The sequence below is a fragment of the Mixophyes fleayi genome, chromosome 1 (genome assembly GCF_038048845.1).
Source record: "Mixophyes fleayi isolate aMixFle1 chromosome 1, aMixFle1.hap1, whole genome shotgun sequence".
In the NCBI taxonomy this organism is placed as follows: Eukaryota; Metazoa; Chordata; class Amphibia; order Anura; family Limnodynastidae; genus Mixophyes; species Mixophyes fleayi.
This window is the reverse complement of record NC_134402.1, coordinates 228,033,634-228,177,812: the sequence shown is the minus strand read 5'-3', so window position 1 is coordinate 228,177,812 and position 144,179 is coordinate 228,033,634. Positions and strand designations below refer to the sequence as shown.

General features: G+C 40.7%; 2 protein-coding genes across 4 annotated transcripts; one reads left to right on the top strand and one right to left on the bottom strand.

The window, feature by feature from the left end:
- Positions 1 to 46,465: 46,465 nt before the first annotated feature.
- LOC142151146 (mast cell protease 1-like) lies at positions 46,466 to 60,933 on the top strand. Its single transcript, XM_075206507.1, has 5 exons — positions 46,466 to 46,594; positions 49,263 to 49,407; positions 52,017 to 52,158; positions 54,169 to 54,420; positions 60,604 to 60,933. Exons 1-5 carry the CDS (start codon positions 46,507 to 46,509, stop codon positions 60,766 to 60,768), a joined length of 792 nt encoding a protein of 263 aa, XP_075062608.1. The 5' UTR covers positions 46,466 to 46,506; the 3' UTR covers positions 60,769 to 60,933.
- A 1,149-nt stretch (positions 60,934 to 62,082) lies between these two features.
- GNA15 (G protein subunit alpha 15) lies at positions 62,083 to 115,731 on the bottom strand. 3 transcript variants are annotated; one of them, XM_075206485.1, is made up of 8 exons: positions 115,662 to 115,731; positions 114,888 to 115,403; positions 108,013 to 108,197; positions 96,458 to 96,612; positions 91,818 to 91,946; positions 90,601 to 90,730; positions 79,943 to 80,096; positions 62,083 to 65,271 (listed from the first exon to the last, which is right to left on the bottom strand). In XM_075206485.1, the coding sequence occupies exons 2-8, from the start codon at positions 115,030 to 115,032 to the stop codon at positions 65,042 to 65,044; spliced, it is 1,128 nt and encodes a 375-aa protein (XP_075062586.1). In that variant the 5' UTR covers positions 115,033 to 115,403; positions 115,662 to 115,731; the 3' UTR covers positions 62,083 to 65,041. The 3 variants fall into 3 exon arrangements, with proteins under 3 accessions (XP_075062586.1, XP_075062577.1, XP_075062595.1); XM_075206476.1 differs by lacking the exon at positions 115,662 to 115,731 and adding an exon at positions 115,526 to 115,622; XM_075206494.1 differs by lacking the exon at positions 115,662 to 115,731 and adding an exon at positions 110,354 to 110,526 and having other exon boundaries at positions 114,888 to 114,941.
- Positions 115,732 to 144,179: the final 28,448 nt, after the last annotated feature.

The window sequence follows — 144,179 nt, the reverse complement described above, 5'->3', positions numbered from 1 at the left end:
CCATTCCCTCAATCCGGCCCTGAGGATGACTCGGACCGAGTGGCCTCTGCTGAGGCTCACATCAGGGCCTTGGAACAAGGACAGCAGTTGGCTAATAAATACATTGCTGAATTTAGGCGATGGTCTTCTGACAGCGAATGGAACGATCCTGCATTACGCAGTCAATTTCGCTTAGGCTTGTCGGAACAGATCAAAGACGCTCTTGTACAGTATTCTTCTTCAACATCTTTGTAGACCCTCATGCAACTCGCCACAAAAATTGATAGAAGAATCAAGGAGAGAAAGGCAGAGAAAGAAATATCTTCTTATCACCATCTACTTCTCTTCCTTACAATGGACATGGAAGAGCCTATGCAATTAGGTGCCTATCGCCTCTCCAGAGGAAAAAAAAGACGGACTCAGGGCCTTTGTCTATACTGTGGAATCAACATTTTTCTTGCTCCTGCCCTAACAAACCGGGAAAAGAGCAGGCCTAGGGAAAAAGGAGGGGGGGAGTTCGTCTAGGTCTGCAGATCATCTCCTTCAAAAATGCGGTCTTAGATCCTCACTCACTATTCATGTTCCGTTGCTGTCGTAGCCTTTGTAAATAGTGGTGCCGCTGATAACTTTCTGGACATGGGATTCGCTCATTCCTCTGGGATTCCTTCTATAAAGCTTGACTCTGCTATCACTGTCTGTGGCCTGGATGGAGGTCCGTTGCCTGGCGGCAAAATTTCTTATGAAACACCTCCGCTGCAGTTAACTGTGGGTGCCTGTCACTCAGAAACCTCATCAATTGTCCATCTGTTCCGTTAATATTAGGCCATCCTTGGCTCTATCTCCATAACCATGTAGTGGATTGGGCTAAAGGGTAAAATTACTCAATGGAGTTCCCATTTTTCGCAGTCCTGTTTGACCTTGCCCCTACAGATTCTGCAACCAGTTTCTGAACAGCTTCCTCCCCAATACCATGAATTCCGGGACGTGTTCTCTAAAAAAGCGGCTGACTCTTTGCCTTCACATCGGGATTTTGATTGTACAATCAAGTTAATTATGGGTTCCAAATTGCCTAAACGAATATTGTATTCTCTCTCTGGTCCCGAAACCAAAGCTATGCAGGAATATGTGGAGGAAAATTTGCAAAAGGCTTTATTAGGCCTTTAAAGTCTCCAGTGGGAGTTGGATGCGTCTTTGTTTCCAAGAAAGATGGTGGGCTACGTCCATGTATCGATTTCAGAGGCCTTAACAAAATTACTATAAAGAACACCCTTCCACTTCCCCTCATCTCAGTCCTGTTTGATCAACTAAAAGGTGCTACTATCTTCACCTAAATTAATCTTCATGGTGCATATAATCTCATCCGCATCAGAGAGGGTGATGAGTGGTCTTTAAACACCCATTCTGGCCACTATGAGTATTTGGTCATGCCGTTTGGCTTTTGTAACGCGCCTGCTACCATTAATGAAGTTTGGGATTTCCTCGATCAGTTATGTTGTTTACTTGGATGACATACTAAAATACTCCCACTCCTTAGATTTATCCATGCTTTTTCAGATCTGGTGGCTCCCATTGTAGCCCTTACCCGGAAGGAGGTGGACCCTGGAAATTGGTCCCCAGAGGCAATTAGTTTTTTTGAAGCTCTTAAAAGAGCATTTATCTCCGCTCCTGTCTTGAGGTATCCTAATCCTGACTTATCCTTTGTTCTGGAGGTTGACGCCTCTGATATAGGTGTTGGCGCTGTTCTATCTCAGAAGGACACTTGTAATCATCAACTGTATCCCTGTGCTTTCTTCTCCCGCAAATTCTCTGCTACGGAGACGAACTATGATGTAGGCAATTGGGAGCTCTTGGCCATCAAATGGGCCTTTGAAAAATGGTGTCACTGGCTGGAAGGGGCCATTCATGTCATCTCAGTTATCACTGACCATAAGAATCTCCAGTACATAGAATCTGCAAAACGGTTGAGTCCTAGGCAAGCATGATGGTCATTGTTTTTCACCGGCTCTTACTTTGTTTTCACTTGCAGACCTGGCTCCAAAAATGTCAAGGTGGACGCATTATCCAGAAGCTTTGTTTCACACAATGTACCTGCTCCATAACTGCTGCCTATTATACCATCTTCTGCTATTCAAGTTGAGTTGGCCCAAGATGTGGGTATTTCTCTTCATAGATTTCAAAAGTTGGCTCCCTCAGAAACACCCACAAATCATTTGTTTGTACCAGTCCACCTTAGGAAGGCTATCCTCACTGAAGCTCATGAAAATAAAACCTCCGGACAGCCCAGTATCTTTAAGACCACAGAGACACTCTCACGTTCTGTTTGGTGGCCCATCATGTCTTCTGATGTCAAAGACTTTGTTCTGTCCTGTGAAACTTGTGCTAGAAATAAAGTCCCAGGAACCACCCTTTGGGCCAGCTCATGTCATTGTCTGTCCCTACCAGACCCTGGACACACTTATCTATGGATTTTATTGTGGATCGTGCATGTTCGGCAGGGCATAACACTATATGGGTGGTGGTGGATGGATTTAGTAAAATGTCTCAATTTATTGCCTTAACTAAACTCCTGAGTGCACGGAGTCTAGCATCACTTTTTATCCAGCACATCTTCCGTATTCATGGCCTTCCTTCAGATATTGTCTCTGATAGCGGCTCTCAATTTGTTGCCGAATTCTGAAAGTCTTTTTGTGCACTTCTCGGAACAAACATCAGCCTTTCATCAGCGTACCACCCACAGTCCAATGGGCAAACTAAAAGGGTTAATCAATCCCTTCGCTTGTACACCTCTGAATTTCATGACAACTGGTCAACTTTACTACCATGAGTTTGCATATAATAATTCATGTCATTCTTCCACTCGTACTCGTTTTACTGTAACCTTGGTTTTCATCCTAGATCCAACTCTTTGGCCTCTCTCAACTCTTCTGGTCTCCCAAGCATGAGTTCTATGGCTTCTAGACTTAGGATCATTTTGAAAAATGTTCACCCTGCTTTAAGGCGGTGTTAGGAACCCCTCCAGCCAGTACATCAAAACCCGGAGTCTGCTCTGAAAGTCTGGTGTTCACTGGAGCCCCTAGTGGTGGGGACAGACTTGGCTGCAGACAAACAGAGGGTCGTGAGATGTGCACTGACTGAGGAGAACCCAGGAATAGAGTGTAAAAGCAAACTGCAGAGTATCCAGAGAACAAGCTGAGGTCAGAGGTCACAGGCAATATAACAGGGTCCAGAAACAAGCCCAGGGTCATACACGGGAGATCAGGTCTAGCAAAAACAGACAAGGAGCAAGGAACAGGAACAGGAACAGGGAACCTAGCTACACTGGGAGCTATAACTGAGGACAGAGCCTCACTGCCTTAAATAGTGAGGAACACCAATAGAAGCAGAGTGCCAGCGAGACTCCTCCCCAAATTCTAATAATCCATGTGTATGGCCATATTAGCCAAAATTGCCCTGTATATAATGACACTAAAGATGTACATATATATAATGCACAAACTGCTGGAAAAAACAAAAGTTTAATTTCTTCTGCGCGCATGCCCAGGCAACTGGGACACGGAGGGCGGAAGTGACATCCCGGTCATCAAGGAGACGGCCGGGATGTCTGGTAGAACCGGAAGTGAGTCACAGCGGCCCGTCTGGGAGCCGCGGCTCATAACAGTACCCCCCCTTGAGGAGGGGTCAAGGCACCCCGACCACCAGGTTTTCCAGGATACTTTTTTAAAAAGTCCTTAATAAGTTTGTTAGCACGGAGATGTTTTCGTGACACCCAAGACCGTTTCTCCGGGCCATAGCCCTTCCAGTGGACCACAGAGTGGATTTGGTTTTGCACCTTCTTGGAGTCCAGGATTCTTTCAACGATGAACTCTTGGTGTCCTTTGACTGAGACAGGACGGGGTCTGTGCAATTGATGTGGCCTGAACTTATGCGACCATGTGACCACTTTCAGCAAGGAACAATGGAATGTATTAGGGATATTGAGTGAAGGAGGAAGTTTTTACTTAAAAGCCACAGGGTTAATTTGTCTAATAATGGAAAAGGGTTCAATGAACCTGGGACCTAACTTCCTACAGGGTTGCTTGAGTTTAATGTTGCGGGTAGACAGCCATACCTTGTCCCCGACTTTGAAAGGACATGGTCCGCGGTGCCGCACAGCATAATGTTTAGACTTGAATGAAGCCTGTTTGAGGGCAATGTGAACTTTTCTCCATATCTGGAAGAGATGAGAAATCGAAGAACGAGACCTAGATTGATTTGGAACTTCCAGCGAGTTGGACCGAGGATGGAATCCAAGGTTGCAGAAAAATGGGGACACCAGAGTAGAAGAATGGCACGAGTTGTTGTAGGCAAACTCTGCCCATGGGAGCAGAGCAGCCCAGTCACTATGGAAATTGGTCACATATAAATGGAGAAATTGTTTAAGAGATTGGTTAACCCTTTCTGTTTGTCCGTTGGACTGTGGATGATATCCTAATGATAGACAAATCTTGATTCCCAATTGGATACAGAAGATTCTCCAGAAAGTGGCAATGAATTGGGAGCCCCGGTCAGAAACAATGTTAACGGGAAGTCCATGGAGCCTAAACACGTGTTGAATGAACAGAGATGCCAACGTCTTGGCACACGGTTACCCAGTAGGAGGGATGACGTGGGCCATCTTGCTAAATCTATTTACTATAACCCAAATGGTGTTAAAGCTGGATGAGCGAGGTAATTCCACAATGAAGTCCATTGAAATGTGTGTCCAGGGTTTAACTGGAACAGACAGAGGCACAAGGGGACCAGCAGGTAGTTTACGGGAGGACTTATTCCTAGCACAAGTTTCACAAGATAGGACAAATTCTTTGGTATCCGTGGACAACGAGGGCCACCACACCGAATGAGACAGAAGTTCCACAGTCTTGGATACTCCAGGGTGACCCGAAGTCTTGTTATCATGGCATTCAGTGAGAACCATCCTCCTTAAATGGTCGGGCACAAATAATCTACCCTTGAGGGTAGCCGGAGGTGCCAAATGTTGGAGGTCATGGAGAACCGTGCCGAGATCCTGAGTCAGACCAAGGATTACTCTGGATGGAGGAATAATGAAAGTGGGTTCTGCGGGAGGAGGATGCAACGCAACAAAGCTGCGAGATAAGGCATCTGCCTTAGTGTTCTTGGATCCTGGCCGGAACGTAATAGTGAATTTGAAGCGGGAGAAGAAGAGGACCCACCAAGCTTGTCGGGAATTCACAATCTTGGCAGATTGAATATATTGCAAATTTTTATGGTCGGTATATACCGTGATAACATGGTTAGCTCCTTCTAGCCAGTGTCGCCACTCTTCAAATGCCCACTTGATTGCTAGCAACTCCCGATTACCCACATCGTAGTGTGTTTCAGCAGAAGAAAATTTCTTGGAGAAGAATGCACAGGGGTGCAGTCTGTGATCATTAGGATCCTTCTGAGAGAGGATGGCACCAGCCCCGACGTCAGAGGCGTCTATTTCGATAATAAATGGTAGATCCGGATTGGGATGTCTGAGAACGGGTGCAGAGACAAAAGGATCTTTGAGAGCTTTAGATTGCCAGGCTGGAACCAATCAAGAATTCCCTGGACCTTACTGGGATCCATAGAAAAGCCACAAGGAGAGATGACATATCTGAGGAACATGACCTGGGTGACCTCAAACTCGCATTTCTCAAGTTTGGCAAAGAGGCAGTGCTGGCGTAGTTAGCGGAGGACCTTTTTGACATGTATACGATGCTGCTCCAGTGAATTGGAATAGATCAATATGTCGTTGAGGTAGACCACAATGAACTTTCCCAGAAATTCTCGTAAAACGTCATTAATAAAATCTTGGAACACCGCGGGGGCATTACATAGGCCAAAGGACATGACCCGATATTCATAATGGCCCGAATGAGTGTTGAAGGCCGTCTTCCAAACTGATTCGGACCGAATTATATGCCTCTCTCAGATCAATCTTGGAAAAGATCGTGGCTTGTTTGATCTGATCAAAGAGCATGGAGATGAGAGGCAAAGGGAAGGTATTCTTCATGGTGATCCCATTCAGACCCCGATAGTCGATGCATGGATGAAGGCTTCCATCCTTTTTTAGCCACAAAGAAGAAACCCGCTCCTACGGGTGATTTAGACGGTCGAATGAATCCCTTACGTAGGTTTTTCTCCACATAGTCATCCATAGCCTTAGTCTCAGGAATGGACAGAGCATATAACCTTCCCTTAGGAAGCTTGGCACCCAGGACCAGATCAATGGAGCAATCGTAGCTACGATGCGGGGGAAGAGAATCTGCTTCCTTCTTAGAGAACACGTCGTGGAACTCCTGGTAAGGTAAAGGAAGAGATTTAGGACAAGGCAGAACAATCTGAAGAGGAAGGACAAGACAGGTTGATGAACAGGCCTTACTCCATCATAGGATTTCACCGGTGCTCCAATCGATGTGAGGATTGTGGAGTTAGAGCCAAGGATGCCCTAAGATCAATGGTACGGAGGAACAGGGAATCAGGAACTTCAGAATGGAGAGCTCCCAATGTAAGGTGCAAAGGAGGAGTTTGGGATGAGATCCTTCCATCAGTCAACGGTTTACCATACAATCCGCAGACCGTGATTTCCGAGTCTAAGTTTACTGAAGGAATACCAAGTGCTTTCGCAAAGTTCACATCCAGAAAATTTCCAGCTGCACCTTCTACCCTTCTGCTCCACGGGAGGTTTCTGTCCTCCCTGAGCTCGCCTTAGGACACCTGCGTTACGGTTTGACAGGTGTACCGCCCCAGTCAAACTCCCCACCTGCCACTAGGAAAGCAGGGATGGAAACGGATTTATTTCCATACACGATCCGAGCAGGGATGAGTACGGAATTCTTGGAAGAGACCATTTGGAGACCTAGGCGTAAATCTTCCTTTACTCCTAGGCCTGGTCTTTTCCCACCTTGTTAGGGCAGGTACGCAAGAGATGGCTCTTATTGCCACAGTACAGACATAGTCCCTGCGATCGTCGCCTGGATCTTTCCTCGGGGGACAGGCGATAAGCCCCTAGCTGCATGGGTTCCGGCGAGTCCTGATGAAACAGGTAGATGGCCGGAGAGGACCAGGATGGTGAGGCGGCCTCGTTCTCGGACCTCCTTTCTTTGATCCTGCGGTCAATCTAAACTAGTTGCATTAAGGCCTCCAGGGAAAGTGACGAAGGGTACTGAACCAGGGAATCCTTTATCTGCTCCGAGAGCCCTAGGCGGAACTGACTCCGTATTGCTGGGTCATTCCACTGGCTATCGACCGACCAACGTCTAAACTCGGCACAATATTCTTCTGCTGTACGCCGCCCTTGTCTTAGCGCTCTTAGGTGCGATTCAGCAGAGGCCACCAGGATCATCGTATAGGAGACCAAGGGCATTGAAAAAGGCGTCCACGGACTGCAGAGCAGGATTAACAGGGGTCAGACTGAACGCCCAGGATTGGGGATCTCCCTGAAGTAAGGAGATGATTATACCAACCCTCTGTTGCTCCGAACCCGAGGAGCGGGGCCTGAGGCGGAAATATAGCTTGCAGCTTTCTTTAAAATTCCGGAACAGGGTTCTATCCCCGGAAAAACGGTCCGGAAGATTTAACTTAGGCTCAGGGGCTGGTGCCAGAGTTGCTTGTGAGGCCTTGGCGGCTTCTTCTTGAACAGAAAGTCTGAGCGAAAGGTCCTGAACCACCTGTGAAACGGCCTGGATCTGTTCTGCTAGGACTTGAGTCGGGCTGGGATTCATCAGAGGGAAATAGAATCGTTTTTTCGGCCAGTTATAATGTTAGGAACCCTTCCAGCCAGTACATCAAAACCCGGAGTCTGCTCTGAAAGTCTGGTGTTCACTAGAGCCCCTAGTGGTGGGGACAGACTTGGCTGCAGACAAACAGAGGGTCGTGAGATGTGCACTGACTGAGGAGAACCCAGGAATAGAGTGTAAAAGCAAACAGCAGAGTGAAATCCAGGCAAGGGTTGAGGGCCGGCAGCAGACAACGTATCCAGAGAACAAGCTGAAGTCAGAGGTCAAAGGCAATATAACAGGGTCCAGAAACAAGCCCGGGGTCATACACGGGAAATCAGGTCTAGCAAAAACAGACAAGGAGCAAGGAACAGGAACAGGGAGCCTAGCTACACTGGGAGCGAGGCTCTGTTCTCACTGCCTTAAATAGTGAGGAACACCAATAGAAGCCGAGTACCAGCTAGACTCCTCCCCAAATTCTAATAATCCATGTGTAAGGCCATATTAGCCAAAATTGCCCTGTATGTAATGACACTAAAGATGTACATATATATAATGCAGGAATTGCTTGAAAAAACAAAAGTTTAATTTCTTCTGCGCGAATGCGCCCGGCTGTAGGACAGCTGGCCGGGCGCTGCGGCAGAAGAGGCAGAGCGTCCCGGTTGTTGCCCAGGCAACCAGGACGCGGAGGGCGGAAGTGACGTCCCGGTCGTCAAGGAGACGGCCGGGACGTCTGGGAGAACCGGAAGTGAGCCACAGCGGCCCGTCGGGGAGCCGCGGCTCGTAACAGGCATGCCTCATTTCATTCCAAGATGTTTGCAGACCAACACCGCAGAATCGGCACCTTTAAAGTAGGTCAGAAGGTCTGGCTTTCCACTCTTAACATTAGGATCAGACAACCCTGTAAAAAAATCGGGCCTAGGTTCATTGGACCTTTTTCTATTATTAACAAATTAACCTTGTGGACTTCAGGCTGAATCTTCCTCGCTCTTTGAAAATCCCAAACACAATTCATTGTTCTCTTCTCAAGCCTGTCATTTCTTCAAGCAAGTTTAAAAGTCTTTAATCTCGAAGACCTCACTCAATGTGGAAGGACAACGGGAATTTTTGATAGAAAAGATACTTGACTCCAAGAAGGTCCAGGCACAGATTCACTTCTTGGTCCAGTGGAGGGGCCATGGACTGGAGGATCGTTCTTGGTTTCCACGGAAGCATCTAAATGCTGATAGACTTATTAAGGTGTTCTTCAAACAATTCCTTAAGAAACCAGGATGTCGGGGTTCCTTAACCCCTCCTCAAGTGGTGGTACTGTAACGAGCCACGGCCTGCCACTGACCACCCACTCCAGTCTGGGCTACCACCTCTGGTTGAATCTGCGCTATGGCCATTATAGATGAGCTATTACAACACTGAGCTTAAGAACTGGGGGCATCCAAATACCTCTGAGCACATAACGCTCTAATACCTCATTACTACCCATTCTAAAAGCTCATCTTGGTGGTCGTTAGCTCTAACAATGTCATTCACTCTTTGAAACCAAAAAACCTTGTTCAAGCTGGAACACCAGTGCTTTCTTGATATAAGACATAATTGTAAATTATAATTTTTCCACCACCTTTACTAGCACATGGATAGATGGAAATTCTTTGTGACTGCAAACTACAGTTTAAGAATACTCCTAACCTACCCTCTATATATAACCCATTGTAAGCATAAGACCACAGTGGAAGAACTGCCATCATTGCAGGGGGTGCAGGCACTACAGGCCCCGGGATTGAGGGGGTCCTGGCAATGAGGACTACCTCTGAGTCACCTGCACAACCTTGACCCCCCAAGTCCCACTCACCTCTCCCTGAGGCCCCCCCATAAATATAGTAAAGATAGCCACACTCCCCGCTATTTCGTTCCCCACAGCCTATACAAAAATTAATCAAATATATCTTAAATGCAGCTAAATGTTTAATAGCAGCACATTGGAATAATGCATCCCCCTCACTTCCTACTGGCATAGATATTATTTAGTCAATTGACATTTCAGACGCTCTTAACGACAGACCAGTGAACTTCCATAATACATGAACTCCCTGGCCGAGTTAGGAAGCTGAACCTCGGTTAACCACCGTTAAACATTTCTTTGATATTGCAAACCTCACCTGGTGACTTACGCTCCAATCACTAAGACACATGCACCTACTCACGTAAACATATCACATATGTGAATATAGTCCGATTACTTGCTCACTCATATTGATATGACTGACATAGTAGTAAACCCCTGACCACCTGTCATACCTTTCCTCAGTCTCCTATGCCTAGTTTGTGTTCCCTAATATACAAGTTATTATGTCGATAACAACTTTGAGTGCTTATAATAATTCAACTCTTTCAATATTTCCTTCAAATGCACATAATGCAATGTGAGTTTAAAGTTTAGCCTTCTACTGTGCAGGTTTTATGGGAACGGGCAATGGACTCTTCTGCCCCTGTGAGACTATAGTTCCTGTAACCAATCCACACTGTCAAAGTCGTATAATTGGATGAACGAAAGTATATTGGTTAATATTGTTTTATCGTGCGATTGCACTCAGTATGCCACGCTAGACGTGGCATGGTGTGATCACGCGGTAAAATACGCACACACACACTCTCACAACAACATTTAGTTATTTATATATTTCATATTTATATTGATTCCAATCCACAGTGATTTGTGAGCAGATAGTATTTAGTTTATTATTAGTTTATATATTATGATTACTTGTACACTTTAGTGTTATTTAAGGTTCAGGTTACAGGAAACTTGTCATGTCTGGTATAGTTTAATCACTGATTCATCAGCAGTTGTCCGGTTGCTTCGCCGAAGAGATCGCACATTGCATACTCTAGTTAGAGATGTTAGGGAATAAATGTTTAAAATAATACTGACTATAAAATGCTTATAGACTTGTTGTAACTGGATTCTTGGCGGGAAAGTCAGAGCACAACCCCTGGGGAGATGACCCCCACCTTTGGATATTTTGGTTTGAACTGGCCTATGACCTGCAGCACTCTGGACCTTCCTGATACCTGGACCAATAGAAGCAAGTCACACCATCTGCATTGTTTTCACTGTAACACTGAGTGTATGTAATACAGCTGTAACTGGCACTGGCGGCAGTCTTTCTCTGACCACAGTATTCTGGAGTGAAGTACTGTTCGATGGTACCAGTGGGAGCGCAGCTTAACGAGCGCATGTGGGCGTGGTATGTATGTATCTTTTTGGTATTGGCTGTACTGTATTATAATTATGTATTGAACTGCTAAATTTTACATCTGCTAAAATAAATTACTTTGTGCTTTGGAAACACAATACAATCGCTTGTGCAATGCTTATTTGATAACGATAGAATTACTTTAATAATTTGGGGGCTCTTAGTGGTGAGGTTACGATACCGGAAGGTATGCAATGCTTACAGATTTCGGTTCCTCGACAAAGGGTGGATTGACGCATTACATACAGGAAAGAACGCAATGTGTTCAAAATCTGTTGTTCACTCTGTGTTGCGAAACTGATTGTCCGTTGTTGCATAATCTGAAGGAACGCTAACTTGAATCTAGGGACAAAAAAGAAAAAATGTTTCTTTTTATTGTCATTTTGCGGTTTAAAGGTATTGCATAGCGTATGTGTACTTCCTGCTTAGCGTATATGAACTTCCGGTATTTTTGCCACGTGTTTCAACAGTCGTGTTCATAGTCTGTTATATATGCATAGTATAATCACTTGTTAAAGCCTCTGAAAAGATATTACTATTGTTTGGGAAATTTATTTTCTGTGCAGAAAACAAAAGGTTGTGTGTGTATGCGAATGGTATGCATAAAGATAAGAGTTAAGTATTGTTGAAAGGAGACAGGAAATCGTTGTATATAAGTACTGTTGAAAGGAGACAGGAAATCGTAAGTACTGTTGAAAGGAGACAGGAAATCGTTATATACAGTTGAAAAGAGATAGCGCTATGGTTCAGGTGTGTCTGACGAGGCATGGTAAAAAAGGTGACCTGACAACAAAGGTTCTGTTCTAAGTGTGAACAGGAAACCTTTGTGTGAAGTGGTGTTCTGTTCTCACAAAGAGCAGGGGAAAAAGAGACACCACAGAGTATACATAGCAGGTATACTTGAAGCGAAAATAACAGGTTTTCGCAGCATTCACAAAAGTAATCGCAAAGCTTACGGATAGTTTCTATCTGTAAGCGGCGTGATCGGACCGCATGGTTGATTTTGTGCAGCCGTGATTGTGACTTGGGAGATGTGGGAGGAAATACGCTGCAACCACTGATATTCTTGATGGATATCGGTTGCTAACAGTTGTAAAGTACTCAAACTAGGAAAGGCATTGATATTTTTGAGGGGACGTACCTGTTGAAATCGTCCAGGGCCAAGAAAAGATGGCCAATTGTGAGCTGCCTGAGGAATGGCCGTTTTGTCCGGCAAAGTATGTTATGCATAATAAATATGGTGCGTATGCAATGGCATACTGCGACAAATGGGTCAAGATGACACGGGAGTGTGTGAAAGCTTTCCCAAACATAGGTAGTTTTGACTCAGAGGTGTTAAATAATGTTAGAGATAAAGTGCAGTTGATTAAATCAACAAAAACAAGAATTGAACATGATGACTGTTTAAAATTGTGGCAACAAGAAGGGTACAAGTGGCAAGGGAGCGCGTGCTCAATGGAAGTAGGCGTGGAACAAAGTGCGCACACAACGGAAGTGAGCATTGCAAAGCGTGGAGAACTGAGCGCAAGCGTGCCCCTTACAAATGTGATCGGGTCGGTAAGTACAGCCAATACCAAAAATGTTAAAAATGTAATGAGTAATTTGTATGATGTCTTAAGTTATGATAAGAGTAATGTTTTAGAAGAAGAAAATGTACCCACCGTTATTTCAGCCATTGCCCATGTCAGTAACACACAAGAAGCAGTACACGGACAAGGAAAGGGAACGGTTCCACCAGCAGGGGCAGCGGCTGAAATTGGTGAGAATAATATAAAAATTAATGGAAAGGGGGACATTCATAATGCTGCAACAGCGATTCCAGCAACTACTTCAGGATTTAGTGATTTGGTAGGTCTGTATCCTGTCCGCACTACAGCAGTTCTCAATGGGAAGGCGGACAAAGATGGTGAAAACATGTAGCAAAGCATGATCCATGGACTAGGTCTGAAATGTTTTCAATTTTGTCTGATTTCCCTGATCCTAGAAAAGATTTGGCCAAGTGCCAGAAGTTTATTAGATATTATGGTAATATGTACGAGCCAACTAATAACGATTGGCGAGTAATGTTGAAAGCCAGTCTTCCTCTCAATACTGATATACAAAAGTTTATTAAGGATTGTATGTTGGAGGAGGATAGATCCTCAACAGAGGGCGATGACCTTGAATATATTAACCGCATAATTTCTCAGTTGGCCTTATACTTTCCTGTGGTAGTGTATTGGAGTAAAATTTTCACTATCAAACAAAAGGATAGTGAAGATGCAACAGACTATTTTTCAAGGGCTCTGATAGCGATGGCCAAATACACTGGGATATCAGACATAAAAGATAATGTACACTACAGAGAGGTTGCTGTTATAGTTTTAATGGATGGCCTCAGGGAAAACTTGAAAAGAAGGGTGCAAACTTCATTACCAAACTGGAAAGGAATCGCTGTAAATGCTCTCAGGGAGTCAGCTATAGGACATGATAGAAGTATAAATAAACAGACAGAGACACTAAGTGATAGGGTAATGATGGTAAGTATCCCAGCACTAGAGGGACTGCACACACGACCACAGTATAATAACACCTGGTTTAAGGAAAAGAAACAACATGAGTTGAGGAAGTGTTTTCAATGCAATAAAATAGGACACCTAGCAATAGATTGTTCAGACATGACAAAGATGTGTTTTACTGCCTTAAAAAGGGACACACGAGTAGGAACTGTAGAGAGAGAAAAAGGGATACCTGGGTTGGAAATCACCTAGACACCCACAAATGAGGCATACACAAGTCTCAGAGGTTTCCCAACAGTTGACTGCACACCTCATAGCAACTAATACTTTGAGGGAGAACTATAACCAACTCAAGAAGTCAGGTCATACATATAGTTCTACAACCAGGCGTGGTAAATGTTAAACTGTGGTAAGGTATTGCTATAGGCAACATCTCCACTTTTTATAGCATGCAGTTTAGTCAAAATAACCCAGCATGTACTACACAGTCCAAATGATAATGGGTATTAAAAGGATAATAAGTGCATCCTTAAGCAGGTAGCATAGGACTAGAAATCAGGAATGCAAACATTGTGAAAGAATCTGTAGTTGCTTAAGAATATTCTTTCCTATCCAGTGTTCAGAATGCAATATACAAACATATTATATACTATATACTTACCGTCATTTTTCATACACAGGGCCCTCTTCATACCAGCCACCTCAGGCGGAGTCCCTGGAAATGTCCCCTGAGCCAGAGGATTAAACGACCATCACCCTGGTAACAGTGGATGCCCCTGTGTCTGGCCTCCAGGAAGTTTCACCTGGCCCTGCTGAACCATCACACCACCAACCTGCACCTGAAAGTATGGACCCAGCCAGAGAAATGGTGCTGTCTATTGGCGCATTCCAGCAGCAACAGACATTGTTCATGGACAGGCAAACTCGCCACATGTCCCAAATTGCGGCCCAGTTGAGGCGGATACACCGCTCCAATAGTCAACTCCCTGCTGGAATCAACCGTCTGGCAACAGCTTTAGAACAGACCAATGTGCAGCTGGCCCAAATGACTGGGGCTGTGGAGGCCTTACATTCCACAGTACGTGAGGGGAATGCCAATGTGACCCGGCTGGCAGGGCAACTACATTCAGAAATTGTAGCCCGTTTACCGGCACCTATGTCTTCAGCCACCACCAGTACCGCTAGTACGCCTAGCACATCTGTACAGAGTACTCCTCCAAGGAGAGGTGCGCGCACCAGGGGTGGGCGAGGGAGGGGAGAGAGTGGCACCAAGCATTGTGATATGCCTGCAAAAAGGCGTCGCTAGTGCAATAATTATTATTGCTTCATGTTTTCACAAGTTTGCGTAAGCATTATATGTTATTATTTATTGTGTTCTGCAATAAATGCAGTTAAATTTCTATAGTGTCAGTGTTTCTTTTCTGCTAATTAAACAAGAGTATACTGATGTTTTAAAAACTATGCACTAATTTCACTTAAACATTGACCTCTGACTGTCACATTCCAGGGATGTTCATATTTACCACATGAGGAGTACACACTATCCTGTTTTTAAAGGTTCCAATTTACAAAACATTTAAAATAAAATAAAAAAATTGCACTCACATAAAACACATTTTTGAGCAAAAAATGTTTTTCATACTATGTACTTACACGTAAAGTAGTTTGCAATTAGACGGTCTCTAATCTCCCTTCCGCCCTCTGTGCTCTGCACATCACCAGATGTGACACCGATCCCTTCTTCTTCACTGTCTACTGCAATAATCGGTGGGGTAAGTTGATGTATTGCTAGATTATGTATCAAACAGCCAGCCAGGATAATATCAGACCCCTTTTCAGGTGCATACATAGCCACCCAACCAGATTATTCTAGTAACCTGAACCTAGTTTACCAAAGTACAAAGGTACGCTATAACACACCTCTACTAAATCAGTAAATAAATTGCATGGTGGGAAGACACAAGAGAAAAAGAAACCAAAACAACACTGCAATTACAAGACACTGGCCTTTTAACATATACAATCCCAAAGGAAAAAACTTTGTACATGAAATGGCCCTTTTCCTTCTGTTCTGATTGCCCAAATATCTGAAACAGCACACTGTTTGAACAATCTCGCCGCTCACAAGCAGCGCTTTCATTTTGGTCTATTGAATGGCGGTTTTCCGGCGGCTTTATAAACCCTCTAATAGTAAATCCGGCTGTTTGTATGTTGAACATTGTTGAAACCGTCATGGCGCTTTATACAGAGGCGGGTTTGGAAACATCATTTCTGGCCGTTTGGACGGCGGATTTAGCCTTAGTAAATCCGGCGATGGCTAAACCGCCGCCAAACCCGCCGAAAGTCGGCGGGTTTACAAACACGCCTGTTAGTAAATCTAGCCCAAAGAGTTCACAGTCTTGCCCTGCACCTTACATTGGGCAGAACAGTGACCAAAACTTGGGATTGTCCCACTAGAATCAGAACATTTCACAGACTGTCCTGCTCTGTCCTACCTGTTCTTGTCACTTTCACCACCTGTGGCTGCAGGTTTCTTTAGTTGCCGTTTGTCTGGGTCCTGGAATGTTGGGTCCCTATTTGGAAAAAAATGGCCACATTTAGAAAATTCCAACCAGCCCCGGCATTAAATCAATAGCACCCATGATTTCCCTCCCTCCAAACAGCCCCAGCAATAAATTTATAATATTAACATTTCATAAATATACCTATTTCCCACAACCATCACTGCCATGAAATAATTCACTGTCACATTTAATAAAGAGACCTCATTCTCCCCAAACTCATCCCCACATTCAATAACCCTCAAACCACCCCATCTTAAATGAATAGTCCCCATTATTAAATTGCCCCACCATCACCCCACAAACAAAATAGAACCTATTAATTAGCCACCACCTACTTTACACACACTACATTGCCACAGGCCCCCTGTGCCATCATATACACACACTACCACAAGCCCCCTGTGCCATCACACACGCACATTACCACAAGTCCCCTGTGCCATCACACATACACATTGCTGTGCCCCTACATCATCAACATACTGTGCCTCCTTATGATCACACTGCTCCCTTCATGCTGCTTTTCCCTTTACCTGGCCCTCCTTCATCAAACTGTGCCATGCTTCCCCCCACCCCCTTCACCAAACTGTGATATGCTGCTTTCTCCCCTTTATCACACAGTGCCATGCTGCTCTCCCACCTTCATCACTCTGTACCATGCTGCTTCACACACCTTCATCATTCTGTGCCATGCTGATCCACCCCTCTCCGTCATCAGTCTGTACCATGCTGCTCCCTCTTCTTCTTCATCACTCCCGGGCGCGGGTAATTAGTACTCTTTCCCCCACTCTCAGCAGCCCTGATTGCGGTAGAGGGATCTTTGGGTCCCTCTACACATCTTACTGCTCTAGTCACTATCACAAAGGTGGTCACTTTGCCATAGTGACTATAGGAAAGATAGGAGAAGGGCCTTTGTAGGAACAGCAGTTTTTTGTGACTGCTGTTCCTGTTGAAGTTTTTAAATAAATACATATGTTCTTTCAATCCTTATCTTTGTAATAGGAATTGAAAGGGATCGTGTTAAAAACATGGTCGTTAAAAAAATGCCTTGTTTTTCTTCACTTATCATTCTTTACCCATCTCTAGTTTTTTTTATCACTCTCTTTGCATTGATTCTGTTTCTCTTTCCTACGGCTATTGCTGTAATTTGCAATCTGCTGATAGACAGGACTGGCTCATACAACAGCATGAGTGTCACACTACTAAGAATAAAACATGCAGAAGTTAATCCTCCTTATTACACTGTCATTTGTTTTAGTTTTTGTAATAATTTACACTAATGTTGTTGATGTAAGGCGCTGCGGAAACCTTGTGGCGCCTTACAAATAAACGATAATAATAATGTATAGGCATTTTTATACAATGTCTTCTTCTTCTCTTTTTATGCCAGTGTCTAGCACATTTCAACTTGCACAGTCACTTTCTGTCCTTTGGAAACACCCCTGAGCTACTACATTTGTAGATTTGCAAACACTCCTGCATATGTGCATGGGGAAAGAGTATGAACATCACTACACTGTCCAACCGACAGGCACCTTCAGACCAAACCCCTTCATTAATTTCACATTTTATATTTTTCTCCCAAAATACTGCATAGGCTTTCTTCATTTATGTAAAAATGAAAGGGTATCCAAAGACACAGAATAAAGTGGAAATATAGTGGTGACTCCTATAGGAGATAGATTATTGGTAGTGTTGGAGACACAAGTATAAGCAAGACTGATAGAGGAGCAGCAAACCATGCAATACAATGGAATACAATATAAGTATAGCGTAGAGTATTCAATTAACACAGTTTATTTATAGGCAAACCTATGTTAGGCAAAAATAAGTCCTAGCAGTTTAATATACAGGCAGTTCACATATGTAAAGCATAGTGACTCCTTGTACACTTTAATACACAGTATGTGATAATAGTTATAAGCATTGGACTAAGCTTATAACTATCACAAGAGTTTTAACAGACTAGGAGATTGTATTTTATTTTATTGATATGTATTTTTTAATTTTTTTTACTACTTTTATTATCTAATATGATTTTATATATTACTTTTTAAATACAAATTTTATATATTTGTTATTGCATTTAATTTATTATGTTAATGTGATGGTGCATGCAGCTCCCAGGAAAGAACCACTTGGCTGGGGTAGCTATCAGAGTCACACCACGTCTGCCTACTTAAGCCACTTATTCCTGAGAGGAGTGATCATGAGGTACTGGCTAAAGCTAAAGGACTGTAGAAGAAGAAGAATGAGGGATGAACCTAAAGTGATCAAAAAGGGATAGGGGAAGGTAGAATATCGGGGGACAAAACTGAGATCGAAGGATTAGAGAATTGTGATGTACAGTCCAACATAACAAGTCTTCTTCAAAGACGATCCAAAAGCAAAATTTTTCTCCAGCAAAGGCTCAACTGAGAGACTTATAAAGGCTACAAACAGGAGAGATAAATTGTTCTGATTGACTTGACCCTATCACTGAAGGTCTGATTGTAGAGTACAGAAAGCTGTGCAGTAATCCAGATGAGGTGACTAGCTAGATTGCTGTACTTAGCAGAGTGCTGATTACAGGAATTGAGTGGAGGCATTTGCAGCTGTCTTTGAGAATAGTTATCTGACAGCTGCCATCTGGAGCTAGTGTGTGAATCCTCACAGTTAATTGCTTAATTGTAGATCCTGGATAGTCATCCATTATGGTGCATTTATGGTGGATTGAGTATATAAGCTTATCCAGCACGATCAAAGTGTTCTATTATTGCCTGCAAGAAGAAATGTATCCAAAAAGCGTAGCAGAGAGGACAAAGCGTTAAACCAGTGTTTGCAATATATGCTTTCTATCCATCAGTGATTGTAAGTGCAATCTTTATTCACTATCATAAAGTATAAACAGCACTTGGTCTATGAGAACTTTTCTCTTTGAGTACTGTCTTATTTGAAATCAATCCCTGTAATTTTATTAATTTTACAGTGCTGTCAATTATGAGCCATATTTATTACATACTCAAAACCATCTGTGATATATTGTTTAATCAAATTATTTTGTGTGAGTAATTCATCTAATACAATCAAATCTAGATGACTAAATTGATATCATATCTGCCTTGTTTCTCTAGAATTTGTGGCTTCAACTGAATTTAAGTGTTTACTGTATTTGTTCATTTCAAACTCAAAGTATAAAGCTAAAATCATAGATGTGTGATTAGCCAAAGGATATCTGGCTTGATCAGCATGTCTTCATCCATTACGTAATGCATCAAATGTATGGACAGATGCTACTCTGTTGTGGCTGGCTATATAAAATACCAACCATTGTACAGAAATACACTCTAGGCACATAATAAGCACACTGGGAAATATTTGTAGAATATTCTCTACAACATTGTTATGTATTATATATCTGGAATGAAGATGAGAATTAAATTCTAAATGCTCAGCTACCATTACCTTGTGAGCTATTTAGTAATACAGAATATTCCTTGTTGTGATTAGTATGCTCTTAGGGGTCTATGCATCAACAAAATGCGGTGCCACTACATATGACCGCTGAAAAGCATCATGCTAGGGCTACTTTGGGAGCCCCGGCTAAGTGACCCCTCTGGAGTGAAGTTTTTCTCTGCTTACCGGCAGCCTAGCGCTGATGGTGAAAGAAGGAATGTGCACAGCAATTCCTCTGCAACGGATTCTAAGAAGCCAGAGAGACTTCAGCAGAATCCCATAGGAAAACACAGGTAATGCCTTTCTGAGCGGTGGTAATCGTTTTTGCGGTTATCACTAGTCCGACATCGACAAGCCCTACAAACAAAATCCGAATTTATGAAAAACTGATTGGAAAATAAAAAGACTTAGCTTCAACCTGACGCTGGAGATCTCCAATAGGACCACCATGCTGACAGCAAGCTATTCCGATAGGACAAGTTTTCGGCACTGCAGCTTCATGTAATCGCAACGTCTGTCAATATTAATTTAAAGCGGCAATGTTAGTGTTTAAACACTTAACCTGAGGGGTCCCCACATTGCCGCTTTAAATTTCTATTGACATACGTCGCAAGGTCTGTCAATAGAATGTCTGGTTATAAAATGAAAATCCAATTTCTACATGCTAGACATTATCCAACTGTATTCCGTTATCCAGTACAATGGGGATTTTTATTTTTTATTAGAACCTGTATATGGTACAATTTTAAAGCGAACCTGAAAAATTGAATTTTCAGGGTTGTGCATTATGTATGTGTATAAGAAATTCAGTGATTAAGGTAACCCAGGGCAACAGCGAGTGTGTGATTATATGGGGACAAGCTTAAGATATTTTTCAGAACACAGGAAACCACAGAATAGTTTTGAAGTATAGGATGGGGGTCCCATGGAGATAAAAAAAAAACACTTTCAAAAATAAAATATATAGATGAAGCAATATAAAAAAACAACAAAAAATTAAACAATCCCTCCATTCCTGCAATGGTGCAACTACTTCAGCAGCTTCCCTCTCAAAATACAGGGGGTAGAGGGTAACTAAAATGATATATTTAAATGTTATTTATTTTTTCTTGTATCACACACTTGCCCAAGTGTTGCCTTGTGCAACAAATCTAATTTTTCTGCCCATGATATCAAACCAAGCATTCCATTCACTTCATCAGGGGCGGGCTGGGCCAGGGGGGCAGGGGGGCATCAGGCCCCCCGGGCTGAACTTTGCAAGCCCGCGCCTGCACTTCACTCACCTGCAATACCCACCAAAGCACCAAAATATACCCTATCACCTACATCAGGCACCTTTAACATCATGTTCCATATTTCTGCCAGTGGCTACTGCCCCGAGCTCACAGTTCAGATGCAGAAAGGTCACCTATCTGTACCATTCCATTTTCAGCTATCTCATTGAATTTGAAAACAGACACATTTTGCATTAAGGCATTGTGACAAAGTCACTGAATTAGTGCTGAATGGCAGAGGGATATGTCCTAGGCTTTCTGCCTTGTGTACAATAAAACACCAGGGAGATTGTTTACGTGAATGGAAAAAGCTTACCAAAGTGTGTTTCCAATCTATAGAAAATATGGTAAGGACCTCTGTTGTTATTGTCGAAGTCAGCAAATTGGATAAAGTCATTTCGAGCAAACTTGGTTGTCTTTGTTTGAAAAGATGCGTATGGCACGCTACGGCGTGAAAGGACGTACGCGGCCGCAACACGTGGCTCAAACAGTATTTACGCTTTTACATGCTTTCACACCAACACACACATTTGTAAAATAGTACACATTAATGGTAGTTACAGCACATAGTTATTTATGTCGAAATATAGTAGAGTTTATGTGTAATATTATAAGTTATATGCATATCAGTAAAACATATGGTACACGTTGAAGGAATCATGTCATGTGTGGTATCATACTAATCCCCTTCACATTTGCGACTGTCCGGTTCACTCTGTGAAAGGATCGCAGAGTGCATACGCAAGATATTAATGTTAAGGAATTATGGACTATTATGATTACAAATCTTGGCGGGAAGATCAGAACCCATCCCCTGGAGAGATGACCCCCTCCTTTGGATTCCTGAGCTTAAACTAGCCTATGATCTGCAACCCCCTGGACCCTGTTATCTACTGTTGCTGCATCATCAAATTAATATACTAAATTGCAACACTATATCATCGTCTGTGTATTTTTCCTTGTGCTGCTCCCAAGTTGAACTATCAACCCCAGCGGGTCCTGTCTCCACCATCCTCTGCTTTTATCATCCTGGTAGAGGTTGGGAATCCATAAAATATCCATAGCTGTGACAAGCGTATAGCGTAGGCGTAGGGTTTTCAACTAACACAGTTTATTTATAGGCTATAAAATAAGTCCTAATAAGTCTTAAATAAGTCCTAATAAAGAGGTGTAATACCATAAATGGGAGTGAATAGAATGGGTGTGAATAATAAAAGTGATAACCAAATGTTGTGCAAAAACCTATGTCATATCTATGAAACTGTATAATAAAATGATATATTCTGACCTTCCAGCAATTATCTGAATAGATCGGGATTCGTTTGAATCTATTTATTCACAATAGTAATACAATGATGCAATAAAACCACAATAAATTCCTAATGATAAAAACAGTTCTCAAACTAACGGTTCTTAAAAACAAACAAATAGCATACATTGGACTTATTACAGAAAGTCAATGTATAAAAAGAGTCCAAAGAAAAAACACAAAAAATAAATAATATAAAATCGGTACAACAAAAATCCAGATTTCAACAGCTGATCCAGTAAAAAATTAATAATGTCTCTGCAAACAACAATATAGTGTTGCATCCAGTACAAAACTAGTAAAGTATTGGTCTACTTTGATCCGTTACTAAAGGATGAAAATAAATTAAATGGCATAAATAAATGTCCAGCCAATCTACGATGTGTAGTACAATAGAATCCAAATGCGGACTTTAAAGGCTGGTGTCAGGTAAGTGGAAAGTTGTTGTTCTATTGTCCAATGTGAACTAATAACAGTGGTGGATGAAAAGAAATACTTGCTGCTAGTGGTCTGGGTGGTTCTTGGCTGCGTATAGAACAAATACCAGGAGCTGATGAGCACTCTTGGTTCCATTAAAGGGACAAACAGTCAAAGTGTCAGGTGCCGTCCCGGCTTCTCCTCCCTTGCTGGGGGTGGACGCCGCTCTCTCCTTCCTGTGCGCCCCGTTGCTAAGCAACGGGACGTTTCCTTCAGCCAGTTCCAGGGCGCATGTCCATCAATGAAATTACAGCTATCTCTAAATCTGGGAGACTCTAGCACCATTTGGGTGCCAGAGTATCTAGGTCTCCCTATGCTCCAGCACTCCTGTATCCTTTACAGTTTCCTGCCTGATTTCCTGTGTACAGAACCGGCTTGTCTTGACTTGCTTGACTTGCATTGGATCCCCCTCTGATCTGTTTCGTGTTTCCTGGTTTTGACTCCTGGCCTTCTGACTTCGCTTTATCTACTCCCTGGTACCTCGCTTGCCCGCACGGTTACGACTCCTGCCTGTACGACTATGATTGTTCACCACTCACCTTGCTGGTAGCTTCCGGGGAGGCCGTGACCTGCAGCGAAACCCAAACTCCCTTCCGGAAGTCCCTGGTGAAGACCAGTGGTGAGTTAGACTCTGCAGCTCCCTGTGTAGCATTACTAATACTTGCAGGTGATCTTCAGTCTGAAACACTCCGTGGCAGTTTACTCTGGCCATGACTTCTGAAGTACCTGGTGAACCGTCGGCTCGAGATTTACTTTTGCATATCACCCACAGAGTTGAGAAACAAGAATCTGAACAGGCACAATTGCTTCAGTGCATCTAAGGGGTCGCTGCCAGACTTGAATCCCTCCAAGCCTCCGTGGCTGCCTCTCAAGCGGTACTGGTAACCTCCTCCGGAACTACTCCTGCGACTTCTTCATCTGCCATGGTTACCACCTCTTTCCTGCATCTTCCTATGTATGTAGGACGGGGAGCCCAAGAAGTGCAAGGGTTTCTTGAATCAGTGTTTGATCCACTTTGAGTGCAACGCAGCATCTGTTCCTTAGCTTGCCTTCATCGTCTTTCCTGCTGTCCGGGCAAGCTTTATCATGGGCCTCCCCCTATGGGAACGGAATGACCCTCATCTGTAAAACGCCTCGTCATTTATTGAAGTCTTTTGCAAGGTCTTTGAGGAGCCTGGACGGGTTTCCTCTGCGGCCTCCAGTCTCCTAAATCTGCGCCACGGTACTCAGATGGTTGGTCAGTACGCTATACAGTTCCGTGCGCTTTCCTCTGAATTAAAATGGAACAACAAAGCCTTGGTGGCAACCTTCTGGCCATGCTTGGCAGATCGTGTCAAAGACTAATTAGTCTCCCGTGAGCTCCAAGCAGACCTGGATTCTCTTATTTCAGCATCAACAAGATAGATCTGCGTTTTCGGGAGCGCACTCTTGAACGGTCTTCTACCAGAAGACCCTCCCCTCGTCTTGCTCCTCCTGTGCCTCCAGAGGAACTCATGCAGATTGGCCATTCCCGGCTCTCCCCTGAAGAGCGAGAGAGCTGCCTCAAGCAAAATCTCTGCCTATATTGTGGGGAACCTGGTCACGTTTTGTCCACTTGTGCTAAGAGACTGGGAAATGCCACCTCCTAGGCGGTGAGAGGGAGGCCGACCTAGGAGTCAAATTTACTACTCCCTACACCAGATCTAGTTGAGACTTTCTGATGTCCATCTCGCTGGATACTCCTGTCGGTCTCTTTGTAACTTCAGCCTTTGTGGTTTCTGGCTCTGCCGGGAATTTCATCTCAGCCACTTTGGCTTCGCAACTCCAGATACCTGCTCGAAAATTGCCTTTGCCACTCTACTCACTGCCATGGATAGGAATCGAGTCTCTAATGGTTCTGTAGCCCGGATTTGTTCTCCTGTACGGTATTGGGAAACCCAACAGCCAGCACCACAAAACCCGGAGTCTGCTCTGAAGTCTGGTGTTCGCTGGAGCCCCTGGTGGTGGGGACAGACCTGGCCGCAGACAACAGAGGGTCGTGATTTGTGTACTGACTGGGGAGAACCCAGGAAAGCGAAGTGAGGTCCAGGCTAGGGTCGAACAGGTCACAGGCAAGCCAGCAGCGTCAAAATCCAGGCAAAAAGATCGAGGGTCACTAGCAAACAATCGTGGTCAATATCCAGACAAGGGGTCAAAGGTCACAGGCAATAAATCATAGTTAAAATTCAGGCAATAAGTCATCAACAGTAATCAGGATCCAGAAGGTATACAGAGGACAGGACAAGCAGGATAGCGTGCTAGGAAGCAGGGACTATAACCGGCAGGGAGGGCTTGCCCCTTCCTGCCTTAAATACTCATGTGGGCCAATAAAAATTGCCCTGGAAACAGGGGGCAGAGAAACAACCAGCTGGCAATAATAATTACTTTGCGCACGCGCCCAGCTGCCCTAGATGCCGGGACGTAGCGCTAGTAACCTGAGAGCGTCCCGACCGTTGCCTTGGCAATGGCCGGGACAAAGCAGAAGTGACGTCCCGGTCGTCATGACGGCGGCCTGGACGTGAGGACATCTGAAGGAGCGAGTCGCGGCAGTGCCTGAGGCGGTTACATGCGGCTGATAGTAGGGGTGCTGCATTCAGAGTCTATTGAGTTTTTGGTGCTTCCTCGGTCTGAAAACTCTGTAATTTTGGGACTGCCTTGACTCAAACTCCACTCACCCCAGTTCTAATGGAGTTCTGCTCAAGTTACCTCATGTTAAACCACCTACAATTTTTTGTCAGATACTCTCGTCTCAACCTGAGTTGCCCTCTCACTATTCCTCCTTCCAAGTTGTCTTCTGTAAATTTGCTGCTGAGACTCTTCATCCACATCGTCCCTGTCCCATCGAATTACTACCTGATAAACCTCTTCCTAAGAGCAAGATATATCCTATATCTCTTCCAGAAAATAAAGCTATGTCTACATATCTTGCCGAGAATCTCCAACGAGGTTTCATCTCCTCTCCTGCAGGTGCTGGCTTCTTTATTGTAAAGAAAAAAGATGGAACCTTGCGTCCTTGCAATGATTATAGTCAGCTGAATGCATTCACCGTTAAGAACAGATACCCTCTTCTGCTCATCTCTGAGCTGTTTGACAGGATCAGTGGGTCCAAAATCTTTATTAAATTGGATTTATGCGGAGCCTATACTCTAATATGCATACGGCAGAGGGGCGAATGGAAGACCGCCTTCACATGAAGGACACTGAATATCTTGGTATGCCTTTCGGGCTTTGCAATGCTCCTGCAGTATTCCAGTCTTTCATCAACAAGATTTTTCAGGATCTGCTCTATATCTCCGTGGTTGTGGTACTTCGATGATATTTTGATATTCTCTCCTGATCTGTCATCTTACTGTTCTCATGTGAAAGATGTCCTCTCACGTGTCGGTCTAATAGGTTGTACTGTAAGCTTGACAAATGTGTGTTCGAGGTTCCTCAGATTCCTTTTTTGGGTTACATCGTTTCTTGTGCAGGCCTTCAGATGGACCCAGAAAAATGATCTGCTATTGTCGATTGGCCCAGACCAATGGGATTGAATGCTGTTCAGAGATTTATTGGGTTTGCCATCTACTACAGACAATTCATTCAGCAATTCTCTACCTTGATTGCTCCTATCACGGCTCTCACCTGGAGATCAGTCAATCCTCTGAACCGGACTCCGGAGGCCATTGCTGCATTTGACTCTCAAAAAAGGCATTCTCTTCAGCTCCAGTTCTTGCTCAACCCGATCAACAAAGACTCTTCTTCCTAGAGGTAGACTCCTCATCCATTGACGTTGGGGCAGTTCTCTCACAGGAGTCAGTCTCCGGGAGGCTCCATCCTTGTGGATTCTTTTCCAAAAAGTTTCTCTCCTTCGAACACAACTATGGCATTGGAGACAAAGAACTGCTTGCGGTGAAATCCACAGTAGAGGAGTGGTGTCGCCTCCTTGATAGTGCCCTCTACCCTGTTATGGTCTTTACCGACCACAAGACCCTACCCACCTTTGGGATGCTCGTTGCTTGAATCCACGCCAGGCCAGATGGTCCTCATTTTTTGCTAGATTCGATCTTGGACTTACCTACCTCTCCGAAACCTTTAACTCCAAAGCTGATGCTCTCTCCCGGTCCTTTGATATCGCTGATCTCCTACCCGTTTCTGAACCACCACCCATTCTCGAGCCCTCCTGCATTGCCGCTCTCACAAGAACTCCTCCCATGGGTTGTTCTTATTTGGAACCTCATCTTCGTACTAACGCTCTCTGATGGGCTCATGCAACCAAATTTGCTGGTTTTGAAAAGACTTTCTCATTGCTGTCCCGGCGTTTTTGGTGGCCTACCCTTCGTGCTGATGTTCGGGAGTTCGTTGCCTCTTGTTTGTCGTGTGCTCAAAACAAAGTTCCCAGAATTCTTCCTCCGCTGTTTTTCGTCTCATAAACAATCCAACTGGAGTAATTTACTACCATGATACAATACAAAAGTAATTAGATGGCGCTATGGGTGTATACAACAAACATACAAACATATATACATTCTCTGTCTGTGTGTGAGTGTGTGTCTATAGTAGGGAATTTAGACTGTAAGCTCCAATGGGGCAGGGACTGATGTGAATGAGTTCTCTGTACAGCGCTGCGGAATTAGTGGCGCTATATAAATAAATGATGATGATGATGATGATATATAGATATCAAAATGTTGGAAAACGATCAAAATCACAGTCCCATAAAGTGTTCACTTCAAACAATTAAATTTTCATATTTAGATGATCCATCCTGATATTCTCCAAAATCCATTGGTGTAGGTTCCATGTAAAAAAACATTAAGAGAAATATCTCAGTATCACTTATATCTGGCAACTAACTGGTAAATTCTATGAATCCCCTATTAGCCAGTGAGATAATATATAGCATGCAGCACCACGTGAAAAAAAAAATAAAAAAATGCTCTGTTTTCCTTTAAGGATAAACACTTACATAAGAGCAAATACACGATTCATCTGCAGTGTCATAAATAGGTCCAATTCCACTCCTTTAAAATCGAAATATACTCCGATGCAATATAAAAGACAAAATATACGTTCCCATGTGTAAAAACGTACATACATTTATTATTAAAACAATCGGCATCAGCCGCAATGCAACGGGTAAAACTTAAAATCAGGACCGCTTGAGAAGGGTGGACTCTTACCCCCACTCAGGAAATAGCAGGCATGTAGTTTTAGATGTCAAATGTCCAATTACCAGACCGCCGGCTGTTTCAACCACAAGTCCCGCTACCGCTGGATGGAAGGGAGTTCCTTCTCAATTTTCACTGACGTCACCTCCTCCTTGCCGACACGTTTTGAATATAGAATCTTTACCAAGGCATAGTTGGTGAACATCCGGACAGTCTTAAATAGTGCACTCGTAATTGACAGTGCATAAGCAGGATCCGTGTACGAAACATCATTCTCATACATTTACTTATGTTCCATCGTATACCACCTAATAATAAACTAGAATCTTTTCAAAATACATGAGTGATCTAAAATTATACACACATATTACTAAAATACCATGAAGTTCAAAAACTCCCTGTGCATATTTTTCTTCACGCATTTAAAGAGATACATCCCAAAATTGAAGAGTAATAGATAGACCCTATCATGGATTGTTTTTTCCTTGATTATTCTTCCAAGAACCATTCTATTTCGAAATCCTTGTTCAAGCCCCTGGGAATTAAAGTACCCATAGAATAAATCATTTTCATCTCATATTTTGCTAATTCTACTTTAGAGTTTTTCTTTCTCCAATACCCAATTACTTTTATATTCCACAGAAAAACTTAATAGCTGTAACATCACAATTATGCACCTCTTTAAAATGGGCAGACAGGGAGTGTTGCTCATATCCCTTCCTAATATTTCTAAGGTGTTCACTCCACCTATCTTTTAGTTTTCTCCCTGTCCTTCCTATATATTGGGTTCCACAGATGCATTCTACCAAATATACACAATTTTTGGTGTTACATGTTATCATATCCTCAATTTTATACATATATCCATTAGAATAGGATTGAACTTCTGTGATTTTAGTAGAATGACACCTGGTATTTTTACAAGTTAGACAAGATCCACACCTAAAGAATCCCTTGGTATTGTTTTTTATCTCCAAGGGTTTCGTGGTGACACTTTTAACCAGCAAGTTCTTCAAATTAGGAGCTCTTCTGTATATAAAGCGGGGTTTATCCTTAATAACATCACTTAAGTCCGCATCAGCCCGTAAAATAGACCAATGTCTGTTAATAATCTTCTCTACATCTCTAAAGTTGGTGTTATACTGAGTTATGAACGGTACAATTGTATTGAATTCATTACCTTTCAAATGATTTTTAAATTTCTTATCCTTTGGGATGAGAAGACTTTCACGTTTCATATCCTGTACTTGGTCCATAATTTTATCTAAAACTTCTGCCTGATATCCCTTTTCTACGAATTGATCTTTTAGAAGTAATGCTTGTGACTTAAATGTTTCCAGTTCCATACAGTTGCGTCTAAGTCTCTGGAATTGACCCATGGGAATATTATTGAGCCATTTGTTGTAATGTCCACTATCTACAGGAATAAATGAGTTGGAATCTGTCGGTTTGTTATAATTTTTAGTGAATAGTTTCCCCTCCTGGATATAAATATTTAGAAATGAAAATTTATAATTTGAGCACTGATCCTCTAACTAAGGAGGAAGAGAGTGTTTTGAAGAAAGGACTCAAATTTGCCCCTTGTAGCAAGCCAGATTCGTTTAACATATTGATTGATCTCCAAAAATTTGTGAGGAAATTATCTCTGAAAAGTTTTTTGCGAAGAAGGGAAGTGATAACACGAGGGAGGTAGAAATTGAGAAGTTCAAAAATAAATCAACCTTTTTTCCTGCATTCTGTAAGGGACCAATGGTAGAAACTTTTGAAAAGTTGGTAAATATAGATCTACAGAATTTGAAAACAAGAAAATATTCAAGGGGGCCAAATATGAATAAAAAGGTAAGAGAAGCACTTAAAGGCCTCAGTTCCAATAAAAACATAGTTATTAAGCCATCGGATAAGGGGGGAAGTATTGTTATACAAGATCAGACTAAGTATGATGAGGAAATTTCCAGACAGCTTGAGGATAAGGAGACCTATAGGATATTGAAAGGTAATCCAACAGATAACATTATTAACAAATTACGGATATTGTTAGATAAATATCAAGAAAGAGGGGTACTGTCCAAAGAAGTTTATGATTTCATATTTATCAATAATCCATCTATTCCGGTCCTGTATACCCTCCCTAAGATCCATAAAAATCCCTTATGTCCCCCGGGAAGGCCAATAGTAGCCGGTACTAATTCCATCACATCCAATCTCTCCCAAGTTTTAGATCATCATCTTCAATTATTTATGGGGTCTATTAGATCTTATCTAAAGGACACTTCAGATGTTCTGAATAAATTAAATGAGATTATGTGGCAAGAATCGTATATTTTAGTGACTGCGGACGTCAGGTCGCTTTATACAATCATCGATCATAAGAAGGGGTTAGAAGCGATAGAGTATTTTTTAAATTCATCTCAAATGAATAAGAATGAACAGGATTTTATAAAAGAAGGGATTGAATTTATACTTAGAAACAATTTCTTTTGGTACTCAGGAAGCTTCTATCTGCAATTGATAGGTACGGCCATGGGAACCAGATTCGCCCCCAGTTATGCTAATATGTTTATGGGGTGGTGGGAGAAGACCCACATTTGGAATAATCCCCAGAGGGTGGCGAATCTGGTTTCCTGGCATCGTTTCATCGACGATATTTTATTTATTTGGAAGGGTGATGAATCATTTCTAACGGAGTTCTGTCAGGAGTTAAATACTAATCCCCTTAACATTAATTTGACCTTCGATATAAGTAAGAAAGGAGTGAACTTTCTGGATCTAAATATTTATATCCAGGAGGGGAAACCGGTACTAGTAGCCGGTACTAATTCCATCACATCCAATCTCTCCCAAGTTTTAGATCATCATCTTCAATTATTTATGGGGTCTATTAGATCTTATCTAAAGGACACTTCAGATGTTCTGAATAAATTAAATGAGATTATGTGGCAAGAATCGTATATTTTAGTGACTGCGGACGTCAGGTCGCTTTATACAATCATCGATCATAAGAAGGGGTTAAAAGCGATAGAGTATTTTTTAAATTCATCTCAAATGAATAAGAATGAACAGGATTTTATAAAAGAAGGGATTGAATTTATACTTAGAAACAATTTCTTTTGGTACTCAGGAAGCTTCTATCTGCAATTGATAGGTACGGCCATGGGAACCAGATTCGCCCCCAGTTATGCTAATATGTTTATGGGGTGGTGGGAGGAGACCCACATTTGGAATAATCCCCAGAGGGTGGCGAATCTGGTTTCCTGGCATCGTTTCATCGACGATATTTTATTTATTTGGAAGGGTGATGAATCATTTCTAACGGAGTTCTGTCAGGAGTTAAATACTAATCCCCTTAACATTAATTTGACCTTCGATATAAGTAAGAAAGGAGTGAACTTTCTGGATCTAAATATTTATATCCAGGAGGGGAAACTATTCACTAAAAATTATAACAAACCGACAGATTCCAACTCATTTATTCCTGTAGATAGTGGACATTACAACAAATGGCTCAATAATATTCCCATGGGTCAATTCCAGAGACTTAGACGCAACTGTACGGAACTGGAAACATTTAAGTCACAAGCATTACTTCTAAAAGATCAATTCGTAGAAAAGGGATATCAGGCAGAAGTTTTAGATAAAATTATGGACCAAGTACAGGATATGAAATGTGAAAGTCTTCTCATCCCAAAGGATAAGAAATTTAAAAATCATTTGAAAGGTAATGAATTCAATACAATTGTACCGTTCATAACTCAGTATAACACCAACTTTAGAGATGTAGAGAAGATTATTAACAGACATTGGTCTATTTTACGGGCTGATGCGGACTTAAGTGATGTTATTAAGGATAAACCCCGCTTTATATACAGAAGAGCTCCTAATTTGAAGAACTTGCTGGTTAAAAGTGTCACCACAAAACCCTTGGAGATAAAAAACAATACCAAGGGATTCTTTAGTTGTGGATCTTGTCTAACTTGTAAAAATACCAGGTGTCATTCTACTAAAATCACAGAAGTTCAATCCTATTCTAATGGATATATGTATAAAATTGAGGATATGATAACATGTAACACCAAAAATTGTGTATATTTGGTAGAATGCATCTGTGGAACCCAATATATAGGAAGGACAGGGAGAAAACTAAAAGATAGGTGGAGTGAACACCTTAGAAATATTAGGAAGGGATATGAGCAACACTCCCTGTCTGCCCATTTTAAAGAGGTGCATAATTGTGATGTTACAGCTATTAAGTTTTTCTGTGGAATAAAAAAAGTAATTGGGAATTGGAGAAAGAAAAACTCTAAAGTAGAATTAGCAAAATATGAGATAAAAATGATTTATTCTATGGGTACTTTAATCCCCAGGGGCTTGAACAAGGATTTTGAAATAAAATGGTTCTTGGAAGAATAATCAAGGAAAAAACAATCCATGATAGGGTCTATCTATTCCTCTTCAATTTTGGGATGTATCTCTTTAAATGCCTGAAGAAAAATATGCACAGGGAGTTTTTTGAACTTCATGGTATTTTAGTAATATGTGTGTATAATTTTAGATCACTCATATATTTTGAAAAGATTCTAGTTTATTTTTAAGTGGTATACGATGGAACATAAGTAAATGTATGAGATTGATGTATCGTACACGGATCCTGCTTATGCACTGTCAATTACGAGTGCACTATTTAAGACTGTCCGGATGTTCACCAACTATGCATTGATAAAGATTCTATATTCGAAACGCGTCGGCAAGGAGGAGGTGACGTCAGTGAAAATTGAGAAGGAACTCCCTTCCATCCAGCGGTAGCGGGACTTGTGGTTGAAACAGCCGGCGGTCCGGTAATCGGACATTTGACATCTAAAACTACATGCCTGCTATTTCCTGAGTGGGGGTAAGAGTCCACCCTTCTCAAGCGGTCCTGATTTTAAGTTTTACCCGTTGCATTGCGGCTGATGCCGATTGTTTTAATAATAAATGTATGTACATTTTTACACATGGGGACGTATATTTTGTCTTTTATATTGCATCGGAGTATATTTCGAATTTAAAGGAGTGGAATTGGACCTATTTATGACACTGCAGATGAATCGTGTATTTGCTCTTATGTAAGTGTTTATCCTTAAAGGAAAACAGAGCATTTTTTTTCACGTGGTGCTGCATGCTATATATTATCTCACTGGTTAATAGGGGATTCATAGAATTTACCAGTTAGTTGCCAGATATAAGTGATACTGAGATATTTCTCTGGATGTTTTTTTTACATGGAACCTACACCAATGGATTTTGGAGAATATCAGGATGGATCATCTAAGCATGAAAATTTAATTGTTTGAAGTGAACACTTTATTGGACTGTGATGTTGATCGTTTTTCAACATTTTGATATCTATATATGTTTGTATGTTTGTTGTATACACCCATAGCGCCATCTAATTCCTTTTGTATTGTATGGTGGTATCTTATGTCACAAAAAAAAGGGGATTTTTTGTTTAAGGATTAAGAGGCAGCTTGTGGTTTTATGCGCAGGTGCTTCCCTATATTACATTGTTTCTAATTTACTACCATGGGCCGAATTCGCCCACAACAATCACATGCATACATCCTCTGGGTTCTCTCCATTCATTACGGTATATGGTACCCATCCCATTCTCCCCCATTTCTCTTTGGATACAGCTGATGTTCCGGCTGCCTACTCCATGGTCCGTGATATGGCTAAGATCTGGTCTTCCACCAAAAGACATTTATAGTCTTACCATCACTACAAATCCTTTGCGGATCGTTGTTGAAGACTGGTTCCCACCCTTCAGGTTGGAGATAAGGTGTGGCTGTCCACCCGAAACCTTAAACTTCGGGTGCACTCCATGAAATTGACACCAAGTTTTATTGGGCCTTTTCCTGTGATCCAGATTGTCAATTCAGTTACCTACAGACATTAGAACTATTGCAACTCAAAAAAGTCTTAATCTGATACACTATTCCATTGACCTCAAAATTAGGAATTTTGCTTTGTTGATTTTAAAAGTGGCCCTGCACGCTGCACACATGTCGCATATAAAAAACCTTTGGAGGTATCTCCAGATCATTTAACTACACTTAAAGCACTTTTCACTAGGTTATCCCTTAAATTCAGGGCCGTCTATACCTATATCAAACCTGAGAGAGTGAGATCCTTTCTTATTATATCGCAATGTTTACGAATCACAGTTTCAATCTCTTTATGCTGTGAATTATACTGGGTAAAGTTAATCTATCACCCTCCTATGTCTTATTAAAAGTGGGATTGAGAGCCTGTTCTCTATCTATACCATCCACTTGATCCATTGCCCTGTCCAATACTGTTTCTTTATATCCCTTATTCAGGAATTGCTTCTTCATCTCATTCATTTGATCCTTCAGCACCTCAGAATCTCAGCAATTCCTTTTTAGACATAGGAACTGGCCCATGTGGACATTTTCTAACCATTTGATGTTCACTAGAGACTAGAATATATGAATCAGAATAAATTGGCTTCTTATAGGTTTTCCTACAAGTGTTATTGCCGGCTAAATACATATTCAAGTCCAAAAAATTAACTGAATTATCCCTAATCTCATAAGAGAATTCAACATTAATATCGTTCTTATTCAAATGCTCACAGAATTCTTGTAAACTAGTTTTATCCCCCTTCCAAATGAAAAGCACGTTGTCTATTTACCTCATCCATGACACCAGGCTCACCCCAAATTTTCTACTACTCCATATAGTATGTTCTTCCCAATGTGCCAGAAACAAATTGGCATAACTCTGAGAGAACCTGGTGCCCATAGCCGTCCCGATGTGCTGTAAATAATACCGTCCCAGGTTCTTGGCTGGGTACCCAGTGGTATAAGCTTAATTAAATGGCATTGATGTATTCTTATCTGGAGCAAAAATTGGAATGCACGCAGCTGATCTGATCAAGCACATGCTGCAGCAGCTGATACCACTGGGTACCCAGCCAAGAACAACCTGGACCACTAGCAACAAGTATTTTTTTTCATCCACATTTCATCACTGTTATTAGTACACTTTGGACAATAGAACAACAACTATCCACTTACCTGACTCCAGCCTTTAAAGTCCGCATTTGGATTCTATTGTACTACACATCGCAGATTGGCTGTATATTTATTTATGCCATTTAATTTATTTTCATCCTCTAGTAACGGATCAAAGTAGACCAAGACTTTACTAGTTTTGTACTGGATGCAACACTATATTGTTGTTTGCACAGACATTATTCATTTTTACTGGATCAGCTGTTGAAATCTGGATTTGTCTTGTACCGATTTTATATTATTTATTTTTTGTGTTTTTTCTCTGGAATCTTTTTATACATTGACTCTTTCTGTAATAAGTCCAATGTATGCTATTTGTTTGTTTTTAAGAACCCTTAGTTTGGGATCTGTTTTTATCATTAGGAATTTATTGTGGTTTTATTGCATCATTGTATTACTATTGTGAACAAATAGATTCAAACGAATCCCGATCTATTCAGATAATTGCTGGAAGGTCAGAATATATCATCTTATTATACAGTTTCAGAGATATGACATAGGTTTTTGCACAACATTTGGTTATCACTTTTATTATTCACACCCATTCTATTCACTCCCGTTTATGGTATTACACCCAACATAGGTAAGATACTATTATAGTCAATGAGTGCCTACCTCTTTATTTGAACTGACATTTAAGGGGGGGACCCCCCTATTTGGTAGAGCTGCTCTTGCAATCAAATACAGACCACAGTCCCTCAACCTGTTTAAAAATAAGTCCTAGTAGTTTAATACACAGGCAATTCACATATGTCAAGTACAGTGACTCCTTGTAAACTTTAATACACGGTATGTGGTAATAGTTATAAGCATCGGACTAAGCTTATAACTATCACAAGTGTTTTAACAGACTAGGAGATTGTATTTTATTTTATTCAGATGTTTTTTACATATTTTTTTCTTCTTTTATTATCTAATAAGCTCTTTATATATAATTTTTTTAACACTAATTTTATATATTTGTTATTGCATTTAATGTGATGGTGCAGGCAGCTCCCAGGAAAAAAACACTTGGCCGTGGTAGGTATCAGACTCACACCACGTATGCCTAAGCCACTTAGTCCTGAGAGGAGTGATCATGAGGTACTGGCTAAAGTTAAAGGACTGTAGAAGGTAGAAGAATGATGGACAAAGCCAATGTCAAGGGATTTGGGAAGGTACAATAGTGGGGGACAAAATTGAGATCGAAGGATTGAAGAATTGTGATGTACAGTCCAATAAAACAGGTATTCTTCAAAGAAGAGACCAGCAGAGGATCCAAAACAAAACTTTTCCCCAGCAAAGGTTCAACTGAGAGACTTATAAAGGCTACAAACAGGAGAGATACATTTCTGATTGACTTGACCCTATCACTGAAGGGCTGATTGTAGAGTATAGAAAGCTGTGTAGCAGTCCGGATGAGGTGACTAGCTAGATTGCTGTACTTAGCAGAGTGCTGATTACATGAATTGAGAGAAGGTGTTTGATGCTGTCATTGAAAATAGTTATCTGACAGCTGTCGTCTGGAGCTAGTCTGTGAATCCTCAGTTAATTGCTTAATTATATATCCTGGATAGTTATCCATTATGGTGTATTGAGTATAAAAGGTTATAGTGATACAGCACGATCATAGTGTTCTATTAATTCCTGTAAGAAGAAATGTATCCGAAAAGCGTAGCAGAAAGGACACAGTGTTTGCAATATATGCTTTCTATCCATCAGTGATTATAAGTGCAATCTTTATTCAGTATCGTAAAGTACAAACAGCAATTGATCAATGGGAACTTTTCTCTTTGAGAGCTCTTATTTGAAATCAATCCCTAGAATATTATTCATTTTACATAGCAGTCAATTATGAGCAAAATAGTCATATTTATTACATACTCAAATCCATGTGTGATAGATTTTTTTAATCAAATTATTGTGTGTGAGTAATTCATGTATTGCAATCAAATCTAAATGACTAAATTGATAACATATCTGCCTTGTTTCTCTAGAATTTGTGGCCTAAACTAAATTGAAGTGTTTACTGCAGTTGTGTATTTAAACTCAATGTATGAAAACTAAAATCATACATGTGTGATTAGCCAAAGGAAATTTGGCTTGATCAGCATGTCTTAATCCATTACGTAATGCATCAAATGTATGGACAGATGCTACTCTGTTGTGGCTGGCTATATAAAATACAAACCAATGTGCAGATATACACTCTAAGCACATAATTAGCATCAGAATATTATCTTAAGCATTTTTATGTAATATGGTATCTGGAATAAAGTTGAGAATCATAAATCAGCAATATAATACATACAGTATATTCCTTGTTGATTAGTATGCTTTTAGTGCTTAAACTTGATCTAGGTCTGTTTTTTGGAGTGAAATATGTAACATAGACCCAAAGGATTCATTCTCTAGCAAACAGTATATAGCACTTACTTTTCTTTACATGCTGTATCTCTTCACACTACTTAGTTCAAACCTCTGATGGTGGCCAGATAAGACACCGGTGTGGTCTGACCGCAAACTGCATATGGCCAGCCCACTGAAGATGAAGAATCTGCAGGAATAAATACTAGATACACCCTTCTGGGCAGTGTAACTAGCACATAATTAGACATAGGAAATTCTGTATATGCAATATAAAAACTTCTCTATTTTGTACATATTGACCCCTTAGTACATTGTGCATTCCATGTGAAGTTTATTTCATCATATTATGCAATAAATGTATTTCTTTTTTTTTTAACTGTTTAGCGAGGCTTGTTTGGTATATATATATATATATATATATATATATATATATATATATATAAAGTGAATAGACAAATAGGCGCTTAGTGAACAATCAAAAATATCACAAAACAACGTGATTAAAAATTAGTATATCACATACAGTAGGCAGCTCCGCTACAACATCAGATTGCAGATGTAACACCTAGGTAGAAATGACACAAAAAGAGAAGCGCCAAACATAGTGTGATAACATCAAGGCATGAGTCACATATAGACACGCTAGGGTTGATGAAATATGATGATTCGTTTGTCAGAGGTTAATTCCCTCAGATATTTCAACACTTAATTTCAATAGGCTCCATCTTTTCAGTAATAAGTGGCATTTGAATATATAGATATAATAGATATAGTACATGCGTGATGGAAACAACCAGTTTATAAGATAAAGCAGTGATTAGCCTCTCAAGGGTAAATTTCCCCAAGATTAAAATAGCTGTTTAAACATACACTGCACAGCTAGACTCAATATGAATAGAGACAGGCTTATTAAAGGATAAAAATCTGTTTTAATCACAGCCTAAATCCATAAAAAGCAATAAAATGCCCGTACATCGGTTACAATAAAACAAGCTTATCTGTATAGAAAAGCGCTTGCAGGGGTCCCCTCAGAGGACTCTCTGGAGCTGGCACACAGGAACCTCCTTGCCTCTGCTTCCACCAAAGTACAGGACCTCCTTCCGAACCTCCTTAACGCGTTTCGTCTCAGCCGAGACTTTATCAAAAGGATATATATATATATAGTAGGCTTGTCTCCTTACCTGTCTGTCTGTCCGTCTGTCTGTAATACCCAGTATTGTTTATTACTGTGTTTGTACCCAATTGTAAAGCACTACAGAATATGCTTTTGCTTTATAAATAAATGATGATGATGGTGACTAATTCTTCATATCTATTTCATGCAATATACTTGGAGTTTGGAGGGGGAAATGGCTGGTCACAGAACACAGTCTGTTTTCTATTCTTTTCCGTGCTGCCAATCATGCATGGTTAGCCAAGGAGTCCCCATTATACTGTGCAGGGACTATTCATCTCTATGACAGATATTGAAATGTACAGAATTATAACTACTTTATTGATTAATGGTGAACATGAAAGTAGATGGAGTGGGTGTACATGTAGCTTCAGTTCTGTTTTGGCTAAAGGTAGTTTTTATCTTTCACTGTCGGAATCTAAAATGAAAATACAATTTCTACACGCTAGACATTATCAATGTGTATTCCATTATCCAGTACAGTGGTTTTTGTTGTTTTTTCTTTGAAGCTGTATATGGTACAATTGTAAATAGAACCTTAAATTTGAATTTTCTGTGTAGTGCATTATGTATGTGTATAAAAAATCAGTAATTAAGGAAATCCAGGGTCACAGCAAGTGTGTGGTTGTATGTGGTGAGCTTAAGATATTTTTCAGAACACAGGAAACCACAGAATAGTTTTGTAGTAAAGGATGGGGGTCCCGTGGAAGAACAAAAAAACACTTATCTGTAAAGTATCTTAATGGTGCAGCAAAGGCTATGACACCGGTCCACTGGAGATCACCGTTAGTTCCTTCTATAAAATAATGGTTTGCACGCATAGACTTCTATATGTCAAAGGATGAGATAATTTATGCTGCGACTGACAAATATAACAAGTACTACCTGCTATGTTCGGAATGGATAGAGTTTAAAGGCACCACATTGTTCGCTCAGTGGAGTGAGTGAAGCCCAAACTCTCCCTTCCCTCCCTTCTTCCCTCCCTGTCTTTCCCTTTTAAATATCTATCCCCCATCCTATAGAGTTGTTAAGCGATTACACACCTCTTTGGGTGTGTTCACTTATATTTTTTTCAGTTCTGTGAAGCAGATCGGGATGTTTATTTTCCTAACAAATTGCAAGAACCACCTTGCGGATGCTGTTGAATTTGTGAATGTTGTTTTGTAACAAAAAGCTAAAAATACTGTACCATTGTGTTCATTTTGTTACATAAATATGTATACACATTTTTATTTTCAATAAAAAGAGATTATATTTAAAAAAAAAAAACACTTTTCGAAAATTAAATATATAAATAAAGGAATATAAAAAAAGCCAACAAAAACAAAATATAAAGCAACCACTCCATCCCTGCAATGGTGCAACTACTTCAGCAACTTCCCTCTCAAAATACAGGGGATGAAGGCTAGCTAAAATGTTATATTTAAATGTTATTTATTTCAGGTAAAAATTGCCCAAGTGTTGCCTTGTGCAGCAAATCTTATTTTTCTGTCCATGATACTAAACCAAGCATTCCGTTCACTTCACCCACCTACAATACCCACGCAAACATCAAAATATCACCTACATCAGGCACCTTTAACATCATGAACCATATTTCTGCCAGTGGCTACTGCCCCAAACGTAAAGTTCAGATGCAGAAAGGTCACCTATCTGTACCATTCCTTTTTCAGCTATCTCATTGAATTTTAAAATAGTCACATTTTGTATTAAGGCACTGTGACAAAGTCACTGAATTAGTGCTGAATGCAGAGGGATATGTCCCAGGAGTTTCTGGCTTGTGTACATTAAATTAAAACACCAGGGAGATTGTTCATGTGTGTGTGAAAAGCTTCCCAAAGTGTGTTTCCCATCTGGAGAAAAATATGGTAATGGTCCCTGGTGTTATGAATGGAGAGAGAGGGCGGGCTCCATTCATCAGGGCCATTCTGGGTCCTCTGGACCCTCAGTCTAAGTGTAAGCTCATTTGCACTGCACCTGTATAGGGGTGTTTAAAAAGCAGTCAGACTGGACATGGGGTCTATCACTGCCTGGCGACTGAGGCTGCAGAGTCTCCATTAGAGCAAGCCTGATATCTGCCTGTGAGTAAACCATGCTGATTCTTTTCATGTTTTGTTTGGATATGTTAGTCAGGAATGCCTTATGTTTAGTGAGTGCCGGACAGGCAAGGTGTTTATTTTGAAGTTTTATTTTATTTCTCTGCTTAATAAAACTGGCAGAGGGCAGTTGCACCAAACGCTTGGTCTTGTGTGAAAATATCTGCTGCTATACATTACCATCTACCACAAAAAATGGCAGTTGTTCCCCTTATTTGCTTACAGCACTCAGAAGTCAGCACAATATTTTGTGGGTTTTCTGTTTATAGATTAGAATCAGTTACAGGTATAAATTAAATTTCAGTTTGGTGTGAACATCAGACGTTATATGTCATCCCAAAAGTTTATTTTCCAAGGTTCTGGCGATCACAGGCTTTGGCATATTCACCAATGTCATATGCATACTTGTTGCTGCTCTGCTGGCTTCTCATGTATGTTGTCAGCACTCAGCATTGTTTTCCAAAACAAACTGTCCTATGTGACTTGTAAACAACAGTAAATAAAGTCACTTCAAAGTGTATGTTTTTTGTTAAAAAAGACTGGAGGCCATCTAGCCCTGAGGTAATATAAGAGAAGGAACTTCCTGGTACCCCCCAGAGTGGGTGTTAACTATGTAGACACTCTGCTCCTACTCTGGTCTCCATACTAGCTACTGTCCTGGTGCAGGAGCATGGGGGCAGTTTGGCTCTGGCACTTCCCTCTCAGACAGACTAGTTAAATGTAAACACTGAGCACTAAATGTTTTTCATAAAAGAGATAAAAACTAAGCAACGGAACAAAGGTCACCAGTACACCAATAGGAATTCCCACTGCGGGACAAATCACTGTGTAGGTCAGATCTAAAGCCCCAATTTGTTTCATCCTTTTCATCTTTCTTTGTTCTTCTTTCTATCCATTCCATTTCTCCTTCATTCATCATCTTCCTTTCTTGCTTTTCCCCGTCTCACGCACATGGAGGTGCTCCCCATTTTCTCGCTAGCAGACTCAGGCAAATCATTAACATTAGCTGAGGAACATCTGGTGAGCCCCAAGCCTGATAAAGAAAATGTTGTAAAAGTGCTTTATTGCTTTCTGGTATTACCAAATCATGAAACAAATGTATCACTAATGAACATGATCATGTTTTCACTTGAAAGAAATACATGTAATATTTAAAATATATTATTTTTGACCTGGATTGTATTTCACTGGATTGCATTCTGGTGTGCTTGCTCCCTGTGTCTATAATTTGCCATGTAAATCACAGGTTAATAGAAATTATGCCGTGCATAATATTTTATATTCAGCAACAGAAAATCATAGATTAGATCTTATCTCCCTCAGTTTTTTTCAAAAACAGATTACACATTATCTCTACTGTACATTATTCTGAGCAATAAGAGGAAGTGGGGAAAAGAAGGGGGTGTGCACATTAACTCTTCACTATCATTATTAGCATAAATATTATATAAATATTGTTTATTGGAATATTTGGGTCTAAAATAGGTTTTGGTTATTTTTGGGGTGGGGGAGCAGTAAACAGAATGTAATTATAATGCTAGTCGCAAAAATATTTTCTTTTAATAGCAGTGGATTGTAAATATTTATGTCTTGCAAAATGTTCCTATACTGCTGCTCTGATCTGTCTTTCCCTTTATTGGTTGCCTTTACTTATCAAATCCAGTATAAAATACTTCTATTAACATTCAACCCATTAGCAAAACTACACCAACATACATCTCTTCCCTTGTATCAAATATCTCCAGAACAACCTCTCCACAATGTTCAGGATTGGTGCTTCTCAACCACACTCATTAATCATTACTCTGAGGAATTCCCTCCTTTGTACAAGACTGTCCCCTAGCCTCCATACCTTCAAGCGCCTCCATAAAACTTCCTAGGTTATTCTAACTGATTACCACTCCTCCACACACAGGTCATGCAAAAAATGTATTCTCTTTTTTTAAAGGCAAGCAACCTACTGACCCAAACCAACATTACTGTGTGACTGGATCATATAGCCCCATTGAGCATTTTTCCAATTTCAATGTGGCCGGGCTAATCTGCAATAACTTACTAAGCGGCAGCTCCGACAAGCAGCCTATTCAAGGTGCTTGCATCATTTTTTTAAAGCTGGAATTTTTGTCTTTAATAATCAGTTTAAAAAACTGACAGCCAAGCGTCGAGAATCAGCTGTTCGCCAGAACAGCCACTTAGTAAATATACTCCTTAATTTTATGTATCATACCCCTATTATCCTTTTGGTGGTACGTTTGTGAGCCATGCTCCTTTACCTCTTTGTCTGATTGTTAATAGTACCCAGTCTTGTTTTAATCGGTGGTAGTCACAGTGGTGAAAATAAAACTGATGCGAAAATCCCTACAGTGTAAATACTGACACGAAGAAAATATCTACAGTCTGAATACTGACATGGAGAAAATACCTGTAGTCTGAATACCTACATGGAGAAAATATGGACAGTTCTGATTGCTGACATTAAAAATGCCGACAGTCAGACTGCTGGCATTTAAACAGCAATCTGGGCCCAACAGCAGTAAACAGTGAAAATAAATAAATAAATGTAAAAAACCAAAAACAAATGTCCCCTCCCCAATCGTATTAACCCTAGTGCTGCCAGCCTAGTGCTGGTGGGAGGAAAATCGCGTGGCCAAACAGCATGTGGACCCCCCGATTCTCAGCCAACCAGCCCTAGGTTTAGAGCTTTCTGTTGGTTGCTGGAAATATACAATCCACATACCCTCTGAGGAAATTGCCTAGGTGGTGATGAAACTGGTCAGAAAATCTTTATGACCTTTTTTTGGAGCTCATGAAAAGATCAAGTAAATATATTGCTATTTACATGCTGAATTGGACATCAATACATTTGTCATCAGTTGCAGTATCTCCTGTTCTCAGAGGTAAACCACGGTGGAGCCTCTCTGCAGCTTACTCTCAGGCTGGAACTGCCTTTTTATCACAAGATTGAGATGAAAAATCAGTGATTACATTGGTGAAGCTAACTACACCTAGCTGTTGGTCCCAGCAGAGACCAGTGCCCGCTGCTGTTTGCGATTAAATTGTATCCCTGCCAGACAGGTTATGTCATATGTTCCGTTTCGCATACAGGAGGCTTCAGCCCTAACCTTTGGAATAAGGAACTCCATTAACACAATACTGCATTTAACATATACTTAAGCAAGAATACCAATTGATATAGATTATATATTGGTTTATTTCAAGTCATATGTCTTGCACAATCTCATGGTTTATGCTTCTTTATATGATTTAAAGAGGAACTTATTTCATACCACAAAGTTAAAGATTAAAATCAACCAGAGAACGGATATTCATGAACATCAAGTTATATATGAATTATGGTGGTGATCCGTTTATGCTAAACTATCAGCTGATACTTACTTAAAAGCACATTACACAGAGAAATAGTGTGATACATTAAATAATAGAAAACCAGAAACATTGTATTATTATACATGAACAGCCTCAGAATTTAAATGATGTTGCAAACATTCCATCCTTAGCACTTTGTTTTTTCTTTGTTATCAAGTATTTTTCTTTTGCAAGTCAGGGACATGCACTATTTTCTGCAGCAGCGAGGCTGGGCCAATCATTGTAAAACATTTTGGATGAATTAGGTTACACTGTGATAATTATAGAGACATAGGGGTATATTTACTAAATTGCGGGTTAGAGAAAGTGGAGATGTTGCCTATAGCAACCTATCAGATTCTAGCTGTCATACTATAGAATGTACTAAAGAAATGACAACTAGAATCTGGTTGCTATAGGCAACATCTCCATTTTTTCAAACCCGCAGTTTAGTAAGTATACCCCATAGAGTGCACCATTAGGAAATCTTTTGCTCTTTAATCAACCCTGGACCGGAGGGGTTTAAATATTATTAAGCTATTTTAAAACCTTTTTTACATTAATGGTTTTGTTTTGTCATTAACATCCTGAAATGATAATAGCAGAAGAGGAATTATGGTGCCGCAATACTTGTTAAATAAATTCACCATGCAAAGTCATGGGGAATGCCTTCACCAGCAACAGCAGTCACAATTTAGGGGTCCATTTACTAAGCTGCAATAAGCCAAAACTGAACAGCCACCACAACTTATCTTTTAAATTATCAATGGGTTAAAACAGGAGAGATCAAGATAGCATTGGCTTACCTTTGTAATGTTCCTTATCAATCTCTGGTGACCTTATCAGCACATGCGCAGTAGCGACTAGTGTCGGATCCTCCATTCGCTGGCAGCGCTAGACTACCGGAGAAGGAGGCTTTAGTTAGTTTAGATGAGGAAGGGGGGGTTCGCCAACAAACCCTGGCATGACAGATACCAGCGGCAGGCCATTTTGTATTGATGCTGTATGCAGCAATATACAATGATTCTCCCTGACACCCACTAACCACCAATGATAAATGGGCCCCTTACTCTTGCCAGCAATAACCTTATTTATGTATTGGGCGCAGCAAAACGAAGCCATATTTCGGGTGAAAACTCCCGTTTTCCCCAGCAGTAGAGCTTTTTACCTTTCCACCTAGTGCTTGATGTGCCTTCTAATATCAACTTATCAAAAAATCCACACATATAATAGTAAAAATAGTGTAGCTGAAAAATTATTTAATACTACACCAAAAACCTGAAATTTCAGTAGTAATAAAAATAAAATAATTAAATGTGTGGCTGAATTATCGGTATTGTACAACGTTATCTTGCATGTTTATTACATTGAAGTAAAAACAAGTAGGGATCTCAGTATTTCCTAGATTCATGGTTTTCCTTTCAGTACCCAAGATGGTGCACATAAGATGACAATAATATGCAAACATTAAGCTGCCTATACAGCCAATTATGGTCCATTTATACAAAATTGGCACCAAATATATATTTATATGTGTTCTAAAATGACAACCAGTCCTGATCAAAATATGTCAATATGGAATACCGGAAAATGCAGTCCACCTCTGTGATCTCTTATTGGGCTGAATGTCGCTTCCTGTGCATTGTATGATGAGATCCATCAAATTTGGTCACCAAAATGGGTTGCCAAATTTCGTACAGATCTATTGACTCATTCCACAGGCTGAGCGATTAGACATGCCCATTTATGGGCAGCTTAAGCCTATGTGTCTTTACCTCAGTTGTAAGCCTTTCCTTATAAAAGGGCTAATACATACAAGGAATTGGCTTGTAATAAGCTGCTTGTGAAATTAAAACAGTGCTGTAATTCAAAACAGGAACACGGTGGCTAAGGGGTTAGCACTTCTGCCTCACAGCGCTGGGATCATGATTTCGGTTCCCGACCGTGGCCTTATCTGTGTGGAGTTTGTATGTTCTCCCTGTGTTTGCATGGGTTTCCTCCGTGTGCTCCGGTTTCCTCCCACACTCCAAAAACATACTAGTAGGTTAATTGGCTGCAATCAAATTGACCCTAGTCTCTCTCTCTCTCTGTCTTTCTGTGTGTGTGTGTGTGTGTGTGTGTGTGTTAGGGAATTTAGACTGTAAGCCCCAATAGGGCAGGAACTGATGTGAATCAGTTCTCTGTACAGCGCTGCGGAATTAGTGGTGCTATATAAATAATTGATGATGATGATGATGGGTGATGGGACATATGAAAGTAAAAGTTTCCTAAAAGCCCCTAACGTAGTTGGTAAACAGTATATAAATAAATGATGATGATGATGCTTTATAACAGATAATCAGCCTGAGTCATTAAGGAGAGCATAGCATAAAAAAGTAGTAACTTTGCACCTGAGCAAAAACATTTTGCATTGGAGAGGGAGGTAAATTTTAAATGTGGGAGTAGATTTATAGTTGGGATACAGCACGTCCTAGGTCAACTTTAAATTTCAGTGTAAAAATAAAACCAACAAGTATTTGTGTGCTAGATGAAAAAGGAGCCACTATTTAACGTATGTGCAAAATAATAAACTAATTGGCACCCCTTGCATTGTTGTAACATGGTTTATTTGGATTTGTGTTTATAAAAAACAACAACTTTGCTGTGGTGTGTGCCTGGGGTGTGACTATAGATGTTATCTGTAATGTGCAGAAGGGAAGGGGAAATAAAAGGAGAGAGATTACAGGAGCCACACTCTGGAGCACTGTCAGTGACATGGAGCAGCTACCGGTTATACTTGTGTTTGTCTTTTCTTCTCTTCTCTCCATAGTACCATGTGCAGGTCACTATGTCCGCTTTTCAGGTACTTTGATAAACTGGGAGTGCATTTCTATGTGTATTATTAGGTCTTATTTGCTGTTTAGAGTATATTACTCCTCAAGTTATAGTAATGATATTGCTTTATATGTATTGTCTCTCGCTGTGCTTATTAGCATATCTCATGTCATTTATGACTCATGCTATTACATTATGTTGTAATAACATAAAAATAACCTAAAGTATAAATGGTATTATATAAAAGACCTTCTAATAATATGCCTTGATAAAAATGAAAATATTTTGTTATCTGATCAAAAAATTACAATATATGAGATAAAGATTTGACTGTGGGGAAATGTTTTTTTTCCAATGCACATCAGACTTGCTGCCTATTGAAGCAGATTATGGGCAATTTATTTGTATCTTAATTGAATGAATAGAGAACAAATATGTACACTTAACTAGATAGTAAATATTTCTAATTATACCAAGGTATGGAATTGTTTAACATTCCATATCTGAAAGTCTTATGATATATACATATATATATATATATATATATATATATATATATATATATATATATATATATATATATGTGTAAATTGTATTTGGGGTTTTAAGTTATCCTCTTGTGATTTTTTTTGAGCAACGTGTTGAAAGTCGATGGATTATTTGCTGTTTAATAAGTACTTCTTGATTTTGAACAAAAAGAGTAATATATGTGTATATCATGTGTTACGCTCTTACACTGACTGTCCTTTAACAGGGCCAGTTCTGGGCAGAACTGTAACTAAGAATTCTAGCGCCTGGGGCAAGAAAGACAAATGCCGCCCCCCTAGCCCTCAATTTAACCAAATGAACCTAAAATATTCCTAAATTGCGCCCCCCTTCAGCGTTGCGCCCTGGGCGGTCGCCCCTGTCGCACAGCCCTAGTTACGGCCCGTGTTCTGGGACCTTTGTCATCCCTTGCAATCTATATATTATTGTTCGCCTGTTTCATAAATTACAATGCAGTCAGGTTTGTGTTTGTAGTTTGTATGGTGTATTGGAAGCAATAGATTCTGTTTTCATACTCGCCAGCATGCAGTGGGTATGATGCCTAAACCAGTTGACTATCATAATTGGAAGAACAATGATGTAATATACACAAATAAGCATCGTGCTGCAGTATCCAGCAGCTCAGCTGGTACAATTAGAACAGTGAATGCAGCATTGAAGAGAGATTATTATAATTATCTGCAATATAGTTAGTCTGTGTCACTATGCAATAAAGAAAACCATGTCTTCTACTGGGCTATCACAGCCTAATGCAGCTTTCTTCACAACTGAACTTACTTTACATTTTTAGGTGGAGATTGAGCGCCATGGTCTCAGGAATGTCCACAGAGACACATTGCGAAAATTTTTATGGCAGGAATCTCCACTTAATTTTTCTCTTACCCCATAGAGGTGTGCAGAAAAATTTGCAAAGATTCCTACCGTATTGACTGGCAACGAGTGCAACCTGGCATTGTCCGTGCAGTACATCTCCAGGAAATGAATCCCCCATAGACTTCAATTTGTATTGTAAATCTTTCACAGTAATCACTTTCCATAACAACATGATCCTTTCAATGTGTTTTTCAAAGTTGTGACCCAAACACAGATCAGTTTTACAGTTTTGCATTGCATACTCTGTAAATGGAACATAACATTACCAGTTAAAGGCAATCAGACTTATGTAATAAAATGTCAATGTGTAGTTATTATCCTAATACCATGGACAATAATGATAATATAAAGCAGCGTGCCATGTGTCTGTAGCGCTGGAATAATTTATTACTCTAACCTACATTATTACTATAAAATTTCACAAAAACCAAGTTTTGTTGTAGAATCAGATGTTTTGCAGAAGGTATATTTACATTTTTATATATACAATTTTCAAGTTCTGTTTTGCTTCAACTCAAGGGTAACAAGTCTGTGGTAAAACAAATTACAATCAATTATTGGGAAGTCCCCTATACTGCGCCTCTGGAATTCCTGTGTTTGTCCCTGAATGTCTGTCCAATTGGTTGAAAATAATGAAGCTAACCCTGTTAACGGTCAATTATGATGCTCAGTTTTTTCAACTGGAATTTTTTTTTTTTTTTTAAAAAGATATTATTAAGGGTTTTATAACATTTTTACAGTATAAAGACAACATGTTGACAAACAATCAACAACATATGAAGTAGAAAAGAGGGAAAGAAAGCGAAGAGTAAAGGGGTAGAGCAAAGAGAGAAAAAGGGAAGAAAGATAAAAGGGCGTAATGAAGAGAATGGCAGGGGGGTGCAAGAAGAAGAAATAAGTATGTTAGTTCGGGGTATGCGGATGGCGATCTTTGACTGGTCTAGCCCCAAGTCAAGCATCTACTGGAAATATTTTACTCAGAAGAGCTTATATACTGACATTGCATTTAGATGAAAAATTTACTTTAAACTATAGCAACCTATCAGAAACTAGTTTTCACTGTCTAACTTGAACTAAACTGAAGTAAGGTAATTGATGATTGGTTGCTGTGGTTCAGTGCCAAATTTGCTAATGGAAATTTAGTAAATGAGTCCTACAATGTTTATTTTCACAAAATTCAGAATTCCTGACATCCTTGAAAGAACTTAATTAGTGGAGATGAATTCCTATAAATATATATCATCAAAATATACATGACTGTGTGGTATATTTTACAGAGAAGCTACGCCATGGAATTATTGGAGGCAAGGAAGCCAGACCCCACTCAAGGCCTTATATGGCATACCTGAAAATCGGTGGTTCGATTTGTGGTGGTTCTCTTATTGCTCCAGATTGGGTGTTGTCTGCCGCACACTGTGAAGGGTAAGTGATTGGAAATACCAGGGGCCTGATTCATTAAGGATCTTAACTTAAGAAACTTCTTATTTCAGTCTCCTGGACAAAACCATGTTACAATGCAAGGGGTGCAAATTAGTATTCTGTTTTGCACATAAGTGAAATACTGACTGTTTTTTCATGTAGTTTAACATAGTTGATGAAGTTGAAAAAAGACACCAGCTCCTCAAGTTCAACCTATTTTGGATCTCCTGCGATCCCTATCTTAAATTTAAAATTGATCCAGATGAAGCAACCGCCAATCTGTTTTAATGGTGTGAACTCCTTTCTGACCCAATGTTGCTGTCCTATTTCTACCTGGATCCATTACTATCTTTAATGTCAATTTACAGTCGTAATCCTGGAAACCCTTTTCCGCTAAAATTTTGTTTAACCCTTTCTTAAAAATATCAATTGAATCTGCCATCACAACCTTCCCTGGCAGTGAATTCCATATCTTGATTGCCCTTACTGTAAAGAACCCCTTCATTTGTTGGTTGTGAAACTTCCTGTTCCTTGGGGGTAAAAAGTTCCCATGAAAGTTCTCTGTATTGACCCTTAATGTATTTTTACATGGTAATCATATCCCCTATTAGACGCCTCTTTTCTAAAGTAAACATGCTTAAACTAGATAACCTTTTCTCATATCTTAATGACTCTATAACCTTTATCAATATTGTCACCTTTCTCTGAACCCTTTCTAGTTCCAAAATGTCTTTTTTATAGAGTGGTGCCCAGAACTGTACCCCGTATTCAAGATGAAGTCTTACCAACAATTTCCTTGCATCTATGCCCCTTTTCATGCATGCCAATACTTTATTGGCCCTTGCAGTTGCTGCTTAATATTGAGCACTATTGCAAAGTCTACTGTCTACAAGCACTCCCAAATCCTTTTCTATTATAGATTCCCCTAAATTTATTCCATTTAGTTTATAGATTGCATGCTGTGTTTGATCTCTAAGTGCATAACTTTACATTTAGACTTCATCTTCCATTTGGTCACCCAATCCTCCAGTTTATAGTCCCACTGCAGAGAAACTATGTCTTGCTCTGATCTTATTATCTTGCAAAGTTTGGTGTCATCTGCATAAATGGAAACCCACAAATAATCTTATTATGCACCAAGTAATCCTGAATCCTATCCCTTAATATACCTTCCAGTAGTTTCCCCACTATTCATGTCAGGCTTACATCTCTATAATTCCCTGGTTGTGATTTAATTCCCTTTTTAAACAACTGCACCAAATCTGCTATTCGCCAATCCCTTTGTACTGAGCCAGATGAAATTGAATCTATGAAAATTAAATATAGCGGTATATATATTTCTGAATTTAGTTCCATAAGAACCCTTGGGTGTATGCCATCTGGACCTGGAGCTTTATCTTAATTTTATTTTGTTGCTTTTGGACTTCTTCCTCTGTTAGCAAAGTATTAATTAATGGTACAGTTGCATTTCCATTTTTATGCATTATTCCTGCCATTTGTTCCTCCAGTAAATACTGAAGAAAAGAAAGTGTTTAATACCTCTGCTTTTTCCTTATTATCATTAATCTATCCATCCATCTTACCTCTTAGGGGTCCTATATTGTCTTTGTTAATCCTTTTGCCCTTTATATACTTAAAACACTTTTTTAGGGTTTGTCTTGCTTTCTTTTGCAACTTGTTTTTCATTTTCTAATTTAGCCAATCTAATTTCCTTTTTGCATGATTTATTACATTCATTGTAGATATGAAAGGACTCCTCAGTCCCTTCAGACTTAATTTAAATGCACGCTTCTTCCTTTGCATTTCTTCCCTTACCTTTTATTTAGCCACATTCGTTTAGACTTAATTCTTTTACATTTGTTTCCCATAGGAATGAACTTATACATGTATTTTTCCAACAACATTTTAAAGACAGCCCACTTTTCTTCTGTCTTTTTTCCTGTCATATATCTAACTTTATGTTACTAGTTCTATTCAAACTATGACTCACACATGTCCCATTACACTGCTCTATCTTGTGTTTCCTTTTAATTCCAAGAATCAGCACTTTTGATTCCCTATGTATAGATTAAAAACCAGTGGGTGAGCCCCAGAAGAGGTTTGTGTGCATCCCTGCATCAAACTGTTCTAAGAATTAATCACATATTTGTCTATTACTGAGAAGAACACACACATTAGACACTTATTTTAGATGTATGTTGTGCACCACCAAATATAGTGAAGCTATGGAGGTATATTTACTAAACTGTGGGCTTGAAAAAGTGGAGATGTTGCCTTTAGCAACCAATGATATTCTAGCTGTCATTTTGTAGAAATAAATAATAACTAGAATCTGATTGGTTGCTATAGACAACATCTACACTTTTTCAAACCCACAATTTAGTAAATATACTCCCTGGTCAGTTCTGCAAAGTCAGGCGGTCTCTCCCTTTAAACAAAAGTGTTGTAGATCACAAGGCAAGACACTGTTTGAGCAAAACAAATGATGTGTTGATTAGCAGTTAAATCCAGTAAATGCAAAAGAAATGGTGCAAAAAAACCAATATACACAGATTTACATCCAGTTAAAGATGCACACAACACAATGTAACCTTTGAGTCTTGTCTCTACAGGAAGATCACAGTTATCCTTGGTGCTCATGACGTGGATCAGACAGAACACACTCAGCAGATCCTTGGGGTCCAAAGCTATTATGTTCATCCAAACTATACCGATGTAGACAGTATGCCGATTAATGATGTCATGTTGTTGAGGGTGAGAATAACCTTTCTTGTGTCTTTTTCCTAAACAGTTTTTACCTCGATGTCTAGATATATCCAGGATCTGTTCACTCATTGAGGGCAAATGCAAATACCTACTCTTTTATTCATACTAAAAAGGGATACGCTTCTTTGTAACACATATACCTACATACAGAATATGCTTATATACAGTCTATATGCTAAAACGAACTGACAGGATTTCCTCGATACTCTTTGACTCAGGTAATAGACATTCATTAGAATTGTGAGGACTGAACTATTTGGCTATTTTTGGATTTGGTCTGGTGGCTTTATTAGGCCCTGAGTGCCATTCACTCATTGCTAGTTATACTCTTTGCTATCTGGTCTTCATGCTATGCATTTTCCTAGTCCATTTTAATTTTTTTAATCCTGTTAGTTAAACGATTGCTCTGTCTGCCGCATGTAATGTTTATTCTTGGATGCAGCCTGTACTGACCCTGGCTTGTTATAGGATATTCTGATCTGCCACCCTCCCAGACTTTAGGTTGTCTCAGTTACTCTGGTTTACTGCTTGTACTGACTTCAGATTGATACAGTTATATTTTCCTGTTGTTCCCAATGACATCAGCTTGCTACAGGTAGTTAGTTTGCTACCCGTTTATTGCTGCATTCAGTGGTTGACAATGCACCTGAGCTAACCAAACCACACACATATATCCATGTTGCACCAATTTCCGAAGAGGCCACAACCTAAACTGCTACGTTCGGTAGAGAAAAGAAATGTAATTAAATACTCTATCTACAATGCAAGGGGTCCCTTTTTCAAGAGAAAACCAACTTCCAGCCTGGTCAGCACAGGGCAAAATAGCCCCCCCTCCTCAGATGTGACCAGCCCTACATTGAAAAGGGTTACTGGGTAAGTATTGAACCAATGGGTGGCAACCATGTAGTTTATGTATAATGGGTATGGGTTCCGTAGGTCCACTGTTGATAATTTCCTAAAAAATAAAGAAGGGTTGAATCAAGGGTTGCAGCTGATTTGCGCATGCAACCCTTTGGGAAGTGAAGAGAAGTCCACAATGTTGCGGTAACATAGAGTGCCTTCACAACAGGTTCTGGAGGCACACCGCGCATAACTGAATTTCCCTTTTAAACATGGATATTCTTACCAGTACTCTATTACCCCCAGGATTTTGCAGGGTTATTGGTGTTTACTAGTTCAGTATACAGCATAGATAAACTGCAAGGAACCAAACCGAAGTCAGGAACCAGAAGAGCAGCGAAATACAAAATCAACTAGCTAAGGCAAGGTTCAAGAAGTTGAATCAAAGTTCAAAATTAAGTTAGTACACAAGACACAGTAGCAGGAAGCACCTAGGTAATCATAACTGAACCTATAATGGGCAATATTTATATGAGAGCACGCATAAATATGTAATATGCATCTATTAAGGATCATGTCTCATCATGTAATGAGGATTCAAATAGTCACACTTGCCTGCCAATTCCTACATGACCCTGGATGCTATTATAAACATATGACATAGTAATGGTATAATCATAAAGTCGAAATAAGTCATTGGGGTCCAGTGCTAAAAATAAAAAATGTCTGTGATAAGTAACATTTACCTTCTCTTTCAATAGTGCCACCCATTATCTGTTGGTCTCAGAGGAAAATTAAGTGTATCTTCAGCTGTAGATAGTATTCTATGGTTTCGTCGGGTGGTAAGCAACTAACATTGACTGGACTAGCAACCGGTCCTGTCCATTTAATTTCCTTATTAGTTACACATTTAAACCTGGGCAGGTTTGCATTATTCACCTAAATTTGGCTGTCTCAAGGAGAGAGTTTTTCTTCTCTCTCCAGACATTGCAGTTTCAAACAACAGAGGTATGGGGAGTACCCCACCAAAATACTAATGGGGGCACAATTGAAAGGGAAAGTATTGTGAAAAGTAGACAACCATTTTCCCGAACTGTAAGTACCTTTAAAAGTATAAGCAAGTACCATTACTAACCCATTCATATCTGCTCCCACCAGCTGTCACCCCGAGCTCAGATAAATCACTATGTACAGACAATTCCACTTACGAACAGCGGCAGTGACCTTCCACAGAATACCCTCTGCAATGTCGCTGGCTGGGGACTTATTGACAAGACACATTCCACAAACAAATTATTTGAAACTAATGTGACCATTGTGAACCGCAGGTCATGTCGTCGTATATATTATCAGTTGACTGATGGAATGATCTGTGCAGGGAGCACAGATAAAATCACAGACTCCAGTCAGGTAAAGTGCTGAATCAATTAAATATGCATAAGTCTGTGTATCAGACTAATGAGTTCAGATATCATGAATAAATACACAGATAACAGCTTAAAATGGTTTAATAAAGTGACAATCTTGAATGTTGTAAGGGAGTGTGTTATTCACATTTATGTCTATTTACTGGTTCTGCCAATATTACCTCACTTCATTGAGCTAGTACTAAATTATTTTAAAAGTGCACCTTTCAGTATTAGAATATTTAACATGAATAGTGAAGCCTAAGTAAGACCTATTTTTAATTTCAGCCTATTAGTGTACACAACATTCTTGAGAAACCAATTTCCAAATCTGTGCTCCTCCCTCTCTATCTTGCACGTCCTGATATTTTAATTTTACCTTGTCATAACACCAATAAACTAATGTTCAACCCTTGTAGTTGTCAGGCGCCGTCCGCACGGCCGCCTGACTGTGTGATCGCGCGTCTGGTTGCTAGGCAACCAGACGCGTCATTTCCGGATTCCCCCTGCCATCCATTTCCCCCGCAGTATGACGCGCCCCGTTGCTAGGCAACGGGACGCTATGTATTCCCGGCGGCAGGCATGACAGCGCTCAGCGCTGAAGCTGATTGGATCCTCACATTATTTAAACCCCTTCCTGTCCTCTAGTCAGTGCCAGAGTATCAGGTCTTCCTGCCTCCAGCGTTTCTGTGTACCAGTTGCTATATTGTTCCTGACCTTCCTCGTGCTGCCTGTGACCCTTTTGACCCGGACCGTTTGACCACCCCTATCTGGATTCTGCCTTTGTACTGCGCTCCCTGAAGATTACCGACTCGGCTTGCCTCACCATTCTTCTGGATTTCCCTTTTGTACCTCCTCTACCTGAACGTTGCTGAACCGGCCTGTCTGACACCCCCTTGTATCTCGCTGTGGACTCTAGGAAGGACCGCGACCTGCGTGTCCCTGCAGCGGAGTCCATACTTCCTTGCGGGGGTTCCTGGTGAATACCAGGGGCACGTTAGACTCCGCGCCTTCCTCTGAGTTGCGCCAACAACAGCAGGTACCTCCTACCAGTCATACACCCACTAACAGTCGTGACAGTATACTCTGGCCATGACAACGGAGGGGTCTGGTGAACCGTCTGCTCGTGACCTACTTCTGCATTTGGCCCAACGAGTGGAGCAACAAGAAGCAGCCCAAGCGCATCTTCTACAATGTGTCCAAGGGATTGCTACCCGCTTCGATACATTTCAGAATGCTGCACCCGCTACACCAGCCATAACCTCTGCGGCATCCACAGCATCCAGTGTGGTTACGGTCTCTACAGCGGCCTCCGGTGTACGCATCCCGACACCCGAAAAGTTTGACGGTGATCCCAAGAAGTGCAGGGGCTTTCTGAACCAATGTGCCATCCAATTTGAGTGCAACCCAGGGGCCTTTTCTTCAGAACGCACCAAAGTAGCTTTTCTCATCTCCCTCCTCAGTGGTCAAGCCCTTGCCTGGGCCTCACCTTTATGGGAACAAGGGGGTCCACTTCTTCATAACTCCAACTCTTTCATTGAAGCTTTCAGGAAAGTCTTCGATGATCCCGGAAGAGTTGCTTCTGCAGCTACCAGCTTGTTAAACCTCCGCCAAGGTGACCTGTCCGTGGGGCAATACGCAGTTCAATTCCGAACCCTGGCTTCCGAGTTAAAATGGAATAACGAAGCACTGGTGGCAACCTTTTGGCAAGGTCTGGTGGACCGGATTAAAGATGAGTTAATTTCCAGAGAACTCCCGGCTGAGTTAGATTCTCTCATCTCCATGTGCATCAAGGTGGATTTGCGTTACCAAGAGCGCACGCAGGAACGCTCTCCTGGCAAACGGTTCATACCACGGCTAGCACCCCAGTTCCAAAATCCCATCCTGCCAGTGGACGAACCAATGCAAGTAGGACGCTCTAAATTATCCCTTGAAGAGAGGGAGAGACGCTTCAAACAACGCCTGTGTCTGTATTGTGGAGATCCGGGACACCTGCTAAGAGTTTGTCCCAAGAAACCGGGAAACTCTTCCTCCTAAACGGTGGCGGGGAGGCCGTTTTAGGAGAATCCACAGTTGCTCCCTATGCTAAAGAAAATTCTCCAGAATTTCAGATGGCTGTCATCCTGAGCACCCCCAAGGGTACCTTTTCCACGGCCTTTGTGGACTCCGGCTCCTCCGGGAACTTCATTTCGGCGGATCTAGCTTCGCAGCTCCAAATACCTCTGAACCCATTGCCCCAACCGTTATCTCTGACGGCAGTCGACGGAAGTCGTGTCACTCACGGCTCCATCTCCTCCGTGACTTCTCCTGTTCGGTTGAGGGTAGGAGTACTTCACAGCGAAATGATCCAACTTTTGGTGTTGCCGAGGTCCATTAATCCCCTCATCTTGGGGCTACCATGGCTGAGAAGACATTCTCCTCAGATGGATTGGGACCACGCTCAAGTTATGTCATGGGGTGAAGGATGTCGCTTTGAATGTCTGTCTAGAGTCTTGCCTCCTAAATGTCAAGTAATGGCTCAGTCCGAGCTAACCCACCTTCCTGAGGCCTATATGGAATTCCAGGATGTATTCAGTAAAGTGGAAGCGGAGATCTTGCCTCCTCATCGTCCCTGGGATTGCGCTATTGTTTTATCTCCTGACCAACCCATCCCCAAAGGGCGGACCTACCCTTTATCTCGTCCAGAGACGTCAGCCATGTCTCAATATATTTCAGAAAACCTGAAACGGGGATTTATCCGCAAATCTACTTCCCCAGCGGGTGCAGGTTTTTTTTTTGTTAAGAAGAAGGATGGGTCTCTCCGGCCTTGTATTGATTATCGTCCTCTCAACCGCATCACTGTCAAAAATCGATATCCACTACCTCTCATCTCCGACCTCTTTGATAAACTCAGTGGATCTCAAATCTTTTCCAAATTAGATCTCCGTGGGGCCTATAATTTAATTCGCATCAAGGAAGGAGACGAATGGAAAACGGCCTTTAACACCAGAGATGGACATTTCGAGTACCTGGTGATGCCCTTCGGCCTCTGCAACGCCCCAGCCATCTTCCAAACCTTCGTTAACGATATCTTTCATGACCTGTTATACACTTCTGTGGTAGTATATCTAGACGATATATTAATATTTTCTAAAGATCTGAAGACTCATCGGGAACAAGTAAAGGAGGTCTTACGTAGACTTCGGAAACACCACCTCTATTGCAAGCTGGAGAAATGTGTGTTTGAGATTAGTCAGGTATCTTTTCTTGGTTTCATCGTGTCGAGTCAAGGTCTTTGTATGGATCCCACCAAGGTGTCAGCTATTCTGGACTGGCCTCAGCCACAAGGCCTTAAAGCCATTCAAAGGTTCATCGGCTTTGCAAACTATTATCGCCAATTTATTCAGGGATTCTCCACCATTATAGCCCCCATTACAGCGTTAACCAGGAAGACTGCCAACCCTAGGGTCTGGTCTTCGGAGGCCATGTCTGCCTTCATAACGTTAAAGAAAGCATTCTCTTCAGCCCCAGTTCTGTCCCAGCCAGATCAAGAACGACCTTTCTTCCTAGAGGTAGATGCATCCTCAGTAGGCATTGGGGCGGTGCTTTTTCAAGAGTCTCCGGCTGGCTCACACAACCCGTGTGGGTTTTTCTCCAGACGATTTCTTCCCAGCGAATGTAATTATGGAATAGGGGACAAGGAATTACTGGCCATCAAGGCGGCTCTGGAGGAGTGGCGACATCTGTTGGAGGGGGCTATATTTCCTGTTACTGTGTTTACCGACCATCGGAATCTAGTGTTCATTCAAGAGGCTCGTTGCCTTAATCCTCGGCAAGCCCGCTGGGCATCCTTCTTTGCTCGATTTGACATGAAACTCACATTCTGCCCGGGAGCCAAGAATGGACGTGCCGATGCATTATCTCGCTCATTTGACGATTCCGATCGTTTAAGACCATTGGTTCCGCAGCATATTATTGATCCTTCTAATATCGTAGCCCTTACTAGGACCAAAACGTCCTCTCCTCCTCCAGGCCGGTCATTTGTGGAACCCCATCTCCGGTTCAAGACCCTGCAGTGGGCTCATTCATCCCGCATTGCCGGCCATGCTGGAATAAAGAAGACAACATCGCTGCTTTGCCGACGCTTCTGGTGGCCTAATGTACGTGCCGATATTGAGAGATTTATTGCTTCCTGCACTACTTGTGCTCAACACAAAACTTGTAGAAGAGTCCCGGCAGGCCTTCTTCGTCCACTCCCTATCCCCGATGCTCCTTGGGAAAGTGTGGCCATGGATTTTATCACAGACCTACCCCTCAGTGCAGGGTTTACCACTATCTGGGTGGTTATTGATCGATTTTCGAAGATGGCACATTTTATTCCTCTAACTGGACTGCCCACGGCCAGTCGCCTGGCAGATATCTTTATCAAGGAGATATTCAGACTACATGGGTGCCCGAAGGAGATCATTTCGGACCGCGGAGTCCAATTTACATCCCAGTTTTGGAGAACCTTTTGTAAAAGAGTAAACATAGAATTGAAATTCTCTTCGGGATACCATCCGCAAACCAACGGACAGACGGAGCGAATCAATCAGGATCTCGAGACATTCCTCCGCTGTTTTACCTCCGACAACCAGAATAAATGGTCTCAATTCCTTCCTTGGGCGGAGTTCTCCCATAATCAACACATTCATGAGTCTACCGGATTCTCTCCGTTCTTTATTGTATACGGAAGTCACCCTGTGTTTCCGGATCCTTTTCCAGTATCCTCTTCACCGGTTCCAGCCGTAGATACTCTTTATCGGGAATTTTCTCTCATTTGGGCTAAGACTAAGACGGCTTTACTCAAGGCTACTCAGCATCACAAGATCTTTGCAGATCGTCATCGGAGGGCCACTCCTCTCTTAAAGGTGGGAGACCAGGTATGGCTATCCACCCGGGACCTAAGACTAAAGGTTCCTTCTATGAAGATGGCTCCTCGATTTATTGGCCCGTACACCATCATGCAAGTCATTAATCCTGTATGCTTCAAATTGAAACTTCCTCCTTCTCTGAGATGTCATAATACTTTTCATGTCTCATTACTACGACCACTGGTACTCAATAAATTCTATCGACCTCCCGGTCGTCCCCCACCAATACAAACCTCTTATGGAACTGAATTCGAAGTCAGTCGGATCTTGGCCTCTCGCATTCTTCGTGGCAAACAGCAATTTCTGGTCCATTGGAAAGGATTTGGCCCAGAGGAGAGATCATGGGTGGACAAGCAGGACTTTCACGCTCCTAGAATTCTTAAAAAGTTCCTTCAAACAGGAGGAGGAAGAGGAGGGTATACTGTCAGGCGCCGTCCGCACGGCCGCCTGACTGTGTGATCGCGCGTCTGGTTGCTAGGCAACCAGACGCGTCATTTCCGGATTCCCCCTGCCATCCATTTCCCCCGCAGTATGACGCGCCCCGTTGCTAGGCAACGGGACGCTATGTATTCCCGGCGGCAGGCATGACAGCGCTCAGCGCTGAAGCTGATTGGATCCTCACATTATTTAAACCCCTTCCTGTCCTCTAGTCAGTGCCAGAGTATCAGGTCTTCCTGCCTCCAGCGTTTCTGTGTACCAGTTGCTATATTGTTCCTGACCTTCCTCGTGCTGCCTGTGACCCTTTTGACCCGGACCGTTTGACCACCCCTATCTGGATTCTGCCTTTGTACTGCGCTCCCTGAAGATTACCGACTCGGCTTGCCTCACCATTCTTCTGGATTTCCCTTTTGTACCTCCTCTACCTGAACGTTGCTGAACCGGCCTGTCTGACACCCCCTTGTATCTCGCTGTGGACTCTAGGAAGGACCGCGACCTGCGTGTCCCTGCAGCGGAGTCCATACTTCCTTGCGGGGGTTCCTGGTGAATACCAGGGGCACGTTAGACTCCGCGCCTTCCTCTGAGTTGCGCCAACAACAGCAGGTACCTCCTACCAGTCATACACCCACTAACAGTCGTGACAGTAGTCTAATGTAATATAGTGATCATGTACCAAGCAGAGCCTCTGCTATAAGCAGCAATTTGATGATGTCATAGGTATACTGAATTGTCCTAAAACATTTCTGTTAAGACAGTATATGCATATTTGCTGATATTCTTCTTCGCATTATTATTATATGCATGTATATTATTTCCACCACGTGTTAGATTAGTATTTATTCCTCCTGTGTTTGCAGGGGGACTCTGGGGGACCTCTTGTTTGTGGAGGGACTGTGGAAGGCATAGTATCATTTGGATATGATCACCCTCCTGGCGTCTATGCTAAAGTTGGCAAGTACTTAGACTGGATCAGAGACACCATATCGCAACATAAAGACACGGATGTGAATCCAGCAATTTAAAGGCAATTGTATTGTGCATTATAATTTTTCCCATGCTTTGGTTAACTGTTATCACAGTCATTAAATGTCATATGTAAAACAGGAATTTGTTATGTGTAATGTGCTAAGTGATGCACTCTGTGATGCTCTATCAAGCACTTTATAAAATACTGCACTTAGCTTACATTTTGGTCGGTGTGATTAAAATTTGAACGCAACAATCTGTATTAAATACTCACACACTCCAAACATTAGGAAAATCCCTGTATTGAAGGACATTATATGAAATGAGTAAATGGACTGTATTAATGAACCATGCTGGTGCTTTCATATCAGGATAACTAAGAAGACCTTTAGCAAGATCTGCATGTGAATTCTGTATACATCATTTTCCTCTGACTGCCCATATATAATTTCCTAGGCTATCTATTGTTTTTTTCTATAATAGAGCCACTTACCTTTGATTGCCATCATGGTCTTATAACAGTACCGTTATTGAAGTTTTTAAGTAAAAGCCTAAGAGGTAAATGTATTAAACTGCGATTGTGCCAAATCGCAGATTTTCGTTGATACTGCCAGATAGATTTATAACGGCAATTTAATTAAAGTCAAGTTTTGTCTTTAATTAAATTGCAGTTTTATATCTAGCAGATAGCAAATGTCACTGAAAATTGGCGAATTGGTACAATCTCAGTTTAATACATTTAGCCCTATGAAGTTATGTTGTAACATTTCCAGGCATCTGCATTCAACGCCATCTTGTCCTAGCCTGTTTTTATACACCTGACAGCAAAAGTTTAAGGCAAACTTGCCCCCCCTCCAATCCTTTCATTTATGCTATATTCTGTACAAGCTTATGTATTGAGTAGGAACTGCACAGGCAGCATCCTATGTGTTTTCTGCTCCTACTATTAATAAAATATGTCACTTTTCTAACAAAAAAGTTTAGTAGTGACCCTAGATTTTCCTCATATACATAACATTTGTTTTGTACTTGTCAATGTTAGCACTTCATACTTAAATGTTCCCTGATGTGATTAAAGCTTTATAAAGAGGTTGACATTTATTCAGTCTAATTACCTCTGAATAAACATGTATTCTTTCTACCTTGCTGTCTGTATTGCATATATTGATAGTGTATACTGCTGGAATGCTTTTTCTTTCTACCCAGAAGCTCTTTAATTTGCCCAAAAGAGATTACCCATGGCATAACTGTGACATTCTGTGATATGATATTTTCACAACTAGGGACTGATTCAAATTGGAATGTAAATTTTTAAAAAAAGAGCACAGAACCTGAGCATAGCTCTGAACGTATTCAAATCCAAGCAGATCTCAAAATATGTTTAAAATATAATCTGGGTGTTAGTACACTCTGCCTGAACAGGACTTGCCTTATGTTGACACACAGAACGGAGTACAGTATACTCACAAGCATAGGTGTAATATAAAGTCACATCAGAACACATACAAACAAAAATATATATTATAAAATAAATGGACAACTCTAAACAGTATAATCATTAAGAAAATATGGTTGGTTTAAAAAATTTTTTTTTTTTTTTAGAATTTATTTTTTAACATTAAATACATAAATCAAGATGTTCTTAATGAGTACTGTACATTCAATGAACTTTTATGGTTTACTTTACCTTATACAATGTTATTGCAGTTTTAGTTAAAGTTAAATATCTAGTACTCCAATACAGTGCTATGTTTCACTATACGGTATTATGAAATATATGAAATATACCACGAGACTTGTTCCCATGGGCATTGAAAAGCAATGCTTGTTAAGCATGAATAAATCCATATACTTTTCCCTCGCTATTAACACAGCGGACAAATGTCTTTAACTACATTCAAAACTTCCCTGAAGCATTGTGTACTATGTAGATAATGAATGTTCCCATATAATGCCATTATATTTTTGCCTAGCATAAAACACTGCATGCTGCAGGCAGTTTTCATAATTGATGCAAAGCAAGCGCTTGTCAGAAAGAGCGTGTGTACACGTCCATTCGCTTACATTATTTTTTTATCAGAAAACTCGCTTGCCCATAATTTTCGGTAAGCTCATGAATTTTGGGGAGTCCTATAAAAGTTGCCAAATAAGACTATCACTCTCAAAGCACATTTTATAAGCTTTAAAATAATAGCCATATGTACGAGGCTTTATAGTGTCTCATAGGCAGGCCGTGAGCAGAGACATAAGTACTGCTCGATCAGCAATGACAGATAGTTAAAATATAAAATACCATTGACATCATTGAGGCAAGGAGGGAAGGGGCTCATAAAGAGGTACTGAGTGGGATGATGTTGCTTTTAACTGTACAACCCATTCTGTCCAATATGGCCTCATAACCCTCACCTTGGCCGGTGTATGAGTTTTAGGCATAAGAAGCTAATAACTGCAGATTTAGGTTTAGACCTGAAGTATAAGACTATCTGGTCCCCAAAAGCAGCCAATATGGGAGTAAGTCATTTCCTACTACTTATATTGTATATAATATTTCAAAATATGAATTTGAATACAAGTTAAATATACTGACATGGTACAACAATAAAGTTCTGCATAATAAGTTAGACAAGCAAATAAATATTCTGTATCCAAGCTGACTGATCTATGTGAATAAAAATTATAGGAGAAATTTGGTTTCAGCAAACCACAGGCTTTCATGCAAAGAGATGTGCGGTTTGTAAGCTGTGTGAAAACTGAATAGTAAAAAAAAACATGGTTATGACAAAGGGGATAGCTCAAAGTGCATGCTGTTTGAGTTATCTAGCCTGTCAGAAAGAAAAGAAAATGAAAACATTAAATGAAGGAAAAATATGTCTCCTCCCTTCAATCTGCTAAGAGACTGCTCTTGATAGGCGGCCCAGCTGTTAACTAGACAGGCTCACCAGAGCTTAATTCATTTTGTCTTATGTGCTCCACGGGAACAGTACGTCCATTTCATGTCCGCCCCCACCCCTCATATAAATTACCATCTTCCCATAGCATTACAACAGACCAATTAAGAAGACTTTTGGTAAGTATATATTATGGGGCCAACATTTAATACTATTTTTTTATTGGGGCAAAAAATAATAATTAATTATGGTGCCATTTTTACTTTATTTCTGACGGGAGCATTAGTAATTTATTTATGATGGATACAATTTTTACTCATGACGGGGACAATACTTTATTTATGATGGGGCAATAGTTATTTATTAATTATGGGGTAATACTTATAGTGCACTATTGTGGCATTGTAAGTGTTTGTATGCACTTGTTCTGGCGCTTGTACTGCAACAAGTGCCAGTGCAATGACAGCCAGTGAGTGATTTGGCATGCTGGTACTTTCTGAAGTACAAGCACCGGCATGAACAGGGGCACAAGTGCATATGAACACTTACAATGTCACAAGAGTTTGCACTATATTTTGACATTTTTACACGGGCACCCACAGCCGGGGTCACAGAAGGGGTCTAGTGCTACTCAGATTTGGGCCAGTATTCTTTTGGTGAGAGGGCCTAATAATTTTTTTTCCCCTTTCTAGTGTAACAAGCCCGATACTGAGTTGGCTGGGCTGCTAGGGAATGTTTGAGAAAAAACTGGATGTTTCACATTCAGATTTACCTTGCATTTTGACCTATACTGCATGCGGCTTGCTTTAAACTGCATGCTGTTTAATTGTTTGGAAACTATCACAGATCGGATGAGGTTTGAGTTTTCCCTCTCCAAACCAGGATGATAACTTCTGCAGTTTGGATCTGAAAACCACATCCAGTGTGTGGTGTTTTGCAAACTGCATACTAAATTGTTATTTAGTACATTTCCTCCTATGTGTCCTTACATTCTACAATGTCACTGACGACTGTTAACAAAAGCAGTCCCAATCCCAGTAGTGAAGATACAAAGTACTTAGCACCTATAAGGAGGAATTGCCAAATATAACATACATTAACATACTTCGCACAAAAAATAAACAAACCTGAATTTAGCTCACATTTTCAAAATGGATCTGCTCAGTTTAGTATATAAGCTTCAAAACTGCAAAATACATTCTCTACAAATGCTTATTTACACTGGGCCTCATTTACTAAGTGAAAAATGACCCCATTCAGAAACAAAGTCAACGTTGATCTCAAAGATGACATCTTGGTCGCATAATTAGCTGCAACACATAAAAATAAATGCAATGATGTCAAAAACATGCACTTTTCGCTTTTACTTAATAAATTACACGTCTGAGTCAGTTCTGGAAACATGTTATAGATAAGTGCAGCAGGAGTCCAGGAGTATCTGTCATACAATTCCAAACTCTATAAGATACTTCCTGAGCACTGCTTCCTTTGTATCATTAAACACGTTGCAGATGTTTTGTGTATCTGTGGCACAAGTTTCATGGACATAAAATGTGCGTACTACATCCTTCTTCAGCTTCCCCGAAACCTCCTGGATTTTTGATTTATGAAAGAGCTCTTCATAGTATTTTGTGATAAATTTCTTAGCAGCTTCAGCATCATGGCGAGGACCTAGATTAACAAAGAGAAATTATTCAACTTGTACAAGCATTAAATTATTACTTAAGCCTCCCAACATTTCTATAGTTGCCCACTGTCCCTGGGACATTTACAGTTAAGGATTTGCCGTTATTTAGTTTCTGTGCACAAGATATAGTTCTCACTTCTGTTCTTATTCTCTGGGCACTGTTGTAGCCCTTGTTTCTATTGGTTTTCCAGAACGAAGGGCATGATGTGTTACTAGACATTATTCTGCTCTGCCTTCTGACCTCATAATTGTACAGTTTCAACCTGATAACCAGAGCAGAAGATGGGACCAACATATGATTGGCTTGGGTCCTGCTCATGCATCGGGCCCTCCTTTGTGGGGACCTGATAGAATCATGGAACCCAACAGTGCAGTGGATAGAGTCTAAGGGAAGGGATTACACAATTCAGGCACAAAGTGCAAGGGTATTTTGTGATAACTCAGTATTTCCTCAATAAAGGTGAAATTAAACTTTATTCCATATATGATGCTAAACTAAGCAGCATTTAAGGAGAAAATAGAAAAGTTGAAAAGAAGGAAAATGCTGGTCCTGAAGTGGTAGTGGGTTCGACTTTGATGTGACCTTTTTACTGTTCCCACCATACACATTTTCAAGAACAGGTGGTATGCTGTTTTTATGTACAAGTTATAAGTTATAAATTGTGGGGTAACCAGGCAAATATACCCCATGGAGAATTTTCACCATTTCCTTTATATTTGCCTTGGGGAAGCTGCTTAGTATGACCGTCTGTAGGAGAGCATTTGCAGCGTATGCATGCACGACAATAAGATAAATCACAACCTTGGCACATGCTGCTCCTCTCTTTCTCCTTCTTCCTGGACTACAACCCCCTGTCACCTTTGATGGTTAGGTCTGCTCCATTTTTGAGCAGAGCAGCATTATATGTAATACCTAAACATTACATATGGCTCTGCTGTGGTCCAAAAATGGTGCAAGGAGGCTCTATGTACATTAGTACATAGAGACCTATATTTTACATTTTTTACTCTTTCAAAAATGGTGCCACCGACTGAAATTTAATTTTTTTCCCAAATGTCTGTTTTTGTTCTAAAAAGTGTTTTATAAACTTCAACATTTCTAGGATATTCCAGGACAAATTCTAATACAATAGTAATATAAAAAATGGATTTATTTTCATATTAGTACAGAAGTTTTAATGAAAAAAAATCTGACACTTAACACACTACAGATTCATTATTATACTATGGAGGCAATATGTAGTTCCACATGTGTGCATCATAAATAACTATTGCCCGCATTAGCAATTAAATAGTATTGCCCCCTTAATATAATCCATGAATTGCTAGGAGCACAATAATAACTGAGTCTGAGGTTGCATCCTATAGAAATTCACAATGACACTGCATCATCGTCATTATCATCATCTATTTATATAGCAAAAATAAAAATAAAAGGATAAACAGCGCAGATCTATATCTAAAGCTGCCCTCATGTTCAAAGCCCTGATCCACCTCAGAGCATAATATGTATATAGAGCACAAAAAAATTAGAGAGCGAGTATGGCGCTAAAGATCCAATATATATGACAATTCACTCTCCCCACCAAATAATGGCTCCACTTATAACAATTAAATAGAATGAAATACAAATAGGAAGAATATCACCAACTGTGAGTACAATATCAGTAGACACATATATATAAACTGAATGAATCTATATAGCCAATTGATGATAGATCTCTGAATAAAGGTCTTAGATATCGCACTTCAATGATTTCAAAATGTCTCACAATAGTTTGTAATGAACCCCAATCTCCAAATAATCACAGTCCCTTTGTAGTCACCCCTCAGAGGTATGCACTCACAGGATTCTTGATGCCTCAGGAGTTTCCAGCAATAATTCTATTCATCCACACTGTTTAATCCCGCATGGGAGATCTACAGTGTAACACAATTTCCTATATGTAACAGAGTATCACCTCCACACATTATTACGGGTTTACACAGCGAATACAAGTAATTAGTCTCACTTCACTTCTTTATTTATATAGCGCCACTAATTCCGCAGCACTGTACAGAGAACTCATTCACATCAGTCCCTGCCCCATTGGAGCTCACAGTCTAAATTTCCTAATTTACTGAGACAGAGACAGAGTATTTTTTTTTTAGTGTGTGGAAGGAAAGCAGAGCACCCGAGGAAACCCATGCAAACACGGGGAGAACATACAAACTCCACACAGATAAGGCCATGGTTGGGAATTGAACTCATGACCCCAGTGCTGTGAGGCAGAAGTGCTAACCACTTAGCCATCCATGCTGTATTCTGTTTCTTACACTGGTGGCTTCCTTGACTGTTACATACATGATCAGAGTACAGGGGAAGAACTTCAAGAGACTCATCATGTCAGGAAAATGTAAGTGAAGCCTCTTTAGTGTAATGTTGGTGTGTTCTGATGTCAGAACCTGCTGTTTATACAGATAATGTTTTCAGACATGTTATTGGAGATTATTGTTAAGTATATGTTATGTAAAAGTACATACAGTATAAGTCCCAACATTCCTTATTGGAAAATCAGGACAAATAATCCCATGTCCCCAATTCGCCCAAACCACAAACTGATCTGTCCAAACCTTTCCCATTTTTTTATGAGTATACGCCATTTTTTGGTAGGGCACATCCCCTTTGGATTTCAGAAATTGGGAAGGTACCTCAAAAAATGGGACTGTTGGCAGGTATGATATAGTATTGCACACATTTTAAAGGGCTACGGAATATGTTGGCGCTATATAAATAAATGATGATGATGATGATGATTTTAAGCCTTACCACCCCCTAAATGTTAAACAGTTTCCCACACTCTTCCCTCTGTGACAAATGCTATAGCGCAGTTTCTCAGCTAATTCTGTTTCCCCTTCATTTATTTTCTCTTTTTCCTCTGCTTTCCCTCCCTTTACTCGGGTTACTCTAAGGTTCTAAGTCAAAGTTTAGTTTCCCTCCTACTCCATTCGCATCTCCCTCTTCCCAGAACACCACATCAATACCATCATTCACCCTTGATAGTTTTTTGGTCAGTTTCTTTTCTTTAAATATTAGGGGTCACTATATACACACAGCAATATTGTAACACAGTTTAAATTGGATGCAGTCTGTTTGATACAAAGAGCACAGATAGCCTACATTAGCGTTCAGGGAGACAGAGAGGATGTTTAGAACATTTATTTTTCACTTAAAGCATCCTGCCTAAGGGACGTTTACTGTTGGCTATTATTGTTATTACTATTATCATATTATTATTGCTAAATGTGTCAAGCTTTATTGCAACTATACAAATAGATAGTATAGATGATCATTAAGAGATCAAATAACTATACATACAGGGGTTGGAACATTATTCGATGTAGAAAGTAGAGAAGTTGAGAAGAGACATTTTATTACTATGTATCTGCAGTAAAGTTAAGTCAAGGAGACCACAACTTGTTTTTTTTCATAGTTCCAAGCAGAAGCCTGACGATACAAACCGATTCGTCTTTGTGGACCATATAATTACCAAGTGTGTTTGAAGTTCTCCCTGTTCATGACATTTTCTGAGTTGTTTGCGTCATTGGAAAGGAATATACTCAAATTATTTACTTTTTTCAAGCACATTCAACTTAACAGTATTTAATTTAAATTGTGCAACTCAAATAATTTCAGGACAGAAATAGTCAAGTCAAGACAGTTGTACTTGAACTTGCATATATCTCTACATCTTTGTTATTTGATTCACATGCAGTCCTAAGCCAACAGTCCTTTATGTGCACTGACGAAAGAGGTCAAATTGAACTGTGTTCTTGCCATTATTACTAAAGTTTATGGTGTGAGTGGAGTGTATGAAATGTAAATGCCTTGGGGTGTGTATTGAGCAGGAGGAGAATTGTAGTTCTTTGTTAGAACTGCACAAGGTAGCTTGTTAATTAACCCATAATAATATTAAGAGAGAGAATCACTTGTGCATAAGTAATGTGCGTATTGTTACTAAAGAGAATTATTATTAAATGTTCCTATTGTATTTACTATTACTGCATGATTCCAACTCTATTGTTCCAAATATGTTTTTAAATATTTTCTCTTACACCACCTCAAGTTATTGCCACACGTTGGGGGTAATCGTTTAATAAAAATGTTAACGTGGAATTTAATAATAGAAACATAGTTTTCATGTGTTAGTGGCTAATTGTGAATGGGATTCAATCAGGTGTTAGGGCAGGGAGTTTCCTGAGTCGACCCCTAGTGGGCTGAACCAGCCCATTGACCATGCATAAATCAAGACTCAAGTGGCGGCACCACTAATGACCCAGAGGGGAAAGAAGACCCAGTGGTCCACTTATCAGCACTTCATCTCTGGGAAATGAGGCATTTAAGGCATTTGACACAAAGGTTTGGTGTTTTTTCTAGTTGAAGGAATCTGCAACAAAAATTGTATTCATTACTGGTTTATGGTTCCTCGAAAATGTGATGCATTTTTATTTTTCATTTCATTTGATTTTAATACTATTTTTTATGGTTATTTTGTGTTATTATATCTATGTTTTCCATATCTCCAATTTTATGTGTTTCAACATATCACACTAGACTATTGCTTGCAAATATACATTTTTTTTGAACATTATTTTTAGAATGTGCCCATTCAGTAGATATTAGCAAATTATTTTGTACCCCTTTTGTTATACAAGCAAATCAGATTTATTTGCACTTCATCTGCAACAAAACCTGAAACTCAATTCTTATCTGCATTCTCCAAGCTACATCTATGTGATTGCACATTGCTCTTCACCATCTTCTAACACATATCTACACCAAGGGACTTACAACCCCTTTTTTAGTCTTGAACTAAAATCCCAATACATGACTTAAACCCAGCTTCATATAAGACCACACTTTCCCCAGTCCTATATATCCACTATTCACAAAACCACTCATACAGATCTATCATTCTCCCCCACTCTGTGCCTGTATCCTTAACTACTATTAAAAATGCACTAACTTTGCCCTATCACACAGATATAGTAAGGGACAAATGTCAGTGGTTTCAACAGATATAAAGTACTATCCCTCTGTACAGAGTTTACCAGAATTGTTTCTGTATTGTACATGGGTCACTAGAATATTTTTGGCATTGTACAGGGGTCACTGGGATAATTAAATTCATACTCCTCCACAACTATTTTTAGTTTGAGGGAGACTACTAGAAGAAACCAAGGGGCAAGGTAATGGGCTTGAAATTTGTGCCTAGCTATTCAAATTTATTGCAAAGATATGTATGTATGGTCAAATTGACCCTTTTATGATACTCTAACAGTGGAGAAGGCAACATATTTGGATCTTATAATGCTAATAAAAGAAGGCAACTTAATTAAACAAGCCTACAATACGCCAGTAAAACAGTCTAAAAAAACAAAACAATAGTAAACATACCAGATGGCTAAATAATATACCTGGGGACAATTCAAAATGTTCAGAAGACAGGTCCTACTTAAAGCAGGTAAAATCACTTAGAGAAATTCCATGAACAGAATTATGAGTATAGTATATAAAACATTCAATGAAACTGAAAAATTGGACAGGGGAAGCTTCCGGTTCAACAAAAATAAAAATTAACTTTTAGAATGTAAAGCAACGTTACATTTATTACTTTATTAGTTCAATAGTGCATCAAAATCACTTGAAAAAATTAGTTTGAGGGATAAGTTCTACCAGCTTACCAATCAGTTTAGGGCTGCCAAAGATTGCCCAGACCAGCAGTACATTAGCAAAAGTGCTTAAAAGCTTTAAACATTTTATTGCCATAATACCTACCAGCAACGGTTGTTTGGAGGAGCCATGGTACTTCAGCACTGGCCTGTCTTTTTTAGGAATTGTGTGACATTATGACAGTGGGACACCACACTGTGGTTTTCCCTGTTATAGTGTCACCAGCCCAGACCATCATAGCCTAGTTACACGTTTTTCAGGGGAGCCCACATTGATCCATGCCACTATCAGCCCAAGCTATATCTTGAGGTGCATGCAACACAGCATATACATGTAATTGTGAGGGGTTTTGTGAACACCTACGTTTTTGACGCAAATCTGATCACAATCAGCATCAGTTTCTTTATATTTGTTTATTACACACACACCATGCAAACTGACAATTCCTTTTTCCATGGGATGTAATCAAAATTGGCTAGAGTTTTTGTCATTTTTTTTATAATGCAGTGGGCAATGAGCTTACCTGGCGGTATTGCCGGCGCTATTGTCGGCATTTTGAAGTTAATGATTTTTGTCAACATTGTGACTGTCGACATTACAACCTCTCGACAGTCACAATTGACATTTTAACTGTGTCGACATTCTGATTGTTGTCAGTATGGTGTCGCCATTCTGAATGAAAAGAGACTTCACCCATATTTGTATCCTTTACTTTTCCTTTACTATATATACAGTATAAATAGATGCACAGATTAATACTATACTTTGCAACCAAATCCTTTGAAACTAAATTAAAAGTATGCAGAAAATACAGCAAATTGATCTTTATTGCACAATTTTTTACTTCAGTATGTGCATATCTTGCACCTTCAGCGAACAGGCATGTGAAGTTTGTGTGGCAAGAAATCAAGACTGATGTACAGATATATTCAATCTACATTGTTATTAAATTAGATACACTTGGTATAACTATTGAGACTGAGAAGAGCACAAATACCAAATAATCAGGTGAAATTGAAAGGAAGCAGTGAATATTACTTTTGTAGAGCTGTACAATAAATTCACAGGTTAGATGAACCTAGATGTGAGTCACTCACTAAATATCACAATATTGTTATGTTTCTATGCTCCTGGGCAAGGTGGAGTTGCTCATTGTTTTATCAATATAATACAGGACTTTCACTATTGAAAAACATCTTTTAAAAAACAAGACTGTAGTGAAAAGGGAGGAATTACAGTTCTAAGGATTAACCCATAACATGAATAAAGCATAATCATAAGGGACTGCATTGTAAATTCTGTCAGTGGTAGTCCGGATACAATAATGCTGACAATACTTATACCAAAGTAAAAATTTCGATTAGTGTAAGAGCGACAAGGAGGAAATAGAGACTTACCATATAACAGACAGACAACATTCCTCACAAGCTTCTTTAATGGCAGATCTAAAATGTCTCCAGTGTGAACAATGTCACTTACAATTGCCACAGGGAGATTGATGGTTTTAAGACGGCAATGGGCTTACCCGCCACCTGGATTACATTATACAGGCCGTGGGCCGTGGAATTGCTGCCTAAAAACCGTCAATCTCACTGTGGCCATTGTAAGTGACGTCATTCGCACTGCAGACACTTTATACAGTCGCAATTTACATCACCTGGGAATGAAGGGTGTGGAGAATATTGTCTGTCTGTTATATGGTAAATCTCTTTTCTCCTTGTCTCCCTTAAAATACTTGTCATTTTTACGTCGGTGTAAGTATTGTCGCATTATTGCACCAGTAAAAACATACCCCACCCAATACTGTATAGCAAATGAATCCATTTAGCAAGCTAGAGGGTAATGCAAATGACTTCAAAGCTGCGCCTGCTCTCATAGGGTTAATGACCTAACTCAATGTATAAAATGTGAGGCCAGAATTACTGGCCTGTGCTTATTCTGTGGCTCTGCAGACCCAAGGACTATAAAATTATATTTTTACCTTTAGGGGGAAATAAACAGCTTCTAAGCCCTCATGTGGTGAGCTGTTTCCTGGTACTGGAGTGGTTTTTGGCACCTGAAGAGACTTTAAGGAATCAACCTAGCAGGAAGTATTATACAAGATACATGGGCTGTGACAACAAGATGGCTTCCTATATTTTAAATAGGTAAATATAATTCTATTTCCAAAATACTACTTACAATCAATATAGTCAGTGATCATCACATATTCATAAATAGTATGATGAAGGACAGCCCATACGTCAAATAAAGCTGCTGGTCACACAGGGAATGAGAGGAAATGAGTACCAGCTCAACTAATACATTTAAACTATTTCTGTTTGGTATCTGTAGATTGGTAAATTTGTGTTGGATTTATTAATGGTAAAATTGGGTTTGTGTGACACTTCCCAGAAAAGATATGTTACATTTTATCATTGGGCAATAAACATGGAAGATGGAAATTGTGGTAACTGGCCTGTCCCCCTGTAGGAGGGGACAGGTGGAAAAAGTGTCTTTAAAATATGAGACCACTTACAAGAAATAAACTGACTTTTGGGAAATAAATCAACATTGATTAGCTGTCCATCTTCCAAACCAATTTCCCTTGGCGCAGATTATATAACTTGTATGTAAGATTATACTCTGAAACTTTATTTTTTATTTTACGTTTTGCTGTGTTATGTCATCTTTTATAATTGTTTTAGAACCTGTAAGCATTGTACTTTTTGCATATTAAATGTAAAAAATTATTGCTCTAAATGAATTCACTGCCTGTTTAGAAGAGGTTGATACCTTGGCTATGTTAACTTTTAAAATACCAGTGTGGGAGGTGTTAACTCTTTTAGCTATCAGAGCGCAGAGTGTGCGCAATTGGGTATTTAAGTCATAGGTTTTCTATGGGCCTTATATGTTGATGGTGGTAGTTGTGGAGAGGTATAGACGTGTGTGCCTGTGCTGGGGAAGGGACCAGTTAAATCTGTAACCTAAGGGATAGGTGAGAGCAAGATTTAGGCTGGAATCCTGTGCGTTCCTTTACAGTAAACATCAAAGTTATGAGTGCACAAGTGCGGTTTGTGACTGGTGAAGGTTGTCAGGAGTGGTTTCCTGACAAAATAGAGGTGATATATGATATATAAATAGATGATAAGGATGATGATGATTTGATTCTTTGATTATTTGATGTTATTAGATCAGGGATCTGGCAGAGGCAGGTATCCTTGACAAGGATAAAGAAACATATATTTTATGCTGCTTGCAAGCAATATGTACCATTTAACCCATTGTAACTTTGTCATAGCAAACCATTTTGCTCCTGTACAGGAATTGTATAGGAAATCATGTGATTATCAATAAAGAATCTCTAATGTATCATATTGTCGAAGTCGTATAATTGGATGAACGAAAGTATATTGTTTTGCCGTGCGATTGCGATTCGTACGCCACGTAACACCGATCCGTACACCACCTAACACAGCGTGTGGTGCGATCGCACGGTAAAATACGCACGTACACACTCGCATTACAACATTTAGTTATTTATATAATTCATATTCATGCTAGTCCGTTACACTGTAATATATGAGCAGATAGTATTTGGCTTATTATTAGTTTATATAATATGATTATATGTACACTTCAGTGATATTTAAGGTTCAGCTTATAGGAAAGGTGTCATGTATAATATCATATTAATCCCCTTTACATCAGCAGCTGTTCGGTGCATTCGGTGAAGAGATCGCACATTGCATACTCTAGTTATTGATGTTAGGGAATAAACCTTTAATATGATATTAACTGTCAAATTCTAATGGACTGATTGTAATTGGAGTTTGGCGGGAAGAACAGAGCAGTTTGGCGGGAAGAACAGAGCTCATCCCCTGGAGAGACCCCCACCTTTGGATTCCTTAGATTGAATCAGCCTATGATGTGTAACCCCCTGGACCCTCCTGATGCCTGGACCAATAGAAGCAAGCTATACCACCTGCATTGTTTCACTGTATCTCTGTTTGCATATAAGCAGTAGCTCTCATGTAGTGTTCAGTCTACTCTGACCACAGTTATCTAAACAGATATACTGTCCACTGGGACCCGTGGAAGCGCAGCGATTGCAGCGGTATGTATTTATCTCTTGGTATTGGCTGTACTGTACTGTACTGTATTGTATTACAATCATGTATTGAATTGTTAACTTGTTACATCTGCTTAAATAAATCACTTTGTGCGTCAGAAACATAATACAATCGCTTGGGCAATGCTTATTTGAAAATGATACAATTACTTTAACAATATATATTTATGTAGGGTATGACCATTACTTGTAAATCCCCATGCAAAGCCTTATTTATTATTTGTGCTGCCCTAGGAAATAAAAAAAACAACTAAATTATAAACTGTGCACTCTATAGGCCACTCTGCACAGCACCATCTACTAATAAGCGTCCACTAGTGGGCAGATTTATCCAGTGTGTAACATGGATGTCACTTCATGTAATCCAATAGAGATGGGATTTGTGAGGCAACCTTTCCAGTCTTGTGGCTTGAGCTGAGTATGTCACAGTTAGTACACTACCCTGAGCGGTAACATGGTATTTTATAGCCTCACTTACAGGATACTGTGTATGTGATATTTGTTAAGCTGCTTTGCGTACATATGTGACACATTGAAACAATTATTGCCAATTAATATATTGAAATGTATACCTGCTAGTTTATTGCATTTGCTTTTACAGTCCTTTAAAAGGGCAGGTTAAAGCAGTGTGTGAAGAAGGGTGGAGCTGTATGTGATCTGAGTAAGAATGAGATCATAAAACTTTTCTAGTGTAACATCTTGTGGTAAGCGTAGTGCGTTGCAGCCAGCTACTAGCTGTCCTGAGCTGTCACATGGTATTTTGCAGCTCAGCTTATAGGATATTTTGTATTTGGTGTGGTAAATTACTTTGCATACAGATGTAAAAAATGTGCAATATCCATAGCTATTTACAACAGAGGAAGTGGGTTTGTGTCTAACATTTTCAGTTTCAATAAATGCATCAAGCTCTAGTTTGTACACGACATAGAAAGGTAACAACCATAATAGACTTCAAGATTTTGACCCTGCTCTGTCCTGCTTATATCTAAGTGTGTGTAAATGTAACTGTAATCCTCTAAATCAGTTATGAGCAACTGGCGGCCCTAGTGACACCTGTGCCCCCACAAGCCATAATCTGGGCCCTCAGATCTGTTCTGCTTTGAAGTCAGGTTGGTTTGTTATAGCTTGTAACACTTTTTTAATATTACTGTCGATATGTCAAAGTGACTTTCATTTATTAAAATTGATTGTTTTAACTTATCACTGAGATTAACGGTGATGTATTGTTGTTTTGCAGTATAGAGGGGCAGCCATGCAGTATATCAGGTCACCTATCACTGCCAGGGCCATCTTTTCCATTGGGCACAATGGGCAGGTGCCCGGGGGCCCCACGAACAAGGAGGCCCCATAGGCAGGGCTCTTAATTAGAATAAATAATCCTGAAAAAAAAAAAAAACCTGCAAAAAAAACCTTCAAGGGTCACTGAGCAAGCACATCTATCTATCTATCTATCTCTATCTATCTATATCTATCTATATCTGTATCTTTATATATATATATATATATATATATATATATATATATATATATATATATATATATATATATGTATGTAGGGGCCCCGGTGCACTGCTATGCCCAGGGGCCCATGATGTTGTTAAGATGGCCCTGATCACTGCTCTAGGTGCACAGATTCTCTTTACTCTCAAAGCAAATATTGAAGATGTTGCCGTCATCTAACATTATATTACTTATAGGGATCATCAAGAACTAGTCTATATTTGGTCTTGTTATTAGGCCACCTATGGACTGATGCTGAGTTGGACACATTTAGCTTAATTTACTCTCAAAAACACTGGTTGCTGGCTTTCTGTTAATTCAGCATTGGTATATCTCGTGCAGGTGAAAGGTTAACTCCTGTAGTTGAGTCCTCTGATATTTTCTGACACCATCAGTAAATCTTTACAGATATTGTTGGCTCAGTTTGAGTGTGTATAGGGAGGTGGCATATGGCTATTGGCACATTCTTCAGCTGTCTTTCCTCAAGCTGTTACAGATAATGCCGCAGGGAACTTGGAGTTTAGAGGGAAAAAAAATTTAATTCTCACAACTCTGTATAATGTTGTTATTGTTTTTTTGGTGATGGTCCTCATGGAATTATTATTATTATTATTATTATTATTATTATCATTTATTTGTTGGGCGCCACAAGGTTTCCACAGCGCCGTACACAGTACAAACAGTAGTACAAAACAGGGTGACAAAGTACAGAACAATAAACACAAAGTACTAAAGCTTCAGGAACTCCAGGATGTCATATGGAGTAAAGACAGAGCGGAAGAATCGGTATGGAGAACGGAGGGGAGGGGGGCCCTGCTCATAAGAGCTTACATCCTAAGGGAGGGTGAAACAAAAACAGGCACAAAAGGGAGCCAGTGAAGCAGGGGGGAGAGAAGAGATGGGCCAGGGGAGAGAGGGAGAATGAGAATAGTGGATGAGGCATTAGGTGGATGGTTGGTAGGCTTTGAGGAACAGGTGGGTTTTAAGTGCCCGTTTGAAGGAGCACAGGTTGGGAGAGAGACGGATGGAGCGAGGGAGGTCATTCCAGTGCAGGGGGGCAGCTCGGGAGAAGTCCTGGATTCTAGAGTGGGAAGAGGTGATCAGAGTGGTGGAGAGGCGACGGTCATTGGCCGAGCGCAGGGAGCGGGCCGGGGTGTGAATGGTGAAGAGGTTAGAGATATAGGGGGCAGTAGACTGGGAGAGTGCTTTGTAAGTGGTGGTGAGGAGTTTGAAAAGGATCCTGTAGGGGAAGGGGAGCCAGTGTAGGGCGTGGTAGAGAGGGGAGGTTGAGGAGGACCGGCGTGAGAGAAAGATGAGCCGAGCAGCCGCATTGAGAACGGAGCGAAGGGGGGCAAGATGGGAGAGGGGGAGGCCAGTAAGGAGAAGGTTACAGTAGTCGAGGCGGGAGATGATGAAAGAGTGGATGATTGTTTTGGTGGCATCTTGAGAGAGGAAGGGCCGGATGCGGGCGATGTTGCGCAGTTGGTAGCAACAGGCTTGGGCAAGGGATTGGATATGGGGGGCAAAGGAGAGAGAGGAGTCAAGGGTGACACCCAGGCATCGGAGTTGCGTGACAGAGGAGATGGTGGTGTTATTGACCACAATAGAGAGGTTGTGGTGGGAGGGAAGTCTGGCGGGAGGGATGGAATAGATATTGGTTTCAAGGAGCGAGGTTTATAGACCATCAGCAGTAATGTTTGAGCACCATGGACTGCACCATGGACTGTTGCCCCTTTGCCTCTTACCTCCCTTCACATTGGATTCCAACTTCTGCCCCTCTACAATGCTGACAGATTAACTGCTGTAATCACGCCAAGTCAGAAGTTACTGGCCCTGCACAAGATACACTCTCACACTAGGAATTTCCATCAGCTCAGCCTCCTTCTTACTGCCTGACTTTTGTGCTGTGTCTTGCTAAAGTACTTTAGCCTGAAAGGTTCTTCTTTAAAGGATTTAGTGTGGACAATAAAAGTACAATATATGTACTGGGAACAGGACTAAAGATACCCCAAATGTGTAGGTTTCTTTTTCTACGATAAAAAGGGCACTTAATAGATACAGTAACAAAGTAAACATAAAAATAAACATAAAGCAAAGTCTTATTCACAGAAAGAAACTTTGGAGGTCATGAGAATTAAATGCAGACACTTTTACAAAATCTTTAAGGGCTAGATTTACTAATAATCGAGTTTGGTGGCGGTTTTAAACTGCCACACATCGCCGGCGGTTTAATGGTCTAAACCACTGCATTTACTATAGGGCAGTTTGAGGCTGCGATTTGAAATGGATGGTGATGTGTGGTGAATTGAAAAAGCTAAAACGCCGACAGTTTTGTCCAAACCACCAGCGGTTTGGTTAAAGCCGCCATCAAAACCACCATCATTAGACAGGACAGGACAATTTTAATACTTGCTTCTGAATAGCGTGATAGCTCAAGCATGCTGTTTGTGCTATTTTGCCATTCAGAACAGGAGAAAAAGCACCACTGTCATTTAGATTACTTGGGCAATGATTATTTATTTATTTAGGGGCAAAATTAAATTAATAACTTATGGGCGGTGGGGCATAGCGGGAAATATCATTATATTAAAGGGACAAAATTAACTAATTATATTATTCGGGCACTATGTAATGCCAAATTGTGCAACATAAATAATTATATCCACTATTAACAATCAGTTAATATTATTATATATTCATATTTCCCCCATAATATAATGTTATAATAAAAAAAAAAAAATCCACCATAAGTTAATATTAAATTAATTTTGCCCTTTAATCAATAAATAATCATTGCCCAAATAATTTTATATGTCAATGGTGCTTTCTCTTATGTTCTGAATGGCAAAATAGCTCAAACAGCATGCAGTTTGCGCAAACTCGCCAATCAGAACCACCTCTTTTATTATGGCCGTTTGGATAGCGGTTTTGCATACCCCAGCTTAGTAAATTCGGCGTTTTGTCCGTTCATCATTGTTAAAATTGGGACGGCAATTTGAAAAGTGGTGGTTTTGTAAAATGTCAATTATGGCCATTTTAATGGCGGTTTGGGCTTTAGTAAATCCAGCGGTTTTAAAACCCCCAGAAAAATCACCAAAAACCATCAGTTTCACCAAACCATCCTTTAGTAAATCTATCTATCCATCTCGTAAGCCAGAGCGTCTGGAGCTTGATCGAACACATACTATGGCTTGCCCAGACAGCTTTATTTACAGTCCTTAAATTCAAATATACATAAATAAATACACAATCACCAATCATCTATCTATGTTCTAAATAAATAATCCATGTTAGCTTTCGCAGTGGCATGTGTTTTGCTCTCAGAACTAACCTTTGAATTTCGGGAAGTATGTAGCTAAGTCAGAGATGTGGATTTTTTCTTCCAACAAGTCAGTCTTGTTGAGGAACAAAATGATTGGAGTCTCTTTAAACCAAGGCAGTTCCATTATACTCTTAAAAAGGGCCAGACTCTCCCGCATACGATTCTAGGCCAGAAAGAAAGAGAATGTTAGACTATGAACAGTCCTAGAAAAAAATGAGTACATTCAAGTGGGCCAGCACTGATATTTGAGTAAAAAGTCAAATAAGATGATTGTTTGCAGTAATCCAAGTGTAATAGTGACTCTGTCAAGGCCTGATTAAGAGTTCAGGCCGAGGTAGGATAATACGCTCTTAATGACCCATTGTCTCGCTAGGTTAATATGCGATAGGTAAGGACAAACACATCCTTAATTTAAAACCCAGCCCATCAATGTTCATGTTCTTGTGTTTTTCCCACATTTGCACCTGGTGCTAGCCTTGTCTATTCTTCTCACTTATCCTTGGATGGGGGTTTGATGATGACTCATTATCTTCTGCCTTTTTCCATGGAAATATATCAAGATTAAAACTTTACTACATTTTTCCTTCATGTTTTCTATTTACTTGGGAACAACTATTCTCTTATATTTTAAAATTCATTTCAATTTATACTTCTCCCTGTCACAAATTTTCACCTCCAAAAATTATACTCACTCTCCCCCCTAAACCTTTCCGCCCTATTCTGGCTGGTCAGGCTATTGGATAACAAGGCCCTGAGCTCTAGAATCAATCCTACAGAGACAGACACTGCAGTCAGAGTTAATGACAGCTTGGTAGAATTTGCAAAATTGCACTGAGTGGAACTGTTGGTTCATACACCAGCCAAGGGCTAGTCATGTCACCTATAGCACGTTGTCTGTAGTATGCGTGTGTGTGTGTGTGTGTGTGCGTGTGTGTGTGGGGGGGGGGAGGGGTAATACTTTACAGTTTAACATCCCAGCAGTAGAATGTCAGGTTTACATTGCAAAATCTATCTTCATTCTTCATATCTGAAAATGTTATGGATCCTATCTGGAAAATTCATTCATTTTGAAGGGTAATGATCCATTTATTAGTCCCAAATGTAATGTGACACATATGTGGGCAGGTATGTTGTCTTAAAGATCCACATGATGTGACCTGAATGTGTGTGGTTATTTTATCTGACCCTTTATATTAAACCACAGAGCATGTGAGGATTTAATTATGGATACAAAATGCCTGAAAGAAAGAACTGGCGTATGAAAGGCTTCTGTGTCTAGCAAAAGGCAATGCCTTGTGCATACACAGTAGTTAAGTTATTCCATGTGTATGGAGAGCTGTGCAATAATTGGCAGGCTCCATATGTGATGTTTACACCACACACAATTACTTGATATAAGAGAGAGTGAGGTTCTTGAAAAGCGCCTCTCTGAATTGAGCTACTTCTTTTCCTACTATTGTGTGACTTCATCAATTCTCTTCATAAATTGTAAATATCCTCAACCACACTGCAATGCAAATGCTATGGACTGCAGATGGCGAAGAAAGACACACTCCTCTACCTCAATGTAAGTCCATTACTGTCAGACAGCTGTCCCTAATAGCTTCCATACTGCAGTGTGGTCCAGGAGTTTGTAGTGAATGGAAAGTACTGATTCTGTACATACCAACAGCATTGTCTTGTTTTTACAAATCCAGGATTTATTTTGGGTATTGGCTAGATTTTTAGCAAAAAAACAGATATGACTAAATACTTCATACAATCAATTTCAGATCCTGATATCCCAATGATTTTAGTGTATAGACCACGGATTTATTGCTTTCTGGAGCAAAATAACAGATAATAATATATAATTCAAACCCTATTGTTTAATTATAATATACAAATTAGAGTAGCAGTTTAATCAGTTTTAGTATTCTGACAAATCTTTTGAATAAGGATCTTCATACTTATCTGACTATGTTACGTAATAGCAAAGCTTTGCATGAATTAATCTTCCATTATGGAAACTGTATAAAGATGAATATAGTTATTGTTATAGCTAAGTGAAAAAAATCACATTTGGAGCATCCTTAGTGCTTATTTGAGTGCATTTGTATTACTATGCAATATATTTTTACTATGACCACTTTGACAACGACCCTGGAAAAGTTAGTTGGGATACAGGACTCCTTATCATCTGGAAGGTCAACATTACATCAAAGGCCTCTATGAGCAAGGAATTTACATCACAAGAGACTTTGCTTCACACATTTCCACCTTGTTCCGGTATGTGTCCTGTCATTCTCTTTGGGGATATATGTTGTAATTAAAATGTTATAGTTATATCAGATTTTCCATTTTCTATTCATTCTTTACTTATTGTGCATTGATTGTGATCTCACCTCTTTTCAACAATATTTCACTATGTTATATTTTCATTCACCATTCTTTTGGAGTAATGAGTCACATTGAGAACTCCACCTACAGAGGATTTTGTCTGTGTGTGTGTGTTAGGGAATTTAGACTGCAAGGTCCAATGGGGCAGGGACTGATGTGAATGACCTCTCTTTACAGCGCTGCGAAATCAGTGGCGCTATATAAATAAATAGTGATGATGATGATCTTCTATTATCACCACATAAGGATCTATGAAAATTCCACAGACAAAGTTTGTGAAAGTCTCCTCCCGCTGTTCTTTTCAGGTATTTCCCCCTGAACCCTCCCTCTCTTTTTCCTCCTTTGAGGTACACTCTATCCACCTATTCCACCCAGTCCACCTCCGTGTTGCGGTTATATACCGTCCTCCCGGTCCTGTCTCCCAATTTCTTGATCACATTGCCACCTGGCTCCCTCACTTTCTCTCCTCTGATCTCCCCTCCCTCATCTTGGGGGACTTTAATATCCCTATAGACAATCCCTCAGATCCTGCTGCCTCCAAACTTCTTTCCCTCTTCTACTCCCTTTGTCTCTCTCAATGGACCTCCTCTCCCTCCCACCACAGTTGCCACTCCCTAGATATGTTATTTTCATACTTTGGTACTGTCTCTGACCTCATTAATTCACCTTTTCCTCTCTCGGACCACCATCTCCTCTTTTTTAGCATCTCTCCACCCCTCTCATCGTTCCCATCCCCCAAGGTTACTCTCACCAAGCATAATCTTGACACAGTTGATCCTACCAGTTTCTCCTCCTCCCTGGGCTCGCTCCTCTCCCCCATCACCACTCTTTCTTGCCCCGATAAAGCTGTGTCCTTTTACAATCGCACTCTTACCGCTGCACTTGACTGTGTCGCCCCGGCTGTCACCGTCAAGTTTCTTCGGGCCCCGCCACAACCGTGGCACACTAAACTTACCCGCTGTCTTCAAAAATGCTCCCAGAACAGCTTTGGAGAAAGTCACGCACCCGTGCTGACTTCCTCCACTTCAAGTTCATGCTTGCCTCTTATAGTTCGGCCCGATTCCTCTCTAAACAATCTTTCTTTAAAGCTGTCATTTCTTCCCAATCCTCCAACCGCTGTCGGCTTTTTGCCACCTTCAACTCCCCCCTCTCCCCTCCCCATCTCCAACTCCCCCCCATGCTCTCTGCTATCGACTTTGCTACCCACTTCACCTCCAAAATTGAGTCTATATGTCATGACATCTCCCAGCAGTCCCTTCTAACCCCACCCTCTCCACCCTCCATGCCCACTCTGTCCCCCTTATCACCCTCCTCTGCTGTTGCTATCTCCTTTATCCCCTCCCCTCCTGCTAGCTCACCCTCCTTCTCTTCCTTCACACCGGTATCTGGAGATGAAGTCCATATCCTTCTCTCTTCCTCTCCCCCCTCCACTTGCACACAGGACCCAATCCCATCCCACCTCCTCCGCTCCCTCTCTCTTGAAGCCTGCTCCCACCTTGCACACCTCCTCAACCTCTCCCTCTCCTCTGGAATCTTCCCCTCCTCTTTCAAACATGCTCTTGTCTCCCCCATATTCAAGAAACCGTCCCTTGAACCCGCCTCTCTCTCTAACTACCGCCAATTTCGCTTATTCCTTTTGCCTCCAAACTCCTTGAACAGGTTGTCTACAACCGTCTCACCTCCTTTCTCTTCTCTCACTCACTCCTTGACCCACTCCAATCTGGTTTTTCATCCCCTCCACTCCACTGAAACTGCCCTCACTAAGGTCACTAATGACCTTCTCCTCGCTAAATCCAATAGACACTACTCCCTTCTTATCCTTCTTGACCTCTCTGCTGCCTTCAATACCGTTGACCACGCACTCCTTTTGCAAACTCTCAAATCTTTAGGCCTATGCAACACTGTCCTCTCCTGGTTTTCCTCTTACCTCACCAACCGCTCCTTCTCAGTCTCTACTCTTGATTCTACATAACCCCCTCTTCCCCTACCCGTTGGCGTTCCTCAAGGCTCCATTCTTGGCCCCCTGCTTTTCTCCCTCTACACCTCCTCCCTTGGTGTCCTCATCCACTCCTTTGGCCTCCAGTACCACCTCTATGCTGATGATACCCAAATCTATCTTTCATCCCCTGACCTCTCACCTTCCCTTCTGTCTCGTGTCTCCTCCTGTTTCTCGGCCATCTCATCTTGGATGTCCCAACGCTTCCATAAACTCAATATTTCCAAGACCGAGCTTATAGTCTTCCCCACCTGACAGGACTCTCCCACCTCCCCCCCTCTCTATTTCTGTTAATAACACTACTCTCGTTTCTGTCCCCCAAGTCCGATGCCTTGGGGTCATCCTTGATTCCTCCCTCTCATTCAAGCCTCACATTCTGTTCCTTTCAAAATCCTGCTACTTCCACCTTCGGAATATATCTAAGATACGTCCCTTTCTCACCATGGAAGCTACGAAAACCCTTGTTCACTTGCTTGATATCTCTCGCCTTGACTACTGTAACCTCCTTCTCTCTGGCCTACCTGATTCTCGCCATGACCCTCTTAAGTCTATCCTCAATGCTGCTGCCCGCCTCATATTTCTCTCCCGTCGCTCTGTATCTGCAGTCTCCCTCCAACAGTCACTACATTGGCTCCCCATACCCTACAGAATTAAATTTAAACTCCTCACTCTCACCTTTAAAGCTCTTAGTCAATCTTCCCCTCCCTACATTTCCAATCTCATCTCTACCTACACTCCTACCCGCCCCCTCCGCTCTGCCTGTGACCTCCACCTCATTACTTCACTGATCACCTCGTCTCACTCTCGTCTTCAGGACTTTGCCCGGGCTGCTCCCCTGCTGTGGAACGATCTTCCACGTTCCATCAGGTTAGCATCTACTCTCAAAGGCTTCAAGTGTGCCCTTAAGACTCATTTCTTTATTCAAGTCTATCAGTCCTCCCCCTAACTTCCTTGTCCTGGCTCTCTTCCCCAGTTAGTACCACCCTATTTATGTCTCCCCCTTCCCTTTAGGATGTAAGCTCTCATGAGCAAGGCCCTCTTTCCTTGTGTGCTACATCTACTGTTCCTTCACCCTCTGTACCTCTTGGCCTGCTTCGCTAGCCCTGTTTTCCCTGTTTTCTTAAGCTTTGTCCTTCTTCTCACTGATTTCTACCATCCCTTTCACTATCTGTGCCAGATATAATCTGATTTGCTTTACCCTGCCACCCGTGTTTATATATATTTTTGTATCATGTTGTGTCTTGGTTCTGTTTTCTGTATATGTAATGTACAGCGCTGCGGACCCTTTGTGGCACTTTATAAGTCAAAGATAATAATAATAATAATAATAATAATAATAATAATAATAAAAAGGCTGGCATTCTATTCCCATCACGTGAGTGTGATACAGGAATTCAATATATATACGTTTTGTTGGTTTTTTTGAAAAAACACATATCTAAGAATTATCTGGGTTGAAAAAGGATCCAAGCTCAAAATTTACAATTTGGACATTTATGTTTGACACATTGGGTTGCACACTTGTTTTAATATATGACAGTAGGTATGTTGTTTCATACTCCACTTTATATTTAATGCTTAGTGACACTACCAGATTTTCTTTTTATTATTTGTTGTAAACACAATGCTGGTTCCTTAAGTCTACTAGGGCAGTTTTTCAATAGTGTAAGCACCTGATGATGCCAAATAAGTTTTTTTTCATAAATTTTTGTCACAATGTGATTATGTTATCAGAACCCTAAAAAGTATACCTTTCATGTTTGCTCATGAAGTTAAGTATATGCATCTACAGAAGTGTAGATTCTTCTTTAAATATATCATCTGCATGAAGAGTAGCAGTTATAACAAGCTTTTTCAGTCTATTATTATTATTATTATTATTATTATTATTATTATTCAATATGTATAATATGTCATTGTCTCTGTGCTGTACAGGCTAAGGAAATTATACAGGACATTACAACAACTGCAAATTAATTCTAAGAGTCAAAAGTATGGAAAAACATATATTGTGAAAGACTATAACCTAAAATGTAAGAGACAAAAGAAATGTAAACTTAAGTATATGTCATATTCTTCCTCTCTAGTGAAGCTCTTGCCTGGGCTTCACTCTTATAGGAAAGGAATAGTCTTCTTTTTTTTTCTCAACCATTTGGAAAGTCTGTGACTCTGCAAATCTGTTAAGCCTACGTATGTCATTTGTTTTTTTATGATGGCTTTGAAGAATTGATGGAATAATGAAGCATTCATAGTCACCTTCTGCCAAGAACTTTGACAGAAATCAGTTTGGCAGTTAGACTTTAACTTGAGAACCTCATCCCCATTTAACAGACACAACAAAGGCAATGTATCCGAAAACAGCAGTTCTATCAGTTGGCATCAAACTTCCAAATACTTATGGTTGCACCTTCACAGGAATCAATGCAGGTAGAACAATTTCTCCTACCTAAATAGGAGCATTTGAGCAGGCAAGCTCTTGGTCTTTTTATGTACTGTAACACAAAGGGCTTCTTCAGGTTAATTTATGTAGCCATAATCTTCTCAATATATGAAATGGCCATTATGAATACCTCGTTATACCTTACAGGCTGTGCAATGACCCAGTCAGTATTTTTTCACTGAAATATTCCAAATATTCCAGGATTATCTTTATCAATTAGTAATTGCCAATCTAGTTAATCATTCTTCAGATCTAGTTTTGCTCCTTTTCCATGTCAAAACTCTACTTCAGTGGTGCTCAAGAGCTATCAAAAGTTCAGGTTTTAGGATTTCTTTAATTATGCACAAATGAGTTAATCTATTTTTCTGGGTCAGTCATTATCTCACTTGTTTCTAGAGACAGAAATCCTGAATACATGAGTACCTGTTGGTAGCTCTTGAGGACTGGGTTGAGCACCTCTACTCTACTTCAACTCCTTTGAGTTATGTGTTATGCTTCAACAATCACAAGTTCCATTACTGTACACTATTTCTGAATCCAGCCTTCAGTTAGATCCTGAGAAAATAAGATCAAGCTGGTCAAAAGCTGCTTTGCATTTTCTGAGACCTCTAACCCAAAAAAGGAGTGGTATCTGTCATTTCAATGCGAAAAAGAAACATTCTCTACTGACTCTGTGCACATCCAGATATCACCTAACCTTTCTTCCCTGAGGTAGATTCCTCCTCAATAGGTGTAGGAGCAGGGGTCTGCTGGGAAAATGTCACCTGTATGGTGTCTTTTAATGAAAGTTTTGTTTGCTGAAAGAAACTATTCCATTAAGGACAGGACCAATGGGTGCGCTTTCTTTCCCAATTTTATTTGTGCCTTACATTCTTTCCAAGGATGAGTCAACTTACTCTCTCAACCCTCACACCCAATAGACATACACGAACCATCACATGTCATTAATGCCTCTAATAAATGGCAGCTACTGCATTCTAGGCTTCTCTTCAAATGTTGTGTCATCCTGGTAAGAAAACACTGGAATTAATCACCAGAACTTATTGGTAGCACAATTTAGGGAAGGATGTCACAAGTTTCATGTCCAATTATACCTAATGTGCAGATAGTAAAGTTGAACAATTTCTTATTGGTTCTCTTTTCCCTCTTTCTGTTACAGTGAAACCATTAACCCATATTTTTATGGAAAGTATAACAGATTTCCCACCTTCCAAACAGTCATCTCGATCATGGTAGAACACTTTTTTAAAATGTCTAATTGTTTCCCTCACAAGGGTCTATGATGTGCAACTTCTTGCAAAGTTTTTTGTAATGGAAATCTTCTGCCTCCATGCTTTGTCTCTGCATATAGTTTCAGTCACTTCATATAGTTTCTAACAGGGCATGCAATTTTGCAGGTTTTTCAAGAGCATTCTGCAAGCAAATAAGTATTAAACAAAACTTTTCTTCATACACAGTACAATGGATAAAGGCATCAATAATATCCTAACACATTACCTCCATACTTATATGTCTGCACATCAAGATAACTGGGCAGAATTGCTTCCCTGGACAGAATTGGCATGCAACAATCATGTCCATAAATCTAATAATATATCTCAGTTTTTCATTGTTTCAGGTTCCCATCCTAAACTAAGACTTCCAATTACTAATTCTTCAGGAGTTCTTGCTGTTGATACCACCATCTTACATGTCTAAGATATCTGGAAAGAAACTGATGCTCTCCTTAAAGCATCATGATACCTTCGCCAATAGACAACATCAGTCAACAGCTTCTTTACACCCGGAAGATAAATTATAACTATCAACTAAAAATATCAAATTTTAAACACACTCCTCAATTCATTGGCCCATATAAAATTCTAGAGGGTATTAATTCTGTCTCCTGTTAATGTTACCCCAGTACTTACACATCCCCAATGTTTCCCATGTCTTTCTTCTTTAATCTGTATTTAGTAAATGGGCTTCATCCACTAAATTATATAAGACTTAAACATTTTTAAGGAAGACTATTTTATTTTGTTGGCTACTAGGACTATGGTCCTGAGTTGAAATCTGGGACAAGAGTTTCTGTTGTTTAGGCCCTCCTTCTTATAAAACAAGATCCCTATGCTTTCCATTAAATCCTGGAAGAATATGCTAAAGGTCATCCGAGGGGGTATTGTAATATGCCACTTGCTTTGAAATTACCTGGTCCAGTGTCCTCGCTCCCAATGCTTGAGCAGCAGGTAATTGTGTTATTCTGTACTATTTGCTATGTGTTTAACCTCTTTAGCTGTTTGAAATGCTAAGAAGGCTATGCATGGGTGTCTGATGTGTAATATGTTAGTTCTGAGCTGGCTGTGTTAGAATTTTAGATTTGTGTGGATTGTATATTATGGGCTGATCATGCGTCTTTATACCATCTGAGCAAATAATGAAGGCAAACAAAGCCCCTCCATGTTCCATGAATTAAAATTTAGAGCTGACAATACTATATTAAGCTCTACATTTTGAATTAGTCCCCATAATTTGTTCAACTGACTTTGCATGTGTTATGAATCCCACAATCAGCAACTGATAACCCATACACATAAGTATGGCGCAGGATGTTTTCACCATTAGCAGCCACTTTTCCCGAAACCTCACTGTTCCCTGGTACTTGAATGCCCCCTGGACTTGATTCCAGTAGTATATTGTTGCTAAAAGCCGTGAGTGAGGTAGAGGCAGGGAAACTCGCAGCTATGGAGCAACACATGGATAAAACAAGACAGACAAGACACAAATGAGGATAGTCAACTAGCAAGTCGGGTACACTAGGTCAAATAACAGGCAGAGATCCAACAGCAAGGTGCAGTAAACATAGCCAAGGTCAAACACACTGAATCCAAAAGCAGAAGATATACCAATATATATAGGACAAAGATACAGGAACTAACCTAGGTAAACCTAACACCAGTGAGTCAAATATGGCATTGAGTGTATGCTGGGTAAAAATCACGTGAGCAAAAAGTGTTGACTGAGCAGCTGCTAGGTAGTGAGCAGTGATGAGTTTTACAAGAGTTGATAAATCAGCTGCAATGTGGATATCCCGTTAGCAACTCAGGAAGCAGGGTGAGTATGATTGCTTGGCAACTTCCAGCACACAGAAACATTGTGAAGAGGGGCAGCATGTATGTATGTACAGATTCACAGCACCAATTATCTTTTTCTATGTTTAATTCTCAGTACATGTTTTTGTGTTGGACTAGATTCTGAGCACCTTAACATATTTAATCTTCAAGCCCTGCTTATCTGGGATGTCCTCAATTTGTAAATGGGCCAGGATAAAATAATCTATAGTCAATCATAGCACTGTAATGTTCACAGCATTTTGTGGAGAGCACTAAGTGACCTATCCACTTATGTGATTAGTTAGATACAAAAGGGTTGCATGTGAGAGAACAGGGCCATAGTGTCAGGAGGGAAAGGAGGCAACATACTGAGAATTAGAAGGGACAAGGTCCTCCAGCAGCACAGATTATATGAAACAACATTCATACATCCAAGTTGTTTTAGTTTGTAATTATATATTTATGGACTAATAATTTTCATGTAATATTCTAACAATAGAAGCCCACATCTTTGATATCTACCTTGGTCCCCATCTTGTCTAAAACTGACCCTGTTCACTAAAATTAGGACTAACTTATCAGAGATACCACCTTAAAGTAGATAACTTAATGCATACATCGTAAAAATAATGCAACCGTTTTTAGCCACCAAATGTAGGTGTCTTATGTCAGTAAACTGAGGGCTGAAGGACTTTTGTTATAATATAATTAACCCACTCTCTATGTACTACTAATTTTTTGTGTTTGATATATGTCTTACCTCTTTTCTGTTCTCCTCCAGCTGTTGGTCATATTCACTGAGTGATGCCAGGTAGATAAGAGCATTCACATTCTCAAAGCAGTGGATCCACTTTTTGCGCTCAGATTTCTGTCCCCCAACATCCACCATCCTAGAAAGAGTACCCACATTTACTGATTATAATAATTCTAACAAGTTGGATTAAGGAATCTTGCCCTTTACCCTGGCTTCCTGCTTACCCCCTTCCCTCTTGCATCATGGCACTGTCCCTGTCACATGTGTGCCTGTCATCAGATACATTTTTATAGAAGTGCACAGGACATTGCCCCCCAGATGGGCAGCGCAATCATCTCCTGAAATGTTTTGTTCTGCTGTGTAAATTCTGATGATCTGTGTGTCTAAAGGTTGCCGACTATCTTTGCCCACTTGAAAACTGGGGACAAACTTGTGATAACACAAAGATGTTATGACTCTAATCAGAGGCACCCAAATAATGAAGTGATGATTAAATGGGATCTTTTTTATTTAAATCAGTAAATAAAAGTCATTTTCAAATGAAAAGATCATGCATGTCACCATCATTTTGTGGTCTGTGTTGTTTTATGCTAAATCGTGTGCACATTGATGCATAACTGTGCAATATTAGTCCACTTTCACAAAGTAATGGATAACAAAGCTGTTATGAAAACAGGTCAAAATTGCACAGCCCTGCGTCCATGAACTGCAATTGATGTACGTGATCCCTAATGCACTAGCATTGAATATAGTAACACATTTTTCTTAAACAAATATGTTTTTTATTGACACTCTTTTTATATACTGTGTAAACCTTTCAAAATAGTTATTTGCTTTATTCTGTATCAGTTGTGTAAATCAATTTAATTGCATAATCTAACTTTGGTTGTATGTTACAGACAAACATGACTACATTTAAACCTCATAAAACTTGTGCCGCTCCCAAGTGGTTGTTTATCCAAAGAATAACCATTAAAAGTAGAGATGCTAGCCACCAAGTTTTCTACCCAGGAATAATAGGTTTAGTTCAGTAATTCAGCAGTTCAGACCATTGTGTCTTGATAACCGGATGGGTGTTTGAAGAGAATATATGAGTAACAAGGGAAACAAGATTATAACGGTTGAAATTGACTGCTCTGGTTTCACATATTGATTCTTTGTTTCATAATTTTAGTCTATTTCTAATAAGGTAATAATAAACAGAGAACACCGAAACTTCTCACCTAAGGTTAACTTTGTCCACAGTGAAACAATACTCATTAATTCCTGTAGTTGGTACTCGAATCCTCAGAATATCCTCATTTGTGGCCTGGTATCCATCTTGTGTGATCCGCTCCAAATTGGTCAGGTAGCTGTTCGTGAGTTTCAGTGGAGACAAAGGAGACTCAAATATTCCATTATTTATTCCATTACCAGTGCTCTAGTGTGTAACTACAATAATGTTTAGACATAGACGCCAAATGCACCCATGTTTTCCCACCAGTAATGCAAGTAATATAATCACACAGTCACTGCAATTTAAAATTGTATCTTCTGTATGTTCATATTGTCATGAATGAATTGGAGAATGTATGGAATTATGACTTTCTATATGTCATTTGAGTTATGTTACATAATTTGTAACCTGTCCCTGAAATTTCCAGTATGTAGTCTGTATAATTAGGTATCCGAATGGTTGTATGAGCACCAGTAGTTTATTAAGCTTAAAAATACATTGCTTTATCATTAATTGTCATGTTGTAAACCCTACTTAATAATTTTCATGCATTTAAAATCTATGACAGAGAAGTGATTGCATAGAATGATGGAGGAGGGAAGATAGAGTGGCTGTCATGCTTATGAAAAGGTTTTGGCTTTTGACGTTAAAATCATTTATTCTGTATGGTTTTAATGAACCTTTTTTTATTTACTTGTTTAATAAAAAAGTTAATTTGTTTTAGAGGCCATTTCTTTTCCTGTATTATTCTCTCTCTGTGTCTGGGAACAGCTCAGTTCCCTAGCAGGTGCAGATGGAGATCATACCTACAATGCTGACAACAAATTTGATATTGGTATTAAAAAGAAAAAAGAGAAATGTGTTTTTAGGGCACTAATAGTCTAAATGTCAATACTTATAAACTTTATTAATATACATTAAAATGTTTAATTTCTAATGAGAACTATATACTCATACAATAATATGAGATTACAAATGATTAGCAAAATATTTTAAACATGTAAATGGTAAGTATGTAGAAGAAAATATGAACAACTGTTAAAAATAGCAGTTTGACACTACCATTATGTACCACTGTACTCTTAAATTTCTTGTTAAAATAATTAACCTCCTCATATAAATAAGTCCTCAAATGAAGCTATCTGTCTGCTTATTCATTTCAAAGCAGGAAGTATTGATAGATGCTAATCTTGCATATATATAGGTAGATTCAATCTATAGAGAGCATTGTAGGTTTATTAAAGCTTCAAAATACAACTGGGAGTTATCCTGTATATGATACTCCATTTTCTAATAAGGGCATATCAGGGTATATAATATCTGCCCACTGTCTTTATATTTGTCACCTATAGAGCTGACCACAATGATACATCATATATTGTCAATTATATTTGTATTATACAGTACCTGGTAGTCCTGTCTAACCTAATTTTGATATTTTTTAAACAAATTTAATATATTTTTGGGCGCACTCACCTTCCCTTGATTGGGAACACAACAACATGTCAACTGAGTGCCAAATTAAGATTGAAGAGGGCAGCACGGTGGCTTAGTGGTTAGCTTTTCTGCCTCACAGCACTGGGTTAAATTCCCAACCATGGCCTTATCTGTGTGGGGTTTGTACGTCCTACCCATGTTTGCGTGGGTTTCCTCCAGGTGTTCTGGTTTCTTCCCACACTCCAAAAACAACAAGTAGGTTAATTAGCTGCTATCAAATTGACCCTAGTCTCTGTGTGTGTATGTTAGAGAATTTAGACTGTAAGTTCCAATGGGGCAGGGACTGATGCGAGTGAGTTCTCTGTACAGTGCTGCGGAATTAGTGACGCTATAAAAATAGCTGATGATGATGATTGAACAAGTTCTCCTGCTGCTACTGGAGAATATGCAGGAGGAAATCCCTTCAATAAAACCTTGTGTTATTGGTTAGATTCTATATTTAATGCATTCAATGACATACATTTTTATCACTAGTACAATGAATGAAAAAACAGGCCTTAAAATAGAAACCATTGTTTTCAATGACCCTGTTAGCCAAAGAGATTCCATCTTGAATAAAATAAAGCTGCAATATTTTTTGATACACTACATGGCGTTGGTGTACATGTTTGATGTAAATGTTGTATATGCTACAAAGGAATTTTTACGAATTCTCCTTAAAAGGGAAAGCAATATATGATTGGATTGAAATGGAATGCTGCATTCTAAATAGATATTTGTGCTTCATTGTTACCAGATAATCTTGCTATAACATACACTACATGGCCAAAAGTATTTGGACACCCCTTTTAATTATTGTGTTTGGCCATTTCAGTCATATCCATTGCTAACGAGTGCAAAAAATCGAGCATACAACTATCCAATCTCCATAGTCAAACATTATCAGTAGACTGGGTCATACTAAAGAGATCAGTAACTTTCAATGTGCCACTGGCATAGGATGCCACTTTTCCAACAAGTCAAATTTCTGTCCTGCTAGAGCTTTCCTGGTCAACTGTAAGTGCTGTTATTGTGAAGTGGAAATGTCTAGTGCGTAGAGCATAAAAATTGTCTATCATCAATTACAACATTCATCATTGAGTTCTAAACTAGCTTCATGGATTGGTTTTCCATGGGTAAGCAGCCATATGCAAGCCATGGATCACCATGTACAATACCAAAAATCAACTGGATTTGTTGAAAGCACACCTCTATTGAACTCTGGAGCAGGGGGAATGCATTCTCTGGAGTGACAAATAATGCTTCACCATATGGCAGTTTGATGGATGAATCTGTGCTTGGTGGAAGCCAGGATACTGCTTCCTACCCGAATGTATCCTGCCAGCTATTAAGTTTGGTGGAGGAGGAATAACAGTCTGGGGTGGTTTTTAATGGTTTGGCCTGGGCCCTTTAGAGCGGGTAAAGGGGAATGTAATGCTGCAGCATAGATTAACATTCTAGAGAATTATGTGCTTCCAATTGTTTGACAAGTTTGGGGAAGACACTTTCATGTTTCAGCATTACAATGCCCCTGAGCATAAAGCGTAATCCATCAAAAAATGGTTTCCCGTGTTTGGTGTGGAAGAGCTGGACTGGCCTGTGAAGAGCTCTGAACTCAAACCCATCGGACTTTGGGATGATTTGGAATGCTGACTGCGAGTCAGGCTTTATTGCCCAACATCAGTGCCCGACGTCGCTAATGCTCTTGTGGCTGAATGGATGCAAACTATGCAACTATGTTCCATAATCTAGTGGAAAACATCCCCAGAACAGAGGAGGCTGTTATAGCAGCAAAGTGGCAAGCAACTTATTGCCAATAGTTTTGGAATGAAACGTTCAACAAGCACATATGGATGTGATGTACGGGCATCCACATACTTTTGGACATATAGTGTATATGCTGAAACAACTAATAAAATACTTTCTTGATTAAAGACACTGAGTATCTTGATTCTTGGGAACTTAATTCTCACTAATCTGCTCAATCTAGATGCATCATCATCATCATCAAGATTTATTTGTATAGTGCCAGCAAATTCCGTAGCGCGTTACAATTAGGAACACAGTATTAAACAATATTGGGTAATACAGAGAGACAGAGGTCAGATGTCTTAATTACTGTACAGAAAAATATACATTCAAAACGCCTGGTGGCTCAGGTTACACTGCACACAATTAAAGCATTTATATATGTAATTGAGATAACGCAAAATCTTTAGTTAAAAACTATGTATATTATGTGAAGTGAAATGATGTTGGCCACTAAAAATTATTCAGGGTTTGAAACTTTCCTTTTTTATTTGCAGAAAAGGCAAACATTAAATTGTAATGTGTCTTTTAATTATTTCATAGAGAAACACAAATAGATCATCAGTAACAAGCAATTTAGTTGCTTTAAAATGCAGGCTTACCTAGTTATACATTTTCATTCAAAAGAGAACTCCAGTCTTATATAAAATGTTTGTAAAATCATTCCCTGATGCCCTTCAAGTCAACATCAGTTAATAAGTAGAGATATTTGAACCAGCTGTGCTTCGATTCTCAAACTGGTTTTATTTTATGAATGAAAATTTTTGAAAACTTGCCACAATTTCTTAAATTTTGGAGCCATTAAAAAATATAGAAAGTAGAACAGGTTCAACCAGGTTTGAGCCAATATAACCATGTTTTTTTTGTAGTTTTCTTTGTTCCAAATGGCAAACCTCAAAAGCGAGCACCGAATTTCAAACACAGTAGTGTTTGCAGTTCGATTTAAAAATAATATTAAAATACTTTTTCAATAATTAAATATATTATTTAGTATTTCAAAAAAATTAAACACTAATTTTAATTTGGATGGTGAACGCAAACTTCAAACACAAATGGTGAACCTCAAATGTGAACAGTGAACCTTTAATGGTATCCGAGTATTCCAAACTCACTGTTTGAATTGAGGTCTATTGATGATTGTTCTATGAACATGTTCAGGTCCTTCAAACCGGTGAAAATTTATGAGCATCTCTATGAATGATTTACTCATCACAAGCATAGGGTGAATAACTTCATGAGAACCCTAATAATTTACAATCTGGAGGAGGGACTGATATCTTGGAATTTTGGGGGGAAACTGGAATTCTCCTTTTAATATATAAATTGTAATTTTTCATAGATATTTGTCTATTTTGCACTTACTAAGTAGCAGAGTCAAGCAGCTGGAATTCCCTCCTCTTTTCATAACACTTGCGAATCCCAGGATCACCCCATAACTTCCTGATGGCGGTAATATAACACTTTTCTATCTGCTGTACACTATACACATCCAAACCTTTGATCAATTTCCCATTTTCCTACAAGAAAAGTAAAAGTTATGATGAGTAGGGACTGTGGAAATCAAAGTTTATAACTTGAGCCATTAGAAAAGTTATATAAGTGCCTATCAGGCAGCCAGTTATGTTAAAATATTCACCATATAGCCACATGGCTATAGTTTGTCCGTTACTTGACTGACTCCATCCTTCCCCTTCCTGCTTGCCCATCAGCATCTCTCCTCTAGCTCCCCCCTCTTTCCTCTCTCTTCTTTCCCTCTTTCCTTTACTCATGCAATCCCCTCTGCTGATTCTGCCTACATTTCTGATCGCTGTCCTCATGTGAGCCCCAGGGCCTTTCAACTGGTTATGAAGGAGCCCCTTATGCCCCCTGCTTACACTTTCCTGTTATCATGTCCCTTAAATTACCATCAATGTCAAAAGACTAAATACTCTCAAAAGGTGCTCCATTCTTTTAGCAACCCTTTAGAAATTCTCCCAAACATTCTTCCACCACTTCTAAACATAGAGGGGTGGCCATTCTTGTCCGCCAATCTGTCACTCAGTTGCAGACCCGGATTGCAGATACTAATTTTAGTATGCACTTTTGGACAGCTTCCAATTACCCTAGTCTGCTGCTATGCTCCCAAGTCTGATCAGATCCCTTTTCTCCAAAAACTCCTTAGTCATGTTGAATGACATACTGAGGGCCACTTGCTTATGGGGAGGGCGACTTTAACATAATCCTGGATCCCAGGCTTCCTAAATTCCCTGCGACTACTGTCTTCCCTCACCCTGTAACCACCGTATTTGGACGGCCAAAAGATTCTCAGCCCTACTCAAGGGGCATTCCCTTCTGGACTCCTGGCGAGTGGTCAACGACACTGATAGAAGTTACACTTTCTATTCCCACTCCCATAGGAATTACACACGCATGGACTACTTTCTTGTAGATTCCCAATTCACATCTGAGCTCTCCGAGCCGGAGGTCCACCTGTTCGCCTGGACAGACCACATTGAGGTACTCCTCTGGCTAGATGTTACCAACCTCCTTAGGTGGTGCCCCATGTGAAGGCTATATGACTCTCTCATGCTCAGCCCTGCCACCTTTCTGTAAATATCGGAACCCCTTTACTGACTTCTTCACCCTCAATGAGTCCCCTAGCCTCAGTCCTTCGACAGTGTGGGAGGCTCATAAAACCATCATGGAAAGCTCATTGGTATGGCTGCTGCCTGACATAGAGATAAAAGAGAGCTTATTGCTACCCTGGAAGCCTGACTTCTATCATTTCTCTCCCAGATCATCGCCAGGAGTTGACATCCTTGAGGGGGTTCTGATATCACCAAGTCAGAAACCATCGCCACCTTATGCTCAATGAGGCTTGCCTCTGCCCTAGGTCCTGGCTGTTTCCCAATGGTATACTTTAAGAAATTTGTTGTGTTCTAGGGCCTAAACTTACCTTATGGTTTAACTCCATCTTGGATGGGGGCTCCTTTGACCCTGCCACTTCTTGTGCTCGGATTACTGTCATCCCTAAGGAAGATAAGGATCTCTCCCTCTGCAATATTTATCGTCTCATCTCTTTATTAATTGTCGGTCTCAAGATTTACTCCTAAATTCTGGTGGCAATGCAGTACTCCCAACCCTTGTCCATACTGACCAAGTCGGTTTTGTCCCAGGCCAAGAGGCCACAGACTGTTACGAGCCGCGCCGGCTCTGGCTACCGCCGTGACTCGCTTCCAGTTTCAGCTCGGCGTCCCGGCCGTCGTCATGATGACCGGGATGTCATTTCCTACTGGTCCCGGCCATTGCCTGGGCAACGGTCGGGACGCTCTTTGCCTTCAGTCCGCGTCCCGGCATCTAGGGCAGCCGGGCGCGTGCGCACATCATTCATGATTATAGCCTAGCTGGGCTTGATGGTACCTGCTGTGCAGGACTGTTTCTGATTGGGGGTCATCTGTTTATAAGGCAGGAAGGGACAAGCCCTACCTGCCGGTTATAGTTCCTGTTACAGTGCTGTAGACCTGCTCCCTCTCTCTGTTCCTGTTATCCTGAATCCTGTTACCGTTGCTGACCCTTGCCTGAATATTGACTAAGTTTGCCTGCCTGTGTCTCTTGACTAATTGCCTGTACCCTGATGTTGCTGCTGCCGGCCTCGACCCTTGCCTGGATTTCTCTCTGTTTTTACTCCTTTACGCTATCGCTGGGTTCTCCCCAGTCAGTGCACAACTCACGACCCTCAACTGTCTACGGCCAAGTCTGTCCCCACCACTAGGGGCTCCAGCGAAAACCAGACTTCTGAGTAGACTCCGGGTTTTGTGTTGCGGGCTGTTGGGGTTCCTAACATTAAAACCGGGCCAAAATTTTTTTACACTAGGAGTGAGTGAATTGTATCGCATTCGGTCCTATGGAACCAAGTCCGGCGCAAGTGCTGGCAGGACAAATCCAGACCTTGTCCCAGATGGTCCAGGAGCTGTCCGAGCTGCAGGCTGCCCAAAAACAAGCATCCAGAGCCTCACAAGCTGCTCAGTCCACTGTGGTGGAACCCAAGATGCATTTACCAGACAGCTTTTCGGGAGATCGCAGGCTCTTCCGTAACTTCCGTGACAGCTGCAAGCTCTACTTCAGATTGAGACCACTCTCGTCTGGATCTCCACAGCAGAGAGTGGGGATAATTATCTCTCTCCTACAAGGAGATCCGCAATCCTGGGCATTCAGCCTAGATTCCAACAGTCCTCAGTTGCAGTCTGTGGACGCCTTCTTTGAAGCACTTGGATTGATTTATGATGACCCAGACCGAGTGGCTTCTGCCGAAGCACAGCTTCGATCTTTATCACAAGGGCAACATTCCGCTGAGGAATATTGTTCCAATTTCAGACGTTGGTCCTCAGACTGTGCATGGAATGACCCAGCTCTTCGTTGTCAATTCCGTCTAGGCCTCTCTGAGCAAATAAAGGATTCCCTGGTCCAGTACCCTACTGCGGGATCACTCGAAGAACTTATGCAGTTAGCTATCCGAATTGACAGGAGATACAGAGAAAGGAAGGCTGAAAAGGAAAGTTCTTCCTCCTTTTCTCCTATGCTTCCGCAAACTGCTCCTATTGACCAAGTCGAACCTATGCAACTGGGAGCATATCGACTATCATCTGAGGAACGGACCCGGAGGCGTACTTTGGGTCTCTGCTTGTACTGTGGAGATAAGGGCCATCTGCTCCGTTCCTGCCCCGTTAAACCGGGAAAAGACCAGGCCAAGTGAACATGGAGAGTGTCCACTTAGGCCTACAAGTCATCTCTCCAAAAAATTATTTGCTTGTACCTGCTCAGCTTACCTTTAACGTACAAGATATTTCCGTTCCAGCCTTTCTAGACAGTGGAGCTGCCGGAAACTTTTTGGACTTGGCCCTCGCCCCGGTCTTAGGGTTTCGCAGCCGTTCCTCTGGAATCCATTATCACTGTTTTTGGATTGGATGGAAATCGCCTAGATAAGGGTGAAATACATCATCGTTCACCTCCTCTGCAGTTAAAGTTGGGTGCCCTTCACTCCGAGACCATCTCTCTGTATCTAATTAATTGTCCTTTGGTTCCTTTAATTCTGGACCATCCCTGGCTTGTTCTTTACAATCCTTGTATCGACTGGACCAAGGGTGAAATCATCAAGTGGGGTCCTCAATGTTCTTCCTCATGCTTGTCTTTACCACTCAGAATTACTCAGATCTGCCCTGAACGGTTGCCTTTTCATTACCGTGAATTTTCTGACGTTTTCTCTAAGAAAGAAGCAGATGTTCTTCCTCCACACCGGGAGTATGATTGTGCTATTGTACTTGTCCCTGGTTCTAGGTTGCCCAAGGGAAGATTATATGCTTTATCTATTCCAGAGACCCAAGCCATAGAATCATATGTAAAGGAGAACCTGCAAAAAGGCTTCATATGGCCTTCCAAGTCTCCCGCCGGAGCAGGCTTCTTCTTTGTGGCTAAAAAAGATGGTGGGCTTAGGCCTTGTATTGCTTACAGAGGGTTAAATAAAATAACCATTAAAAATACTTATCCTTGGCCACTTATCTCAGCCATCTTCGATCAACTAAAGGGAGATAAAATTTATTCCAAAATTGACCTACAAGGGGCCTACAATTTAATACGTATCCGAAGTGGCGACGAGTGGAAGACCGCCTTTAATACTCAAACGGGCCATTATGAATACCTCATTATGCCCTTCGGCCTCAGCAATGCTCCAGCTGTTTTCCAAGACTTGATCAACGATGTCCTTCGTGAATTCTTGGGTTCCTTCATAGTGGTCTATTTGGATGACATCCTGATTTATTCCCGCTCATTAGAACAACACCGGGGACATGTTCGACAAGTACTTCTGAAGCTCCGTCATCATCATCTGTATGCTAAACTAGAAAAGTGTGACTTCGAAGTCTCCAGGGTCACTTTTCTGGGGTATGTCATTTCTCCTGAAGGCTTTGCTATAGATCCCACAAAAGAACAGGCTATTCTTGATTGGGAACAACCCTCTAATTTGAAGGCCATCCAAAGGTTCCTGGGATTCGCCAATTATTATAGGAAATGTATCAGTTCATTTTCTATCCTCATCGCCCCCATCACAGCTGTGACCCGCAAGGGTGCTGATCCTAAGGTCTGGTCGCCTACTGCAGTTTCCGCCTTCGAAGCCTTGAAACGTGCTTTCATGTCTGCCCCATTTCTAAGACATCATAATCCAGACCTCCCATTCATTGTTGAAGATGATGCTTCGGATGTTGGAGTTGGAGCCGTGTTGTCTCAGAAAGATTCTAAAGACCACCTCCTCCATCCCTGTGCTTATCTGTCTCGAAAATTCTCTTCCGCTGAAGAACTGTCAGACGCCGTCCCTGCGCCTCCTCCTCGAGCAGGGACGGACGTCTGTCTCCAGAGCGCCCCGTTGCCAAGCAACGGGGACGCCTCTTCCGGTGACGTGGTGCGCAGGCGCGCCCGTCACCATAGCAACGGGACGCGTCTTTCAGTTCCTGTCGGCGGTCAGAACAGCTGACCGCCGATCACCTGCCCACCAATGAGGAAGCTTCACTTCCTATTTAAAGTCTGCTCTGACACCATTAGGGTGCCAGAGCAACTGGTTTACCTAGTCTCCAGCGTTCCTGTATAGTTACATATCGTTTCCTGTGTTTTGACCCGGCTTCCTGACCTCGCCTTCGGATTCTCCTTTTGTCCCATCCTGATATTCTGGTTTGACCTCGGCCTGCTGACCATTCTCTGTCTCCTGATTCGGTACCTCATCTGCCCGGTTGGTTCCTGACTCTGCCTGTTTGACTACGTGTTTCTCTATATCTCGCAAGTAGCTACCTGGGAGGGCCACGACCTGCACGTCGTTGCCGCTAAGTCCAAACTTCCTTGCGGGGGTCCCTGGTGAACACCAGCGGCGTGTTAGACTCCGCGCCTCCTGGTGTAGTAGTGCCAATACTTGCAGGTACTAAGGTCACGTCTGTGACAAGAACATTACAACGTGGGCAATCGTGAGTTACTGGCCGTCAAATGGGCATTGGAAGAATGGCGCTACTGGCTTGAAGTAGCAAAACATACTATCACAATCTATACGGACCACAAAAACTTATCCTACATTGAGTCCGCCAAAAGATTGAACTCCAGGCAAGCACGGTGGTCTCTCTTCTTCTCCCGTTTCCAGTTTATTATTACTTTTCGGCCTGGTTCAAAGAACCTAAGAGCGGATGCCCTGTCCCGTAACTTTATCTCTTTTCAAAGTCCAGTTTCTGTTCCATTATTCCTGCTTCTTCTATTTTGATTGCCTTCACGCAGGAACTGGGTAAAACCCTTCGGCAATGTCAACCACAAGCACCTTCTGAAACACCAGTGGGCAAACTTTTCGTGCCTGTACACCTCAGAAAGTCAGTCCTCTCCCAGTGTCATGACAACAAGGCTTCTGGACATCCCAGTATTGCCAAGACCATTGAAATTGTTTCTCATACTGTCTAGTGGCCATCATTGTCTAAAGATGTAAAAGAGTATATATTATCCTGTGACCTGTGCTCCAAGAACAAAGTTTCCCGGAGTTCCCCTTCCAGGCCATTACTGCCGTTACCTGTTTCGGTCACACCTTGGACCCATGTGTCCATGGACTTCATCGTTGACTTACCTCTATCCTCTGGGTGTAACACCATCTGGGTAACCGTGGACCGGTTCAGCAAAATAGCCCATTTTATTCCTTTAACCAAGTTACCTTCTGCCGGTTCTTTGGCCACCTTGTTCGTCAAATATATATTCCGTTACCATGGACTACCGGAAGATATCGTGTCGGACCGGGGTTTACAATTCATCACAGTCTTCTGGAAAGCATCAGCCTCATTTTGTCATCTGCCTACCACCCGCAGTCGAATGGACAGACCGAAAGGGTGAATCAATCCTTGGAGCAATACCTTCGACTGTATATTTCCAAACACTATGACAATTGGGCTGACCTCCTTCCCTGGGCCGAATTTGCGTACAACAACGCATGCCACACATCTTCCAGGTACTCTCCTTTTTATTGTAACCTGGGGTTTCATCCCAGAGTCAACTCCTTATCCTCTCTATCCACTGATAGACCACCTGAAACCAGAGCCACGGCCACCCGCCTTAGTAAGATATGGACGTCTGTGCATCGGTCTTTACTTCAAGCTTCCTTTAGGTCCAAAGTCTTTGCTGATTTACATCGTTCCTCTTGTTCATTTAAGGTTGGAGACTCTGTGTGGCTCTCCACTCGCAATATAAGACGTCAGCCGTGTAAGAAATTAGGACCTAAATTTATTGGTCCATTTACCATACTAAAGCAAGTCAACCCAGTGGCCTTTAAACTGAAGCTTCCGGAATCTTTAAAAATTCCCAGTACTTTTCACTGCTCTTTGTTGAAACCTGCCCGGTCTTCCAGACAATTCATACCTCGGCGGCCTTCTAGACCTCAGACAGTTTTGGTAGACGGACATCAAGAATTCATAGTCGAGAAGATCCTTGATTCAAAAAAGGTCCAAGGTCAGTTCCACTACTTGGTTCATTGGAAAGGATACGGCCCGGAGGAAAGGTCTTGGGTACCACAAAGAAATCTTCATTCGGATGAATTACTTGCTGATTTCTTTAAAAAGTTTCCCGGAAAACCTGTCGGGGTTCCTTGACCCCTCCTCAAGGTAGGGGTTCTGTTACGAGCCGCGGTGGCTCTGGCCACCGCCGCGACTCGCTTTCGGTTTCAGCTCGGTGTCCCGGCCGTCGTCATGACAACCGGGACGTCATTTCCTCCTGGTCCCGGCCGTTGCCTAGGCAACGGTCGGGACACTCCTTGCCTTCAGCGCCGCGTCCTGGCATCTAGGGCAGCCAGGCGCGTATGCACATCATTCATGATTATAGCCCAGCTGGGCTTGATGGTACCTGCTGTGCAGGACTGTTTCTGATTGGGGGTCATCTGTTTATAAGGCAGGAAGAGACAAGCCCTCCCTGCCGGTTATAGTTCCTGTTACAGTGCTGTAGACCTGCTCCCTCTCTCTGTTCCTGTTATCCTGAATTCTGTTACCGTTGCCAACCCTTGCCTGAATATTGACTACGTTTGCCTGCCTGTGCCCCTCGACTAATTGCCTGTACCCTGACGTTGCTGATTTGCCTCTGACCTCTGACCTCGGTTTTGTTTTCTGGAAATCTGTCTGCTGCCGGCCTCGACCCTTGCCTGGATTTATCTGTTTTTACTCCTTTACGCTATCGCTGGGTTCTCCTCAGTGCACAACTCACGCCCCTCAGCTCTCGGCCAAGTCTGTCCCCACCACTAGGGGCTCCAGCGAAAACCAGACTTCTGAGTAGACTCCGGGTTTTGTGTTGCTGGCTGTTGGGGTTCCTAACACAGACAACACCAGATGGACCATTTATTTGATCCACCATATTAATGAGCGCAGGTTGTCGTCACTTCTTCTACCTCTTGCTGCTGAGAAGGCCATTGACTACACTGGATGGCCCTTCATGATAAGAACTCTAGCTTCCTATAGTTTTCAGGACTGGGTTCTCTTTAGGGTCTCCACTCTGTACTGCAACCCTATCACCTCTGTCTACGTGAACGGATGCTCTTCCCTCCCTTTTCACATATGCAATGGAACTTGACAAGGGTGTCCGCTGTCCCCCTCTCCTCTTCACCCTCAGCATAAAACCACTAGTCTCTAAGATTCACCTCACCCCAGATATCTCCGGCATAGCCCTGCCTTTGGATAAACATAAGATAGCACGCTATGCTGATGACCAGTATCAGGCTTGCTAGGATGCTCCCTGATATTCTCAATGCTTTGGCTACCCTTGTCCTAACGCCTGTGATGCATTAAAGAAAATGCGTGTAAACTGCCCCATAGGTGGTACTTTGTCACCGCTAGGCTGCATAACATCTATCCACAGGTGAGTGACGGATGGACGAACTGTGGCCATGCTGGAATGTTCCAGCATATATGGCGGGGCTGACCCATTCTTGGTGCTCCTGTTCCCTCTTAACCCAAGCATATACTCCTCCCTCTACATGTCCTGGACCTCCCCTTTCACACCCATAGATTACTCTGAGACATTATGAGTGTGGCAACCTACCAGAATGCTGCTTCTTGGAAGAACCCCACTCCCCCGATGCTAAATTCGTCTGCAGCCGGGTGTGGCACATTTGCCAGATGGATCACATCATTAGCATCCTGATGGGCTCCTCCATCAACTTCCATAAGGTCTGAGCCCCGTGGACCTCTCATCGCAATCAACCACTGCACCATTTCTAGATGAGCCTCTGTCCTAGGTGAACACAGGCCACTGCTACACTACCCACTCACTGCTCTTTACCTCTCACGTGATCTTTTTCTCTCATTCTTCCTCTTTTCTACCCTTCCTTTTCCTGATACCCAATAAAATATGCATCACTTCAGATGATCTCTAGAAAATTGTTACCATCTTGTGTATGTGCGTTCTCAGGGCACGACTAGTGTGGACTCTGTATAACGTCTTATACTGCATTGCTTGCCCGTTTGTCTGATTGCATATTACCATTTTTGCACTCTCTTTGTATGCTCACTATGTTATCTTTGCGATGTTACCAATAAAGAGTGTTTATAAAAAAATCTTCACCATCTTTGTTTCCACATGGCTCAGAGCACACTAACAGGCATATTGCTTAAAACCTTTTGGCAAGAACATTGCATAGAACCCTCTAGAAGACACATTGTATAGACCCCATTGGCATAAACATTGCACAGGCACCACCAGCAGACATATTGCACAGACCCCATTGTCAGGTATATTTTATAGGTCACACTTGCAGGTACAATGCACATATCCCTGGAAATTCAATTTGTACAAACAATGAGTTCTGATGTGATTGTTTAAAACTTCAGCTTTCACTGCTTTCACTGATAAATCTTGAATAGTATAAGGAATATTGTAACCCATGTAAAGTATTATGGATATTAGGTGTCTCTTTGGATCTCAGTAACCTGTATAAAACATATTTGCATTAGTGTGTGGTTATGAGTTTATACATAAAATACAGTACAGAAGCTTTAAATTGCTCTCAATGAGCCTAAATTATTCCACTCCCCTTCCAAAACCTCCAAGTATTTCCCATCTTCCTTGCATCAGTGCATAACTAGTCTCTGAGTCACCTTCTTATTTATTGCCCTAAATCTCACACTCCCTCTCTCACCTATTCCCTTTATATTTACAGCATAACATCTTTGTAGCATCCACTTTAACTAAGCTCCTTGTTAGACTACAATGCCTTTACTTTACTGGAATACTGAACTATGTATGTTGTTGCATTAACTATACATTTTTAATGACTTGCTATCCCATTTTTATGCATAGCCTATCAACGGTATTTTTATTGGTCTTGTCTTGTGCAGGTCTATTTGTGCTACTGTATTCTTGCATCTACTGTCTATGTGTCTGTATATAAATCCATTGTTACTTGATTTAATGCAGGTCCACCGTATAAATCAACTTGCTCATTATTGTTTGCCTGCATAAATAAAGGATGTGAGGATATGGTTTTTTTTAATGTAGTTTAGTGTCTTCTTTTAACCTGCTGATGTCGCTGTTACAATTGCTGTTTCCAGAAATCATGTGACCAACAGTTTGATTACTCAAAATATAGCAGTAGACATTGTAAAAGTCACTAATAAAAAATTTATGTAATGTGCCTGTAACACAGCATTTGTGAGGACTATACACGGTGTGTATATGTGGGACTGAATGTGTAAATTTTTACCCACCTTCAGGGACACTACATAGAACAAGAGGGTGTCAATTAGATGTGCATAGAAAGTAACTCTGGAAAGAACAAGTGGGAAGTTTGGAACAGAGCATAGAGGTAAAAATGTACAACTTTTGCTTTCAACATGTGTCATTTAGTGACACAATAAGGCTAATTCCTAAAATCTTTGCAAGTATATATCAAAAGCAGTTGCACTACCTGATGACTGAAATTGAGAAGATCAATATCAAACTAGATGAAAATTTGGTCAGTGATGACCACCTATAGCCCCTATAGGCCTGTGTATTTGAGGTCATCTTTCGACTGCACCAACAAGATACCATTAAGTAATAGGTGAGCTCACTGCTCAGCCTGAAGGGCTAAATGACCAAATCAGATAGGACTTAGCCAAATTAAACAATAATCTGGTCAACTGAGCCTTTAAGGGAAGTTTAACTCATTCAATCATCATATATTTGAAATATAGACAACAGTGGTTATAGTTATCATGAAATACTGAGCCTAAATCAATATTGTGAAAAAATAGCTTGCTTTTTTAAGAAAAAATATTTATTTATTAGTCATGTAAGTACTGGTTCCTTTTGGATATACAGTATATGGGATAATATATACCCTGTTTAAATTATAGGAAGCTACTGAGGAGTTCTGAATTGTGAAATTCATACAGATCACAAACTCTGAAGTGACTTCTAATATAATTGATAGTAGGCAATGCATTATGCCTTATAATACACATTTTTTAATATAAATAATTCTGTTTGTTAGCACACAGATCCACACTGACAAACAGACTCACATTTACACATACTCACAATAACTATCCCATAGACTTTATTTGACAATGACATGTATATATTGACTCACAAAATCTGACACAAAGACCCACAAATACAATTACAATTATTGACACAAAGAATGACAATGGCACACAGAGAGACACTGACCACCACCTCTTATCCCCGTTGGTCATCTTTATGAAATAGTACAGATTGCATCCTCTGACCTATGAGCTGCTGCTACCATGACCAAAGAGCTGGGAAACTATACATCAGGAAAACGTATGTGAAGTATCTATACTTTATAACTGTCACATTCTGATGTCAGAAGTTGAAAGCAATGTTTCTATAGATATAATTTACTGAAATATCAGTGGAGATTTGCAACTACTGAAACATAACGTTACCTTGTTTTCCTCCCAGATATAAGGTATCCGAATGGTCTCCATAGCTTCCACCAGTGACTGAACACAGGTGACAATGTTTTGGTGTATAAGCCGGGCGTACATTTTGCGATCTTGCTCTGAGAAACCAGATCCATGGATGATACGCATCTGCTTAATAAATGTGCTCTTTCCACTCTCTCCTGTTCCTATTAGAATGACCACAATGTAATTACTGTAAATCCCTGCACATGCATTGTTTATATTTATTTCCATATTTGGACTGTACATTATAAATGAGACCCACAAAAAAATGATTCCTTAAAAATAAACACTGCAAAGGAACAATTACAGAGGATCAAGGGCTACCGAAAAGGCACTTCACATTTCCAAAGGTACAAGAAACTACTTTGACCAGTAGTGGATTAAATCTAATATTGTCTCTGGGCTGTTCTCATGCAATGGGAATTCATTGTACATCTTTTCTATGCCTGCTCATCCACTGACATTGTTTAAATATTTCCTGCTGAACACTTGAGCTAACATTTTTATTAGAACAAGCAACAAAGGGTAATACTTAATAAAGCACAATTCATACTCCAAGTAATTTACAATATGCAGTAAGACTGTTTCCCACATTATACTACACCTTTAACTCACAATAATAACAAAGTTCAATACAACAATAAATCCGCACACATTCCTAGATCCCTACATATTTCCATATATTCTCCACCCTCTATACAAAGCACTGAACACCCATACATTACACTGTGTACCAGTGAACGAAGTGGGCTGTAGACAATGGTGAAAAACAGATCACAATCCCAGTGGAGCAAGGAAATAAGGTCCATTAATAAATTCTGGTAACTTCCTGCTACTGTAAGGAAGCCTGTGTACTCCCAAATAGGTCCAAAAGCAAATTGAGAAGAAAAAAATTGCAAAGAACACATTTACTAGCGTCACAATAAATTTATACTTTACGTGGAAAACATATAGAATCCACAATTTTTATTCAAAACATACATCTAGAAACAACGCTCTCATTGTAAGCCTTTGAAGCACAAAGTCATGCACTATTTCATTTCAAATACAAAGATAATTAATTCTCAATTGTAAAATATATTGAAAAGGTTGACCAAATGAATACACTCAGTTTACTCTTTTAAAAATTTGCTAGTATGCATAAAAATGGGATATCTTTCTTTGTATAATTATATATGAAGAATAGCAAATCTGTATTTGCAATATGAATGTTAAAATTGAATATTAGACACTGTACGTTTTAATTTTGTGCTGCTAAGATCTTAATATAAAGTGCAAAGCATGTTTATAGTACATGTCTTTGTGAATCGCAGGCTTCTAATGACAACATTGTTTTTAAACGTATGTTTTGAACAAAAATTGTGGATTTAATATATTTTCCATGGAAAGTGTAGATTTATTGTAATGCTGTAAGTGTATTACCTGTGCTCTTTTACTTCTCAATTTACTTTTGGCATACAATGGTATGACATATCATCACTTCTCTTACTGGTTTGATTGTAAAACTATCAAATTCCATTTGCATACATTTTCCTTACTGTCACATGTAAGTTTCCATACGCCACTTCCAAATTTTCACTTCAATTATTGCTGTGTACCCATACTAACACTCCTACACAAAATCATATCTCGATTTAGGCGGGACAATCCCTATTTGAGGGCTCTGATATGGCATCCTGATCAGGACAGTTTGTCTCAATCGGTGGGAAAGTTGGAAGGTATTCTGTTCCCTGCTGCTCAACATGGCAGAGCAGCGATGAACGGGTGCCATGCAGTCTGGTGTGCACTGTGATGGAGCGGTTTGGAGGGAGAAGAGACCAGGGAAGTTTAGTGCTTCAAAGCGCTAGACATGACCTGAGGTGTTGCCATGCCCCATCGGGCCATGGCCATGACTTCATCCCGATGCCGCCTACTCAAATGTTGAGAGTTATGCTGTAATCCCCACAGCATATATTAAGCCATCTATTGCCTACAGTAATACACTTTCACAAAACAATTATCACAATTTATACATATTAATATCCTTATACACACTAAAAAATTCACAGTTTACAGTACTTCCAACGCTGGTTAAAGTAGTTCAACATTATATGCATCACTAACCCTGACATTCTGCTGTCAACAATAATACCCCTATACACTTTACTAAACCCACATTTTACTCTACCACTACCTACACAAAAACCTCTAAAAGCATATTTGAGTAATGTATATGTAGGTCCGGCCCCTCAAAGTGCTACCCTGCACCTGGAAGTATGTTAACCTCACAATTAGACTTGTGTCAGCTCATATGGGTTTTAATCTCGACACAGTGCCTCACCCCATCTCAGTTTCACTCTTCAGGTTGTAGATCCTTGCAAGGTCCACCAGGATTTGACCACCAGGGGTTGAGTTGTGAAACACTTAGAGAACACTCACATACACTTGTTTTTCTTGCATTGTGAGGACCTATGTCTGGAACATGGCACATAGGGACACCCCTTTCCCAATACCCTGTCAAAAGGACAACCATATTGTTATGTGTAGGAGCTGTTTGTCACCAGAGTTACCACTTGAGATTTTCAGTTTGTCTTTGATCAAAGTATTGACACAGACTAGTAGGGAAAGTTTCATGTGTTTCCACTGTCTGAGAACATCCATACACCCACATACATCAATACCTAGCCATTCAGGTTACAGTCATGCTCAAATATGTATCATTTCATCTAAGTTTTATTTCTAGCTAACCAGTTTCAATTCTCAATGCTGATGTCGTAACTTCACAAGAAGACTTCACATCTAGTCTCTTTGAGCTTCTCTATGAAATAAAATAAAAAATCTGGTCAGTCTGTACACTCCATGCATATTTCTCCAACTCTTGACTCAGAGGAGAGAGCCAGAGGAGCCCACAAGTACAGAGAGCAGCTGTCTGGCATCAGATCTTATGAATCTGGTTAAGACTACAATACAACTGAAAATTAGAATTTCATCTCCTGGTGACGCACAAAGGGAAATCCCACAAGATAAAAACAAGGTAAAAACCCAGAAACAGGTTTTTTTTCTAGTCATGACTGTGGAAATTTTCTTTCTTGTTTTTATACAGGCCATGCATTGATCCCGAATGCTTAATATCATCATAACACCAAGAAGGACACAACAGGATTTATATGTCTATTCCACTGGCAACTTGTAAGTTTTGAAACTTAGATTGAAGTTATGCGCTATGTGTCGTCCTCTGTCGTCCTCTGTTGCTATGCCGTGGGTTGGGGCCTAGCAAAATCACAGGTAAGTACTCAAAACTGTCAAAGGCAAGCAAAGGATCTAATGTTTGGTGCCGGACTGGTAGTTCTGGATGCCTTATGTGGGTTCATACCTAAATTGCTAGGTGATAAGCTGTCGCCTTGATAATCTTGACAAGAGATAAACTACATTAGGTATCACATTCTTAGAAAGCTGATGATTTTGAGTGCTGTAGCTAGCTGCCAAAACATAAACTGGCATTTTAGTTCCTATTCAATACGGTAGGTTAGAATAGGCAAAGAAGGTTGTGACCCAACAATGTGCTCCAGTTACAGACCTATATACCTCTTAAATGTAGATCTCAAAAATTAGACAGTGGATTGGCCATGTCATATCATCATTAGTTCATGTAGTGGGGTTAACAGATGTCAAGTGGTAGATAAGACAAGAAAACTGTTATACAAGACCTAATATGCACTACAAACAGGAACCCAGAGAAGACCTTTAATAGGGTCACCTATCATTTTAAGAGACATACATTTTTTGAAATGGACATCATTAGAAATTTTCTGTGAGATATCACAGCATTATATTATAATCGCATAGCAGCAGTGCTCTCAAATGGCTATATATTTCCTCCATTTCAAGTTAAAAATGGTACAAGACAGAAGGGACGGTCAGAAAAAAGTTATTTAGCAGTAGTCAAATTGTCAGATCAAGAAGTATAGTAGCATGTGGTGGTCAATACAAGTCGCAGGGTCAGAATGGCATGCTGCTAGCAACGGAGGTCAGAACTGAGTCTGGTCAATAAGCAGAGATGCAGGTTAACAGGATAGCTGTATCAGGTAGACTCAATAATACGGCAAAGTATCCAGGTACTGACCAGGTCTTATAACTGCAGCTATTCATCCCAGCACCTGTATGACATCACTGGTCATCAAGGCACACAAAAGATTAAACACATTTTTGGTTTTCCTTGGGTTTAACCCTGCTGTTAATATAGGAAATGTTTGTGAGCCATGCTTTCCTAATGATATATCATTCTTGGCCTCTGAGTCTCGGAAGCATTTGCAGCTGATGCAGTCCGTAACACATTCTCTATGAGGTTCCACGCTCATCCCTATGCCTTCAAGGCATACTCTGATTTCTGAGGTGATTTCATCTTCAGCTTCCCTCAACCCCACCTGCACAGTACCGCTTCTTTGGTTTTTTATGCCGATTATAATGTTTGGGATTTGTTGTTATTCTGTACTTATGGACAGTTCTACTGACTTGTGGGCTGGATGTAAATTTGCCTCTCTTATTATGACTAATTACTTTTTTTATGCAATTTCTCCAATTTATGAAAGATATCAAAGTATGTTTCCATTTTTTGATATGCCTTTTTATGAACTAATTTGGACATCATTTAAGTGATTACATGGAAAAACATGTATGCACACAACAAAAGGGAAGCACTGCATAGTGTCAACAGATAAATATGATTAGCGCTATATAAATCTTCGGGGAACATTTCTAAAAAGTGTTCAACAACTTACAAGAAAAGGTGATGTTGCCGATAGCAACAAATCAGACATTTGCTTTAATTTTCTATGCTGTACTACAAAGCTACTATGGGAAACACCTTTTCTGCAGTAATTTGTAAAGCAGTTTCCACAAATGTAAACTAATGTGTTCTATTCTACATGTGTTCTTTTTTTGGGGTTTTTTTTCATGTGTCTACAACATAAGGAAATTGAATTCATAACTATGTTCTATTCATCCAATCTAATGGGTGGCCAATGGCTCTATGGACCAGTTAGAAGAGGCTATCTGTTGTCAGGTGCCCTCTGCTCTCCATACACAGATCTTGTTCTATATGAATTACTTTCCCCATATGAATTTTTCACAGCACCCTATACCTCAATGCCGCTTCCATGTTTCTGGGTTTCTATGTTCACATTTAGACAAAAGAAGTGCAAGGAAACGTTTAAAAGAGTTTTCCATCTACAGACAACTTTCATATATCGGTTTATACATGCCATTTACAGAGGGACATTCATCCCCAATGCCTCCTTTATTACACATAGACAGAGTTGTTTTGTTCTTATTGCACTTTGCTATGACATAAAACTGCTATTTGAATATATAAACCTCTTAATCTAGAATGTATAAAGGCTTATTTTGCAAAACACAAAAGAATGACAGAAAGTGGAAGCTACTTAATAAAAGTTGCAAAAGGTCATGTATGGAGCAATAAATGTATGATTTTGAAGAAATGTCAGAAATATGAAAAAATAAAAAACAAAGAAATAAGAATATCCTAAATATATGTTAAGAGAGATCAAGAAGATCTCCCATGAACGTAATGCCCTTTGATTAAGCACTGTTGAGCTGACTGCACCCCATGGTTTACATGAGTTGGGAACCCCAGCGTTGGATTAGGAGGAAGTGCTGGGATCCAAGGATTTCAGAAAGCTCTCTCCAATCCTGTGTGTGGTATGGTGCTGGTTCTGGGGAGTCTATTCAGGTATGACATGTTGATTGAGTCAAGTCCAAGTTCAATTCCATGAATATAGCCTTGACCTTGCCTAGTGATCAACTGGAATTATGCTGACCCAAACTTGGATAGTGGACACAATGACAAAGCTGTGGCCAAGAGTGGCATTAGTCAAATTCTGAGCGTAAGACTATTGAGCAGGGGAGGGCTGGCAAATTTTAGCCCGGGGGGCAAGACTTGACACAGCAGCCTATTAGGAATATTTTAAAGGAAAAAAAGAGACCAGTGATCCAGCCAAATGTAGCCCACTATGGGACTGGGCCATAGTGGCCCCCCTGCACCCCAGTCCAGCCTGCCCCTACTAGTGAGTGTCATGCAGAGACATCGAGTACATTTGTGGGCATAATTGGACCGTTACTGCACCAATCCTGAAACTATTAAACAATTTAACCTGCTTAGAGAGTAGAGACAGTGAAGACACTTGAGCTTAACATTAGAACCTGGTATCTGATAAAATGTTGGCCCTGAACCTGATCTTGTTATTATGTTTTGACCAACTGCACAATAAAATTCCTCCTTTGCCTATTAGAAGCAATTTATATCACCATCATCATCAATTTATATAATGTATTCTTATTTGCCGGATTTTATCAGTTGATATATATTGAAAAGAAGCAAAATGCAAAAAAAAATTATATTCGCAAATGGTATTCAGGGAACATGACATGATGAGGATTATAGTACTCCAAGGTCCACCCACTGAGACAGTGTCAGTGTCATGTGCTTAGAATGTCTCTGGAAGGTATTTTAGTAACTATTGTTCAGTATAAGACTATCCGATGTGGTTTATAGGTCTCTAGAGATAATCAGTATTGAATACATGTTATCCTTACATTTCAGCTAGAAGTGATTCCAATATCAGCAATCCACTTAACAGTTAGTGTCAACAGTGTAAAGGAACTTTTGTACACTTTTAAGACTATGCTTTTTTGTCTTAATGCTGCTCTTCCTCTGCAAAATATTCTCCTTATTTTCTACTTTATCAATATCTATGAGCAGCTCACAAACTAACCTTCTGCCATTATCATCCTAATACTTACTGTTAAATATGTTGGTGCCATGAAAAATAATAATGAGCATTATCAGTAACACTTACCCAGAAGCAGAAGTTTCAGCTCCCTCTGATCCGATCTCTTGTGGAATTTAAGCATTCTGTTAATCTCTCTGTTAATGGCCAGTGCCACTTTGTCATCCTCAGACAGACAGGGAGGGCAGAAGCACCAACAACACCACCACGGCATATCAGAGATAATACCAGTTGTAGACACTTGCCAACCCCAAAACGCCTCTTTCAACTCTGATAATCAAACTCATCTCCTGGCCATTTCTGTACCCATGAGGGTAGGTTACAATACTTCAAAACACTGTGTCAAACTGTAGATTCGCCTTTTGCTTGTTTGTTGAGCTGTGATGAATCTCTCTTCTATGGCTTATATCAGATGAAATCCAAGATATTACAAATTAGGTTTCCACAACCAATATTACAGATCTTCTATCTTCAAATGTAACACTGATGGAGTTTACAATTCCCATTTTGAGAAAAGCAGCTGGCACGCAGAACAGATGCTCAGTTTATGTGTTACATACATTTGATCCAGCGCTGATGTTTTTCCTAAAGGATGAAAAAAACAAAAACAAAATGAAAATTCCATGCAACGTTGACCACAAAGTGGAAAAACAAATATTAAAGTTCTTTTGAGAAAAAATTAGATGACTATTTATTTAACACTTTACAAAGTCTTGGCTCTCTGTCCATTAGTTTTCCTCTTTAATAGATACTCAAAGTGTTTTGAGAATGTAGCCAGACCCAAGTGGAGACTGGTTAGAGAAACAAGTTTTTCGAGCTGACACTTGTCAGCCGCACCTGTACCTTGTGTTTCTCTTCATCAGAAGCTGGCAAAACAGGTTATGAGCACATAGCTGCCTCTGTCACTGTTGCATTATGGCAAGAAGATAGGAAGACAACGAGGAAGAACATTTGGAGTTACCCTTTACAACACAAGTGATACTAATCATCATATGGTTAAATTCAACTAAAGGAGGTTTCACATAAAGTCATATACCACGTCACATAGAGCACACACCTGACTCAATGCTAAAGTATCCCAAATTTAGCAGTCAATAACTATTTCAATAAAAGAAAATTTGATAATGGAATAATCTTAATCAAATAAAAAAAAAACAATGCTTATACAGAAGGCAGAATTCTCCACTGAAGAAAGTGGCTCCAAATATAAACTTAATCTTATTTATTTTAAAACACAATTAAAAATAATACAGCCCAATCGACCAATATATTGAGCAATAATGAGTTCTTACAACATCAGAATAAATGTTTTAGTTCCGACACAGTCTTCACTTGTATAAAAAAGTGATATAAAAAGCCTGAAACAATACTGTTTATACTACATTTAGTTATACATGACTTTTAATTATTTATTTTACATGGACCTTTATATCTGGTCCTGCAGTAGAACCAAAATATCACAATGTGTGGCTGGGAAGACTCCACAATGCTTTTGGTTGGTTAAGATTGTTCAGACGCCACACAACTCTCAATGGAGCCTAGAAGAATTCCATTAAAACAAGGCATGGGTCCGAGTGTAATCTTAATCTCTAGTCCCACTCTGTGCCAGGTGTTGCTGGATAGTGCCCCTAACAAATTTTTATTGAGACATCGCCTATCGGTCAAAATCTTTGCTCTAGACCTGCAGGTGAATTTGTAAATAAAACTTTCACAACTGTCTAGAACTTAAAATATTATACCTGAGTTTTCATTCTAGAACAGATTAATTTAATTAAAAGGCTGTTGGCATTCCTGCTTTACTTATCTGAAAAGTACCTTTTTGGGTTACGTGTTACTGAAAATAAGTATTAAATGTATAGTAACAGTATATTTGTCAGGATTATGTAACATTTGTCACATAATGTTGTGAGGTGGTTTAGTGGTTTATGTCTAAATAAATTAAACACGTCTATGTATACAGCTATGTGATGTGTAATCTCTCTGCAAAGTAAAAACCAAGCTTCCTGAGCTATCACACTCATCACGTCATGACATAATTTCACAGTTTCCTTCTGTTACATCGGTGTGCACTGGTCATTTAGCACTACAACTGAGACATCTAGTGGCGATATAGCATAGCACATTTATACAAATAAAAGAAAGCATCATTCATAAACCAAAAATTGTGCTGCAGTGTTTTTCATATTGTGAACAACTATTTATCTGCCTTGCTCAAACATAGATGCACACCAGATTTAATTTCTTGGGTCTGTCCCCTCAATATTTTGTTTTTATAGGACTGCAGGTCTGGCTAGCAATTTGCATGGTGAAAGGAGGGCAAATGTTCCTTCAAATCCTACTGTTACATTCCCTTCTTCAATTTAAACGTTTTGATTTTTATTTTTTTAAAAAAAAGGTAGTCCCAACATATATATTTTAAATTATTCATGAGTGTGTGAGCACTGCCTTTCACATATTACTATTGTACATTTGAGTATTCTTAAACATTATTACAAAGCAGGGGCATAATTAAACAGGCCCCATAGCAAAAATTTGGTAAGGACTCCCATATAATGGCCAATGTTTAAACACAGACATACATGAAGCTTTAACAGGAAAGGTAGACCCCCCTCAGATGTGGACCCCTTAGCAGCTATAGTTACAACCCTGGTACAACTGGTCCTAAAATTGCACTTTACACTATGAAGTGTGTCCAACTGAAATTGTAGGCCTAGTATAAATCTCTGCACCTCTGAGGATGTCAAGAAAACTTTGTGCCCCCCGCCATACACACACACACATGTACCAATCATAAATATGCCATCTCTCCCATTGAAACCCATTTAAATCATACTTGCCAACTTTGGCAAGTTGTAGCCTTTCTAGCCTATTACAGCAGGGGGCGGGACCATGCTGACACATGAATTGCATCCTAAGCCCCACCCCTGCCGCTTAACTAATGAAGTGGCCAGGAACCGGGAGGTTGCCCTGCTCTCCTTGGAGTCCCGGGAGGACTCCCAGAAATTTGGGAATCTCGCGGACATTCCAGGAGAGTAGGCAACTATGATTTATATGCCTCATCCCAGAAAAGTAAATCAATTTCTTGTATATGTGCGTAATACTAGGTGCAGAAATGTGCCATGCCCACATTCAGCAAGGAACACACCGATCTACCTAATTTCTCCAATCAATGTGCTTCCTGTAATAATACATGCATGATTTTGTTGATGACTTACCTGGATGGGCTCCATCCAGGGCTTCCCTTGGTGTGCGTTGGTTTTCTCTAGCTGCACCAATTGTACTTGCTGGGACGCTGCTAGCCAATCAGGGCTCGCAGCGCTGTCACGCAATGGCGCGGTGATGTCACATGGCATCAGTGCATTGGCGTCTATTTAAGGCGCCGTGGCTGGTGCCATGTCAGTTCGCTATGAGCAGAAGAAGAGGAAAGATGTCAGGAAAGAAGCTCCGTCGGAAGAAGAAAGAAGACGAAGAAGAGGTAGCCACCTCAATCAAGCACAGAAGAAATAAGAGGAAAAAGACGGCGATGGTGGCGAGCAGTGGCAGGGACTAAGCCCTGTGACTAGAGGGACAGCTGCTCCCTGATCTTAGTTACTGCTAGGTTGTCAAGAGGTAGTATACCAGACTCCTCTTCTGGTCCGGAAGGGCACCCAAATTCCTGAGCCCCACTAGGCGGGCTCAAAAGCCGGGGTATAGGGTACGGGCGGAGGCCTGTGGAGCGGCTGTGCCGGTGGATATGGGAGGTCAGAAGTGAGGTGGTTGTGGCAGTAACCAGAAGGGGGAACCAACGCAAGATAAGAGTTCCAGATTGCAGTTGGAGAAAACACAGTGCACCTCCTAGCTATGCCTTGGTATTGGGAGAGTACCAGGGGTGTGGGGAGTGGGATTGTGGTTTGTGTGACTTTGTCTCCCCTAGCAGCCGTGACAATTTAACAAAGCGTAATTTGCATTGGCACAAGCTGCCTTGCATTCTTGAAATGGCCTTCAGAAAATCCAAAAAGCTGAAGTGATGATCAATATCAATGGAAATGATTATCAATAGCAAGTGGATTTCCTAGTTGACAGTGAGATGCTTGAATAATTAAATCTGGTTTAATATTCATCAAATTTGCCCAGTTCAAGAGCAGCAAGCTACAATCAGCCAATTTTATCTGATTTGGGGCCCTGTCCTGTGATGGGAACCTCAAACTCACATGCATGGTTCAAAAATAGTGTTCACAGTTCAAAGTTTTCAAAGTTCTTAAATACATCAAAATAAAGTATAAAATGATGCCTGTTTGAACTTAAATAGCTATAGTTTATAGTTTATAGGATTTTAAAAGTTGTTTTTTTTTCATCCAAACAGCGAACAATACTGTGTTTTAGTTCAAAGTTTTCATAAATCATAAAACATGCTCTTCATTTTAGTCATTAAGCTCGAATGATCAAATCTGTTTGCCTGACCTGGATATTGCCAAGGGTTTAGTCTAAAGTTTGACAATTTATTGTGAAGCAACCTTGTAAGAGCCAGCTTCCAGTGCAACCCACCTAGCAGCTTGGTTGATAGCAAACCAGGCGACAGTTTGGCATAAGTGAGAGGCAAAGTAATAAAGACATATATCCGTGAAGCCTGGTGGTGGCTCGTCTCAGGTTTGAGAAGCTGATTATTGGTGGCTTATTTCTCCACATAAGTTGTGTGAACCATTTATGAAGTTGGGACAGAAAACATCTGGGAACTGGGTGGGCAGAGTCTGAAGGAGATAGAGAAGTTCTAGGCAACATGTTATTTTTGAGAGTCACAATTCTTCTAAACCAAGAGATAAACATTGATCGGTCCAATTTGATTGTATGAATAACATGAGGAAAGGTATCTTATAAAGCATATAAGGGTGCCTGTGATGACGACTCAAAAATATTTAATTGTATTACGTTTCCATGATGTTAGGAACTCCCAAGCCAGTACAGTGAAACTCGGGGACTACTCTGAAGGCCCGGTGTTCGCTGGAGCCCCTAGTGGTGGGGACAGACTTGGCTGCGGGCCGACCGAGGGTCGAGTAACATATACTGACTTAAAGGAGAACCCAGGAGTGGAGTGATTGGCAGGCCGTAGTGAGGAGGAGATCCAAGGTCAAAGGTCACTAGCACAGGTACGAAATCCAGGGACAGGCGAAAGGTCAGGTGCACAGGCAAAAGGAGCAAAATCCGGAATTCAGGCATATGGTCAGGGTCAGAAGCGAAGGTTCAATGGTCCAAGAACAAGCAAAGGTCATACACAGGTAGTCAATCAAAGGTAATAATAACCAAACAGGGAGAACAAGCAGGTAGCAGAACTGAGGACAGAACGCTATAACCGGCAATGAGCCATCAGCCCTCATTGCCTTAAATGCAGCCAAGAGCCAATCACAAACAGAGCCACAGTTGCAGACTAATTACCAGATACTAAAAGGCCAATCAGAGCTTAGCCCTGAACCTCACACCTGCAGGTTAAAGTCTGCTAATTCAGCCACAGGCTGAATCTAACTATTAGCCCCTAATGCGCAGGCGCGCCTGGCTGCCGCAACGCTGTCCGGCCGTTGCCTTGGCAACAGTCGGGAGCTGGAAAGAAGTGACGTCCCGGTCGTCATAGCGACGGCCGGGACGCTGGGACAGACAGGATGCGAGCCGCGGCGGCTGTGAGTACCACCGCGGCTCGTGACACATGAAAAATTTTAATTGGTTTTAAGGAGATCAAGGATGGCCGGAGAGAAATGGAGGTGGAGAGCCTAAGTTTTGAAAAAGCTGATATTGCATCTCAATAAATGACCACAAGAAGGATTAGCCCTTGTATAGGTTCAGGAGTGATGCATGTGGGTACGCTAAGGAGAGCAATACATCTTTGGCAAAAAAATAAATTTTGTATTCCTCTGAGCCCATTGAGATACCCTTAATGCCTGGGGATAACTAAATTCACGTGGCCAGGGGCTCTATGACAAGTGTAAAAATCAGGGGTGAAAGAGGACACCACTATCTGGTGCCATTGGTTGTATTAAAGGAGTCAGAGAGCACACCATTCACCAAGACCCTGGCCGAGGTAGCAGAATAAAGAGCCCGTATCCTCTGCAAAACATGACTCCCAAACTCAAATTGACACAGTGTATCAAGCATAAAAGGCCCACTGATTCTATCAAATGCTTTCTCTGTCATGAGAGAAAGTACAGGCATAGGGGATTTCCAAATGTTTATAGTATGAATGAGGCAATCCTCCCTCCTGGTGTTATAGCAGGCTTGTCTACCAGGTGCAAAGCCTACCTGGACGTGATAGACTAACGGGTAAAACTGTGTTCAGGCATTCTGCTAAGATTTTCACGTAGAGTTTGGCATCTGTGTTCAACAGAGAAATTGGGTAGTAGTTACCACAGTCGGACAGGTCTTTGCCCTCTTTTGGGAGTACAATTATTTGGGCCTCTAGAGCTTATTTTGAAAAAGGATTGCCCTTTAAGACGCTGTTGAATAGGGAGGTTAGGTGCTGGGAGAGAACTGCAGTAAATGTTTAAATGCTGTGAAACCTTCTGGGCCAGAGGCTTCATTTCTTCAGTTTTTTTTAAAACATCTGTAACCTCTTTCTCTGTGATCTAGAGCACCCTCTTGTAGCTTAGGAAGATGACATTGGACCAGGAAGTCTTGAACTGATTCGGTAATCAGTATTAAACATTCATCTCATTATTTGTAATGTTTTGCACACCAAGTTATGGCCAAAAAATTAATCTGATGGAATTTATAGTTCTGGCATTGTGTCAAGAAGAAAAGCTATTATTTTTATATTATTTTATATTATTATTTTCATGTGAAAGAAAAACGCAAGCAAATAGTTAAGCAATCGACAAAGTAGCCAGAACTTGTAAAAATTTTAGATTGATCCTGTGAACAATGCGAGTTCTGTGGATCTATTATATCATGTTGCATATGGTTGTGGTGAGAGCAAGGTGCCAGGCACAGTTGAAAATACATTTAAGCCTGCTTGGCATCCCTTCTTGCCAGTTACTACTAAATAGCTTATGTTAAAATGTGTGCTTTATCTTATAATTACACTGTTCTTAAATTGTTACCGAGTGGGTTCCATAGATATAAATGTATTCCTATCATTGCAGTGTGCCTGATGTATATTAGTGTTCATGTAAAGAGCTGCTGAGTTAAAGAAACAAACATTAATTAGCATCTGGTCTGTGATCCAAAATGAGGGGTGGGAATCACCCAGATAATAATAATAATAATAATAATAATAATAATAATAACTGCATTTCTTTCACCGCATTGGGAGCTCCTGGTTGTTTGATTCTGTGTGCATTAAAAACCTCCTGTAGAAAATCCCAATGTTAAACTATTGTGTTGTAGATTACTGTATATTGTGTTTGAATCCTAATCTTAGATAATGCATTGCTCTCTACAGCTTGAACTACCCTCTGCTGCTTAACATTAATATGTAAAATCTCTGCATTGCAAGCTCTCTGTTGGCTGTTCAAATTAAAATGTTGGCCCATAAATGAATATAATAATAGTTCTTGACAGCATAAAGATTAATTTTCCCCTAAATTAATTTATACATATATAAAGAACCTACAGGAGTGGCTCTATTAAAACTGAAAAATGTTTAGTGATGCACAACAAAAAAAAGATTGAAAAGATAACTGTAGTTGAAAGCTAACCATTTAACAAAACTATCAAGTTATACAAAATATTGAATACAACCCAGTGAATACACACAAATAAAAAGTATAAAATAATTAAAAAGATTAAATCAGGTTTATTGGGTACACAGATTATCGTTAAGTATATGTGTGAGGATACGTGGTTTCCAAATCACTCATACACGGTATTAGAAGAAAAATAGAAGGATGATTTATTCTGCAGAACAGGATTAAATACTGCACAGCCCCCTTAACAATAGCAGGTTCAACAAGGGAGGAAATCAGTTCAAATAAATCCAGTGGAATATGTTCCACAGAGAATCTCTGGCAGAGCATCACCTCTTGGCCAAAGTCAGTCACTCTCTTTCCCAGCTCTCTAGATAGCCTCTTTTATCACTTATAATCCCACCTTGGTAACTGCCTGCCCAGGGGAGTTGCAAAAGGTCTCGATTGGTGGGCTTCTTACCTATCCAGCCGCCTTCCCTTCCTCCCGAGGCTGCCTGTAGAGCTCACTAGTGGACAGTAGGGAACAAACAGAAGGAACAATGGTATCTTAATTCATTCAACTCCTGAGTGTTCCCTGTGGAGATGGAATTTAACCCTTGAAGTGCTTTTCCAAGGAGATGTTACATTTCCATTACTGGTGCGGGTATGGATTAGAATAAGGAGTTGTAACTCTGGTTCCATAGACCATACCTGTTTTTTCACAATATGTAAATAAATAATGGCTCTACTCAAATACATGTATACTATTTTTGAAGTCCCAATGGTATCCTATGTAGAGTCATGTAGAAAAGTACAGCCTCTTTCCAATTTGTGCCTTACATATCAGGACATAATTATCTAGTAGTCACCAAATCCTAGAATGTCATACATTTAATCTCATCTAAAAACACATAACATATTTTACTTTATTTTTTCAAATAGATGGCATCATATTTTCCTCTAGAATACTTTGGTGTAAAGAAGAACTCCTGGTGGACTCTATGATTGAGCAGTGTTCAGATCCTATGGCTGTAAAACAACCCTAAACCATCACTACGCCACCAATGGACTTGCTGGTCAGCATGAGGTTTTTGTGGTGATATGTTGCATTTGTTTTTCTCCAAATATGGCATTGAGGCCAAAAAACTCCACTTTGGATTCATCTGTCCAGAGGATATTGTACCAGAAATCTTGTGACAAAGAGGCTTATTTCCAACACCTCTCCTAGGGACAGGAGAAATCCCAAAGAGTCTGCAGGCAGAGGTGGCAGACAGGGTTAAATTCCCACTCATGCTTTCATACAGCAGACAAACACACAGGTGCATCACATGGGTGTAATTAGTTATTTTCTTTATTGTCTAATTAGTGCTTGGGAGGAGTATGAAGAACTGTCTGATTGTTGTTGGCGTGGCAACCAATGTCAGCTTGTATATTTTTATATATATATATATATATATATATATATATATATATATATCACATATATATATACATACATATATATACATACATATATACATATATATATATATATATATATATATATATATACATATATTTAGGTGTTCCTCTTTATACTATATGAGGGACCTGCCATTCAGTCACTGTGACTACAATTGAGATAAGCTGTAAAGTTTATATATCTGGTACGCATAAATCCTCACTATTGTATTCGGGTGATGCATTTTATTCTCTGGTTTTCTCTTCACTGGTGACATGGTTCTACTGTGGATTCTCGTGTGATTCCATTTTATATTATCATACTACACTATTGTGCGCCTCCTCCTCCATTCTTTTTTATATATATATATATATATATATATATATATATATATATATACATATATATATACATATATACACACATATATATATATATATATATATACATATATACATATATATATACATATATATAGTGTATAGTATATATATATAGTGATATATATTTATATATATATATATATATATATATATATATATATATATATATATATCACTGGAAAGAGGCTAAATGGCAGAGGTATTTGTCCCAGGCTTCCAGCATTGTGTACGTTAAAACGCCAGGGAGAATGTGTAGATGTATGGGTATTTCCCTGCGCTAACAAAACATGGTAAGGGTCCCTGGTGTTATGTATGGAGAAAGAGAAGGGTGGACTCCACACATAAGGCCCAGTCCAAGTCTTCTGATCTGCCAGTCTCCAAACAGAATGATCAGGAGTTGCAACTGTGAGGTGCCTGTTAAAATGCAGCTAGAATATGCAAACAGTCTCTCGACCTTGGGAGGAGGCCAGATGGCTCCTGAGAGAATCTGCTGTGGTGAGCAACAATATGTTGAGTGTGTGTTTGGACACAAGGTCCAACACCTGAGAGAGGGTGTTGCTAAAATGTATTAGCTAGTAGCCAGACGGCTAGGATTTTGTTTATGTCCTGTTTTGTTTGCAAGCTGGTGAATAAACTAGCTGTGGCTTTTAACCTAAAACCTCTGGACTTGTGTGGTTTACTGCTGATGGTCGTCGCCATCTTCCCCAGGAGATGGTACCTATTCCCCTGATTGGTGTCACATATGGTGGAGAATTGGCTTGCAAAGATCTGCACATGTCAAGAATAGCAGCAGTTTTGGAGATACTTGCAGAAACCAGCTCTGTGTGTGTGCTTGGAAAGTTTAAAAGGGACAGACACCGTGTAGCAATACGTGCATGTCTTGTCATGTGGATAAAAGCAGCTAAAAATTGGAGGTTTATGCACAGCAACAGTGGGAAACAGAGACCACCTGGATGTGAGCAATAAATCCTACTGTGAAATACTGTTTAAACAGATTTCCTGCATGTATGAACATTTGAGAAGAGTTTAATGTTGTCAGTGAAAACTGGCTATTTGTGTTGGAAAAACAGAAGTGTATGCAAAGACCAGTGAGAGACAGATTAAAGGCAAAGAAATCTAGTGTTTTCATGGACTGAGTCTGCTAATTGCTCTAAAACAGGTGTTTTCATGAAGACTAAGAAGAAAACCCAAGTTTATGTTGCTAAAGTCTAGGAAATGTGTATTTCTGCAAAACACAGGTTGGGTGTGGCCGGGTTCTGTGCATAAGCAAACAGCAAGAGACTTTAAAGAAGATGAGTTTGAGAATTTTTTGTCAGTGTAAAGGGGATGTTTCTGTCTTGAAACAACAGAAGCATGCAAATGTGTCTGCAAAACTACTGAGCAGCAGTTTGAAGAGAGAGAGAAGAAAAAACCCCAAAACTTTTTGCCCTGCAAAGCAAAAGTTTGAGACATATGCTGGGTGTTGTAGTGCCACACATCTTAAGACAAGTGAGGTCTCCTTCTACAGAGAGAGTGCTTTGTCCGTATAAAGTAGAGATGGGCGGGCTCGGTTCCCCGAGATCCGAATCCATCCGAATTTCGCCTATCCGAGTACCGAGCCGAGCAGGCTCGGTACTCTCCTGCCCATTAGGAATCGAAATCAAGGCAAAACGTCATTGTGACGTATTCGTATTTCTGAGCTCGGTTCTCGCGAGATTTGAAAAGCATAAATACCAGCCTCCACAGCAATCCATCGCCATTTGACAGAGGGAGAGAGCAGGGTTAGGTCACAGGCTATATCAGCGCAGGGACAGAGCAATAATTGGACACATTATTGCTTCTATTCTATTCAATTCTAATATTAATACAAATTGCTACAGCAGTAAGAGGAGGATAGAGGAGGGGTTTTTTTCAATTTCTGGCACTCCAAGTGCTTTTGGGGTGTCCCTTATTCCTCATTGTTTTGCAGTAATTTTTCTGGCTGTCAAAATTCATATTTGGCAGCAGTATCTAAAACAATATTTAGCACTACAAGTGCTTTTGGGGTCTCCCATATTCCCCAGTGTCGAAGTCGTATAATTGGATGAACGAAAGTATATTGGTTGATATTGTTTTATTGGTCGATTGCACTCAGTATGCCACGCTACACGTGGCATATTGCGATCGCACGGTAAAATACGCACGTACACACTCGCATTACAACATTTAGTTATTTATGTAATTCATATTCATATTGGTTCCGTTACACAGTCATTTATGAGCAGATAGTATTTAGTTTATATAATAAGATTATATGTACACTTCAGTGTTATTTAAAGGTTAAGGTTATAAGAAAGGTGTCATGTCTAGCATCATATTAAACCCCTTCTCACCAGCAGCTGTCCGGTGCATTCGGCGAAGAGATCGCACATTGCATACTCTAGTTATTGATGTTAGGGAATAAACCTTTAATATGAAACTGACCATTAAATGCTAATAGACTAATTGTAACTGGAGAGTCAGGCGGGAAGAACAGAGCTCATCCCCTGGAGAGATGACCCCCACCTTTGGATTCCTTAGATTGAACCAGTCTATGACCTGTTTACCCTGGACCCATCTGATGTGTGGACCTATAGAAGCAAGCCACATCATCTCTATTGTTCACTCTGTAACACTAACTGTATATATAATCCTAGCTGCAACCCCACTAGCCTCAGTCTACTCTGATCACAGTATTCAAGGGTGAATTACTGCTACTGGTGCCCGTGGTTAGCGCAGCGGTATGTATGTATCTTTTGGTATTGGCTGTACTGTACTGTAATGTATTATATTATAATATTGTATTGAACTGTTAACTTTTTACATCTGCTAAAATAAATCACTTTGTGCGTTGGAAACACAATACAATCGCCTATACAATGCTTATTTGAAAACGATAGAAATACTTTAATAATTTGGGGGCTCTGAGTTTGGAGGTTACGTTATCGGCAGGTATGCAACGCTTACGGTTTTCGGTTTCTCAACAAAGGGTGGATTGACGGACGCGTCTCATACGGGAAAGAACGCAATGTGTTCAAGACCTGTGGTTCACTCTGTGTTGCAAAACTGAATGTCCGTTGTTGCATAGTCTGAAGGAACGCTAATTTGAATCTAGGGACAAGAAAGAAAAATGTTTCTTTTTATTGTCGTTTTGCGTTTTAAAGGGTATTGCATTGCATAAGGTATGTGTACTTCCTGCATTGAGTATGTGAACTTCCGGTATTGCTTCCACGTGTGTAGACAGTCATGTTCATTGTCTATTATATATGCATAGTGTTATCACTTGGTAAAATCTCTGAAAAGATAATACCATTGTTTGGGAAAGTTATTTTCTGCGCAGAAAACTAAGGTGTATGTGTTTGTTGATTTTGAAGTGAAAGTTGCTACTGTTAAAAAGACAGGGATATCGGTTGCCGTTTGACGAGGCGGGTTGGACAACCGAGGTTAAGTATACACGGCAGGTATACTGGCAGCAAAAGCTCTGTTAAAAGAGGCTTTTGAAACTTTCTTCCCAATAATAATCGCAATGTTTAGCGATAATTAGTATCGCTAAGCGGTGCGATAGGACCGCATGGTTTATTGTGCAACTGTGCTTGTGATTTGGGTTGAACGGCTGAAGGAATTATGCTGGTAAGGTGGGCAAACTCTGATGCTACCAGTTCAGTAATATACTCGACAGATTTTGTGGAGAGCCAGGATATCGAGGAGCTGATATTTCTGTTGTTCATAGTGATATTTCTGTGTTAGGAGGTGTGTGGGCGTAGCCTGTGAAACCGTCCACAAATAGGCTCTCTTTGAAAGGAGAACAGTTAAAGAAGCCGGTAAAATCTCTAGTTGGTTTTGTTTGAAAGTAGAACAGATAAAAAGGCCTTGTTTGCGTAGCATTGAGAAATAGGTTGTTTTCACAATGGGTGCGAAGCAAACGCTAGAGGGGGTTGATGTTGTGCTGCCTAAGGAAGGACCATTTGGTTTGGCGAGGTTCCGTATGTTTAAAAAGTATGGTGCATAGGCAACAGCGAATTGCGACAAATGGGTCAAGATGACCCGCAAGTGTGTGAAACCTTTCCCAAACATAGGTAGTTTCGAGTCAGAGGTGTTAAATAATGTTAGAGATAAAGTACGTTTGATTAAATCAATAGAAACGAGAATTGAACATGATGACTGTTTTAAATTGTGGCAACAAGAAGGGTACACGTGGCAAGGAAGCGCGTGCTCAGCTGAAGTAAGCGTTCCGGAAGCGTGCGTTGCAAAGCGTGGAGAACTGAGCGCTAGCGCTCCTCCGACAAATGTGATCGGGGCGATAAGTACAGCCAATACCAAAAATGTAAAAACTGTAACTAGTAACTTGTTTGTTGTTTAAAGTAATGTTAAAAGTAATGTTTCAGGACAAAGAAAAGGAACGATCCCACCAGCAGGGGCAGCGGCTGAAAGTGGTGAGAATAATGTAAAGGTTAACACAGGGGGGAACATCCATTGTACTGCAACAGCAATTCCAACAATTAGTTCAGAATATAGTGATTTGGTAGGCTTACATCCTGTCCACACATCAGCAGTTCCCAATGGGGAGATGGACAGAGATGGCGAAGTTCCTTTAAAACATGTAGCAAAGCATGATCCATGGACTAGATCCAAAATGTTTTCAATTTTGTCTGATTTCCCTGATCCTAGAAAAGATTTGGCCAAATGTCAGAAGTTTATTAGATATTATGGTAATATGTACGAGCCAACTAATAACGATTGGCGAGTATTATTGAAGACCTGTCTTCCTCTCAATACTGATATACAAAAGTTCATTAAGGATTGTATGTTGGAGGAAGATGAATCCTTAACTGAGGATGATAATCAGGACAATATTAGACATATAATCACACAGTTGGCTATATATTTTCCAGTGATAGTGGACTGGAGTAAAATTTTTACTATCAAACAAAAGGACAGTGAAAATGCAGCAGACTATTTGTGCAGGGCTCTAATAGCGATGGCCAAATATACTGGGGTATCAGACATAAAGGAAAATGTACACTACAGAGAGGTTGCTGTTAAAGTTCTAATGGATGGCCTCAGGGAAAACTTGAAAAGAAGGATGCAAACTTCATTACCATACTGGAGAGGAAGTACTGTAAGTGTTCTCAGGGAGTCAGCTATAGGACATGATAAAAATATATGTAAAGAGGAAAAAGCACAGAGTGATAGGGTAATGATGGTAAGTATCCCAACACTAGAGGGACTCTACACACGACCACCAGCATATGATCCACACAACAGGAAACCTAGAATATTGAGATGTTACAATTGCCGAGAAGAAGGACATATTAGGAGAGATTGTAAAAAGGAAAGACACAATACACATAGGGGTGGGTCACGTAGATATCCTCCAAGGAGGAATTCACATAGATTAGAAGACTCACACCTGCCCGCGCATGTTATAGCAGCAAATTCTGCGCAGGAAAGCAATAGTCAATGCTAGGAGTCAGGTCACATCTATAGTCCTACAACCAGGCGTGGTAAATGTTAAACTATGGTAAGTATTAGTGTGCAGGTAACTGATTTAAAAAGTAATCTTTGTTGATTTTGCTTGTTTGTTTTATGTTGTCACATGCTTGCTTTTCTGATCGCTGGCCGATGGAAAAGAATGGAAATGTTTGTTTTGTCTGCTGTTTTAAGATAACTATCTTGTTTTCCTCTCACAGATAAGGCTACACAGAAGAAATATAGACTTAGTTCTTAAGGGGATGGGATAGAGAAAAAAAATAAAAAAAATTTACTCTTGAAAGACAAATTAACAATAGACCATTGGAACACTCTTTGTTTTAGGCTGCAGTGACTCATGATAATTTGTTTGGCTGAGAATCATTATCCAAAAATGAAGTATATACATACTTTGCTCCAAAATATCGTTTTATGTATTTTAGAGAAATATGAGTCAATAAGAGTAAATTTTTAATTTCTCTATCATAAGTTAGGAAAGTTCGTTGAAAAGGTATGTAGAAAATGTGATATTGAGTTCTTAATGAACAAATGATGGAGGACACTGGATTGCACAGTTGATTTAAGACCCCCTAGTCAAGTATGGGGAGGGGTCATAGTTTAGCAAATAGCTAAGGGGATTAGTGGAATGAATTCAGCCATTTCCCCATAGAGTCCAATCCAGCTGTCATTTTTGCTGAAAAATCTCCCTTCCTGCATGTATGTTTGTTTTCAAACCCTTGTATTCAAATCTTTGTATTCCTATTATTCATTGCTTTTGTATTTCTCATTCTTTACATCTATGCCTCTCTCTCTATCTATCTATATATATATATATATATAACAGACACAGTCTCATCAATGGGGCTAAGTCATATTTTTTACATAACACAAGTTCAGGGATACACACATTAGATTGACATGAGTTACAGAAACAGTCAGGGGTTTGGTGTTATGTGTATAGAAGCTGCTAATTGTAAGCAGAAAGTTTTTTTTGTGAGGAAATACGAGTCATGTTTTTATAGATTGCATATCCGTTTTGTTTTTTTGTGTTTTGTGCCTCCTGTACAAAAATGTGCCTTTATATGTATGCACAAAGGGTGGATAGGAGGAGATTGCTGGAGGTTAGGCATACAGATATGCATCTCTGTGTAGAACATTGGAGTAGGATTTGTGCCACAAGATATGACATAATGTGAAACCCTAGAAAATGTAGAATTTTCGTGTTTTATATTTTTTCACTGTTAGACAGACATGTACTGGGTACTGTTATATTTGAAGAAAGTGTTATAGAAATAGACCCCTTTGTCTTTCTCACTTAGTCAAGTAGCTGAATGTCAGGTACTGAGAATGGCATGTGCGTTGGCAGAGGGAAAATCGATTGTTATACATTGGTCTTCAGCATTTTTCTAGTCTAGGGGTCGATGTTGAGTTGACTGAAAAATCTTTTTATAGCAATACCAGCACATGAGTAGGACACTACATAGAGAACTTTATACAGTGACACAGTTACCAACTGATGTAGCTGGTAGTAAAGTCCACACTTACACACACGACCATACATGGCTGTCACACCAGGGCGAACATAGCTGTCAAATAGACAGCAGGGTTTTATGTGACAGCTAACAAATCTATGTTTTGTTTTGTTTTTCACTGTATTGTTTTAGTTTTAAAATGTGAACACACACACACATTCACGCATACACATATTGGTTAATATATGAAGATTTGGATTACCTGAAGAATTTCTCCAGATAAAACAAATCCACGTCATCCAATTACCACCATGCAGGATCCTCACGTATACACTGGTGTACCAATGAAATATGTCTGGGTAAAGGTGTATTGAAATGTGTCTAATGTATTACTGTGTCATACTCAAAGCCTTTGTTATTCAATGTGATAGTCCTAGAGTTATAATAGGTGATAGGGGTATTCATGTTATTAATAATAGATGTATAATGTATGAGTAGTGGTAACAAATCACATATTTTCAATTAGCCACAAACCAGTGTGAACATAAAGTAACGGTACTCGGTAGAACGAATTGAATAGAATAAGAGTTGGAACTTGATTGAAGTGACTGATAGCTTCGGCCACTAGTCCTTCCCCGCTACCAAAAGATCACTCATGGGCAGCCTCTTAACCTGTCAATTTTTGAGATGTTCTTGACCCCTCTTGAGATGAGATTGTAACTGAGAGACTAGCTTAGACCTTGAGAGAAGGTAAATTGTGAGACAGAAACCGAGAACGTCCAAAACACTGTTTCCTGAAAAGTCACACTAACTGTCAGGATGTTGGATCAGGAAAGTAAGTTGTGGAACAGTAATTTCTTAGGCTCAGGTTATTTGACAGACAGGTACCAGGTGTAGGCTACCAGCATCATGGCTTCAAGGGTAGCAGAGACACACTGGTGCCCATTCCACCCACTGCAGAGGAGCCAACACTCAGAGAAGGGTCCAAGGGCACTCATGAATCTGTTCTGGAAGGCCTCGAATGCAGTTAATAGCACCTGAGCCAAAGGCTTAGACAGTTGTCCATCATGAAGTTGTAGTTTTCCTGTTCTGTGTTTCTTTCATTTCATTCTCTTCACAGGACGGTCAATTCTTTTAATTATTGGCAGGTGACAGAGACAACAAAGTGTCCCAGGAACTCACGTAACACCTCATTAATCAAATCCTGGAATACAGCAGGAGCATTACTAAGGCCAAACGGCATGACCAGATATTCGTAGTGGCCCGAGAGCGTGTTGAATGCCGTCTTCCACTCATCACCTGCTCTAATACGTATGAGATTATAGGCACCACGAAGATCAATTTTTGTAAAGATAGTTGCCCCTCTTAGTTGATCAAAAAGTACGAAGATGAGGGGAAGGGGATAGGTGTTCTTAACCGTAATAAGGTTCAGCCCTCGATAATCGATACAGGGTCTGAGTCCGCCGTCCTTCTTGGATACAAAGAAGCACCCTGCTCCTACTGGGGACTTGGATGGCCTGATGAAGCCTTTCTCCAAGTTTTCGTCAATATACTCTTGCATGGATTTGGTCTCCGGACCGGAGAGAGAGTACAAGCTTCCCTTGGGTAATTTAGAGCCCGGAATGAGCTCAATGGCACAGTCGAAATCCCGGTGCGGTGGTAGAGTGTCAGCAGCGTTTTTGGAGTAAACATCCCGGTAGTCATGATACTGTGAAGGGAGCTGCTCCGGAATAGAGTGAATCACACGCAGAGGTAGTGTCAAGCAAGACTGTGTACAATGAGGGCTCCACTGGACAATTTCTCCTTTTACCCAATCCATGACGGGGTTATGGCGGGATTGCCAGGGGTGGCCCAGAATTAAAGGAACCGACGGACATTCGATAAGACGGAAGACTATGGATTCCGAATGGAGAGCGCCAATGTTCAACTGTAGTGGTGGGGTCTCCCAAGTAATCTTGCCGCCTGGCAACGGACTACCCTCTAAGCCACATACCGTAATGGCAGATTGGAGTTTAATCCGCGGAATCCCAGCAGATCAGGCAAACTCGAGGTCGAGGAAGTTGCCAGCAGCTCCACTGTCAATGAAGGCCGATAGTTTTACAGAACGAGCACTGAAGGTGAGCTGTGCAGGAATCAACACAGCATTTTTCGGGGAAACAATCTGCAGACCTAGGTGAACTCTCCCCTCGTTCTCTAGGCATGCTCTTTTCCCGGCTTATTTGGGCAGGAACGGGAGAAGTTGCCTTTTGGGCCACAATAGAGACATAGGCCTTGTGATTGTCTCCTGACTCTTTCCTCAGAGGAAAGACGATATGCCCCTAATTGCATCGGTTCCTCACCATCCGTGGAAACAGGAACTAAGGCGGATGGAGGCGATGATGTCTCCTTTTCGGTTTTCCGCTCTTTAAACCTCCTGTCAATTTTAATGGAGATGTGCATCAGATCCTCCAGAGATGTAGGAGATGGGTATTGCACCAAAGAGTCTTTGATCTGTTCCGATAGGCCGAGACGGAACTGACTACGTAAGGTGGGATTATTCCCTCCACTATCAGGTGACCATCTACGGAATTCAGCGCAGTATTCTTCTGCCGACCGCCGGCCTTGTTTCAAGGCCCGTAGATGAGCTTCCGCGGAGGCCACTCGATCCGGGTCATCATATAGTAGACCCAATGCCTCAAAGAAAGCGTCTACGGACTGCATGGCAGGACTGGTCTGTGGCAAAGAAAAGGCCCAGGACTGGGGGTCACCTTGTAGGAGGGAAATGATAATCCCGACTCTTTGATGCTCTGACCCGGAGAATCGGGGGTCTCAACCGGAAATAGAGCTTGCAGCTCTCCCTGAAATTCCGAAACAGGGATCTATTTCCAGAGAAGCGATCCGGCAAGTTCATCTTAGGTTCACAGGTGGAACTTGGAGTAGGTTGTGAAGTTTTTGCGACTTCTTCTTGAACAGACAGACGCTCAGCCAATCCCTGGATCATCTGATACAAGGACTCAACATGGGCTGCTAGGGCTTGTGCCGGAGACGGTGTGGATCCACTTGCATCCATTCCAACCTCGTCTCCGTGAGTGGGCCGGTTATAATGTTAGGAACCTCTCCAGCCGGCACAACACAACCCGGAGTCTACTCTGCCAATCAGGTGTTCACTGGAGCCCCTGATAGTGGGGACAGACTGGGCTGCAGACTGACAGAGGGTCGTGAGGTGTGTACCGGCTGGGGAGAACCCAGGCAGGCGGAGTGAGGTCCACGCAGAGGTCAAGGGCCGGCAGCAGGTAGCAAGTCCAGTTTAACAGGCCGGGGTCAAGGGTCACAGGCAAACACGAGAAACAGTAGACAGGCCAAAAGTCAGGGTCACAGGATACACAAGCGAAGTCCAAATCCAAAGCCAAGGGTCATACACGAGAGGTCAGCAGAATACAATAGACAGGAACAGGAACAAGCAGGTCAGCAGACTGTGGGACAGAAGCTATAACCGGCAATGAGGCAGCAGACCTCATTGCCCTAAATACTGAAGCAGACCAATGAGAGCCCAGCTCTCTAATTACATCAACTGGCCAAATTAGCCCGCAGGCTTGCCCCGTTGTTGCGCACGCGCCCGGCTGCCCTGCAATGCCGGGACGCGGCGCTGGAGAGAGGAGCGTCTATCCATTGCCACGGCAACGGCAGGCAAGCCCCCGGAAGTGACGTCCCGGTCGCTATAGCGACGGCCGGGACAGAGGTAGGAGAGTCGCGGCAGCTGGGCACCGCCGCGGCTCGTAACACGCCCACAAGTGTTGATGAAAAGAACTGATGACATTATTAGAAGTGTGTATATTAGCGCAAGCTGAAGGAGGTTGTATATGACATTATTAATAGACATAGGATGATGCTATTGATGAACATGAAGTGTTTAAATGTATTCTGAGCTTAAAGACATGCGTTGGACAGATGAACCTGTTAAACTTGAAGAACTGTAGTAGAGTATTCTGTATAGCTGATACATGTTCTATTGTACTTTGTACCTTTCCAAATAATGTATTAAGTGTTTTATTGCACCCTTGAAAGGCATACAAAAGGTTATCTCTAAGCTCCAGAAGTGTACGCTCTATAGTAAAAGAGGAAATCGTTTTGAGGATTAAGACTCTCTCTTATGATAACTTGTTTCCATACACCAAGGGGGACTTGCATTACATAGCAATGAAACGTGGTACTGAGATCCTGCATATAACATCTTTAAGGTGATAGTTTATTATACTATCAAAGGGTGGAACTGTCGAAGTCGTATAATTGGATGAACGAAAGTATATTGGTTGAAATTGTTTAATTGGTCGATTGCACTCACACGCTACACGTGGCATATTGCGATCGCACGGTAAAATACGCACGTACACACTCGCATTACAACATTTAGTTATTTATGTAATTCATATTTATATTGGTTCCGTTACACAGTCATTTATGAGCAGATAGTATTTAGTTTATATAATAAGATTATATGTACACTTCAGTGTTATTTAAAGGTTCAGGTTATAAGAAAGGTGTCATGTCTAGCATCATATTAAACCCCTTCTCATCAGCAGCTGTCCGGTGCATTCGGCGAAGAGATCGCACATTGCATACTCTAGTTATTGATGTTAGGGAATAAACCTTTAATATGAAACTGACCATTAAATGCTAATAGACTAATTGTAACTGGAGAGTCAGGTGGGAAGAACAGAGCTCATCCCCTGGAGAGATGACCCCCCACCTTTGGATTCCTTAGATTGAACCAGCCTATGACCTGTTTACCCTGGACCCATCTGATGTCTGGACCTATAGAAGCAAGCCACGGCATCTCTATTGTTCACTCTGTAACACTGACTGTATATATAATCATAGCTGCACCCCCACTAGCCTCAGTCTACTCTGATCACAGTATTCAAGGGTGAATTACTGTCCACTGGTGCCCGTGGTTAGCGCAGCGGTATGTATGTATCTTTTGGTATTTGCTGCACTGTACTGTAATGTATTATATTATAATATTGTATTAAACTGTTAACTTTTTACATCTGCTAAAATAAATCACTTTGTGCGTTGGAAACACAATACAATCGCCTATGCAATGCTTTTTTGAAAATTATAGAAATACTTTAATACCAGTGTGAAACACTAATTTTTCTGGCTGTCAAAAGTCAGATTTGTCAACAGTATCTAAAACAATATTTAGCAGTACAAGTGCTTTTGGGGTGTCCCATATTCCCCAGTGTTTTACAGTAATTTTCTGGTTGTCAAAAGTCATATTTGTTAGCAGTATCTAGCTAATACTATTTTGGCACTACAAGTGCTTTGGCCTCATTAAAATGGATTCAAAGCAGTCCACATATGAGCAGAATCAGCAACCCGGTTCTGTCACCAGTCCTGATGGTAGTATTCCCAGTACGTCATCTGGGAAAGGCGATGTCAAAGTACATAGTCTTTTTAAATCAGGAAAAAAAACACACACCAAAAAAAAACTTACCGTTTTGAAGCGAAAAAGAAGTGTAACTGAGGAAAAGTTAACTGCCGATAAAAATAAAATTGGCAACATGCCATTCTACACATGCAGTGGCAAAGAAAGAATGAGGCCTTCACCTTCCTCTATTAGTGGCAGATCCAAAAATGATAACGAGCCTTCTTCTTGTACGGTCACGAGTGACCAAGCAAGACCAAGTAATTTGGAGTCTAAAAGTGGTGCACAACTACTGTTACGCGTCAAAGCCGAGCTGCAAGAAAACAGTAAGGCATTAGAGGATAATGTATGCTCTGAATCAGAAATGACAACAATCCCTGTGGAGAGTCCATCCAACAGTGGTATGTCGTCTAATGTAATTGTGAGCATTCTGTTAGTGTACCCATAAAGAAGGGCCCTTTCAGCAGTTCTGCTGATATGTGCCTGAACAGCCCGAGTGTAGCCGGTGATACACAAATTGAGGATGCCACTTTAGAATTAGAAGAGGATGAGGGGGAGATTTGTGTAGGCAATGAGGGCGCTAATAAGGATGTTGATGAGGATGAGGTTGTTTGTATAAGTCCTGCACCAGTGGCAGTTCTGGCACGTGACAAGAAACAGGCGATTGTCATGCCTGGCCATAAAACAAAAAAATCCACTTATGTGTGGAATTATTTCTACCCCAATCCAGACAACAACTGTATAGCCATTTGTAGTGTATGTCAAGCGACAGTCAGTCGAGGGAGGGACCTTAACCATCTTGGAACCTCGTCTATGTTACGCCATTTGACGAGAGTTCATGGCAAAGTGTTGGGAAAAGCTGAAAGTTCTTCCCAAAAAATTACAAGCACTTCATCATCAGCTAGGACCCTCCGGTCACCGACATCCCGACTGCTACAAAATCCACCACACCATCCTCATCAATATTCTCAGTAGCACTCGGAGTTAGCCCTGCATCCCACTTATTAAGGCTGGATGATTACTGCACTATAATTGATTCCTCTGAAGAAAGCGTTAGTCCCACTGTTGCTGCTGCTGGGGGTGAATTGTCAGCCCAGAGGAAGGCCAAGAAAAAGAGCAGTCCTAAATTTCAACAATTAACTGTGAAACAATCATTTGCTAGGGGAAGCAAATATGACAGCAGTCACCCAGTCGCCAAGCGAATCACAGACGCCATGGCTGCCATGTTAGTGTTAGATCTGCGTCCAATATCCACAATAAACGCAGCTGGTTTTTCACAGTTAATTGAGTTTTGTGTCCGCATAACAGAATTTCATCGCAACACCATTTTTCCCATAAAGGTATTCCACAACTATACCAAAAAGTGTGTAGAAATTTAGAGATTGCGCTGAAAAATGCCATTCTGCCCACTGTCCACTTAACCACAGATATGTGGACAAGTGGAAGTGGTCAAACCAAAGACTATATGACTGTGACAGCCCACTGGGTTGGTCATTCACCTTCACCAGCAGGAACAGCAGCAGCATGTACACCACTACATAACATTTGTCACAGGCAGGCCACTCTTTGTATCACCGGCTTCACTAACAGGCATACAGCTGACAATTTGTTATGCAAACGAAGAGATGTGATTGATACATGGCTTATACCACTTGGACTCTCCCCAAGATATGTCATTTCTGATAAGGCCAACAATATAGTGCGGGCATTACAGCTGGGTGAATTCCATCACATTCCCTGTTTTGCTCACACCATCAACTTGGTGGTGCAGAGCTTCCTACGAAATAACCGTGAGGTGCAGGAGATGCTTTCAGTGGCCCGTAAAATTTCAGGCCATTTCAGGCATTCTGCCACAGCATGTAGGAGATTGCAGCAGCTCCAAGAACTGTTTAACTTGCCCTGCCACTAACTTAAGCAAGAGGTGGTAACTAGGTGGAATTCCACCCTGTACATGCTTCAGAGGATGGAGGAAAAGCGCAAAGCCATCCAAGCGTATTGCACAAGCCATGACATTGGGAAAGGAGGGGGGATGTATTTCACTCTTGCACAGTGGGGAATCCATTCAGTGCTATGCAAGGTGCTGAAACCATTTGAAGTTGTGACGTGTGAAGTGAGTGCAGATTCTGCTAGTTTGAGCCAAGTCATTCCTTTAATTAGACTATTGGAAAAGCAGCTTGAGAAACTGAAGGAGGAGATGAAAGCAAGCAATTACGCAAAGTATGTTGGCCTTGTTGATCAAGTACTTAATTCGCTTCACAACGATCCTCGAGTTATTAAGATCTTGAACTCGGATCAGTACCTTTTGGCCACTGTGCTTGATACAAGGTTTAAGACCTACATTAAGTCTTTGCTTCAAAATGAACGAGATGTGAACTTTTGCAAGGAGCTATTGCTCAGCAATTTGTCCGCTAAACTGGGCCTTGGCTTGACGACGTGTCCTCCTTCAGTTTCTCAAGCAGCTGCTGCTCGTAAAAAATTGAATTTTCAAAATAGAAGCAAGGAAGACGCAGAGGGCACACCAGAACAGTTTAACATCTGGGCTGGTTTGAAGGATTTTTCAAAACAATGTGTGACCTTGCCCATAACTCCATCCAATATGAGTATTAGCATGCAAAGGATGGTGGAGGATTATTTTCAAGAGGTAATTGATATGGAAATGTGAGACAGTCCCTTTCCGTACTGGGAAGAAAAGCAGGCAATTTGGAAACCCATGTACAAACTTGCTTTGCAATACTTAAGCTGCCCACCCTCCAGTGTGTACTCTGAACGAGTGTTCAGCACAGCAGGGAACTTAGTCAGTGATCGCCGTAGGAGGTTACTTCCCAAAAATGTTGAGAAAATGATGTCTATAAAAATGAACTACATCTTCCAGGAGGAAGGCCTTCACCATTCAAGACATCCAAGCACTGACTGTTCTCTAATGGCGGATTCAAGCGGTGATGAATTGATAGTCTGTGATGATGACGTACACACTGATGAGGGTGAGGATGAAGCTGAAGATGATGATGATAACATCTTTTTAAAACTTTCTATTAAAGTGTAGGGTGCAATCTGCCCACAAAGAGGAAAGGGACTTGGGGCATTTCCATATCACGTACCGTCTTGAAAGGCTGCTGTTTGGGCAATTTCTCCTTAAGGGTAAGGTGTCATACACAGAGTGACCCCAAACTGGCTTTGTCCATTTCTCTTAATATTGTACAGTCTATAACGGCTGAATTTTTTGGTATTTTATACAAGTGGAGGGGCGCCTAGAGAGACAGAAACCATACTGCCTTTGTCCATTTCTATTAATATTGTTCAGTCTATAATGGCTGAATTTTTGAGTATTTTCTACAATTGGAGGTAGGCCTAGAGAGACAGAAAACAAACTGCCTTTGTCCATTTCTTTACATATTTAACTATAAGTGTAGGGTGTAATATACATCCAAAGACGATGGCTGCATTGCCAATATGCATAGATGGAGAGGAAGACAATCTGGTTTGTGTGTAGAATTAATGAAGGCCTACCAGGAATTAAACTGTTTTTTTTATAATTTATTAGCTTTACAACTACATTGCTTATCCAAGAAACAGGTGGAGCACTAAATTTGGTTCTTTTATGAACAAAAACATTGTTGTTTGAACAAAATAGCAAAACAAAACCAAACAAAACCAAAACCAAAACACGCAATGGCAGTTTGGCAAAACCAAAACACAACGGTAATGCAGATCCAAAACCAAAACCAAAACACGGGGGTCAGTGAGCATCTCTAGTATAAAGGTAAAATTGGCTGCGTCTTAAGCTACAATGGGCAAGAAAAAGTAGAAGCCTACTGGGTCAAACCAAAAAGAGTGCCTACAGGGGTGTCAAACTGTCGATATGGAGAGAGACAAAAATCAGATCTTGGAGCATGTTTGTGTGGCGGTAGTTTATGACCCTTATCATTGTGCGTTAAAAGAGGAGGATGTTTCTGATAAAAACTTACTACAAACTGTTATGACCCAGCACAGTGGTTCCAAAACTTTCTCAGTTTGAGGCACCCTTAAGGTCACCATAATTTTTCCAAGGCACCCCTAAGCCAAAATAGTTACCGGGTAGTCCCATTTTTTAAGTAAATGGGTCAAAATAACGTAAGCTGTATCTAGGCCCCTTCACCATCACATTGTGCCCCTTCATCACTGCACTCCTTCATCATATCACTCTGTATCCCCTTCATCAAATCACTGTGTTCCACTTCGCCATCTCACACTCTGTGTCCCCTTCAGCTTCTCACTCTATCCCCCCCTTCAGCATCTCACCCCCCCTTCAGCATCTCACTCTATCCCCCCCTTCAGCATCTCACTCTGTCCCCCCCTTCAGCATCTCACTCTGTCCCCGCCCCTTCAGCATCTCACTCTGTCCCCACCCCTTCAGCATCTCACTCTGTACCCCTTCACTCTCCGTTCCTTTACTTACCTTCTTAAAAACTTACTACACGCTGCTATGGCTCAGCAATCAGCCATAGGGCAACAGCAGTTGGATATTGGCGAGACTAGAGATGCTCAGACTCCGTTCCTCGAGAACTGAACACACCCGAACTTAGGAGATCCGAGTACCAAGCCAAGCTGGCTCGGTACTTTAGCACTTTTACAGAATCGAAAACGAGGCAAAGCGTCATCGTTACGTTGTGGGATCTCGGGAGTTTTGAAATCTATAAATACCACCCTCCACGGCGATTTTGCCCTTTAAAAGAGAGACACAGAAGGGGTAGTACACTGTGTAGAGCAGTTGGTCAGCCAAATAGATAGAATTGAAAGAGGAGCGGGTAGCAGTGTTTTACAAAGTCTACAGTAACATTCAGGAGAGCTCCATTGCTAATTCTTATTGAAGAAAAATACAAATACTAGTGCTGGCAGGGTTGGTGTAAATCTGCAGCCAAATTCTACTTTGTTATATAGGTAACACACAAAAAGAGGAGCTTCATTGCTCCATTGCTAATTGTCATTGCTGAAATACAAATACCAGGCCTTGCAGACTTTTCATCTGACTCTTTGTCAAATTGTACGGTGTTATATAGGTTACACACAAAGAAAAGAGCTCCAATGCTAATTGTCAATGCTGAAATACAAATACTAGGCCTTGCAGGCTTTTCTTCTGTATTTGCAGTCAAAGTGTACAGTGTTGTCAAAAAGGATTCACAGCAGTACACAGAAGAGCAGGAGCACCAAGCAGCTGCTGCCATGATGATGGTAATCCCTGTATGTCATTTGGTAAAGCCGATGTAAAAGTACATAGTGTTTTTAAGTCAGAGAAACAAAAATGTAAAAAAACACCTTTTATCTTTGTCAAGAAAAAAAGAGCTGTAATCCAGGTAAAGTTATCTGCAGAAAAAACTAAAATTGCCAACATGCCATTCTACCCACGCAGTGGCAAAGAAAGATTAAGGCCTTCGCCGTTCTCTATGAGTGCGAGTTCTGCAACTGTTACTGAGGCATCTTCTTGTAAGGTCAGTCATGACCAAGCAAGACCTTGTCATTTGGACTCCAAAAGTGGTGCCCAAATACATTTACGTGCAAAAGCCGAGCTGGAAGAAAACAGTAAGGCATTAGAGGAAAATGTATGTTCAGATTCAGAAATGACACAAATCCCTGAGGAGAGTCCATCCACAAGTGCTATGTGTAATCGTGACCATTCTGATAGTGTACCCATAAAGAAGGCCAGTTTCAGCATTTCTGCAGATGTGTGCCTGAACAGCTCGAGTGTAGCCGGTGATACACTGTTACGATTGAAATGCCTTTGTATTTGCACAGGCTTACCTAGGGCGCGGAGTCTAACGGCCTTCCGGTCTTCACCAAGAACCAAGACAAGGTAGTGTGGTCTTTGCTGCCGAAGAACCGCAGGTCGCGGCCCCCAGGTTAGCCTACTGACGTAAGGGAGAAGGTTCTAAGTGATGGGTAGTCAGACAGGCAATATGACAAAGCGATGCAAGTACAGGCACTAACCGTGAATTCCAGGGTTTGAAGGTCTGGAGCAGTAACCGGTAGATGCACGGAGTCAATGAGTGCATAGCAGGAGATGGGTCCAGGAACACAGCCGGGTCAGTACACAGGATATATCAGGTATACGGTGCCAGAGGGAAATCCAGAGAATAGTTGATAACACAGCCGGGTCGGTACACAGGAGATATCAGGTATACGGTGCCAGAGGGAAATCCAGAGAGTAGTTGATAACACAGCCGGGTCGGTACACAGGGAAGACAGTCCAATACGTGGTGCCAGGAATAAGCCAAAGAATAGTCAGGTCACAGCCAGGTTGGTACACAGGAGTAGGAGGAATAAGGGAGTAGGTTCACAGGAGTCAGGAACACAGGAACTGCTAGCCAGGAACAGGAAACACATTGCTCTGACACAGGCAGCGTGTCAGAGCAGAGAAGATATAGCTATTTGAATTCCCCGCCCAGGAGTCACATGACTAGCTGCAGGAAGAACCCGGAAGTGCGGGGGCACCATCGGGAGAAGCGCTGAACAGAGCGGATACAGCTGCCAGACCACGCTGACAGCGCAGCGGAATGGGGATCAGGTAAGATCATAACAGTACCCCCCCCCTTCAGGGGTGGCCTCCGGACAACCTATAAGGCTTTTGAGGGAACTTGGTATGGAATTTCTTCAACTCTGAGCATGAAGATCTCGTGCAGGAATCCAAGAACGCTCTTCAGGACCGTAGCCTTTCCAGTCAACCAGGAACTGCAAGGAACTTCTGGAAATCCGAGAATCTAGAATCTCCTTCACCTCAAATTCCTGATCTAGCGCAGAAATAGCAGCAGGAGGTTTTTTTGAAGAGAAAAATTTGTTAATAACAAGTGGTTTGAGAAGGGAAATGTGGAACACATTGGGAATCCTCAAGGTAGGAGGTAACTTTAATCTAAAGGCCACCGGATTAATGACCTCTATGATCTTGAAGGGACCAATAAATCGGAGAGCAAATTTCCTAGAGGGGACCAACAAGCGAAGATTCTTCGTAGACAACCATACTTTGTCACCAGGAGTAAGTAATGGAGATGGTCTTCTTCTTTTGTCAAATGCTCTTTTACTGATGGCAGAGGTGTGAAGCAATTTGCGTTTAATAAGATCCCACCTAGCCGAGAAGTCCGATAGAAGGGAATCAACTGCAGGAACTCCAGAAGCGGTTAAATCCTTGAAGGGTGGAACTTTAGGATGAAACCCCTGAAGAGCAAAAAAGGGAGAAGTGGAGGTAGAATCATGTGAATTATTATTGTGAGCGAATTCTGCCCAAGGTAATAAATCGACCCAATCATCATGTTTAGCTGAAATGAAACATCTGAGGAATTTCTCCAATTCTTGATTCGTCCTTTCAGTGAGACCATTACTTTGAGGATGATATGCAGAAGAGAAATTTAACTTAATTCCACAAAGACGAGAAAAAGCCCTCCAAAATCTTGCCACGAACTGAGTTCCCCGATCAGAAACAATAACATCTGGACAGCCATGTAGGCGGAAAATCTCTTTGAAGAGTTGAGCCAGAACAGGAGCAGAAGTGAGACCTTTTAATGCCACAAAATGAGCGGCCCGGGAAAGGCGATCAGTGACC

What these genes read in the sequence shown, in the direction of transcription:
- LOC142151146 (XM_075206507.1), top strand. Translation starts at nt 46,507, where the DNA reads ATGGAGCAGCTACCGGTTATACTTGTGTTTGTCTTTTCTTCTCTTCTC. An exon ending in TCTGCCGCACACTGTGAAGG is followed by an intron (nt 49,408 to 52,016) that starts GTAAGTGATTGG and finishes TTGTCTCTACAG; the next exon opens with GAAGATCACAGTTATCCTTG. An exon ending in ATGATGTCATGTTGTTGAGG is followed by an intron (nt 52,159 to 54,168) that starts GTGAGAATAACC and finishes TGCTCCCACCAG; the next exon opens with CTGTCACCCCGAGCTCAGAT.
- GNA15 (XM_075206485.1), bottom strand. Translation starts at nt 115,032, where the DNA reads ATGCCGTGGTGGTGTTGTTGGTGCTTCTGCCCTCCCTGTCTGTCTGAG. An exon ending in CTGCTTGACTCTGCTACTTA is followed by an intron (nt 91,947 to 96,457) that starts GTAAGTGCAAAA and finishes ACTCACGAACAG; the next exon opens with CTACCTGACCAATTTGGAGC. An exon ending in TGGAGGAGAACAGAAAAGAG is followed by an intron (nt 80,097 to 90,600) that starts GTAAGACATATA and finishes TTTCTGGCCTAG; the next exon opens with AATCGTATGCGGGAGAGTCT.